The 110,000-nt window shown below is 39.1% G+C and overlaps 1 protein-coding gene across 4 annotated transcripts; it reads left to right on the top strand.

Annotated features, from left to right (window-relative positions):
- Window positions 1-10,771: 10,771 nt before the first annotated feature.
- On the top strand, window positions 10,772-94,692 carry kaznb (kazrin, periplakin interacting protein b). 4 transcript variants are annotated; one of them, XM_060857811.1, is made up of 8 exons: window positions 10,772-11,106; window positions 61,482-61,574; window positions 80,358-80,546; window positions 82,721-82,857; window positions 83,087-83,257; window positions 90,028-90,208; window positions 91,819-91,952; window positions 93,200-94,692. In XM_060857811.1, the coding sequence occupies exons 2-8, from the start codon at window positions 61,529-61,531 to the stop codon at window positions 93,371-93,373; spliced, it is 1,032 nt and encodes a 343-aa protein (XP_060713794.1). In that variant the 5' UTR covers window positions 10,772-11,106; window positions 61,482-61,528; the 3' UTR covers window positions 93,374-94,692. The 4 variants fall into 4 exon arrangements, with proteins under 4 accessions (XP_060713794.1, XP_060713791.1, XP_060713793.1 ...); XM_060857808.1 differs by having other exon boundaries at window positions 10,772-11,203; XM_060857810.1 differs by having other exon boundaries at window positions 10,772-11,203; window positions 91,819-91,980; window positions 93,200-93,370.
- Window positions 94,693-110,000: the final 15,308 nt, after the last annotated feature.

The following is a 110,000-nucleotide window of genomic DNA, read 5'->3' as shown; positions in this document are numbered from 1 at the left end:
CCTCTGGTAATAAGAATAGTGAAATTTCACTGCTTTTCTTTGCCGTCTTTGCGTCTTTCCGCCGATTAACGTTATAGATAAACGCCTCCAGCTCTGACTGCGCGTACACGCTGCGCGTACCTGTGCTTCTCCGTTCAAATAAAGCAGACAGCTGAAGACGCACTTTTGAAAGACTACAACGCACGCGCGTAAAAGCAAAGTAAAAAAAAAATCGCTCTTGGATCAAACTGATAAATAATTTTCTTTCCCATCGACGACATCTCCTGCATTTTAACGTATTTTTTATTGTTTATTTATGAAAGTAAAAATTATCCTTATAGTTTTAGGGTGGCTGAGATCACACACAGGGGGGCTGAAGCCACCCTAAAAAAGGTCTAGAACCGCCCCTGGTGTAGGGGCATCTGTATTCGGCCTGAACGTAATGAAACAGGCGTATTGTTTACATGTATTTGACTGCATGCAGCACTGCGCAGACAAATCAATCTATGACATCAAAGTTCCGCGAGAGCCATTCAAAAGCTTATCACTCTCGCGTTACATTGATCTCATGTGTCAATCGATCTGCGCCGCGCAGGTTGCTAATCTCTCTATTGTGATATGCCTCAATGGCAAATAATCAGACAAAAAATGCTAAATTCGTACATACAGTAACTACATAAGAACAACCTCTATATTGCGATATGGTCAATGCAAATAATCATACTAAAAGTCATGTGTTAAACAGTGTTTATTGTTTAGAGAACATGAACTGGAGCTTATTTTTAATAAAAAATACCTCAGCATCACATATTGTATTTAGATAACATTGTGTAACCAGGCAAGTGCCTACCAGTAGGGGAGGTGTGGTAGAATAATTATTCCAAGACTTTTTAAGCAGGCACTGGGAAGAGGCTTCGAGATTTGGGCCTTGTTTTAAAAGCACATGGGATATAATGCTGCCTTGTTTGGTTGTGTCTGAATTTGCCCCAGATGAGGTAGGCTGAGTGGTTATTCTTATATTGTTTGATTTGTTTATTTATGGATATTTATTTTGATGCTATGGGCAAATTGTGTTTTTGTTTACCTAGATGCAGATAAATTAAGTAATGCTGACTGTGTATGTTGACAGATGCTGGTATAGGTAAATATATGGGCTTTGTTTAATTTAATTAAGATGGGATGAAATGTTTTAATTGTATTTTTTTCTGGTAATGTGTTTTATTCAGATGTGAATAAATGCTCAAACATTGACTGATGGTTATATCTGCTATCTCCTAAAGAAGGTAAATGTTTCATATATTAATTAAATTGGGATTGTGCAGTTGGTAACCGGGGTTTTAAATGTTCAGTGTTTTAATAAAATATAGGATGTATTGTTAATTTTGTTTTCTTCTGTTTTAGATTTAAGTCAATTGCTGTTTCTCCTGTGTTGTTTTTGTTTGGTTCCCTGGCTGGCCGGTCTCAGAGGTGTGTGCTGCATGGTGGCAGCACGTGTATTTTGTGGATTGTTTGTGTACCAGTCCAGTTGGCTGGGGTTTTGTTTTTGTATTTCTTTTTTTTTTTTTTTATAACACCTTCCCAGCCTTATGTCACCAGCTTGATTTTTAGTGCTTGCTTTCTGTATGTGTGTGGGCCTTTCTGTGTATGGGATCTATGTTTGCCATGTTTTCTTGATGTGGTTATGAGTGAAGGTTTATGTTTTGAGTTGTGTTAGTTTTATTTGAATTGTGGTGTTTTTTTGCTTTCCAGTGTGAATTATCAGGGAGATGTCTCCTTACACTTTAAGGGCCTGCCACATGCTAGGAAACTAGCTAATATAGTTAGTGTGAGTTGGCTGTTAACATCTTGGAGAGCTGGGACCACATTTTGATTTATTTACATAAATCATTTTATGTCTGTGTTTTGTGTATATCCTTTGATGTCCTATTTTTGTAATAAATCTTTGTACCTTGAGTGACTTGAAGTGTTTCTCTTTCAACTAATTTTGAAGGAGAGGCCCAGTTGTACAATTGTATTTTATAAAATATATAAATAATGACTTAAACATGATATAGAAAACTAAAACAGATATTTATTGACTAACACTTTACAGATCTTACAACACGCACTGAAAAAAGATTCATTCAATTTACAGAATTTTTTTAAGGTAAGTGGTTGCAGTCAATTTATTTTAGCTACATTTAAACAAAAATAACTAACAATTTTTTTTTGTTTTAATGTAGCTTAAATAAATTAAATTAGCTTATTATTCATATATAATAAGAATAACAATGATACATTTATATTGTGTTCAAAATGCTTTAGATATGGAATGAGGGATTTCATTCAGGATGAGCTGTGTTTGCCATATCCTCTACTACACCATAATATATAAAAAACAAACCACTAATTACACCAAAGAACACTCTTTATTCAGATTTAAAAGCGATTTGGAAATACAAAAACTTTGCTGCAATACTGATAAACTATCGCTAATAACCCTATCAACAATAATGTTTACCATCAACAAACCAACAGAAGCATTTTTTCCGTAACACACCGCACGTCGCCTGAGGAAATCCAAAGTTGCATCGAGCGGTACCAAAAAGCCAGCCGTGACAGCGGAGATGGCTGATGTCGTTGACTATGACGTATGTAAAGAGGTTGAGAACTGATCTGAAAGAAGCTCTAACTATTGCTCAAAGGAACGTTTGTAACAGTATGTTTTCAGAGGTTATCCATGACGATAATCCCATTGGTATTAGTGAACCAACTACAGACCAAAGAATGGCTGGAGTTAGGACCAGAGTGGGCAGGATAGTGAAACCTGTCAACAGGTTGATTTAAGAATATGACCCAGCCCATCAAAAAGTGTCATCTACAATTGAATGGTGTTTAAGGCACCATTTGCGGGTGATTGCAGTAGGCCTGATCAAACTGCTGTTCTTACCTTCCCTGTGAGTGGGAAACATATTTTGTTGCACAAAATTCTAAATAACAGTTGGTCTGAGTCCAGTGTGTATTATCCCCGTAGTCAAAATGTGTGAAGTTCAGGGGAGGATGTAACTGGTATAAATAGTGCCTTGACTGGGTTTTTGTTTTGAGTTTTCCTTTCTCTTATTTATGTTTCTGTATTGAAGTTTTTCCCCCTTTTCTCAATTTTATTTTTTTTATATTAATGTTACACTTTGTATATTCAAGGTGAAGTGATGTACTTCACAAAATTTTGGTTTCATCATTTTTGTTTAATCTAACAAACATTTCTAAACATTTTTGTTTAATGGCTTTATCTAAAAGTTAGAGGAACTTTTTTTTGAGTACTTGTTTTGGGAGGGAGTGTCTTCAATGGGGCACACCTGGGGTTTCTCATCGTGCGATATGCGTAGACTTCAGTTTCACTGCACGCGGCTGGTGGATGCATGCAGTCTGCGGTCCTCCCTGTAAACAATTCTGTGTGTATCAGAGTGGGAGGAGCTGCTAACCCTTTTGATCTGATGATTTCTCTGTTAACAGATTAAAAGTGGTTCTTGTGGATGAAGGTGTCCATCCCAGACATGCTACAGTAGCAAGTCAGGCCTTGTTCTGAGCCAATCTCCCTGTGAGGGTGACATGACAGCCCGCAAAGACAAGCTGAACACTGAGGCCAATTTTATTGCAAGCCACGCTTCCTGCTGAGGCAGATGCAACGGCCTTCCAGACCCTAATGCAAGCCAAGCTCACTGCCAAATCTGACATGGCAGCCTCCCAAGCTGAACTGAACACTGTGACTGAAGTGACATTCTCCCAAATTCTGTTGCAAGCCATGCTCCCTGTTAAGGCTGATGTGGCAGCCTCCCAGGTACCTGTCCTAGGTCTTGTTCCAGTACCATTTGTGCACATCCCACACCATGTGACTTTATCAAAGAACACATCTACATACATTTTCCTCAATCAACATGGAAATGCTGGTGAATTTTCACCAAAATCAGTGAATGAGTGAGGACTAACCACCGCCTTGACTCCATGTTTTTTTTATTTATGAATTAAATTATGATGATCTAAGAGGTATTCGTGAACATCCCTGTGCAACAATTCACCTTTACTCTATGTACTGCATACAAAGCCTCACATCCTTCCTTGAATTTGAATTGCTCCAGCACCACAGTCACAGTCAGTAACACTGTTAGCCCCATACTGTTCAGTAGGCATTGGAAGGCTTCCTATTGTAATGCAAAGTTAGAATAAATAGCCAATAGAGGTACATATGATGCAATGATGTTGTATGTGTGGTCATGAGACAGTAAATTCAAATTTTATATACAGAGTACGACATGCAGTGAAATGCTTTAAGTTTTCGCATATTCCAGGTTATTGCTCATGGACCCAATGTTGATGTCTCAGCAGGTTGTGGGCTTGAACTGAACCATCACGTCCTCTCGTCCTTGCGTCCCTTATCAGTACTTTAGCTTTTACTAACACTCAGACCATAAGAGTGACTTTAATTATGAATCCACAGATACAAACATTTGTTGGTACCCTTTCAAGAAAAAATAACTCAAATTTCTTTCAAACAACTTGAATCTGCCATAAATAATTGGCATCATTAATTATTCCGTATTTAATAAACTTATAAATTAGCTTTTCAACAAAAGCTTTTTGTTGAACAAAATGTATTAAAATTAAAAATGGCATGGACCACAATGATGGTACAAATAATCTATATAATCATAATCTGTATTTGATCGACCACAAGGTTCAGTTTTAGGCCCTCTACTTTTCCTCTTATATATGCTATGCCTTGGTGTACTATATATAGTAATTTAAATTCATATTTTTAAATACATTTTAAACTTTAAATGTATGTATTCATTTATTTATTTTTATTCTTATTTTTTCTTCTTATTATCATATATATTAATTTCTTTTTTCTGTTCTGTTTCTATACTTTGAGACAATGTGAATTGTTCGCAGGGGGTAGAGCTTTTTCTTACAAAGATATGGAACTTTCAAATTGAGTCCAAGCTGAAAACACCTTTGTTTAGTGTACCTATTTTATGACTCATTTTTCTGTAAAGGAGCAGATCTGGAGGGTTCATGGGCATATAGTGTGTAGTGAACTAGGATGTTTGGATGTTATCACCTTACCACCTTTGCAAGTTGCTCTGGACTGGGTGGACGCTTTGTGGCCCTCATGTCTGTGCAACCTTCTGGCTCTCCCTTTTTGTTATGCTGTAGCATAACAAAAATCATAGCAATTATTACTGGAGTCTCTGTCTGCAGGCACAAATGCAGGATTTTGGGAAACACAACTTTAATTTACAAAAATAGACTACAACAAACATGAGACATATACGGCACGGTTAACCAAACATAACAAAAACATGGAAACCCTGAAACACATCTGACCATGCCATACAGGCATAAAACAATGACTGACAAAGACAGATACAAAAGCGCTAATATATATAGGGCAAAACATTAGGATAATGACCTAATGACCGGAGGTAGTTTGGATAAGCAGTAGAAAATGAATGAATGAAGGAATTAATTAAATTGATTCTGAGCAATTGATACTGAGCAATACATTTCGCTCAAGAGTACCTTGATATTTCTGGGGTTTCATTGTGCCCTTCACAGATTCAAGGTATTCTATTACAGGTGCAGCAAAGCAGCTCCAATCCATGGTGTTCTGTTATTTAAAAGCTTAATTTTTTTTCTTCTGTGAACATAGAATTGATAGCACGACATGCCACAAAGGACAGTCTCTTAGAAGCAATGTGGGTGGCCATTGTGGACTCCTCCTGGGTCATCTTCTATTAAGCCCACTGTTGTGTAAAAAAGCAATGAATGGTGGGATCAGACACTGATGTACCTTGACCTTGACTTGAGTTCAGCTTGTATCTCGTTGGAAGTTACCATTTTGCACTATCCTTCTGTTCAGGCTATTTTCCTCTTGTCCAACTGACCTTAAACGTCTTAATAATATCTGCAGCTGTAGTCACATAAACATGAGTCTTATAGCCTTTACCTTCATGCTTGTCTATAACTTTCTTTCTGAGCTCCTTAGACAACTCGCTCCCCTTCGCATTCTCTGCTCTACAGTATATTCAGTGTAGTGCACACAACACCTAACAACAGAATAACTACTTTTCACCATTTAAATAGGCTGAAATGACTGATTACAGGATTAAACAAAGGTGTGGTACTAATTCAAGAAAATAGTTTATATAAATAGTTGAAAATTTGTTGCTACCAACAGTACCAGCAAATTTGTCCAGGCTATTGTAGTACAGCTTTGTAGAAAAAACAATAATCAATTTATTTTCACACTTTTAAATTCAAATTCAAATTTATTTGTATAGCACTTTTTATAATTGACATTGTCTCAAAGCAGCTTTACAGAAAATAAACATAAAACAAAAGGTTAATATAAAGATTTATATAATAAAAAAAATCCAAGATTAATATTAGATATATTTAAATATATTTGTATTTATCCACAATGAGCAAGCCTGTGGTGACTCAGGCGACTGTAGCAAGGAAATACTCTCTGGATGGAAAGGAAGAAACCTTGAGAGGAGCCAGACTCAAAGTGGAACACATCCTCATTTGGGTGTGAAAATATACTGTCTGACCGTCTGTCCTCAAAGACAACGTGGAAACAAGTATGTCCGAAAACTTCATGAAGCACTATTCAACTGGAGCTGGTAAATCTCTAGATGCCTCGGGATCCTCACATGGTTGGCCTCATCTCAGTGAACATCCAAAATCTTCATGGCACAGAAGACAATCGGAGCTGGTACCATTTCCGGATGCCCCGGGATGGGTAGAGAGAGAGAAGCAGTGGAGAGGAATTAGCGTAGCTGCTGTTTACAATATTAGCAAGCACTAGATGGTAATGTGCATGTATTAGAGCACAAGATTATGGGAAGTATTATGTGTACGCCTGACTAAAGAGATACGCTTTTAATAAACATTTAAACTGTGAAAGTGTATCTGAGCCCCGAACACTATCAGGGAGACTGTTCCAAAGATTGGGAGCTAAATAAGAAAACGCCCAGCTTTAGTCGACTGTTAGAAGACTAGTTAGATACATGGGAGCTAAACCATTAAGAGCCTTGTATATAAGTAGCAGCAGTTTGTAATCAATTATAAACTTAACAGGTAGCCAGTGTAAAGATGATAAAATTGGGGTTATATGATCATATTTTCTTGTCCTGGTTAGAACTCCGGCAGCTGCATTTTGGACTAAATGTAGCCTATTTATATTGGCTAATTAAGGCTGCCTTTGTAATATGGGTGATATGATTTTCAAAAGACAAGTTGCGGTCTAATAGTTACAGAGCTAATAGTTACAGTACATACCTCTAAATGGAAGTTGAGGTGTGAGAGCTTCTGTGTACTGGTTTTTGCACTCAGTTAATTTAGACAATTTCACCTGGTTTTAATGAGATATATAACTGGGTATCATCAGCATAACAATGGAAACTAATCCTAATGATGTTCCCTAAGGGAAGCATGTATACTGAGAAAAGCAGAGGTCCTAGAACTGATCCTTGAGAGACCCCATAATTAACTGGCAATAAACTGGAGATTTCACCATTTAAATCTACAAAATGGTATTGATCACACAGGTAGGATCTAAACCAACTTAAAGCCTGTCCCTGAATACCTGTGTAATTTTGTAAGTAATCTAGGAGAATGTTGTGATGTTGTGACCTTGGCACTGTCGAATGCGGCACTAAGGTCAAGTAGAACTAATAGTGACATGCCGTCTTGGTCCGAAGCTTAGAACAAGTCATTTGTAACTTTAACAAGTGCAGTTTCTGTGCTATGATGGGGTATGAAACCTGACAGAAAAGATATTGTTCTCCTGAAAGAAAAAGCACAGTTGGACAGACACAACATTTTCTAGTATTTTAGACATAAATGAAAGGTTTGAAATAGGTCTGTAATTTGATAGTTCATTAGGATCTTAATTAGGTTTCTTAATGAGGGGCCTAATAACTGCCAACTTGAAGGATTTATTGATGTGACCTAAAGATAATGAGGAGTTAATAATTTTAAGAAGAGGCTAACCAGCTTTATGTAGCACTTCTTTTAGTAATTTATTTGGAATGGGATCTAGTAAACAAGTTGTTGATTTAGCTTTAGTAATACGTATATCTATCTCTTCCTCTCCTAAATTTGTAAAGCACTGTAGTTGAGAGTGTAGAGCTTTAGGTGAGACTGGGTCACAAGATGCTGTCATGGGTTGAACATCAACTATTTTGTACATGTATTTTACAACATGTATTTTACATGGATCAATTTTGTCAGTGAAGAATCTCATAAAGTACTCACTACTGAACTGTGATGGAATAGTGTTCAAATACTGTATCTGATTTTTTGTTAATCCAGCCACTGTGCTAAATAAAAACCTGGATTTTTTTTTGTTATTTTCTATGAGTTTGCTGCTCAACCCTAGCAGCTTTTAGAGCCTGTCTATATCCGGACATACTGTCCTTATACGCAATTCTAAAAACCTCTAATTTAGTTTTTCTCCACTTTTGCTCGATGTTACGGGTCACACTCTTAAGGGTGCGAATATGACTATCATACCATCTATCATACCTTCTTTGCTTTATTCTATGACATAACGCATGCAGATGTACATGAGAAAAGTTTTCATTACTTTTCAGGACAAATAAAGCATTGATTTATTGAGTACCAACAGGAGTACCAATAAGAGTGCTAACAAATTTGTCCATGAAGGTATTTGATCATAGATTTTATATGAAGTGAATATAAACACATTTAAAAATTTTTAAATGATTTTCAGAAAAATGTTTTGTCTAATCTCAGTAGTTGATGAGTGGAGGTAGTCTGGCTGACTATGTATATTGGCTCTTGTGCTTGAACCAATTAATTATTTTCACACTGAATTTTCACAATAGGTCAGTTGTAGTACTATGCATTTGGGATAATATTTACATTTTCCTGTAAGCTCTGAAAGGTAGCAGAATCAGAGGATACTGAGTTGTCTTTTTGCTAACATTTATGGCATTTTGCAGATACCCTTATCCAGGATGGCTTACATTTTTTACAACTGAGGGTTAAGGGACTTGTTCAGGGGCCCAGCTGTGGCAGCTTGGTGGACCTGGGAATCGAACTCACAATCTTCCGATTGGTAGTCCAACACCTTTAACACTAGGCTACCACACCCCAGCTAGACACCCACTATTGTTTGCACTTGAGCTATTTTGCTAGCTGTATTCTTCTAGTCAAATCAGAAGCATTCACATGCTGTTAGCGATCTTATTAAATCAGCTTTAAATCAATGTGGCAAAGAGCAGCTCATAGGCATAAATCCTGTGCTAATCCTAGAATTTCTCTCTCTTCCTCTCCTGCCATTCTTTTCTCTTGTCCCTTTCCTCATTGTATTCTGTTAATAGTGCATAAAATGTTCAAAAATGCAAATAGTAATAAGTCTGGTGAAGTGTTTTATTACATGAAATTTACAGAGGTAGTTATGATTGGGGTGATATCAAAACCATTCTTTGTAAATGAAAAAGAAAAGATCCATGTATTATTATATGTATTACATCTTAAGTTACACCTCTCATATGTGAAATAATAAATATTGATTCTGTCTCTGAAATAGACACTGAATAGGCACTACACTATGACCACAGCAACTTTAATGCTTAAGAATGGTCTTTATTTACAGATAAAGTTTTATTATTTACTTGTTTGTAATAAATTAATTATTTTTGTAATAATATGTATAATATTTTTGTAAAAATAATATAATTTACTTTATTAATGTATAATTGTCCATCAAGGGCTGTTTGTGCCTGACTCTTCTCTCCTAAATACAGATGAAAAAATATCTGATTAATAATAAATAAATATTAAATAAATATCTGATATATGAGCAGGGAAATATTAAGATATTTACGTGTTTTGTAAAACAACAGTTGAATTTTGCCTTGCCTGCTGTCAGACCTGATGTCAAGAGAAAAGCTGATCCCATTTTGTACTCTTTCCAGGCTGGAGGAGGGTAACAACACTGAATCATAAACTGGTGTTGATCATAATAAAACCAGTGGATAATGCACAATTTTAATCAAATAACTGTGTTTTTACAGGTACAGCAAATGGGATTTTTTGGTTGTTTGGAACTTGAGGTATAGTAAATAGGCATAATGTAATGCATAGGCATAGAGTAAATATGATATTTTATAATGATAAATTTAACCATCTTTGAAGTAGCGAAAACTTAGAAAAGGCAGCCTTAATATTCCTGACCAAGTGGAGATAGATTAGTAGTTAAATTAAAGGGTCATCTCTAATAGATAATATATATAAATAGTGTATTAATAAACAAACAAACTAACTAACTAACAAAATGTTATAATATGGGGTGAGGTGGAGGTGTAGTATGTTCCATGGACAAAAAAATGAATATGTAATGAACACTGAGGTGTGTGTGTGTGTGTGTGTGTGTGTGTGTGTGTGTGTGTGTGTGTGTGTGTGTGAATGATAAATTGAAATGCAGAATAGAGGAATGCCAGTCTGACAGCTGCACAGGGATTTCAGTTCCAGCTAAAACTCTTTGGTAATGGCCCAAAAGCCCCACCTCTCCACTTCATGCCCTCGAGCAGATTATTTAGTCATAACTAATTGTGGACCTCTTAATCTGGAAGTCAGCAGTTGTTGAGTTTTGCAGGAATGCTCAAATGCTGCACTTTAGTTACCCCTATTCCCCCCTTCATTTCTGAAGCACATGGTATGTTCCGTTTAAAACCATGTCATCTTCCACTGCACTGGGTCTCCTCCTGGAGCAGCTGCGTAACAGAGGAGGAACCTTTCTCAGTCTTGCTTTTTTCATTCTTTCCCACGCCATTTCTTTTCTTGTTAAAACACTCTCTTTGTAGGCAATTCATGCAACATACACAAACCAGTTAGAAGCCAGGTCTCTTCAGTCAACGAGAGGAGTACATGCAAGGAAAGGAAAGCTTTTTCTTCTAATTGTTTTATTTCTGCACAAGTGGCCAGAGAAGGGGAGAGGGCACATTATCCCCCTGCTGCATTTAACACCATGCTCCTTTGTGTGGATTGAAGATGAAGATGATGGAAGATAATAAGCAGCACATCGATAGTGCCATCCACTCTGCAAACCAGGAGGTGACCAACCTGCACGCAGAGCTTTCAGCCACCAGCCACAGACTTACTGAGCTTGGAGCAAACAGCCCTACTCGAATCTTGAACAATCACCAGCACAGTAAGATTTTATTCTACGAGATTTAATTATACTTTCAGCAGATGTGTTGCACAAAGTTTAGTAGCTCTGGTTTCAAGTCTAGAGGTTGTCTCATTTCTCCAGTAACAGTGATTCTGAAGTGTTAATTCAAAACGTCATTCTATTTCCTGATGGAATGACAGTTGTATGTAGCAGTTCTTTGTGGAGAGGAGGGGGTGGTGTTGATGTGAGATGAAGAAATAAAATGGAAACTAGTTATTTACTAGTTCTGTAGAGGACAAGAATAAACACGTGCTTTGAACATTGATGAATTTCTGTTTCTAAACATGTTCAGTTTCTGATGGCACATGCAGTGTATAATCAGCATTAATCTCAACCATCAATTTAGAATGTTATTATTGGTCAATATGTGTGTATTGTTTCTAGTTTTAACTCAGCACAAGAAAAAAAAATCATTGTATACCTTGGTGCTCTGCGATTAACATGCAATTCAGGGTGTTTGACTTGTTGAGAAATGAGAAAGTTGTACTGTTTGCCATTAGCAGTGCCTACAAAAAAAGGTTTGTGTAATGCTTTCTTCTTCCTTCTTGGGATTTGTAATTTATGTCATCCATCCATCTTTCCATTTCCATTCGTTATTGTGGCTCTGTAATCATGTTGGAGCGTCCAGCATGGATCTCATATAATGGTTTTTGTATGCAGTCTTTCACACTTTGGTGCAGTGAAAACTGTTACATTCCAATGCTACTGACTGAGTGTGCAGAATCATATCAAATATGCATTCCTGCCCCAGGCTCTCCATGGGAATTGCTCTCACAGTTAAAACAGCCAGACACCCTGCCCTCAGCTCATAAACTGTGATCCACCCAGCTGGGCCATTCCATCTAACATTATTACCTAACACTGGTAATAAGTGGTTATTTGCATGCTCCTGAAATATTTACATATATAAGATAGAGCTTAGAGCTCAAAATGTTTTTTCAAACAGTATTTTACTGGTAAAGATATCACCTCTAATTATAAATATAATCAATCATAATCAAATATAACGTTAATGAACGTTAAAGAACATGGTATAATCAGGAGAATTATTCACTAGTGTTGTCATGACATTAACAAGTTGACCACTTAATATTTACTCATATGCAACAATATAAATTTTGCACATTATTTATCTTTTTTAGACCTTAATAAACCACCCTGTAAATCTGATTTGGCATAGGTAAAGGTTCCTTAGACCTGTTGGAGCCATCCATTAAATAAATTGTAAAATGTTATTATAAATTGAATATACGGCCCACAGTAAATTTATTACACTTCTAGCATTTAAATGTTTGCTTTGGGAGAAAAAACATCTGGTCATTGCATATTTGCTTATCACCTAAACAGGAAAGATTTGCACCATATAAATGTAATATTCTAAGGGCTTAAATTACTTGGTTTGGTTGTAAAGAAGAAACTGTGCTAACCCACCAAAAACATGTAATCTAATATACTATCAGTATCTACTGAAATTTTCAAATGAACAAACTATCATGTCTTTCCTATGAATTTGCTTAGCAAAGTTTGAATTGTGGAGATACTTCATAAAAGTGGAAAATACACAATTGCTTAATTTGGTATGATTTTTTTACAACCTGAAATTGTCAAATTAATATAACCCAAATGCAGATATACTTCATAAGCAACATTTAAGACAAAACAAAGGCGTTTTTTTTTCTTTCTTAAAATTTAATCTCAGTATCTCAAAAGACGTTTCTCACGTCATACCATTGTCAATAACATTTAACATGAACCTTAAAAAAAGGTTTCCTTTACATTTACCATATAATTATGGTAAGTTTTACCATTTTTTGTTTCATTTTAAATGTTTTTTTCCTATTTTGTTAGTAAATATGAGATAAATGTCAGAACTTTTCTTCAGAACTCCATTTTTGTATGTTTGTGAGAGTAGAAAGAAAAGAGAGAGAAAAGAATGGAAAAAATAATGAACCAGTAGGTCAGAAAGGATGTGATAAAAGGGTGAGGAAAAAGAAAGGAAGTGAATGGGACACAGGCAAAGTGAGCCAAGAGGAAAAAAAAGTGTGTGTGTGCTGCACCAACTGTCTCTATGGACAGAGGGGTGGGAAAAGCTGCTGGGCTGGCAGCCAGAAATGGCTGGAAATGGCTGGCTACGGGAACCTGTAGGGCAAACAACAGAGCAGATCTGTGCACAGGCTCCTGTCACATAGGCACACTCTTATTGGATTTGAATGCCTGCTCCCTCCCTTGACAAATTTATTGGCAAATGGGTGTGTTGTGGGTGATTTACAAAATATAACTGCACTAATGATGTCAAATGCAAAGTAAGGGGAGAAGATTTGTTTAAATGTGTTAGAATTTCTCAATTGCCATGGCAATTTTGGATATCATGTCAAAATACTTTTTAAATTATTATATGACCAGAGATAACATTGTATAGACATATACATTCTGTTCAAAAGGTATTTGAAAAGAAAACAGGTTCACAATCTGCTTTGATGCCATCAGATATGTGAATGCACAAGGATCTAGATTTAAAAATTCTTTCTACTTTTGGTATGTTTTATTGTTTCTGTAATGAAGATTAAGATATTGCATGACTGTGCTTTCTTTGAACTCTTTAGATGGATGAGGATTTTAATTCTGTAATTTTCTTTCTAGCTGTTTGATTAAACATGAATAAAAAATAGAATTTTGCTAATCGTGAAATTAATTGAAATATACAATTGACTCTGTTCTTCCCAGCTGCACCCTTCTTTTAGAAAAATTCCCTTCATTGCCATCTGTGACCTTCTAGTCTCCCAGTTGGCTCTTTCTATGCAGGAAAATTCCTCCCGTCAATCTTCAAAACTGACTGCCAAAAACCACACCCTGTTTATGGTTAATGCAGCATGAATGGAGTTGTGTGTCTAAACAATAGCCCTGAGCTGGGGTTCACCAGGCCTAATTACCCAGAGAACACACACAAGCTCTTCTTTTTGGGGCTTTAATGGAAACTGGATTGAGGCACATTTGGGGAAAGTAATCTGTTTCCATGGGAAGCACTTGGGACATCTGATCCCCATGATACCTCTCTACCCAAATAACTGCCCCACTCTGCATTTTCTATCCAAATGGACCCTAATCATCCATCTCAGTGGCCGGAATAGAACAAAATCAAATCTCTCATATGGGTGTGTGGTAGAGTTAAGTCCAAATATTACAGTCTGTATATTCAGCCATAACCATTAGTGACTTCTGTGCAAATGTAAAATGTAAATGTAAAATGTGCAGAATTTAATCCACTGTTTAAGAGGTCCATGTTTCATAGTTGGTATTTGAAGAGTATGAGTGACTGAAATGCAAATCTAAACAGAGGCACAAGGTTCACAGCACTCTCCAGACACACACAGCTTCTAGTAAGAAATTAGTAGTGAGAGATTAGGGAGGATTAGTTTTATCAGCAATGATACAATGCAGCCCAATGATATGTATCAGTGATACCCAATGATACAATGCAGCCCAATGCAATGCAATTGCATTATGTATCCCACACTGGCTTTTACTTCTCACCATGATCTTATTCCTACACTCTTCATGTGTTATATCGTGCAAAACAATTATATACAACATAGTACGTTTTAGATCACTTTGAAATCTTTTAGAAGATTTTTTTTTAGAATCCTTTTTTAATTGCTATTTTTATTATCAACCCCAGACGATGATCCTTATTACTAGTACAAAGGAAAATAGAAATAATACCATTTTTGATAATACTCATTAAATGGAGTTGAAGTTATGATTCATTCAAGGTGATAATTTTGGGCTACCCTATGAATGCTGGAGAAGTAGGTTGTAAGAAAAAAAAGAGCTGAAGCGAGGAGAGAAGACAGATATAACTAGTGAATTTATCTTAGTGAAACGGACTTGGAAAAGGAAATGTTAGGATGTTAGGTGTAAGAGTAAAATGCTCGTGTGATCATGTTAAGTCATTGATTTGTAACTCAAATCCAACTAAGTTAAAGCTAAGAGAATAAGAAAGAAGCAACAGTACTGATGCTGTCTCTGTCTATCTCAGATTCCCTTTTTTCTAACATTTTCTGTTTTCACCTCCAGAGCTTCTGATCTCAACTTGGAGCAATAATTCTTTATCTAGAGTGAATGGCTACTGAGGTATGACACTCGAAATCTGTTTTTTACTCCACATTTACTTCACAGCTCCCCTCTTCATCTATTTTTCACTTCATACAGAGGTGCTCTTTTCCTTGCCTCACTACCCAGACCTGCTCATTATAATACAATAAGGAGTGATATAGTGCATATTTTCTCTAAGGACAAGAGTAACAGAGTAAGCATCCTTAGCTTATTTCTTTGTCTTTGTGTGCACCTCGTTTTTATTAAGCCCACCTAAAAGAAATTCCAGTGCCTGCCTTGGACACGTTTATCAGACACATCATCAGTTCTGCTTTATATCTGGAAAGCATGGTCTGGGCTGAAATCAGGAGCATTATAAAGAAACTTAGGCAGAAGACACCGCTCTTACAGCAGGGTCCTGAGTGATGTATAGGTGTCTGGAACACATGCTGGCAGAATCAAATCTGCTGCCATTAATTTCCTTCACTTTGAAGTTGAAGAATTTCTGTACAAAACTAGCAAGGTGCATGTTTGTTTCCATTCACATATCTTTAGATACATCTATATTCTGCTTAGTATGGATCCAGAATAAGGCAGCAATACACCCTGGATATGACTCCAGTCCATAGCAGTGTAGCATGCACATTCATATTCACACACTCATTCATACAACTGGGGCAACATAGAACTGGCAATCTACCTAACAGCTTTTTTTGCAAGATGAGAGGATACCCACATAGATACAGGGAGAACAGAGGAAACTCGACAAGCTTAATATATAAACAGAGACTGGAATTGTGAGTCAGACACCTGCTGTGTCACCATACTGTACCAAATGTATTTATTTTAAATATTTCCTTCTCACTGCATGCAGAAACACACCTCCTTCTTTACCTCCCACCCCCCCTTACAGTTGGAGGGGAGGGGGAAAAGATAATGATTTGAAGTTTAAGAATGTTACTTTTACTCTCTGTCATGGAGGATAAAAACATTGTCATGGAGGATAAAAACAAATAAAGAAAGCGAAGAAAGGCTTACGATAAGGCAAGAAGTAGGACTCGTGTTAATATAGGATCAGTTTTCCAGCGCTGGAGAGAACTGAAGGAGCGGGAAGTTGGCCACATATTCACAGATTCAAGTTTCCCGAGTCAATAACTCCTGAGCTAAACGCTGTTACTACACAAATAACACCTCTTTTCTATCGTAGTAATGTAGAGAGGCAGCTACAACCGCATTTTGCTAGTAACAGCGTTTAGCTCAGGAGTTATTGACTCAGGAAACTCGAATCTGTAAATATGCAGCCAACTTTACTTAAGACGCAGAGGTTGCTTTTTTCCTTTTTTTAACGTTGGTTTTGCTTTGTTTCACAGAACTAATATACAGTATGCCGTCCTTTGCATGATTATGCTTGTGTGTCATTTTTGCTTGTTTGTTTATCTGCAGTTGTATTGTTCTTCCCTTCAGCTATGATAAAGACACATTTCTTTCCATTAGTTGTCTGGGTTACGTATGTATGTGTGGGCGGAGCTATCAATACAGGGGTGGGACCCATTTGGGTTAGGGGCATGTTTGTTTTGGTGATTTCAAATGTCAACATTGGCTTTCAAACAACGGAGACCCTACCTTTAAGTGTTCATCATAAAATAACCAAATTGTTCTTGACATCAAAAGGCTGTAACATGCCACATTACTTCAACAAAAAAATTTTTTTTTTTTACTTTTATGTTCACTGGCAGTACAAATCTTCCAAATTAGTTCAGTTGTATTGCATATCTTGTACAGAATCTATGCTTCTGCAAGATTTTATATATATAATAAAATATTTCAGAAAGAGGTAGGTCTTCACCTGTCGTTTGAAGACAGCCAGTGACTCAGCTGTTTGGACATATAGGGAAAGTTCATTTCACCACCTCATTCCCAGAACAGAAAAGAGTCTTGCTATATACCTACAGTAGCTCTTACCCCGAGAGATGGATTACATATTCCCTTCACTGTGATAGGTCCAAAACTGGTTTCAGCCTGAAAGTGCCTGAGTGCATTAAGCAAAGTCCATGAAGGCATGGTTTGCCATATTTATTTTAGTTTATGTGGAAGAATGGTGACTTGCAAAAATCTCTCACTGCAGTCAGTCTCAACTCATTTTGGATGAATTGTAATGTTGACAACACACTAGGCCTTATCATAGCTTACGAGTTTTTCACTTAAGACTTGTTCCCAAAATCAGCCTTTAAAGCTGTACATTTCATTACATTTCACCAGCCTATTTGTATTTACAAAGCTACATTGACCTGCCAGATAACTCTTTTCTTCCAAGAGCACACTATATAGGTTCCCTGTCCTTTAAAATTCTAATGTGGCTTTTCACAAAATAAGTTGTCAGATCATCTGTCTGCCATCCAGTCCAGCAAACAATGACATTCATTACCATTTACCACATGTGTAATTTCATCAGGAATCATATTAGACCCATAACTAAAAAGTCCCATAATTAACCATTCGCGTTCTCATTCAAATACAAAATCTTTGCATTAGTTCAACCCTTTCAAACAATCTAAGTAAAACAGAACTTTGAGTTCTATTGTGTTGTGTTAAATAGTACTACTAGGCACACCTTGTCTAATCAAAGTTAAAATGGATGATAAAAATGAAAACAATCCACGTTTGGCACGTTCAGGTATTTGGAAATATGAAAAGAAATGCGTTAAACTAACCGTGTTAAGAACATATTTAAATCTAATGTATGAAAAACTGACTGAATATCTTTGTTGGCCATGCATTAATTTATTTACTTCTTGTTAAAAAAATTAGAAATGCGTCTCTTAAAAATGATTTGACCATTTTCTTCCTATACAGAAAATGTGTGTGTGTGCGCGTGCATGTGTGTATGAACTATCTGTGTTTATAGTACTATTAGTTATTAATTCAGAAATTAATTTTCCTTTGAAAGACATGGAAGGGGTCAGTGGACCATAATTATTACAGTACTGTAGTATGTGAACTGTTGGAAAATCAGCTTGCCCCTACACTAAAGATGTAGGTCTGTGTCTTTCTTTCCAAAGTGCTCTCAGCATGAAGCTGATTCCTATCAAGCACAACAGGTTTTTACTTCGTGGGAAAATATTCTTGGCTTTGGACCATCTTCCTTTGTGACAAAGTGGAAGGAAGGGTGTGTGAGCATAGTGTATAGTGAGGGCTAATAAAGGAAATGGTGAGTTCTGGCTTTGTCAGTAGAGAGTAAATATTTACTTTAGTGTATAGAATTACAGACTCCAGGAAGTAAGAATAGTCATGATGACTGAGAACATATTGACTGAGGACAGTATTTGTCTTCTAAAAATATTTCTGATCTATTCATTACTGGTTTTTGTTGTGGGTTCAAGGAGATATTGTGGATCCAAAGTCCAAAAGCATATTGAGTGTTAGGATCCCTACATTCCACACATGCATACACATGCAAACTCATTTAATCATGAACAGAGTAAACTGTACTTCCAGATTGCACATTTTTCCTTCCCTCTGTGTAATTCTTAAAAACCTGTGTGCACCGAGCACAAAAATGTGCATGATTAGATTTTAAAATGAATATGATTGCCTGTCATTTGTTAATTGCCACAAGCTTCTTAACTACTATTTTTACTTGCTTCTTTACTTCTGTAATTTTCAGCAATTTCTGTATTTTAGGTTGTAGTTAAGTAAATCTGACCAAAGAAATAAAAAAAAATTATACTGTTAAACAACTCTTGAAGTTTGTTTTCCTCTTGCAAAAAACATGAACCTGAAGGAAACTATATATCATTGATGATATTGAACAAAACTGGAAAATTTAGTTTGTTGGGGTTAGGTTATAGGTTTGCAATTTTTTCAGATATTTTTAATTATATATTGTGTTTACTTATGTATGTTTATTGCTGTAAGTTTATGAACATGCATACAAATGCTGCTTGATCTATTCCCATGAATTCTTTCATAAACTTGCAGTATATCAGGAACTACTGGGACAATCCTCTGCCATGCCACCAGTACTGGGAGTACTGGTAGGTATTGTGGTTATAAGGATCAAGATCATTACTGCTAGTGAAAATGCATACCAGTGCATGTGTTTCACAATTCCTTATAAAGGGTTGTATGTGTACTGCATACAGGCCTTAAAACCAACAAAGATGAGGACTAAATAGTACAAAACCATACACAGGAGGCATATACACTATAGGCTCAAAGAAAGCATAAAAAATTCTCTGGCTACCCCTAAAATTCAGCGACACCAAAGCTTGGTGAGCTATAAAGTTTTGGGCATTTGGGAAACTTTTGCAAATTAGCTGTTGAATCCTCGGCATCTTAGTGACAGGTGAAGCCGAGCTTCATGGGCTGAGATAAGGAATGTAGAGTTATGCCTGTGAAACAATTGACAGCAGGACACAGACAAAATACCAGTATATGAAAGGTTTAATTGATATTTTCATTCTTTCTGACCTGATGTCTATTTGGTCATTAATTTGGCAAAATTGGAGATGGGGAGTCCATCTAGATTGAATTTAAATTAAATTATTTGACTTTGAGAAGCCAAACAATTGCAGGAGGCATCTGGGTGGGGGTGCGATGAAATTACATATTTCTGGAAATGTTTTCTATAATAAATAACACCTAGACCTGGCACCTTTTACCTACAGATGTGCTCAAAAGTTTGCAGACCTTGGGAGAATTTGCATGATGTGTTCCATTTTTTTTAAAGAAAACAATTGAGAAGGATACAGTAAACAAGTTCATTTCATTTTATTATATTTCATGTTTGAACATCTAAGAACATCCCATGCACAGTTTCGTGCTGTAGAATGCAAATTGTCTGCCAGTATTTTCTGATAACATGCTGCAAGTTGTTGTTGTTTCAAGAAGCACAATAACGAAGTACTTGAACAAAAATGACCTGCGTGGTTGAATTTAGAGGAGAAAGCCATTAATGCACACATTCCACAAAAAGGCCCACCTTCAGTATGCCAGACAGGCCTCACAGCTTCTGGAGCAGATTCATTTAGAGTGATGAGACCAAAATTTAACCAAAATTTAACTTTATAGTCATAAACGTTTATATACAGTACAACCGTAAACGCTATGTTTTGAAGTCAACAAGACCAAGGTGAAAAGTACACATTCTCCAGTGAAAAGCATTGTGGTGGTACTGCCATTGCATGCCATATAGATGGCATATGTTCTGGCTTGGCTTAACTAGAAATGTGAATGCAAATTCAGCACAGGTAGTGCACAACTTTTTTAGTGTTAGAAATTGTGACAAAACGGGATCATATTTTGAGCTAATCTGAGACTGTCTTATTAGACTGAGAGAGCAGTCTTATCTTATTAGACTTCCAGTAACCATAGTCTATATATTCTTTAATAATCACAAAGTAAAAATGCAAAATCTTTAGGCAGTTATGAAGAAATACTGTAAAGTAAGAATGTTTTCACATATATATTTGAATGTATTAATTTACAAAATGCAAAGTGACCAAATCAAATCAACATTTGGTGTGATTACCCTTTTTCTTCAAACCAGCATCTTGTAGGGTCAGAGTCAGGTGTATGTTTAACAAATTTTACCAAACAGCTGCATCTAAACTGTTCATCAATTTCATATGTAGGAACAGCCAAACTCTGCTACTAAGGTGGGGAAGTGGAAGACAGTTTCATGTCACAGGACATATACCATGGCAAGACAGAGCAAAGCAACAAGACACAAGGTAATTATTCTGCATCAGCACAGTCTCTCCCCGGCAAAGCTTTTAAAGCAGACTGGGGTTTCAAGATGTGTTTTTTAAAGAAGCCCAAAAGAAACACACAATCATGAGGACTATAAACAGTTGGCAAAGGAATCTTAATGCTGCGGATGAAAGATACATCATGCTTATTTTTCTTCAAAACCAGAAGATGTTAAGCAACATAAGCAAAGAACTGGAACATGGAAAAATTAGCTCCAAAATAGGATTGCAGAAAAATGGCAGCAGGTGCTCTTTGCATATCATCCAAACCACTCCATGGATGATGCTATTGCCACAAACCTCCATCTGGCCCTCACCCACCTGGACAATAAAGACATATGTACAAATACTGTTCATGGATTCATTTCATTTCATTCATTTAATTTCTGTTCATTTCAGCTCAGCATTCAACACAATCATCCCTCAGAACCTGACTGAGAAATTGAGCTTGCTGGACCTGAACACTTCACTGTGCAACTGGACCCTGGACCCTGGACCGGGGCCCCTCAGAGCTGTGTGCTCAGTCTGCTGCTGTTAACTCTGCTGACTGCAATGCACAGATCAAACCATATCAACATGTTTGTCGATGACATGACCATGGAAATGTAACTTAAAGCATCTTAAATTGTTGCCAACACCACTGTATTAAAAGTCTTAAAGACTATGACTATTTTGTTTAAAAACATGACAGCCTGGTCTTCCAAATTTCCAAGGATAACATAGCAATATAGTGCACATTCCCTTAGAACTTAAATCTTGCAGGTAAAAACTGATGATTCTCACCTTTTTTAACTACTTTTTTGAATGTCATGGGCCAGAGTATGTGACATAATGTAGCTAGAAGAGGCTAAAAAACACACACATACATGGCCTAAAAGTATGTGGACACTTAATCAGTATGCTGTAGCACTGAGATTTCCCTATACTGGAGCTAATGGGCCTAGCAAAAACTTCCAAAAAAAAAGTCCAAACTAATGCTCACGGTTACATATCAGTCTTATTCAAATAGTGTAGTGGTAAATGTAGGTTTGTACTTTTACACTGATGCAGAACATGGCATCCAGAGCATTTGCTGGATATACTGATATGCGACATACCTTTGTGACAGAATGATGGTGTAAAACATGCACTATAAAATGTGCTGCAGGTACGTTGGATAAAATGTTTTCTTTGAGACAAATATTTGCATTTGAATATCATATTTTAATTGTCAGGTGTTTTATTGTAATAGTCATTATGTTGGCTTTGTAGAAGACATTCTGTTTTCCTATTTACCCTGCTAACAAAAACAGCATTGCTGGTCCAGCATATGGTATGTTTTGCATGCTGGGACCAGCTAGGGATGATGGTATGCTGGTCCAGCATTAGGTGCTGGTTGCTGGTGTGCTGGCCGACCAGGTTGGGATGCTGGTGTGCTGGCCGACCAGCTTGGGATGGTGGTATGCTGGTCCAGCATTAGGTGCTGGTTGCTGGTGTGCTGGCCGACCAGCTTGGGAGGGTGGTATGCCGGTCCAGCATTAGGTGCTGGTTGCTGGTATGCTGGCCGACCAGCCTGGGATGCTGGTGTGCTGGTCAACATATGTTGTTTTTGGATGCTAGTATAATCCCAGCAAGACCACAACAAAACCCATTTGTTACATATCACATTTCTTAGTGCATATTCATAGTTAAATAAAGACCAAGACAATTTTCTAGAGAATTGTAATTCACTTTTTAATAAAGAAAAACATTCTGGATAATCCTGGATACACACACACATACATACATACATATACATATATATATATTTATTTATAATACATATTTATATATATAAAATGTGTGTGTGTATAAGTTTGTTTAAAATATTTATTGGACGGTGACATTTGCCATCACACTGTAATTTACACACGTGCACAAATAACGTTACACAATATAACCTTTACAACACACATTTTTGGTCTTAGCTTCCACTCTCTCTTTTAGCGAGTAACAAGTAGTATGTGGTGGCGATGACCATGTTTTTTTAAGAGGTGCTACCCAGAGTCGTTTGCCTGTAGACAACCCCTGCTCTATGTCTTCTTTATTCTCTGAAAAATTATAGAAAAAAAAATAAGAAACAAAACTATACATCACTCATTTGTTTATATTGTGCAGTGAACGAGTTACGATAAAACAGCTACTGCTTAAGTTACATACCTTTAAGCATCAGTATTTGTGCCCTGCAGAAGTCTTGCTTCCATCGTACCCAATAAACCTGAGTTTGGTCAAACATGTAATTAAAGTCCTTAATTTCGCTAGTTTAAACAACTGCCGTGCAGCCGTCATCCAGGTACCTCACGTATGCCAACATTCTGATTCCCAGTGATCAGCAGATTCGTCGTGTAGAAGCGGAAGCTTTTTATTTACCCCAAAACAAAATCCTAATTACGGTGGCAAAAACATGATGAACATGATGCACTTATACTAATTTCGATAAACACTGTAAGGTATATAATGTAGTCGAAAACATTGCGAGATTTCTTTTTGGAAAGTGCAGGAACTACATTTACCTTCGTGAACATAGTTGCTTTAAAGCAACGCTGCTGCTGGGTAATATCTCTTCACATTACCGCTCTATTAATAAAACAGACAAACAACTTAACTGCTTCTTAATTGAGACAAATGGATTTTATATATATATATATATATATCTTTCAAAAACCATCATTCTGTATGATTTATATGCTGCTTCCCTCATGGAGCCCGGGAAGTCAACATTTGTTGGTATTACTATATTTAATTTGTGGAGACACTTTAATCCCTAATGAACGATTTTTAAATGTTTTTATTCTTTGTTATTCAAAGTTTTTGAGCTTTGTTATTTCAGTTCTTTATTCAAAAGAGGGAGCAAAAGAAATAACACACTTATAATTAAATATATTCCAATATATTGTGTTTTAATCTTATATTAATGTGTTACATAGAAACATACACAAGCAAAAATAAAGGTTGTTCCCATAAAGCTCATTCCAGAAAGATCATACTGGTTAACCAGTGTCATAGGCGTGAAACCGGTTAGATCCAAATGCAGGTTTATTTGCAAAATCCAAAAACAGGCAAGGGTCAAAACACCAGGCAAACAGCAACAACAAAGGAAATCCAAAAGCAGTAGTCAATAATCCAGGCGTAGGTCAGGGCAGGTAGCAAACAATCACAAACACGAAAAACAGGCAGGGTCAAAAACAGCAATAAACAGAACAGAGAAATACGCTCAGTATGCAGACAGGCTAACAATACTTCGCGTCATACGAGAGTTCTGAGTGAGCTTAAATAGACCAGGTGATTACAAACAGGAAACAGGTGTGCTGAGTTGGTGGTGCAATGGATTGTGGGAATTAGAGTCCTGATGGTAAAGTGCAGCAAATCCTCTGCAGGCCAGCAGAGGGAGCCCTCATGGCTCTCATAACCGGTAAAAACAGCCTGGACCAGCATGGAATTCATGCTGGTTTATGCTGGATTTTTCAGCAGGGTAAGCTTAGACAAAAATGTATCAAGAGTAACTCCTCCAAGAGTAACTCCTCATGCACCAAATTCGGATATCGTCGCTGGCGGGCGGAATCCTCATATCTCCAAAACCATTATTTTTCAGGAAATTAAAAAAAACATTATTAAACATTGTATCGTTAAAATTGTTATTATACCGTATATTGTTATCATATACTGTTGTGTACCAACATTAACACAACATTTTCCCAAAGTCATGTTTTATCGGAGATACAAGCTTTATGACTTGGGAGCAGGGAGATACAAGATTATGCTGTCATTGATAAGAATGGTACGGACACAGACGTCGCTGCTGCCAGCAGTGTTCAATAAAGTCTGCGGTCACATTGAGCCTTTTGACAAGAGACAACGCTTCAATAGTTAACCAACGCTAATGACTGTAGTTACATACATCTTCCTAAACTCTATTTTAAAGGTTTAAGAGCTATAAGTGATGCAGTACAAAACACGGTAAGCTGATTAGGCTGTCTAATAGGTGGAAATTAGTCTAATCTGCTCGCAAACTTACCTTCGTGCCTCACGGGTTTCTTTCTGCACAGAAGCATTACAACTATCGATTTTTAACAAAACAGGCCTATTCAAATGTATCTAACCTAACTATTTTCACTTGTTAGTGTCCAAAAAACAGTGTTTTACATGCACAGTGCCAAGAGAGGCATTGTCTATAAGTAGGCTGACTTAAAGTCGGTAAAATAATAATAAAAACAATAATTTAATAGTGGTTTCCAAAACATTCAATTTAATTCAAATATTATATTATAAAAAAATTTTTTAAATGTCAATGAACATGTATAATAAGCAGTAATAAATAGTAATAAATAGATATTTAAAATACATCAATAACACAGATAAACATAGATAAAATCATAGTTAAAGGAATAGTTCACCCAAAAAATAAAATTAATAAAGGTCAAATTATCGTTTCATGCCTACGTTATACGGCATGTTTACCTATAATAACGAGGCAAAAAGCCAGCCAGCTTGCTTAAAGTGATGAGCATGACGGCAAAGGCAGCTACTTGTTGAACATAACGGTTTGCCTTGACATTGTAAGATACAATCCTATCTTATCTGCAATGCACAGGGTTTAGTCCGTGTTGCAGTGGATTGTCTTGCGCTAAATTCCTGTCCTCAGACGAGCACCAGAACTAGCGGGGGTCAAGATTTTTTTTTCTTTGAGCCCCACGAAAATCACTTTAGATATCACTTTAAGACGTGTTGATTCGTTGCGACTCTTAATCTTGAGGAGAAATATACCGCAAAGCTCTCCCGCGGAGTGAAGAAGAGGTGGAGTTACGAGGTTTCTCAGATAGTTGAAGTGTCCAATGGAGTTAAGAGATTTGCGCTCAAGCTATTTTCAAGGCTTTAGATTGGTTATTAACTTGTAAAAATAACAGACCCACGTGGGGACTGACCAATAGCATCGATATGTGAAAAAACATGAAATTGACAAAATTTGGACATACGAGGTTTCCGCCCGACGATATGTTGTAGACCCTGGTCTGATGTTTGTTGCTATTACTTTTCTAAGCGATCCGAGTACCGGTACTTCCAGTACCGGGCCTCAAATGCCCCTTTTCCACCAAAAAGAACCGGGTGCTGGTTCAGAGCTAGCACTGGTGCTGGTTCAAAGTTGGTTCCACTGGCAAACCTTCTAAGAACCAGTTTGTCTTTCCACCGGCTAGAGAGCCGTCATTAAAGAGCCGAGTCTGACGTCACTGTATACGTGTCACGTGTGCCAGCAACGTTAGCGCAGCAGCAGCAAACACAAACATATCATCAATGGCGGATGTTGCTTTACTGTTAATGCTCATGGCTTTGTGAACCTACATTAGCGTCCAAACGCAGCGAATCCAGCGTGTACGTGCAGCTCCATATAATCTGTATAAACGTAGGTTGTAATTGAGAAAGTACATAACGTTATTTTATCGTTAACACAGAAAAAAGTTAGCCTTAGCATGTAGCTACCTACTATCATATGTGCTGATAATGTATCATATCGCGGTAAAGTAAAAGTGTATTAAACATTAGTATACTTAAGGTACATTATCAAATGCGCTAACAGTAGCCCCGCCCACAGCCCCTGACACAAGCGGTTCTTAAGTCTAGACCAACAACGTTTTGGTGCTACTTAAGAACCACTTTTCCTGGTTCAGAGCCGGTGCTTTGGCTGTCGAAAAAGAAAGAACTGGTTCTAAATTAGGCTCTGGCTCCGAACCAACACCCAAACTGCCTCGGTGGAAAAGGGGCAAAAGTGGCCTTTTTTCCAATAGACTCCCATTATAAACTTTGGAAGTTTATAACTCGGCAAGCTTTTGAACTATCTACACCAAACTCGGCCAGCTCCTTTAGGGAGATACTCTGAACAAACTTTTAAATTGGTGTACCGACTGGCCTTTCGGTTGTGCCACAGCCCCGCCCCCAAAATATGCAAAATCAAAAAACTTTTTACAACATGGACATGTGAGATATCAAAACACTCAGAACAATGAGGGGAACTTCCTCACATGTATTCTGATGACAGCACTCAACACCACGTGGCGTCACATGCAGCCCCACCCCCAAAATAAGCAAAATCAAAAATTATCACAACATGGACATGTCATATATCAAAACACTCAGCCCAATGAGGGGAAGTGCCTCACGTTTATTCTGGTCACGTCACGTAATGTCACAGGAAAATCAATAATTAGCACAGCACAATGCGAGGAACTTCCTCAAGAGTATTTGGATGATGTCACATGCCCATCTCCACTTGCCTCCAAATGTTTTGGCACCCTATCTTTCTGTCCACTTGCCTCCAAAAGTAACACTGCCCCCTATGTCCTCTCGCCTCCAAAAAGCACCGGCATTTGCGAATACTTGCACCGTCAAAGCCAACATCAAAGTTTGTTGCAACTAACTTTACAAATCTAGTTACAATTTATGGTTTTTGGTCCATATTTGTGTTATGACTGATTTCTGACTTTCTGTTTTTGGTAAACATGCGTTTGAGCATCCTTTCTGGCATATATTCCTTTACACTAATGTGTGTTTAAAAACATTTTTGACTGTGTGTTCTATTAGTTTTAGTCAGTGCTTCCATCAGTCAAAATGCCATCCATTCTGTAACTGAAATCCAGGCAGAACATTTCATAATATACATGCTCTACATACTACATATACCCTGTTCCAAATTATTATGCAAATGATATTTTTCTCATTTACCTAAATAATTGATGTAAATACAGAGGTGGGTAGTAACGAGTTACATTTACTCCGTTACATTTACTTGAGTAAGTTTTTGAAAAAAATATACTTCTAGGAGTAGTTTTAAATCACTATACTTTTTACTTTTACTTGAGTAGATTTGTGAAGAAGAAACTGTACTCTTACTCCGCTACATTAGGCTACAATGAGCTCGTTACTTTTCTTTTTACCTCTTTGGTATTCTACACATCAATTTTAATGTTTAATTTTGACAGATAGAGAAACTTCCGCTAAGGCTCTACCACGTGACTGTTTCACCAATCAAACGTAGTTGTGCAGTCTCGTCACGTTACCATACTCAATCTCAGCGGCGGGACGCGTTAGTTAGCAACATAAACATGTCAGAATCAACCGTCGGCAATGCAGACACAAATGAGGAGGAAAACCCGCACCCCTGGCCTCATATTGAAAGCATGTTTACCTTAGTAAAAGTGCGAGAGAGCAGCTACATTATGAGGTGTCTTCTGTGTCTGCCAAAGCAGATAGGTGCATGTTTGTCTTTTAGGTTACATATGACAGAGCTCTCAAGTCTTCACCGTGAGACACGCATTTCAGTCAGTTCACACCTTGTATTTCTTACAGTAATACAGTAATAGAAGTAAGGGAGAACTTTTTCTGCTATATACAATTGAATTAATGGACGAGGCGCAGGCATACAGTACACAGAGCAGTTTTGTCGAGTTCAGCTGTTTCGAGTTTTTTTTTATGTGCTCAACTTTACTCAGCGCCGCAAGAGCCGACAAACAGATGACATCAGACGTGTCGTTTCTTACAGCGCCGAACACACATATTTAAAGGGATAGTTCACTCAAACTGCTCTGTGTACTGTATGCCTGCGCCTCGTCCATTAATTCTGTCATAATTTACTCACTCTCATGTTGTTACAAACCTGTATAAATTTCTTTGTTCTGATGAACATGAAAGAAGATATTTTGGGAAACCAAAACAGCTTTGCAACCAGAAGATTTAGCTTACCTGAAACTAAGGAAAGTACTAGAGGCTTCCTGAAATTAATTAAAGGAGTAGAGATGTATTTCATTATTATTGCCCTTTCATCAAGGCATCAAATGTGCAACAATCACAACACAAAAGAACTGAAATGTGTGTGTGTGTGTTTCCTTCTGTTGTTCTGTCACTGGAGACACACACAGTTTATGAGAATTTATGGACTGCCTCGTTCTAGTTCTGCCTGGTAAAAAAGTATAAAGGTTTGGAAATTTGTGTTACTTGTGCATATTTATTTTTTATTTATTATTATTTTATTTATTAAGTACTTGAATTTACCTGAATTATTTTAATTTATACTATTTTGTGAAGGCTGTGAAGCTGCTATCAAATAAGGGATCCTATGTTAAAATGTAACGTGACCTGTTAAAATGTTTAAAAAGTTAAAATGTTATAAGTTTGATTGAAATAGCTTTTGATTTCAGTAAATATGCTGCAAATACAACAAATGACAATTTTCAGTTCTTTACAACCTATAATGTCACGAACGCGGGATAAAAACGGACCCAAACGCAGGACAGCTAAAACAAAAAGGGATTTATTTACAAAAACACAAAACAGGAACACGGACTTGAGACAGGACCAAACAAGACGAAGACAACAGAGGATTCCGCACTGCACAAGGCAACGCGGCTCAACTAAATACTAATGATAATCATGACACATGAGGGACAGGTGTGCAGAGGCGGGGAGGAAAAGACAAGGCAAAAACACCGAACATAAACAAAAAGGCACATGGCCAAAGTCCGGGCAGAGTCCTGACAGTACCCCCACTCGAGGCGCGGCTCCCGACACGCCAATCCGTCCTGACAGTCCCGACGGGTCTGGGAGGGGGGAGCAAGGCACACGGAGAGGCAGGTGGCGGGAGCAAGGCACACGGCGAGGCAGGTGGGGGGAGCAAGGCACACGGCGAGGCAGGTGGGGGGAGCAAGGCACACGGCGGCGCAGCCAGGGGGGCCGAGCGACGTCCACAGCCGAACAGGGGGGCCGAGCGACGTCCACAGCCGAACAGGGGGGCCGAGCGCCATCCACAGCCGAACAGGGGGGCCGAGTGCCGTCCACAGCCGAACAGGGGGGCCGAGCGCCGTCCACAGCCGAACAGGGGGGCCGAGCGCCGTCCACAGCCGAACAGGGGGGCCGAGCGCTGTCCGTTTTTTTAAACATAAATAACTTACACTGTTCCAAATTATTACGCACAGTAAGTTTCAAAACACTTTATATGTCAGGACTCTGCCCGGACTTTGGCCATGTGCCTTTTTGTTTATGTTCGGTGTTCACGTGTCTGCCCCGCCCTTGTCTTTTCCTCCCCGCCTCTGCACACCTGTCCCTCATGTGTCATGATTATCATTAGTATTTAGTTGAGCTGCGTTGCCTTGTGCAGCGCGGAATCTACTGTTGTCTTGTCCTGTCTTTAGTCCGTGTGTTGTTTAGTGTTTCCTTTGTTATTAAACCCCGTTTGTTTTGCTATCCTGCGTTTGGGTCCGTTTCTATCCAGCGTCATGACAGAAGATTCCGCCACATTAGGACCCAGCAGGATAGCGGTAACCTGGACCGGCCAATTGGGAGTATTTTTTTTCTTATTTGATTTTTTTCCCCCCTGGACTTAGCGGTTTTGGTGACATCGGTCCGCATTTTTTCGGTGAGGGACGCCGCCCCGCTTCCGGTTTCTCTGTGGGGGGCACCGCCCCACTTCCTGGTTGCGGGCCATGTCACCAGCCCGAGTTTCGTTTTGATTTTTCGGTGTTCTGTGACATCGCCACGCACCTGTCTGGTGGGGGGCGTCACTTCACATTTGGTTTCCGTGGAGGACGTCGACCCACTTCCTGTCCGTGGGGGGTGTTGCAGGCCCGTGTTTTGTATCCGTGTATTTTTTTCTGTTCTGTGGAGGATTTATACGGCTGTATACGTCTCTCGGCCCCCCTGTTCGGCTGTGGACGTCGCTTGGCCCCCCTGTTCGGCTGTGGACGTCGCTCGGCCCCCCTGTTCAGCTGTGGACGTCGCTTGGCCCCCCTGTTCGGCTGTGGAGCGATGTCGCTCGCCGTGTGCCTTGCTCCCCCCACCTGCCTCACCGTGTGCCTTGCTCCCCCCACCTGCCTCGCCACGCCGCGAGGGGGGGGTACTGTCAGGACTCTGCCCGGACTTTGGCCATGTGCCTTTTTGTTTATGTTCGGTGTTCATGTGTCTGCTCTGCCCTTGTCTTTTCCTCCCCGCCTCTGCACACCTGTCCCTCATGTGTCATGATTATCATTAGTATTTAATTGAGCAGTATTTGCCTTGTGCAGCACGGAATCCTCTGTTGTCTTCTGTGGTCTTCCTCTTGTTTGGTCCTGTTTCGAGTCCGTGTTCCTGTTTTATGTTTTTGTTAATAAATCCCTTTTTGTTTTAGCTGTCCTGCGTTTGGGTCCGTTTTTATCCCGCGTTCGTGACATTATAGGTTGTAAAGAACTGAAAATTGTCATTTGTTGTGTTTGCAGCATATTTACTGAAATCAAAAGCTATTTCAATCAAACTTATAACAACATTTTAACTTTTTAAACATTTTAACAGGTCACGTTACATTTTAACATAGGACCCCTTATTTGATAGCAGCTTCACAAGTCTTGCATCCATTGAACTTGTGAGTTTTTGGACAGTTTCTGCTTGAATTTGTTTGCAAGATGTCAGAATAGCTTCCCAGAGCTGCTGTTTGAATGTAAACTGCCTCCCACCCTCATAGATCTTTTGCTTGAGGATGCTCCAAAGGTTCTCAATAAGATTAAGGTCAGGGGAGGATGGAGGCCACACCATGACTTTCTCTCCTTTCATCCCCATAGCAGCCATTGATGCAGAGGTATTCTTTGCAGCATGAGATGGTGCATTGTCATGCATGAAGATAACTTTATTACGGAAAGCATAGTTCTTCCTTCTGTACCAGGGAAGAAAGTGGTCAGTCAGAAAGTCCACATACTTTGCAGAGGTCATCTTTACACCTTCAGGGACCCTAAAGGGGCCGACCAGGTCTCTTCCCATGATTCCGGCCCAAAACATGATCCCACCATCGCCTTGCTGACATCACAGCCTTGTTGGTACAGGGTGGCCGTCCACCAACCATCCACTACTCCATCCATCTGGACCATCCAGGGCTGCACGGCACTCATCAGTGAACAGGACTGTTTGAAAATTAGTCTTCATGTATTTTTCTGCCCAATGCAGCCGTTTCTGCTTGTGAGCATTGGTTAGTGGTGGCCGAATAGAAGCCTTCTATTCGGCCACCACTAACCAATGCTCACAAGCAGAAACGGCTGCATTGGGCAGAAAAATACATGAAGACTAATTTTCAAACAGTCCTGTTCACTGATGCACAGTTGCAAGACTCTGGAGGACTCTACACCTTGATGTCCGTGGGACTCCAGAGGCACCAGCAGCTTCAAATATCTGTTTGCTGCTATGTAATGGTATTTTAGCAGCTGCTCTCTTGATCCGATGCATGGATCTGGCAGAAATCTTCCTCAATGTGCCTTTATCTGCACAAACCCGTCTGTGCTCTGAATGCGATGATCATGCTTAGGTTTTCGTGAAATATCTAATGTTTTCATACCTCATCCAAGGCATTGAACTATTTCACTCTATTCGGCAGCAGAGAGATCCTTTTTCTTCCCCATATTGCATGGAAATGGTGCTCTGCTTAATAATGTGGAACTCCCTCCTTTAGTAGTTTTTCCTTCAATTGGGCTCACCTGGCAATCTAGTTATCACAGGTGTCCGAGACAAAATATTTAATCTTTGTGACACTTAAATAGAATTTGCGTAATAATTTGGAACAGGGTGTATAAAGATTTCAAGTCTCTGTTCCAAACTGCTAAATGAACATTAACGTTATTACTGAGTTAATAAAGAACCCTTTGTAGAACTCATTGGAGCAGCAAAGTACCTTTCTATGAGGGAGTCTTTAAAAAGAAAATCTTGTAAAGAACCCAAACTCATTACTACTAAGGCATTTCAAATGCTCTATGAAACTGGGCCTTTTGTTGCATATACATTATAGCACAGTGAGATTCGTTTTGGGGAGATAGCTGAGGGTAGGGAGGGTTAAGGGCATTTCTCAAGGGCCCAACGCCGGCACCTTGGCAGTTTCTGATCAGAAAAGCTACAAAATATAGATAACAAAATTAAAAAAGTAAAAGTAATTGAATTTTTATTTTTGAAGCACAGAACCAGGTTTATGATGGCACTACATTTCATGTAATAACTAATTAAAGATATATCAACTATAGTAACACTGATGCACAAGAAGCCATGATAGTGACTGTGAAATCTCCCTGACAGTTTGGCCAGATGGTTATAGCTTTATCCACTGAGTGTGTGTCAGGAGAACTAATGGTTACAAATTTTCACAAACCCTGTATATTGAAACACTTCAGAAAAATTTGGTTATGGCTTTCCTTTATTTGTGTCTTGGCCAAATGTCTTTTCTTGCTGTGTTGTTTAACATGCAGAATTTGCTACTTTAGTCTTAATCTCAATTTACTCAATGAGCTCTTTAGAAAAGTCAGATCAGGGTGATGAGTGGCTAAAGACAAGCTGCGTGTACCCACACACACAGCCACCCATGCCCTCGTTTGAGTTTTAGCACGTCCGGGCTACCCTGTCACAACCAGTATTATGACCATTTAAACCATGCTCATTCCACAACACAATGCTTAGGATTGTTGGATTACTTTCAGTATCTAGCTTTTGTATTGTTCTCATGTTTGCTTTCTGTTTTACCAAGTTTTCTGTTCTCTCCGTTTTTGTGCTTTCAGGTTCTGTGTGCTGTGCTGATAGATCTTGTTTTTTCAAACTCTACCCATTTTCTCTCTCTGCCTTTGCTCACATTTTTGGATTGTATACTGTACTTGTGATTGTTAATAAATCTCCGGGAATTCTACAATTTCTGAGTCCACCGCATCATTACAACAAATGCTCTGTGGTTATCTAAAGACAATCGCTTAGTAGATAATGTTACATTAATCCCCATAGCATTGTTTAAAGAAGGATGATGTTAGAAGACTGTTCTTGACTTCCAGATTTGGATGGGTTTCTTAAGTGTAGATACTATTTTTTCCTTTTTAGTTTTTTCCTGCCATTTTCATGAATTTGTAAAGTTTACTGTTAAAAGCACAATACAAATAAAATGTAATTGAATGCATACACAAACGAGCATAGCCATGGGTTAAAAAATATTCCATTTACTGAGTATGCACTTTTAACCTTTTTTATTGAAGGTCATGCATATTACTTTGGATAGCTATAAATGCATAAATCACAGTTTTTTTATTGTATAGCTAGATTAAGATTTATATAAACCAGGGCTGTAAAAACCCAAATTCTCTCCTGCTAAGAAACCTGTACAAAGACTCCCAACTCCCAAACACACTCAAAAACACAGCGGTTACATTGCCAAACACTATGAATTATTTTAGTATCCAACTCTCTAGAGTTTTGTGTTGGTATTCAACAGAGACAGCTTACTTCTTATAAGGCAGATGTAGTTCATTTTAAATTAAATGTTAATATAATTTAACATGTACTGTGCTTTATTTTCTATTTGTGCAGAACACATAGTGATACAAAAACATAGGACATGCATATTTACAATTTAGGTTAATAACAAAAGTAGGGCATGGACTGGACTGGTTAGAACAAAAGTGTAACAAAACAGACTTCCCTCAGGCTGTTTTTTTATACATGCTCATCTACAAACAAAAGTAGAATGAAAAACACCACTAGTCTTCCTTTGTGAACATAAGTGTTCAGACAGTTACCTTTCCTATGTGTTGCACAGCATATGCGTGCACTCCTGCTTACCGGTCTAAACCCCATTAAACAACATATACAAGATGGAAGTTGTAGAAATATTGCAGATACATCAGCACATGAAACTGATTTGCTTTACACAAACAAAATGCTCACAACTGAGTTAGCACTACACTCTCTCTTTTATATCTCTCTTTTTATAAGTTGAAGAATTAGAGGAGTGGTAGATTAAGGCATTCTTCAATGATGAATCAGAAATGAGTATTTACACAGATAAGCACAAAATTCTCATATCAACACTTTATTTGAAGGAGAAATTACAAGCTATGATTTCACAGCACACAATTCAGTTTTAAGATTAAGTTACCATCACAATATTGCAATAGTATGTTAATCTGTAGTTCCTTTAATGTTTTTAATGTAGCAATATACCTGTCATATCATCTGAAAACAGTACTTGACTCCTGCAGATTGCCGCTTGAATATTTCTTATTCTTATCATTATTATTTTTCTCCAGTAAAACTGACCTAGTGGTCTCTCCATCTAATTATGCAAGAGAGATGAGGTCAAATGGCTAATGATGGTGCTATGGCAAAGCATTTTATGTTTTGTTTCATATCTTTCTGATAGTAAAAATCTGTTTGCTTTTTATTCTTTCCTCTTCACATTCTTTTACCACCTACTTCTGAGGATTTTGTGTCCTATCCTCACAATTGTGTTGTCAATAATTCAATATTCTATTTATTATTGACATTTTGACATTTATAAAGCCACAACATGAAAATCATTTCTCATAAGGTGCAGTCTATTTTACATGTATGACTTAATTAATCATTTATGACTCATTTATGGCTTAATTAATGCATAGATTTGCAAAAAATCTGAAATATATTCAGGACATGATTTAAAATTTTGGGAGTCAAGAACCAAGATGAAATCTGGTATACTGCATCTCTGGGCTAATCTCTAATGAATGATAACTTAAAAACATGGTTAAAATGTGCATACTCAGAAAATGGTAAATATTTATTCCCTTGCCACATTCTCTATCTGAGCAACTCACTCAAATTGGTCACAAGGTGGTGCTGTTTATGATATTTGTATATGTTGGAAAAAGGATAATGGTAATTTCATTTTCATTTGAATCTTTTGGCTGATAACATTTGCCTTTTGGTTCCTTTAGCCAAGCCCAGTGAAATGTATAAAAATCTGCTTAATGTGCCAATGATATATTTGTAAACTAGTCCTAAAATCATTTTTGTCTATGTTCATAAAAGCAGTGTTTTACTCAGCAGAGTTTAACATTCAAGAAAAATCAAAAACTTGTGATTTGCAAAATATGTTACTTTTATATGCCAGTCACTTCATGTGGGATGGTGCTTAATTTACTAAAACCATTGTAATTAAGGATGGGTTGTAATGATCCACACAAAACTAAGGGCAATGTTATGAGGAGGTTTGCAAAGTTAGGGATATGGCTTTCGACAAGGCGGCAAAGTTAAGTTCACTTAGAAGGCTTTAAGAAATTCATTTTAGACATTTCATATTTTAGGATGACCATCTTTCTATACATATTTGTATAACGCTTTCAACAATTCACATTGTCTCAAAGCAGCTTTACATAAATCAGATTGAATGTGTATACAGTACTCATGTGTATGTAAGTATGTGTGTGAATTTGTGTGTAGATTCTTTAATTGAGCACAGCATGTTTTATGGGAGGGAAGAGAAAATATTTATCCTAGATGTTTAGAAACCTTGATCGATGACCTTATCAATCTTAATAATAATAATAATAATAATAATAATAATAATAATAATAATAATAATAATAATGTCATACTATTGAATGGAAATCCCAAGACCAACAACTACCACTGTTGAGAGCCTGATCAAGGCCAAGAACCGCTAATTTGTATAAAATGAGATAAATCTAAGTGGTCTGGATAAATTTACCCACAAAATTTAAATTATTTAAATTATAATTTAAATTATTAATGTATTAATGTAATTATTTATTAAATTTTGTTCATGAAAATCATTAGCAAAAACTGGCCACTGGGGGCTGAAGGTGCTTGGACATTGATAATTGCCTGTTATGGTGATATTTCATATAAAATATTGAGGTCTTTTCCTTGCTGTATTAGTTTTAAGTGTTCGGCACAACACCGTTTCATAGCAGCTGTGTGTGATTCTAATGTCAAGCCAAGATGACCTTTCTGTAAGATCCCCTGTGTGCGCCTGGCCACTGTTCTTGTCATTAGTATCCAACTGAGAGCTATGTAACATTTAGCCTTGCCTCTAGGTTCAATAGTTGAAACCCTGTGAGTCTGGGCTGTTATTCAGAACTGAAGAGAACATGACTAATGTTTTACTAATCTAGAAAATGCATAAGACTAATATGCATATCAAACCTTTAGTAGGTTTTTAAAGGCTTCATGGGAGTCTTTTAAAAATCACTAACACTAAACGTGATAAGAAAACCAAGTAGTGTAAATGCTGAATAATGGTATAGAATAGAACATAAGTATGCAATTTAAGGCATTTGTTTTATTGTTGATGAAACTAAAATAGCATGTACCCTATTAATTTAAATGTGGATTGTGTGTGGTCTGAAAATGACTTCCACTAACAAAATAGTATTTTAAAATATTTGCACACAAAAATTAATCTTACATATTTCCAAAATTAATTGTAAATTAAATGCATGGAGCAGAAAAGGAGATTCCCCTATAACGCCATTTGTAAATGAAGCACTCCAAGCTTGTGAAACCCTAATCTCATAATTTTTAAATGTAAGATAAATGTTAGGATAACTGAAGAACTAAACATTCATGCTTAATTACTTGTGAGTTGCAGAAAATTCAAAATATACATTTAAGATGTTTTGACCAAAACATTTTAGAACTCCCATTTTAGAGTGCCAGGATTCTGTCATTTTTTTCTTTTCTTGTTATCCTTTCTTTATCCACCAGATGTCACCATGGTTTTCTCCTTCTTGTTTCTCCCCTGATTAATTGTTTCCACCTGAGTTCTACTTGTCTGTGTGTATTTAAGTTCCCCCTGTGTCTCACTTTCTTTGCTTTGTTTTTGACCACTTTGTTATTTTGGTTTCCTGGGCTTTCCCGCCTGCCTTGTGTTTACCTGTGTTTTGTTTTGCTGTACCGTTGCTTGGAAAGATCTTTTAGTTCCTTTTTCTTGTTGTCTCAGGGGGTTTTGTACTTCCAAAGAGTTTTGCCTGATATTTTGAGATTTTTACACTTTGGTATACTTGTTTTAGTCAGACTTTGAACAGTTTATCCTTTCGTTTTGACTGTTCCTGTTGTCTCAGCACTTGGGTTCACATGCTGCCCTGTGGCACATACTGTATGGAGAAGCTTTGACTCTAATGCTGGTGAGCTAGTCCTTAAATGCAAGTAAGTGAGGAAGATGTTCCTAGATGGTGGAAACAATGTCCAAACCAGTGTCAAACATTTGCATGCAACTTATTTGCAATAAATCTAACATCAACACACTGGCACAGGCATGTGTTGCACAGCAATGTATTAACCATGTGCCAACCTGCTCCAACATATTTAGAGCTAAGCTACTAGACTGTATTCTGGAGGACTATGTTGGGGAATCTTAACTGCCTTTTATGGGATTTCTCTAAAAAATCACTAGGCAGAAGTCTTATGACGGCCTCAAAATCTAGGTATGTTTTTAGTGCACATTGACTTCCTCCCTTGTCAACAGCTTAAAAAAAATGAACAACATTCTTAGACCCTGCCAAATACAACCAATTTTGTTTGCAAGTGTTTAATGTAGTAAAGTGTTTGTATATGTTAGTGTTCTAAGTATAAGTCCTGCAAATAATTTTTTTTTGTTTAACTTCTTACCTTAGCAATAATTACATGTAAAGCTCATGTCAGAGTCTAGGGTTAGGTTACCCTAGCACTTTTGTTTGTTTCTCTGTTCACTTGTCTAATTCCTTCCCGCTTTAGAATGCCTGTGTTCATGTGTCTAATTGCTTTTCTATGAATCCTTGTCTTTCTATTGTCTTCATGTACTTAGTCTTGTCTTTTTGAGTTGTTTTCTTTTCTTTTTCCCAGTGTTTCCTGTTTTTGTGCTTTTTGTAGTAAAACATGTTTTTATTTAATGTCCTCACATTTGGGTCTTTTTAATCTCCATGAAGAGACCTGCTTTTCTGACAGTTCATGCCATTAGGACAGTTCATTTAGATTTGCTAGAATGCTTCTGACTTTACTGTGTATGCTGTAAATGATAAAGTTCACATGTCATACTTCTAGAATTTTCTGCATGTTAAAGTATTTTTATTTTCTCATGATTACTGAGCGGTGTTAAAATAGCCTCAATGCAACATGGCAGTGTTTAATGCTGTGAAATATTTTGCAGAACCCAAATCTTGGGCTTTTATTTTTTTAAATGCTTCTGGAAAAGACTCATGACATCAGCACTTGCAAAAAAACAGCACTGCACTGGATCTGAGTGTAAAACATGGATCTTTTCCTTTTGTCAGCATTCTCACTGACATGCTCCAAAAATACTGATAAGCAGGTCAGACTTTATAAAAGAAAGTCAAACCTAGATCTCTAGGTTTGATATGTAGTATGTATGTCAAATGTCTTACTCCAGTTAAGTTGCAATTTAAATAAAACTTTCACCTTATGCTGATATATTCAACCTCTATGTAAATGTGAACTGAAACATCATAAAGAAAATGAAAGATTCAAAATTGCTAATCTATTAATAACTAATGAGAAACCTGGGGCATTATATATGATTTTTATGCTAATTAGTATATTAATTTGAGTGTAATTAGCTATTATAAATATGTAAGGTACACTGTATGGCCAACATTTGTGTAAGCATGGCCCTCATGCCCATATTGTCACTGTAGGGCGAAATCCTCGTATCTCCAAAACCCGTTATTTTTCAGGAAATTAAAAAAAAAAACGCTGTACCTTATCTGCAGTTCACAGGGTTTAGTCCGCGTTGCAGTGGATTGTCTTGCGCTAAATTCCTGTCCTCAGACGAGCACCAGAACTAGCGGGGGTCAAGATTTTTTTTTTTTATTTGAGCCCAGTGTTTTGAAGACATTTACCTCAGAAGATGTGTTGATTCGTTGCGACTCTTCTTGAGGAGAAATATGCCGCGAAGCTCTCCCACTGAGTGAGGAAGAGGTGGACAGTTGAAGTGTCCAATGGAGTTATGAGATTTGCGCTCAAGCTATTTTCAAGACTTTAGATTGGTAAATAACTTGTAAAAATAACAGACCCACGTGGGGACTGACCAATAGCATCGATATGTGAAAAAATATGAAATTGACCAAATTTGGACTTATGAGGTTTCCGCGACGATATGTAGCTTTAGTGAAGGGAAACTGTAACAGCATACAAAGACATCCTATACAGTTATATCCTTTGAAGGGCTCAATTTACATTGATCTGGCATCTGGCAGCCAACTTGCATACATCTCATTTATATAACTAAGCCATGGAAGGTAAAGGGCTCAGGGGTAGCATCTTGGCAGTGGTGGGTTTTAAACACACGTTCTTCCAAACTCATAAACCTTGAGCTGCTACTCCCCTGCTATACCTTGGTAGAGAAGAAATGGATGGACAGTGACAGTTTTTGTTGTTTGCTTATGTACAGTACCACTGTGGATTTGAAATTAAGCAATCAAGATGTGTCTGAAGTGTATACGTGTGTGTATACATACTATATACTATAGCTTTAGGTCAAGGGGGTTTGCAAGAATTTTGTATTAACTATTTATAAACTGCAAAGATTTTTTTCATAGCATTTTCAAAGACTTAAATGTAAATAGACAAACATATAATAGACATATTATAGAAATATTAAATTTCTATAATTAAATATGTAAATAGAAATATTTAAATTTTGATACTTTAATACTGATGTAAATATTTTGCAGTCAGAACAGTTTGCATGACAGACAGAAATCTGGATCCCATAGACATTCCCAAGGAGATGGATGTCTCAAAGGGTTTCTCAAGCCACTGTAGAGCTCTATTGGTTGGGAGGCTACTGGTCATCAGTAGGACCCAGCTCTCCAAAATCAGGGTTAATTGGGTTAAAAGACAGAGATTTCACATAGGGCCATCTAGATGTCGCAGAAATCTGCCATTCTTTCCTCGGTTTATTGAAGTTTGGTTGGTCACTAGAGACCCACCATGTCTATTAGGATTTCTGTGCTACTGGAGAATTTTAGGATGAATGTTATAAAAATCAGGCATGCACAGAAATGATCTTAACTGATTTTTGTTTTAAGATACAGGACAGTTTGTGTTTGTCTGGACATTTTCTACCTGGTGTTTTATTTCCTCATTGCCTATTACAAAGACCAGGTATCAACTTGCTGCCTAGAGAGGCTACAGGACCTGCTGCATGTGTTCTACTGTACATGAGGCTCCCAGATTCAATTCAGTTCATTTTATTTGTATAGCGCTTTTTACAGTTCACATTATCTCAAAGCAGCTTTACATAAGTATAGAAACAGAAAAAAGTTAAAGTTTAAAATTAGTTCAGTAGTTCAAAGGTGGCATGGCAGTCTCCAGGCAGTCCAATTTACAGCAATTCCATAAGTCATGGGTGGTCCATGCAGATCTATCCCCAGCAGAGTGCACACTATGCGATGAGACTCCAACCAGAGGTAGGGCGTCAGGATTAATGAAGTAGGTCCGGAAGAAGAAGCGAGCAGACTAGGAAATCAGAACACTTGAAAGTGGCATATCTAGCTCAAGAAAGAGTGAGATAGGGTGGAGAGGGGGACATTAGGTATGATTGTAATTATGTTATGGTTAAAGTCAATGTACATTATGTGCAAAGTGCAGACAGGAGCTCCAGCAAGACTATCTATGAAAAGATAACTAAAAGGGAAAGCCAGAAGGGAATGAAGGTAATTCAAGGGTTCTTTTTTCTTTATTGAAAATTTTTACAACACCCCCGATTCACTTCCCTCTCACTTGTATTCATCTGATTTCTGTAATACTTTAGCATCATTCTTTACTTCAAAAATTGAAAGTATTCATCATCAACTTATGGCCACTCCTGTTTCTACTCCATGTGTCTCAGTTTTAAATGTTCCTACACAACTGTTCTCTGAGTTTATTCTACCCTCAATTGATGATATCTTAAAACTTGTTCATCAATCTAAATCTTCAGCTTGTGTTCTTGATCCTTTACCAACTGTCCTTGTTAAGGCTACTGCTTCCTCTCTGTCCCCTTTTATTATGGATATTATTTATTCTTCCCTTACCACTGGATTTGTTCCTTCTCTTTTCAAAACAGCTGCTGTAACTCCAATTCTAAAGAAACCAGGATTGGATACCAACAACCTTAATTTTCGTCCTATTTCTAATCTTCCTTTTATTTCTAAAATTTTGGAAAAAGTTGTTGCTGCTCAACTTCATATTCATTTTTCTGGCAATAATCTATATCAGAGGTATTCAACTAAAATTGAAAGAGGTCCAGTAAGAGAAAATTTCTTGAAGCGAAGGTCCGGAAGATCATTATGACTAACTAGTTAGTGTGATATATATTTATGTAGCCTAGTAGTTGTATCAACATCTGCAAGCAATCAATACCCGACTGTCAAATCAAATAAATTCAGTACAATTCAAAAACTTTTTGAACATAGAACTGAACATATGTATGCTTGTAGATATGTATAACCTTCTCTCATTAAATAAAGTAGGGCTAAATTTCAAAATAAGAGAAAATAAATAAAATGTGAAAATTGTGTGTTTAAAGTGCTTAACTTTCCCTTATATATCCCACTTTTTGCTCAGTGAGAGAACTGAGCTCTAGCTTGGCTTGGCAGGATGTTAAACCTGGGCTTGAATGGAGTCAGGGCCATTGTCATACACATGTGGAGGTGCTCAGTAGTGAGCCTGGAACAATATTTAGTTTGGATTATATTCATTATATTATTGTAGAGAAAGCTGCCTCGCAGTTGTATGTAGAGCCAAACATGATCAGGATGTATAGGGCTACTTTCCTCAGACCTGGGAAAGCTGTCTCAGGGATGCTGTCTTCAGATTTGAGTGGATATGTTTGTTTAAAACCTTTATGTTTTGTCTCATAATGGCGTTTCACATTGCCACTTTTAATAAGTGCCACGGTTTCTGAACATGAGAGACACACTGGTTTAGTGTGAAGTATGAACATAAATGAATATGTATATTCTTTATTAAATGCTCTATTTTCTCTGTCCACTTTTCTTTTTTTGGAGAGCGGCATTTGTTCTTTATTGTCCCTTTCTCCGTCTCACTCGTCTGTTTCTCTCCCTTTCTCCGTCTCACTCGTCTGTTTCCCTCACTTTCTCCGTCTCACTCGTCTGTTTCCCTCACTTTCTCCGTCTCACTCGTCTGTTTCCCTCCCTTTCTCCGTCTCACTCGTCTGTTTCCCTCCCTTTCTCCGTCTCACTCGTCTGTTTCTCTCCCTTTCTCCGTCTCACTCGTCTGTTTCTCTCCCTTTCTCCGTCTCACTCGTCTGTTTCCCACCCTTTCTCCGTCTCACTCGTCTGTTTCTCTCCCTTTCTCCGTCTCACTCGTCTGTTTCTCTCCCTTTGTTTTCTATATGTATCGCTATCTTTCTTTCATGTGTAACTTTACTCTAAAGCCACGTTCACACTGCAAGTCTTAATGCTCAATTCGGATATTTTGCTCAGATCTGATTTTTTTGTTTGGCTGTTCACATTACCTTTTAAAATGTGGCCTATATCAGATACCAGTGTGAACTGTTTGCTGTTTCGAACTGACCCGCATGCGCAAACGAACAATAACAATGACGTCACACGCAGCACGCCGTTGCGCTAAAAAGTTGGCGAGGTTATGGAGGAAGTATTGTATCATCTGGTGCAAGCAAACATATCATGTAATGCTATAATGTGATGTATTCAATGCAAGCATTATGAGCTGGTTCACGTAACCACTTTATATAACACTCTTAACACACACGTTACCAGTCACGTTTGTGTCACGTTTTCGCCAGCGCAAAAAAAAAAAAAACTTTTGAAAAAATCAGATCTGGGCCAGATTTGAGTGTTCACACTACTCCTGAAGAAGTCTGACCTGGTCACTTGACCCCAAAAAAATCGGATTTGGGCCACTTTTACCTGCAGTGTGAACGTGGCCTAATTCTCTCATATGTCTTGCACTGTTTACTTCAGGAATGCACAGACTTGATTGGCTGAGTGGTATCACGTGGGATGGCTTAACTCGCATGGAATTGGTCTGTGCGTTTCCACTACCTTTACCGTAAAGATTGCAGAAGCTGCGCCTAGTAAAATAGAAGCGCCCATCAAGTTTTACGGCCTTTTGTTTTGGCCGTAGGTCCGGGTCCGTATTGGACAGCTTCTGGGTCCGGACCCGGACCGCGGGCCGCCTGTTAGTGACCTCTGATCTATATGAACAATTCCAATCTGGTTTTCGCCCATTTCATAGCGCTGAAACAGCTCTATTAAAAATGACAAATGATTTGCTTATAGCAGCTGTTTCTGGTTTACTATCCATCCTCCTACTCCTTGATCTGAGTGCAGCTTTTGATACAATTTCCCGCGATATTCTTTTAGACAGGCTTTCCACTATTGGCATCACCAATACACCTTTGAAATGGTTTCATTCATCTCTCTCTGATCGCGCACAGTTTGTTCAACTAAAATCATTCACCTCTTCTGTTACCTCTGGTGTACCCCAGGGCTCTGTCCTGGGCCCTTTGTTAATTATTACTTACCTTTTACCCCTTGGACATATTTTTCATAAGCATCAGGTTAAGTTTCATTATTATGCTGATGCCATCCAGCTCTACCTTTCCACAAAATCGCATTCCAAACTACCTCCATCTGCTCTTACTGATTGTCTCATTGACATAAAATCATGGTTTTGAGCAAACTTTCTTAAACTAAAGAGTAATAAAACAGAATTTCTCATTATAGGCACAAAATCTGTGCTTAACAAATTTTCTTTTTCCATTGATGAATCTCTCATAGCTCCCTCATCTCAGGTTGAGTCTTGGTGTCATCTTTGATGGTACTCTTTCTTTTACCTCTCATGTAAATAATGTTACTCGGGCTGCATACTTTCACCTTCGAAATATCAATAGGCTTCGTTCCTTTCTCACGACTCAATCAACCACCACTCTTGTTCACAGTCTAGTAACCTCCTGGCTTGACTATTGTAATTCCCTTCTTATTGGGCTTCCTCACAAAACCGTTCATAAGCTGCAACACGTTCAAAATTCATTCGATTCAGCTATTCAATTCTGAATCGCGTTCAGCTATTCGATTCTTGATTGTCTTTCTTGTTTTTTATTTTTTGTACAGTGACCTTGAGTGTTATGAAAGGCGCCTTTAAATCAAATGTAATAATAATAATAATAATAATAATAATATTATTATTATTATTATTATTATTAGGAGGAGGTGACAGACATGGGGGCTTACTGTGACATAATGCAAACAACCACTCCACAGTCAACAAATTTTAGCAACTTGCAAAGGATTATAAAAATAAAAAAAAAAAAAGATCACTTGGGTACTGTGGCACGAGACCATTATGTGCTTTACAGGTCAGGTCAGTAATAGTATTTTATAATCAATACAAAATTTGACTGGGAGCCAATGCGGTGGTGATAGGATAGGAGTAATGTGTTCGTATCTTCTGGTTATAGTTAGGCAGTATAAAAGATGTCCAATTTCATTAGCCAACATAACTCACAACTCCATCCTATACTTACTAAGAACTTATTTTACTTATTAAAACACTTTGTATCTTGGATTGATGTAGATATGACCATCCAATAAACATGTCTGAATATCAAGTGGTCTATAACAAGTCTGTACTCTTCCATCTTTTCCACAACATATGAGTAAAATGATCATCAAAATAAATAACATTAACAATCCTCGCAAAAGTCAACACAATGTTTTTGTCCACCTCTGGGAATAAATGAACAACTTCTCCAAAGATTGGTTCCTTTTCAGAACTAGCTGGCAACCCCATGCCAGCTTAGTTTCAAACCACATACAGTACACCAGTGTTTTGAGGAAGGTCCAAATTGAATCATCATATTAGGATAACGTATCATAAAGTTGTGTTTTGGGATAAGGTTTCAAAAAGGATAAAGTTCTTTGAACAGCTTGTGATGATTATTGATAAGCTGTGTCAGGAACACTGCAAGATCTTTGGTTACAATAGGAACAAATATAATGCTGCATATCTCTCGCAACAAAATGAACAATTGCCAGTGCAGGCGTTCAGGGTTAACAATGTCCCCTAGAAGGAACGTCAAGTTTTGTATTAAACACCACACCTGAGCGGCTGTTTTTGTGAGTGCCGTTTCAGATTTCAAGTTAAGGATGACACTAGATTTGTTTTTTATGTTTTAATACCCATAATTATAGCTGGTTATTCTTTCATTCAACTGTTCCAGGCACAACAGTTTTTCTTCAAAAATGTAGTGTTGAAGTAAAAGTTTAACTTCCAAAGGAGCAACACCTTCCAGCACATCATGCATTATGCATTATACATTTTCTTTTATATAAGAGTATTCAAGGGTATTCAAACATGAGTCTTCTTTAATTCCTGTAACAGTTAATTCTTTCAACACATGCTGCTGATAATTGTCTCCATCTCTTTTCAAGATCATTTTCATTGAACACACTTTGTGAGGTTGTTTTATCAACAAGGCAATTATGATAGAACTTATTTGCAATAATTTTTTTTTCATATCCACACAGCACATGACAAGCAAGATTGTCAGCAGTCAAAAGGCGGCAGACTGTTCCATACAATGTGTTTCTCATTTTATCTTAGTGTCAATGACATAACGCTCTAGAATTTTTATGTCATCTAAAAGAGGCAGAAAAATTTTTGTGAAGCCATATTTTTCTCTGTCAAAAGAATTGAAAAGAAGGCAGAGATGAATATTTGAAAGGCACAATCTTATATCAACAGTATATTCAGACATTTCATCAGAGATTTGATATGAATTTTGTGAGATTCAGTTTGTACAAGGTTCAATACTTACATATTCTTCATTCTCTCCAAATATGATTTGAGATTCAGAGAAGGAAAAACTCCAATCAAAGATTTTGCCAGATTTAGCTTGTCTGCAGTTGAGGGGAAGCTGTTTAAGACAAAAAAATGGGAACAGCATTACAATGAAAACCAACAAAAACCCAAAAGATGAATAGCATTCAGTTACATACAGTACAGTGTACTAATTTTGTGATATATCCAAGTATGTTTAATCCCCTGAATCTCACAACACCAACATTTGTCATGTGATCATTTACATGTAAATGCCATGAGCAGTCATTACCAGTGTAGTTTAAGATGTCACCTTTACAATACAATTGAATAATAAATGGAAAACTTACAATCCATGCTTTGCAACAAGATTACCAACCCAGATAGTGATGAATATTTTTTCCCTTCTTTCTGTAGATAACACACCAGTGTACTAATATTCAGTCATTATATCAGGCACCTTATTGGTCAGGAAAGACTTTAATGGCAGAGCCTAACTTCAGCCTAACAACAGATCCATATAATGCAGAAATACAAACAGTTGTTAAGAACGCTTGATTAAGTACAAATAAATTATTTACTAAGTATTAGTGCAGTGCTCACGTGAATATTTTCATTCTGAGGATGCTGCACATTTATGACTTAAAGTTGTAGGATGACTTCTGTAGTAACATTTTCTTACAGATTTAAGCACCATTTTATTAAATTATCAAGTGCCTTGACTTACATGGCTGCTAACAAATTAAGTGGGTGTTAAAAATTGGGAACATGGAAAATAAATAAGCTTAAGTTAACCATGAATATAGATTATCAACGGTGTGTCCCGGGTGGTTCACAAAAAAAAACTGCCAAATTGTCACTCTCAATGACAGTGTGACAGTCCAAACCAAATGTGAACCAAATGCCTTGCTGAACCAAATAACTTCATCACTTTTTTCTGATTGCCCCTTTTCCTCCTGAATGGCAACATTTTGCTGTATTCTGCTATACTTCATAATATTGGATGGCAGTTTAAAACTTACAGATAAGTCAGTCCCAGGATAGTTTTAGGTTGATGGTAGTGTTGACGTATTCATTAATAGAGACTTTTGTACACCCATCTGTATAAGGGTGTCTACAAAATGCAGTAAACATAAATGTAAAAGCTATCAAACTCAGGGAATTCATCAATGTCCATAGGCTGCTTGGGCTTTCACAGTCATAAGGGCAGCCAGCATTTAAATTGATGCTCAGGTGCATTTTTGAGCCATGGGTGCCTGGAAAATACTGGCTAGATCAGTAATGGCTTTCTGGTCCTTGACTCACCCATTTCTAGGTTCTAGATTTTATTTTACAAGCACCTTTGTAGCTCTTTTTTTTCTGGTTGTAATTATGGCTCCAGAGAAGTAAAAATAGCAGCATAAAAAGGAGTAGACAGAAGAAAAATCATTTAAAAAATATTATGGTGTATAAATAAGCAATTAAAATGTTGTTGTCCAACATGTAGCTGATTCTTGATTTTTATCATCACTGCAAGTTGTGTGATCCACATATTATAAACGTTTTCAGCCAATGAGATTAGGTTTGGTAGTGTCCTTGGAACAGAAATTCTTGCCCCTTGTTGTGGTCCAGCAGACTGAGTGTGGGCGAGGCATAGCTATGTTTGTTGGAAGCTAAATAAACTTGATGGTTCACTTTTTAATGTGATAGCATAGCCATCACACTCCTGCTATTTCTATCAGCAGTCACATCGTCAGTCAACAGTGGCCCAGTTTGACTGTCAGCCATACATGCCCTTCCCACAACTCTGCCTCCATTACATTTGACAGATGATGTGTGCTTTAGATCATGAGCTCTTTCTTATCTTCTCCATACTCTTCTTTTTCCATAACCATTTTTATCCATTCTTGTTCCATTTTTATCCAAGTTAATCATGGTTTCATCTGTTTCAGCATCCAGGTCTTTTTAAACGTTTTCTAAAGGAGTCTAATCTGACCTTTCTGTTCTTGATTATTACCAGTGGCTTGCATCCTGAGCTAAACCCTATGCATTTACATTAATGAAGGTGTTTCTTGATTCTAGATTTTAACAATGACAGGGCTCTCAAGTTTTGAAGACAGGCAAGTGTGACATCTCTGACCCTTTTTGGACTCCTTTTTCATTTGCAATGTTGGCTCCCATTTAAAACAGTTCGGCTCAAGCCCAGCCATTTTTAGTGTCATGATTGAGGACAATGTCCCGTCCAGAGACGGGACATTGCTGTTTCGTGTTTTGTTCAAACCGACCATCGAAAATATCCTCTCTAATGAATTGGTTTTTCATTAGAGATGGGTTTTTTTTCATTGGTTGCTGCGTTAAATCTTACCCAGATAGTGCTATTTTCTGATTGGCTATTGTGTAGCCTCTTTTTTTGATTGGCTGATAAGTGTCAGGCTCCATAGCTTTATACACTAGATGTCGCCTTGGGTACGGCAGTACATTGGAACGAATGCGTCAATGCGCCATCTTGGTACAGGGGACCCCCTCCTCTTACTGCATCAGCGTCAATGTAGGCAAAGAAATAAAATCACCATAAATCGTCATGAATGCGATTTTCTAGTTTTTTTGGTTCATTCCAACGGTCAGACATGTATTTATCATTAAGTCCAGAGAAAATTTAAGGTTTTGATATTAAGATAATCTACTTTTTCAAAATATAATGCATAGTGCTAGTAGGTCTAAGTTTATTACTTACATTCTTCCACTTGAGTAAACTTCAAATGAACAATCACTACTTACCTTATAGCCTACTGCATGCAATACTGCTGCAATGGTGTGACTATACATGTTCATTTAAACATTTAAATTGTATTGGTTTATTAAATATGATACACAAAGCAATTTGCAGGTGGAAGCAAATCACAAATTTGAGAGGAACATAATATGAAAGTTAGATAGATGAGGTGCCAAGACGTTCAATCTTTTCTTTATTCCTATCTTGAGTCTCAACAATGTGATCACAAAGACCAAATACAGTGATACCTCGAGATACGAGTTTAATTCGTTCCGTGACCTTGCTCGTATATCAAATTGCTCGTATCTCAAAGCAATTTTCCCCATTTAAATTAATTGAAATCCCATTAATCCGTTCCAGCTTGCAAAATTCCACTCCAGTTGTTTTGTTTGTGTTTTGAATATGAAAAATGTACAGTACCTGTATTTATAAATGACAAATATTGTATAAAAACATACAGTAATAAAAGAGAAAGTTAAAAAAATAAACTGGTTTTACTTTACGGAAGATGCGCACAGAGGTTGAGGGAGGAGTAAACAGGCTTAGGACTTTCACTTTCATTCACTTACTCGCACTCTTAATGCTACTTTACACTTACTGTAAATGGAACTTAACTAAACTTCATTTAGAGCAGGGAGAGCAGCAACTAGAAAATAGAATAGACCCCCATATAACAGAACCATTAATCATGCATAGAGTTAAAAATAGGAAAGGAAAATAATAAATGAATAAATGGAAAAATAAATAATTAAATGAATGGAGAGAGAGAGAGAGAGAGAGAGAGAGAGAGAGAGAGAGAGAGAGAGAGAGAGAAAAACATGTGGAGATTTCTGACGTAAACTGGTACAACGAACACAGGTTCCGGCATGGTGGAGTCGGGGTTGGAGGAGGGAGTTTAAATCGCAGCAGCAGCGAACCGCTAGAGCGGCTCTATGAATGGGAATTTAAAGGGTCGTTCGGTTAATATGGATGTCGTAACCGGATTATTGCGCGTCGTGGACAGCTGATTAACAGCTGATGCACGCTTGACGATGTGGCCTGCCAGAACTAACACAATGCTTGATTTCTCTTAACTTAACTGAACTTAATTGCTACAATTTCTGTTTTCTTCACATTAATTTTGCTTAATTTTCTTCATCACTTTTCTCTTCACTTGTTTTTGCCTTTTTTGTCACTTTTTCCTCACAAACATCTGCCGGTCGTTTTAATAAAAACCTGTCCGGTCGGCATATCAGATGCGGTGTAGTCGCACAAGTTAAAATTTTTTAACGGATCCAACGCTCAAAACGGATCCAAAAATTACGGATCCGCAGATGGTCGGCACCTCACGCAGCGCTTTTGCGACTCTCCATAGGAAATGAATTTCAGGTTTATCAGCCGTCGTTTGTCGTGTGCAGTGGAAAGGCAGCTTTAACCGAGTGAGAAGTGGGAAGCTGAGGCAGGGGAAACAGAGCACACGCGGTTGTTGGGGATCTTTGTTTCAGCGGCGGCTCGGATCTCAAAAATTTGCTCGTATCTCAAGCCAAAAATATGGTCGAATCACAGCTCGTATCTAAAAAAATTCGTATGTCAAAGCACTCGTATCTCAAGGTATCACTGTATGTCATATTATAAATTTTTTTAAATCATCATACGATAAAAAAATCCAAACCCTTTTCAGGCATAATCTGACTAAATATGCTTTTAAGTGAAGTAACTTGATAAAAGAGCATTCTGTTTGTGTTAAGTACAGGACAATCTAATAAAATATGTTTGACAGATAAGGGAATCTTACAAAACATACATAAAGTTGGGTCTTCACCTTTAAGCAAAAAAGCATGGGTCAATTTTTAATGTCCTTATTAAGAGCTTTCGGAATCTACAAACATTGTCGGGTTTTCCTAACTGTCAAAAACGAATGGGTAACTAGCATGGATTAGCTGCAGTCGTTAACCAAGGACTGAAACAAACCAACGGAACAAGAAATATAACTTCCTAACATTCAATATCATAAAACACATTCTCACCTTTGAAAAGTAATCCCTTGCTGTCTGATTTTTAGGTTTCTTTCGTTTGAACATCCAAACGCAGCACAGAAGTCCGGCATCGTGCATGCATTTGAAGTACAAGACCCCTGTACAAAGAAGCCAAGGCGACATCTATGTATAGATATCTATGGTCAGGCTCGACTAAGAACTCCAGGGGAGACATGCTTGATTCCTGCCCGCTTCCATAGAAACAGCGGTGCCGACTGATACATTTTGGGTGCTCGGCTTATTAAATATATGATAAATACTATGATAAATATATGATAAATACTCCAAAAAATTTTCTGCGTGAGAAATACGATGTGCTCAATGCGTGACACTTGACAGTCCTGCAATGATATTCCGACTTCTTCAAGAGCGCTTTATGCTAAATATTATGAAGAGGTATTTCTTCAAAAAGGAAAGAATTCTGTGATCATTTACTTTAGTGGTTTGGGCCTTTTGGTGTTTAGCTGAGCTTTTCATTGCATTACCTGGAGGGAGTACTATAAAAATGGCTATAATTCCTCAAAGGTTCCATAAATTATTATGTTTTAACTTATTTTCATTAAACCTTTAAATTATTTTAAGTTTTAAATTATTTTAAGTTTTCATTAAACACTTTGAATAAAAGCTGACTCCACACTCCACACAATCACATTTTGATTGCTTTCAATTTCCATAATTCTTAATTCTCAAACCTCTGGCACCCACACATATGTGTGTTTTCATGTGTGTGTGTGTGTGGGTGCGCGTGTTGATTCTGCAAACTAGATATCAGCTATGATAGAGGAGAAATGACAATTTCAATCTCTGTGTATTGGCACTACAAAGCACGACATTTTTGTATTTTATTAGCAACAACCTGGTTAGCTAACTGTCCTGAGCAATATACTGTATATTCTCTGCCTCAGCAAATGGTATAGTCAGTGTTATAGTATGTTTTTATGTTGATTGATAAGCAAGTACTTGTATATAAAGCATAATTAAAAATTCAAGGTAATAGGTGCTGCTTTGTTTACTAAAGTTGCTATGCATAGCCATTTTGATCCATGTTTATCTCTTGCTTAACATGGAAAAACTCAAGATTGAGGATACTACCTGAGTACATATCACCACTTCATCCAGATGACCTTCCTTCCATTTTCACAGCTTAGCTGGTATGATGCTTGAGAGGAGTTTCCATGGAATGGGATCCTTCATTATTAAATTGTTCTGCCCTCTGTTAGGCAGTCTGGGGTCTGTGTGAATGGCAACTGTTAGCAACCCACTTAATTTAAAGAATTAATTTTAATCAGAAACTTAAATCTGATCAGTAATTTGTGTGGCCACCCCATGCTTTTCACACAGCATAAATTGTCTTTGGTTCTTCAGTAAACTCTTTGGTATACTCAAATACCATTTGGAATACCCACAGTTGTTCTGTGGATTTAGACTGTTTTAAGTTGCTTTTATCTATCTATACATGTATCACCATGTGTGCCACCTTACAAGTTTAGGGTTCCTGTTTCGATCCTAAGATCAGGTTACTTCCTGTGTGCAGCTTTGCATGTTCTCCTACTTGTGAATTAAATGGCTAACAAAATTGCCCATAGTGATGTGTGTGCAGGTTTGATGGAGTGGCATCCCTTCTACAGTTTTTGTAAAAATCAGCACAATGTTAATGCTTCATTACTATTGATGTATTTCCCACAATCACCACTTTGCTCCTACTATTTCATGACTTGTACCTGAGGCTTCTGGAAGTGCACAGTTTTTACCTCCAACAAACAGTTCCACCATAACTCGTCACATTTGATGGAACTGAAGGTGTGACCTACACTTGCAAAAAATACAAAACCTTCACCACTGTGTTGGATCAGTGTTAACAGTGGGCCTGAATAACAATGCACTGCCAATTGTCAGCAGGAAACAAAGTTATAAGCAGAGTGTATGTGTATGTCTTCAAAAATAATGGTTTTATTCAAGATTGATACTTCAAAGTCACCAAGGAGCAGTAACATCAGAGTAATCATTGAGTCAGAATTTTATTGACCCTGGCTACACCTACCCCTTGATTTAGAATAGAATAGAATGGAATAAAGTTTCCTGGGTCATCTGCTGCAGTGAAGCACACTTCCACTTGGGCTGCAAATCAAGCATTTTAAACAGATTGCCCTTTTCCTTACCAGTGATCTGCAATTGGTTATGGGGTTCCTTTGGGTGTATCACCATATAGACTGCTTGGTAATGGTTTTGAGGCTAAATCCCAGCAGATTTACAGCCTTATAATAACCAACTTATATACAGTATTTATACAACTAAGCGGTTGAAGGTTAAGGCCTTGCTCAGCAAGTGGCAACTTAATGGAACTCATGAAATTCCAACCTGTATTTCATCATGTTAACCACTGAGCTACCCCTACCACTACCTGTCTCCCACCCACCTTTACATGCAGCTCCGAACATGTCTTTAGTCACCACTAAATATTGGGACCTCCAAGAGGTTTGGAGTATAAACAAATATATATGTTTGTCAGGCCAGGGGTAGAAGGCCATGGACAGCTACATTCAGAAGACATTGCCCTTGGGTTTTATACATATAAATATATATACATATAAATGTCTTTTCACCTATTTGGTGCTGGTAAGGTTCTTTTTTGGAATAAATAAGGCCATGTGTAACTTATAGGGACTTGATAAATTGTACCTTTAAGGTGCTGCCTTCTGTTGTCACAAAGCTGAGCCTACGCACTGCCTACAATCTCATCTGCGTCCAGTAGGGTGATGAATGGAATAAGATTTTCATCACTCTGTCAGGCCATTATGAGTACCTTGTGATGCCCTTCAGGTGCAGAACAGCTTGCAGGGTTTTTCTGAACATCTTCAACCTGTCCCTCACCCTAGCGACTGTGCCAGCATGCTTCAAATCCACCTCCATTGTTCCTGTTCCAAAACACTCCAACCCAATGTGCCTAAATGACTATCACCAGTAGCACTTACCCATTATCATGAAGTACTTTGAGTACTGGTCCTGGCACACCTAAAAATCTGCCTTGCAACCACATTGGTTTTACATCAGTTTGCCTACTTGTAGCACAGAGGATGCAGTATCCTATGCACAAATACTGCTCAGCATTTAATACATTTAGCAGACACTCTTATCCAGAGTGACTTACATTTTTATTTTATATATAATTTATTTTATAATTAATTTAATTTTTTATATATAATGATCCAAGAAATGCAGCTCTGTGCGGTAAGACTCGCGGTGGTGGTGTATGTTTATATCAACACGGAATGGTGCAAGAACTCTGTGCTTGTTTCTACTTACTGCTCATTGTCAGTGGAGTTTGTGACTGTTAGATGCACGCCATTTTATTTACCACGAGAATTTACTACTGTATACATTGTCGGAGTTTACATTCCTAGCGCTAATGCTAAAGAGGCGCTAAGTGAGCTATACGGCGCTATTAGCGACCTGCGGAGTGTTCACCCCGACGGACTGTTTATCATCACCGGAGATTTCAACTATGCAAATCTCAAGTCAGTGCTCCCTAAATTCCATCAACATGTGGACTTTGCTACAAGAGGTGTAAACACGCTGGATCTTGTTTACACAAACATTCCCGGCACGTATCGTGCGGAGCCCCGCCCACACCTCGGCTACTCAGACCACATTTCTGTTTTGCTAATTCCAGCATACAGACCACTCGTCAGATTGCTTTGAGTGCACTGACTGGAACATCTTCAGGGAGGCTGCAACCAACAGTGACTCCGTCAACTTGGAGGAGTACGTCATCAGTGACCGGTTACATCGGCAAGTGCATTGATGATGTGACCGTCTCCAAGGCCATCACCACACGCTCCTACCAGAAACCATGGAGGACTGCTAACATGCATGTGCTGCTGAGGACTAGAGACCTAGCTTTCCGAAAAGGGGAAAGGGCGGCCCTAAGAACAGCAAGGGCCAAACTGTCCCGAGCCATCAAAGAGGCAAAGCACGCACACGCCCAGACAATCCACAGCCACTTTCAAGACAGCGGGGACACCCGGTGCATGTGGCAGGGCATACAGGCGATCACGAACTACAAGACAGCTTCACCTGCTTGTGATAGCATGTGTAGAAGTCGTTCAGCGCATCTGGGAGGGAGGCGTCCTGAACGACTTCTACACTCGGTTTGAGGTGCAGAACAACGTAGCGGCAAGAAAGGCCATCTCTCCCCCGACGACCAAGTACTCTGTCTATCCATGGCCGACATGAGGAGAACTCTATGCAGAGTTAACCCACAGAAGGCTGCTGGACCAGACAACATTCCTGGCAGGGTGGTCAGGGAATGTGCAGAACAGCTAGCGGATGTCTTTACTGACATCTTCAACATTTCCCTGAGCAGCGCCGTTCCTACGTGCCTCAAGACTACCACCATTGTTCCTGTCCCCAAGAACTCTACAGTGTCCTGCCTCAATGACTATCGTCCCGTTGCACTCACACCCATAGTTATGAAGTGCTTCGAAAGCTTGACATGAGGCACATCAAGACCTAGTTACCACCCTCACTGGACCCGCTACAGTTTGCGTATCGTCCAAACCGCTTCACAGACGATGCCATTGCCACAGCCCTCCATTTAGCCCTCACCCACCTGGACAATAAAGGCACTTATGTACGAATGCTGTTCATAGACTTTAGTTCAGCATTCAATACAATCACCCCTCAGTCCCTGATTGGGAAGCTGAGCCTTCTGGGACTAAACACCTCCCTCTGCAACTGGATCCTGGACTTCCTGACTGGGAGACCTCAGTCAGTCCGGATCGAGACAGCATCTCCAGCACCACCACACTGAACACTGGAGCTCCTCAGGGCTGCATGCTCAGTCCACTGCTGTTCACCTTGCTGACTCACGACTGTGCAGCAATGCGCAGATAGAATCATATTATCAAGTTCGCTGATGACACGACTGTGGTGGGCCTCATCAACAAGAATGACGAGTCAGCATAAAGGGAGGAGGTGCAACAGCTAACTACCTGGTGTATAGCCAACAACCTTTCTCTGAACGTGGATAAAACTAAAGAGATGGTTGTTGACTTCAGAAGAGCACAGAGCAACCACTCTGCTGAACGACAGATCATCTGTAGCGATTGTCAAGAGCACCAAATTTCTTGGTGTTCATCTAGCGGAGAACCTCACCTGGTCACTCAACACCAGCTCCATTACCAAGAAAGCTCAGCAGCATCTCTACTTCCTACGAAGGCTGAGAAAGGCACATCTCCCTCCCCCAATCCTGACCATGTTCTACAGAGGGACCATTGAGAGCATTCTGAGCAGCTGCATCACTGTCTGGTTTGGGAACTGTACGATCTCGGATCGCAAAACCCTGCAGCGGATAGTGAGGACAGCTGAGATCATTGGGGTCTCTCTCCCCTCAATCATGGACATTTACACCACACGCTGCATCCGCAAAGCCAACAGCATTGTGGATGACCCCACACACCCCTCACACACACTCTTCACTCTCCTGCCAACTGGAAAAGGTACCGAAGTGTTAAGGCCCTCACGACCGGACTGTGTAACAGTTTCTTCCCACAAGCCATCAGACCTCTCAATAACTGAACTGAAATGTACTGAGCACAACATACACATGCACGTCATCCGTATGGACTGCACAGACCTACACCAAACACACACACTGACACATCAAACTGTTTACATGCTGCTTACAGCCATCAAACTGTTTACATGCTGTTTTGCACACTTTTTTGCTCTTTTGCAGAAACTGTCCAACATTGCAGTCCTTTTGCAAATACTGTACAATATCTCAGTCATTTTGCACATACTATACAATATTTCAGTCGTTTGCTGTTTTTGCACAATTCTATACATTATCTCAAGGACCTGCTGCTAAGAAACTGTGTTCATTCTAGTATTACTGCATGAAATACTGTTTGAACATTCAGTATTCACATACAGTATTCACAATGGTCGGCGCTGTTTCTGTTTACTGTTTATTGTCTTTTGTGTATTGTATTTTTTGTACTTTTTGTATTGTCTTGTAACTTTGTGTCTGCACTGTCTTTTGTCCTGCACTGTCTTGTCTGTCTTGTTTGTCTTTTCCTGCACTGTTTGCACCAGGTTGCACAGTTGCACTTTATGTGGCTAAGACTAATTACAAGTCCTTATCACTGTCTTTGTTTTATGTAGCACCATGAATCTGTAGAAACGTTGTCTCATTTCACTAGGTTACCCAAATAAAGTTACGGGTGTTTGTTTTAGATTTACATTGTATGCATTTATGCAAAACAAATTGTTTATGTTCCATATAAATAGTTTTACAAATGAATGTTGTGAAAGTTAAAATTCATTGGCCAGCAATGAGTCATGTGATATATGTATAGGGTAACCGTAATTAAAAACAATTAATTATTTCTGAAATGCTTTTTCGTTTAAATACAATAAATATGCTGGTAAAAAATATTTAAAAAGAACTTGTATTTTGTTTGTAAGTTTTTATTAAGTTATGTGTGATGTGTGATGCATGCTGGGTGCGCGCTTGCATGGAGCAGGGAGAAGGCGAGAGAAAAAAAGGGGGAAGAGTAAGACAACGGAGCACTTTTTTCTTTTGATGAAAGTAACGCATCTAAGTAGGTGTTCAACCCGAACACTCAATATCGAGGAGTAGGAAAGGACACCGGAAAGATATTGACATCGCCTCTGACGAACGGAGACTTAAGTTACGGTTTACTGCGCCATGTGCATGGACTTGGCTAATTGACTGGCGGATAGCTAGCTCAACTAGCAGGGACTAAGTGTGGCGAAGGAGTACCCTGTGAAGCATCCAAGCTCTGTTTGTGTTCTACATCGACCTTTTTTCTGTCTGACACGTGTACGGTGTGCAAACAAACTTCATCCAAGGTACTATTTTTCCTTTGGTTGCCCTCGTGGTGAAGTAGCCATTTTGTTTGTTTCTACAAACCCCAGCTACGTATAGGCCTGCAACTGGAGTAAAGTTTTCACTTACTTTTGCTGGCTTTTATTATTTATTTTGTGGCCAGTTTTGCGTAATAAGTTGTATATGTTACTGATATTTTTCATTTAAACTTGAACTTGATTTTGAAAGTAATCTGCACAATATTTTATTTGATTACATGTTGTTTAAATTTTATTTACAATACTGAATTGTATTTCATTTTTCTTGGTACCTGGTAGTTTAATACATTTAATTATAAATGGAACTCATACTCAAAGTAAAGATAAGACAAATAGATTAGGTCTAAGATTTTTCAGAAATTGATTTAAAAGAGCTCAGATTAGCCACCCCATAATAGCCGGTAATGCTAGGGGTGCTACAACTATGTACTGCAACAGCTATATGTGGTTGAAATGACAATAAAAGCTTCTTGATTTGACTCATACAACTGAGCAATTGAAGGTTACAGGCCTGGCTAAGGGGCCCAGCAATGGCAACTTGGTGGACCTGGGAGTTGAACCCATGACCTTCCGATCAATGGTCAAATGCCTTAACCACTGAGCTACCATCATCCCTTACATGTTATTCACCAAAAATGGGATCTAGGCATCTACACCTCCCTCTGTCACTGGATTATGGACTTTCTGACCAACAGACCTCAGCATGTCAGGTCAGGCCACCATCACCCTTAACACAGGTGTACCACAGGGCTGGGTGCTGAGCCCATTCCGCTATTCCCTCTTCACTCATGACTGCAGGCCAGTGCATGGATCTAATTCCATAATCAAGTGGTGCTGACAACACCATAGTGATTGGCCTCATCACCAAAAATGGTACAGCATCTGGCCGCATGGTGTGCCAGCAACAACCTGCTCCTTAACACCAGCAAAACAAAGGAGCTCATCATGAACTTCAGGAGGGAGAGAGGAGGCATGCACACCCCATCCACATTAATGAGTTGCCAGTTGAACGTGTCTCCAGCTTCCACTAACACCTCCATCCTGGTCAAGAAAGCTGACCAACGCCTGTTCCTCTTGAAGACACTGAAGAAACATCACCTGTTTTCAGCCATCCTGGTGAACTTTTATTGTTGTGTGATCAAGAGCATCCTGACCAGCTGTGTCACAGTCTGGTATGGGAACTGCACAGCCGCAGACCACAAGGCATGGAAACGGGTGGGGAAAACTGCCCAGTGTATCACAGGAACTTCACTTCACTTCAGCCACTGAGAATGTCCAAAGGGCCCACCCCTCCTGGGGCTTGTGGTATTCAAGGGATGCCTGAGAACGATGTCATGGATCTGATATCTTTCTGTATACTGCAATGCTTTCTGGGCTTTGCTAATTTCTTCTGTCACTTCAACACTTGAAATTTTAGCACTAAAATTTTAGCACTCTAGCCAGACTGCTAACCGCCTTTATAAAAGACATATATGCCAGAAGGCATTGTCAGGGGAACTCAGAACCCCAAGAGGGATTAAAGCTACAACTTTCCATGGCCCCAATCCTGCAGCTCTCAGATTCCAAACTTGTAGTACAGGTGAAAAGTGGTAGAGGCCTTACTGAGGTTTGCTGAAACCCATCATTCAGTATGCTCTCCTGGGTAAGCCCAAACCGAGTGGTGGGCCTCTGGGTAGGTTCTATGTTACCATCTCTATCAGTTTGTTTGCTCAGGGCTCTTCAAGTGTAGGGTGAGTCACCATATTATAGCAGCAGCTAATATTGGTGATCTATGATCTATGACAATCATGTTACAGATTTTCTTTTTAAGAATAAGACCAACAGTTGTTTAAGCCATTACAACATCTTCTAAGAAAGGCAGTGACAGAATTAATGCTGAAAACACAGAAACCAGGGTACATCAGGGTTACTCTGTTTGCAAAGAGTACATTTCACAAATAAGTCATTTAATGCTATAATGCAAGTCTGCTTTTATTTTTTTGCAGGAAAACAGTTATTTTACATTATTATTCTAAATTTATTAGTCCTAAATTACTACATGCCTAACCAATGTCCAATTTTCATCAAATGTTAAATGATGGGTACCTGAACGCAAAACCTACCATGGCAATTGTAAAGCCAAAAGTGCCTCTAAGATACACTATTCACAGCAATCCCATGTAACAGCAGCAATGGCCTCCATTGATGAGATTCCAACCAGAAGTAGGGCTTCAGAATGCACCAGGCAGAGAGAGAGAGAGAGATTCAGAATGTGGAAATGTAGCTATACTTTCCACTTTTTTATTAGTCTCACTGTAGTTCATATTCAGTAGTCAATACTATACTTTAAGATTAACAACTCCATAATTTGCCTAGATGTTAAGTGTAATATTAGGTCTTAACATATACTAATATCACTGTAGGTCACTAAGCATTAGAGATGAGACGGATACTCGGCTGAAACGAGTATCCGGGACGGATAAAGCACTTCTGCCGAGTACGAGTATTATACGAGTAATACGAGTCAATATCTGTGCTCGGATTGAATGAAAATCATCATTGGGTAGCTGATTGTGTCAGCGTTCTGTGAAAGGCTAGTCACAGCGCCCCTCCCCTACACACATACAGATGTATTGTGTTGCTGTGTCTCGCTCTGCTAACTCACAGTCACACACAGAACAGCTCTCTGTCTCTCCCTCAGTCACTCGGGTTCGTGGGTCTTTTCCGTTAACGTTTAGGGTTTCTTCAGCTTTTTACTTCGGGTTGTAACGTTAATAATATGTACTTACTAACCAGTAGAGTTCTGGTAAACGTGGGTTCGTTCAGACGTGGTGCTTGCTTGGTAGAATGCGACTCGCATTGCCTCTCTGCCTGTCGGAGATTTTTTTTTAAACCTTCAGCTGTCTCTAACCAGTAACCAGACACCGAGTGTCTGAAACGTTTTTGCTGTATTTCATAAAAACATAAAGGTAGTAAGCTAGTGTTATAAATATTACAAATTAATTATTACCAGTTAAAGCCCCGCCCATTTCAAGACAAGACCCACCCACTCCGAGTACGGATACGGATACAGATAATTCATATGGTTAACAGATACGGATACAGATACAGATAATGCTGTACTCGCTCATCCCTACTAAGCATAATGTGTCCCATTTCTCCAACAGAGTCTGCAGTCCTCCATAGCCAGAAGGCAGTGGTGTCTGATATCGGCATGTCAAGTCTCATGTATTTTAGCTCACCAGACACCTCAGATAAAGGTAAGGCACACTTATGCATGCACTGGTAAATGAAAAGAACAATTGCAGAGATAAAAATTACAACAACATCCTGCCTTGTACTGTACATTTTAAGGATTCAAGGTTGGGGAAACTTACAGGTATTGTACCTGTTAATTCTACATCATTGAGCAGCACAGTTACCAGACTAGAGTGATTTCTTTTAGATAATCAAATACAGATCTTATTCTAAAGTCACCAAGATTGGGAAGACATTATTGTAATGCCCTTTAGATTCACTGAAGAGGATTCCAGTGCATTGTTTTCTGTTTACTGTTTCCTATTACATGCTGTTGCTTTTCCTGTGACTCATCCAACTCTGTCACAATCAAATTATCATTTCATCTCTTTAACAAGTCAGTCAAATGAAACAGCAAGGATCCATAATCTGCGGACTCATATTTTAGCTGATTCTGTGAATAATGCTATTCTACTAGTATAATATAGTCACCCTTAATTTCAATTTATTTTCTTTAAATAAATACATTTATTCATTTATTTTATGAATTCATTTTATACTATTTTTACCTCAATTCTCATATTCTGTACAATTCTGTCCAAGTCTAATCTATTCTCTTCAGCTCAATTCTATTCTGGTCAATTAATTTAGTCAGTTAATTCACTCAATTATACTGCAGTCTATTATCTATTTATTCTCTTCAATTTGTGAGTTAGTAATTGCCATGAGTCAGAACTAAAAACATCTTTCAAATGATCCTGTCTGCATGGATCTGAGGCAGACACAAACCCATGCAGAGAGCCATGACACAACCCACTGTCGAGTCTGTGAAAGTTTATACACATATCTGACCTATTCTCTGAGAGCAATTTTTCCTGTGCAAAAACTGGTAGTGCCACACCATAGCATGATAGGGGCAACTGATAGAATAAATAATTTATTTCATTTGCCCAAATGGACAAGAAATATAGTGGGTATGTCACTGTGTAATCACCTGATATGATCAGCGATTCCATTTTGTAATGTTAATAAGTCTTTTTTAGCTATCCCTGCTTTCCCACTTTTCTGACAGTGCATGGCTTTCTATGTACTAGCTTGTTTCATTCTATGTGCTAATCAAAGAGAAATAAGTCTTTAGCAACATATTTTCCAATGTAGGACAACACATGCCACACAGATGACATGTTTTAATGCTGTTCTAACCAATTGTTTTGTGCTGTTGTGTTTTTGTTTCTGATTGATTCATTTTAATGTGTATGAGCTGTTTACTGAAAGCTGTAACACACTGTGATCTATTGTAATTAAATGTACTTTAGACAATTTAGGTGACTGATTAACAGGCCAGAACTGCAGTGGAATTTCTTTTAGTAAATTAGCCATCTTTAATCATAATTCTAATGTTGTGAAAGTGGGGTTGCTTTCTCACATTTAGGTCTTCACATCCATGTCCATGGTTTTTGTTTACAAGTGTGGTCACATGTTGTTGTATTTTTTTTGTTGTTGTTTTCTGAAACATTTAGGACACCTTCCTAATATTGTATTGGTCCCCTGACCCATCGAGACATGGATTCCACTAGACCACTGAAGGAGTGGCACGAAGATGTTAGCAGCAGATCATTTAAGTTTTGTAAACTGCGAGGTGGGGCCTCCATGGATCAGACTTGTTCAGCACATTGCACAGATGCTTGATTGAATTTGGAATTTGGAGGCCAAGTAAACACCTCAAACTTCTTGTGCTCCTCAAACCATTTCTGATTTTTTAATTTGTGGCATGGTGTATAAAAAATTCAAAAGAGACCACAGCCATCAAGGAATAGCATTTCCATGAAAGGGTGTACATGTTCTTCAACTAAGGCTGCAGCTATTGATTATTTTATCAATTGATTATTGATTCATTTTTCAATTCAATTTATTTGTACATTTACATTTACATCCTTTGGCAGATGCCCTTATCCAGAGCGATGTACAAAAGTGCTTAAGTCTCTATCATTGGATACATTAACTCTGGTTCACTAGGTTACATACATACATACAACAAACAGGGAGGAAGTGCTAGTTGAAGTGTTTCATGAATAAGTAGGTCTTCAACTGTCATTTGAAAATAACCAGTGACTCAGCTGTCCGGATCCCTAGGGGAAGGTCATTCCACCACCTTGGTGCCAGAAGAGAAAAGAGTCTTGTAGTATACTTGCCTCTTACCTTGAGAGATGGTGGAACCAGTCGAGCAGTGCTGGTAGATCTGAGGGTGCAAGGCGCAGTGCGAGGAGTGATGAGGGCTTTGAGGTACAGTAAGAGGGAGCTGGTCCATTTTTGTCTTTGTAGGCAAGCATCAGTGTTTGAATCTGATGCATGCAGCTACCGGAAGCCAGTGGAGGAATCGCAGCAGCGGGGTGGTATGCAAGAACTTAGGCAGGTTGAAAACAAGCCATGCAGCTGCATTTTGGATCATTTGCAGAGGAAGAATTGCATTCATAGGTAGACCTGCCAGCAGTGCATTGCAGTAGTCCAGTCTTGAAATAACAAGAAATTGAACAAGTACCTGAGCAGCCTGTGTGGACAAAAATAGCCGAATCCTTCTAATGTTGTAGAGAAGGAACTGACATGAACGTGTCACATGAGCAACATGAGAGGAAAAGGACAGTTGATTGTCCATGGTTACCCCAAGGTTGCGAGCTGTGACTGAAGGGGAGATCAGATCATTATGCAGGGATATTGCAAGATCATGACCTGGGGATGAATCACCTGAGATGACCAGCAGTTCAGTTTTGCTAGGATTGAGCTTTAACTGATGAGCCGTCATCCATGATGATATTTCTGCCAGACATGCTGAGATCCGATCAGAAGCTGTGGCCTCTGAATGTGGGAAAGAGAAAATAAGTTGTGTATCATCGGCATAACAGTGGTAAGAGAACCCATGTGAGGAATTAACTTCACCAAGAGAGTGAGTATACAGGGAGAAACAAAGCGGACCGAGTACTGAGCCTTGTGGGACACCAGTGGAGAGTCTGCATGGAGCAGAGGTCACTCCCCTCCATGTTACCTGGTTTGAGCGTTCATCCAGGAAGGATGCAAACCATTCCCATGCTGATCCACAAATCCGAAGACTCCTGAGAGTGGACAAGAGAGTCTTGTGGTTGACCATATCAAACTCTGCTGAAAGGTACAAAATAGAGAGTAAATAGAGAGTTAAAGCACACTGTACAGTGCTTTTAACAATTTATATGGTCTCACAACAGCTTTACATAAGTATAGAAACAGAATAAAAATTGTAAGGTTTAAAATTAAGTTACTATTTATCTCTAACATCCCTAATGAGCAAGCTCAATGAGATGATATGAGGAAGAAACATTTATTTTAACCTTGGAAGGCTTTGGGCTTTTATACAATGCAAAAATTAGTGTACAGTGTAACTTGGAACAAGAACAAGAGTCCATACACACAAAAGTTGTTGGTGTCAATGTTGCTGGAAAACACAGGAAGGACTTGGCCTTCCTTGTCAGCATTAGATAGCATGCTTCATTGTTTGTTCCACCACAATAGCAGATTCTTCTTCTTGGACAGGGGATGTTCTCCAAAATACAGTACATCAAGACCTTCTGCACTGCTTTGGTCATCTGCTGCTCCTCATCCTCTACATCAATGGTGCTGGAGTCTGATGTTCCCAGTATGTCACTGAGAAACAATGCTCTACCTTTGAATTCCACAAGTTCATGGTGTGACCTGTACAATGTACTGATGCTTATCCATGATTTTTAGCCAAAATCTTCACTGCAGCTTGATATTTGCACCGTTGTCATGGACAACAGCTTTGACATTCTCTGGTGAAATGTCGAAATTAGCAATAACATCTTCAAGCATCTCTGCAGTATTTGCAGCTGTGTGTCTCTCCAAATGTCGGTTGTGGGTTCAATGCTGTCAGTGCCCTTAAGGGTTTTCTTCGGCTTGCCTTTAATGTCTTCATATTTTTTCTCCATAATTTTCATGAAGTACATTTGTGAAGGAGGTGTGTTCCTAGGATTGAAAGTTATCCTCTGAAAACCCTCATCCTCCACCATGGAAAGTGGGTGCATGTCTGTGACAATCATGTTCACAATGCTGTCTGTAAACTCAGTTGCTTGCTCAGTTGAACAGGATGCAGCTGTCTGCATGAACTTGTCCATACGTCTGTGATTTACTGAAAAAGAGGTGAAATAAAAATTATTAGGCATATTAATATTTTCTCCATTGTGTACACAAAAAGTGAAACTATGCACACAAATCTGAAAACTCACAGCTCATCCAGACTTCTAAACTTTAAGCACAACCTCATTATTTTCACTCAATAAAAATTTCTAAATCACATTTTTGCAGAAGCACAGATCATTTTGCATATTCTGTTCATTCGGAAAAGACTGACCTTCATAAGGCCACAACCAAATTTCCAACAGGTCTCACTTACGTTTTACATGTGTTTAAACTCAAAACACTACAATCTTGTCTCTAGAGCATAAAATAGGCTTCAGGTTACCTATAGTGTTTGGGAAAAAATAGAGCAGCATGAAGAACAAAGAGGAAGAGCAGGAGGAAGAAGGTGAGACAGTATTTCTAAGGAAATCTGCACCGCTTTGGTTTAAACAATATTTTTATGCATCCTATGAACTTAGCAAGTTCCTGAGACTGACTAATGTACATTCATTAACCTTATTTCTAAAGATTACTGTAAGGGTTTCATTTTTTGTTTGCCATTGTGTTTGACCTTGCTCTATTCATTTCACACTTTTGGATTTGTGATTTGGATTTGTTTACTATGTTGACTATCTTTCTTGTTATTGAAATTGTGACTTTTTTTACCCTGTCTTTGGATTAAATTGTTTGGATTGTTTTTCTCATTGGATTGTTTTGCTCATTGCTAATCCTTTGTTACATAAATCTACCCTCTGGATCATAAATTTGATCTTGCAAAATAAATGATAACTGAGATTTTAATTCAATTTTAATTTAATTCAGGATAAAAAAAATTGCAGTATTATGAGCAGCAAAATAACAAGGCAAAATTAAATTCACAATGTGTGGAACATTTTTTGTAAACACCACGGTTTTGCCCATTGGGGCCGGGCATAAACAATCTGTGTGCTCACTCAATGTCAAAGCTAGTATTTAAGCAGGAAACCAAATATTTTGGTAGCAGTGTGTAGTATATGCAGCTGGGTGTGTGTGTGCATATATACATTGTTATATCTCTGTAAATGTAACTGCCCATTTAGTGGTATGTTTACAGGAGTTAAGCAGTTGAGTTGGATGGTTGTACACCTGTCTGCTGTAACCACATTTTGTCTTAAATAAAGTGTTGATTGTTTATTTGAAAGATGACGCCTTCTCAATCAATATCTGCACACAGTCAAAGGACATGATGTCCGATTGGTCATGAGGCTAGTTTCATCTTGAGAAAAGACGGACTAAAGAAAAGCGTGAAAATAAAACAACACAGTCATCGAAGAGGACAGAAAAATGGAACAGTGTAAGTCGCCAACTCCGTTCAAGCTGACTGGAAATATCAGTGAAAATTGGCGAAGATGGGAACAGAGGTATGTGTTGTACATGACAGCAGCAGAGCTTGAAAAAAGACAAAAAGTTCAAGTTCCCATACTGTTACATGCACTTGGGGAAGAAGCACTAGCAGTTTATAATACACTATAATACAGAAGTCACTAATGACGGTGATACAGACATAAAAGACATTTTGGATGCATTCGGGGGATATTGCACACCTAAGAAAAATCTCATATTTGAGAGACATCAGTTTTGGACTCATGTAATGCACGATGGAATGTCAATTGATGTTTGTTACCGAACTAAGACAAAAGATCAAAGACTGAGAGTTTGGTGCATCTGAAGAAGACATGATCAGATACAAGATTGTCTTTAGCATCACAGATAAACGAGTAAAAGAGAAGCTGTTGAGAGAATCAAAGCTAACATTAGCCAGTGCAATTGACACCTGCAGGGCTGCTGAAATTGCCAAAGAGCAAATGCAGATAATGGTCACAAAAAAAAGGAAAGTGATGTGCACGCTGTTGCAGAGGTCACAAAAACAGTATCACACAGAAAAAACAAATCAAGTCACACGCAGCACAAGAAAGAAAAGCATGGTGTAGTGAAAGCATTTAACAGATGTGGAACAACACATGGACCAAAAGCATGTCCCGCTTATGGAGCAAAATGTAAAGCCTGTGGCAAGGTTAATCACTATGCCAAATGTGCAAGTCAAAATCTGAAGAGGCTGATGTCATTAGCCTGGTAACTGAACCGACAGAGTGAGTCAGTAGCCTGGTTATAACGGAAAAAATTCCAGTGCTCTCAGGCTGTGTCTTGATCCACATGAGCTGAACAAAGAAGTAAAAAGCCAGCATTATTCCATACCAACTCCCACTGATGTGCAAAGTAAACTAGCAGGTAAAAAGTTGTTTACCATACTTGATGAGAAGGATGGCTACTGGCAAATCAAGCTTGGTAAACCATCATCACTTCTGTGTACATTCAGCATGCCATGGGGTCGCTACAGGTTCAAGCGCCTACATTTTGGCATAAAGTCGGCCAGTGAAGTATTCCAACAAAAGAATTGTGAGGCATTTGGTGACATTAGTGGAGTTCATGTGATAGCAGAGGACATGATAATTGCTGCAGCTGATGAAACAGAGTATGCTATGATCCTGAATATGTAATGCAGAGGGCAAGACAGATGAACATAAAGTTCAATGATCAGTCACTCACTACAACCCTTAATGTGCATTACTTCTCTATTATGCCTGACTTTTCCTTGTATATTAAGGGCTGAAATCTTTTAAAGCACCAGTATGGATGACTACAATATCTTCACAGCATCGATAATGTGGTATTCTGTTAAAAATAGCAGACTGTATGTCTATCGACCTAGAGTGGAATTTGGTCATTAAGAGCTCGGTTTATATCAACACAGCCAACACAGAGTTAGTTCACATTTTTGTACTAAATTATTATACATGTTCTCCTGTTTAAAAAAGCTACAGTCCACTTAAAAAATGTGGGTATTTATGATGTAGAACACTAAAGAAATATTATTTATGTAAATCAGAAGAGAATATGTTCACTTGTCACTCCCAGAATTGGATTGTTCCATGGATTGTATATACATTTACATTTACAGCATTTGGCAGAAGCCCTTATCCAGAGCGACGTACATAAGTGCTTAAATCTCTAACATTGAATACATTAATGCTGGCTCACTAAGTTACATACTTAAGATACCATGAGTTTAAAACATTTGTTCAAAGTTACAATGAAAATGTGTCAAAGTTTTTATTTGTTTTTCCATCCATCTTCTACCGCTTATCCGGGGCTGGGTCGCGGGGGTAGCAGTCTGAGCAGGGACACCCAGACTTCCCTCTCCCCAGACGCTTCCTCCAGCTCCTCTGCGGGAATACCGAGGCGTTCCCAGGCCAGCGGAGAGACATAGTCACCTTCGCCTTGCGGCTCAGCTCTTTCTTCACTACAACAGACCGGTATATTGACCGCATCACTGCAGAAGATAAACCGATCCATCTGTCGATCTCCCGCTCCATCCTTCCCTCACTCGTGAAAAAGACCCCAAGATACTTAAACTCCTCCACTTTAGGCAGGAGCTTTCCACCAACCTGAAGGGGGCAAGCCACCCTTTTCCGGCTGAGAACCATGGCCTCGGACTTGGAGGTGCTGATTCTCATCCCCGCCGCTTCACACTCGGCTGCAAACCGTCACAGTGCACGCTGAAAGTCCTGATTTGAGGAAGCCAACAGGACAACATCATCTGCAAAAAGCAGAGACGAAATCCCGTGGTTCCCAAACCGGACTCCCTCCGGCCCCCGACTGCGCCTAGAAATCCTGTCCATATAAATAATGAACAGGACCGGTGACAAAGGACAGCCCTGCCGGAGTCCAACTTGCACCGGGAACAAGTCTGACTTACTGCCGGCAATGCGAACCAAACTCCTGCTCCGGTCATATAGGGACCGGACAGCCCTTAGCAGAGGGCCCCGGACACCATACTCCCAGAGCACCCCCCACAGATCACCACGAGGGACACAGTCGAATGCCTTCTCTAGATCCACAAAGCACATGTGGACTGGTTGGGCAAACTCCCATGAACCCTCCAGCAACCTGGTGAGGGTATAGAGATGGTCCAGTATTCCACGACTGGGATGAAACCCGCATTGTTCCTCCTGAATCCGAGGTTCGACTATCGGCCGAATTCTCCTCTCCAGTAGCCTGGCATAGACTTTTTCCGGGGAGGCTGAGGAGTGTGATCCCCTGTAGTTGGAACACACCCTCCGGTCCCCCTTCTTAAACAGAAGGACCACCACCCCAGTTTGCCAGTCCAGAGGCACTGTCCCCAGCCGCCACGCGATGTTGCAGAGGCGTGTCAACCAAGACAGCCCCACAACATCCAGAGACTTGAGGTACTCAGGGCGGATCTCATCCACCCCCGGTGCCTTGCCACTGAGGAGCTTCTCAACCACCTCAGTGACCTCAGCTTGGGGGATCGACGAGTCCTCAACTGAGCCCTCTGCCTCTGCTTCCTCAGTGGAAGACATGTCGGTCGGGTTGAGGAGATCCTCGAAGTATTCCTTCCACCGTCCGAGAATGTCCCCAGTCGAAGTCAGCAGATTCCCACTCCCACTGTAAATAGTGTGAGCAGGGCACTGCTTCCCCCTCCTGAGGCGCCGGACGGTTTGCCAGAATTTCTTCGAGGCCAACCGATAGTCCTTCTCCATGGCCTCACCGAACTCCTCCCAGACCCGAGTTTTTGCCTCTGCAACCACCCGGGCTGAAGCTCGCTTGACCCTCTGGTACCTATCAGCTGCCTCCGGAGTCCCCCGAGCCAACCAGGCTCGATAAGGCTCCTTCTTCAGCTTGATGGCATCCCTTACTTCCAGGGTCCACCACCTGGTTTGGGGATTGCCGCCATGGCAGGCCCTGGAGACCTTACGGCCACAGCTCCGCACGGCCGCGTCGACAATGGAGGTGGAGAACATGGTCCACTCAGACTCAATGTCTCCAACCTCCCTCGGGATCTGGTTGAAGCTCTGCCGGAGGTGGGAGTTGAAGATCTCTCTGACTGGAGACTCTGCCAAACGTTCCCAGCAGACCCTCACAGTACGTTTGGGTCTGCCAAATCTGTCCAACTTCCTCCCCGGCCATCGGATCCAACTCACCACCAGGTGGTGATCAGTTGACAGCTCCGCCCCTCTCTTTACCCTAGTGTCCAAGACATACGGCCGGAGGTCAGATGAAACAACCACAAAGTTGATCATCGACTTCCGACCTAGGGTGTCCTGATGCCATGTGTATTGATGGACACATTATGCTTGAACATGGTGTTCGTTATGGACAAACTGTGACTAGCACAGAAGTCCAATAACAGAACACCACTCGGGTTCAGGTCGGGGGGGCCATTCCTCCCAATCACGCACCTCCAGGTGTCACTGTCGCTGCCCACGTGAGCGTTGAAGTCCCCCAGTAGAACGACGGAGTCCCCGGTCGGAGCACTTTCCAGCACCCCTCCCAGAGATGCCAAGAAGGTCGGGTACTCTACACTGCCATTTGGCCCGTAAGCACAAATAACAGTGAGAGACCTATCCCCGACCCGAAGGCGCAGGGAAACGACCCTCTCGTTCACCGGGGTGAACTCCAACACATGGCTGCTGAGCTGGGGGACTATGAGCAAGCCCACACCAGCCCGCCACCTCTCACCGCGGGCAACTCCAGAGTAGTAGAGAGTCCAGCCTCTCTCGAGGAGTTGGGTTCCAGAGCCCAAGCTGTGCGTGGAGGCGAGCCCAACTATATCTAGTCGGTATCTCTCAACCTCCCGCACCAGCTCAGGCTTCTTCCCCCCCAGCGAGGTGACATTCCATGTCCCTAGAGCCAGATTCCGTGTCCAGGGATTGGGTCGCCGAGGCTCCCGCCTTTGACTGCCACCCAATCCACATTGCACCAGCCCCTTACGGTTTCTTCTGCAGGTGGTGGGCCCACAGGAGATTGGCCCCACGTCGCTCCTTCGGGCTGAGCCTGACCGGGCCCCGTGGTGTAAGACCCGGCCACCAGGCACTCGCATGCGAGCCCCAACCACGGGCCTGGCTCCAGGGTGGGGCCCCGGTTGCACCATACCGGGCGACGTCACGAAACTTGCTTTATCTTTCTTCATAAGGGGTTTTGAACCGCTCTTTGTCTGGCCCGTCACCCAGGACCTGTTTGCCTTGGGAGACCCTACCAGGGGCAGAAAGCCCCAGACAACATAGCTCCTAGGATCATTCCGTCACGGATCTAGGATCTTTTTTTTTTAATGCAAAAGATAAGGAAAGAAGTGCTAGTTGAAGTGTTTCCTGAATAAGTAGGTCTTCAACCGCCGCTTGAAAATAGCCAGTGACTCAGCTGTCCGGACCTCTAGGGGAAGTTCATTCCACCACCTTGGTGCCAGAACAGAGAAGAGTCTTGTAGTATACTTGCCTCTTACCCTGAGAGATGGTGGAACCAGTCGAGCAGTGCTGGTAGATCGGAGGGTGCGGGGTGCAGTGCGAGGAGTGATGAGGGCTTTGAGGTAAGAGGCAGCTGGTCCATTTTTGGCTTTGTAGGCCAGCATCAGTGTTTTGAATCTGATGCGTGCAGCTACTGGAAGCCAGTGGAGGGATCGCAGCAGCAGGGTGGTATGCAAGAGCTTTGGCAGGTTGAAAACAAGCCGGGCAGCTGCATTTTGGATCATTTGCAGAGGACGGATTGCGTTCATAGGTAGACCTGCCAGCAGTGCATTGCAGTAGTCCAGTCTAGAAATGACAAGAGAGTATATGTTCAGTTTTGCCTTTTAAGGTCTCTTTGTCTAAAACAGTCAGTAGAATTTTGATAGACACTTGATCCTCTCAAATCTGAAAGGAGTCAGAGCTTTCTCTTTAGGTTTGAAAATATCAGTTTAAGTTCATTTAAAAAAACTGCTTCCTTTGAACAACTAAATTAAGTGAAGTATGTTGCTTTAGTTTGAAGGGCTGATGCATCTTGCCACTGTGTATTATAGTGATTTATAATTATAATAATGAATCTTTTCATATTTATTAGTTTGCATAATTATCAAAGTCTCTCTCCATTTTTGGATTACTGATTGGACTAAAGTAATTTTTTAATCCCACTGATAAACTGCGCGTTTTGTATTAATAAGGCAACAGTACTAACAGTGACAAGATGCATAATTCCTGAATTAATACTGAATTAATAAATACTTGACATTTACAACTGTAATTGAAAAACTGTTTGTTTGTTAATATATTAACAAATTAAGTACAGTTTTTAGTTGGTGCTGACTTTTAAAAATAAATCTCGGTTTACCATTTTTCATTTTTATATTTTCTGTCTCTTCTTTTCCATTTGTTTTATAGCTTCATTTTATTTAGCTGAATCATTCACTATATGTTGTATAAAATTTTGCAATTAAATTGCTAATCAAGGTTACTTAATTCATAGTTATTTAGTATCATTAATGCTGCCGGTATTATGTCATTTCACAAAAATGGTAATGTATTTAGATTAAAATTAAAATTTTATTCAAATTTTAAAATTCAAATTGTATTAGTCACATACATAAACATACATGGTATGACATGTAGTGAAATGTGTTTTACGATTGTAGTGATAAGAAAAGGTACAATTAAAGGATAAATAATGACAGAAAAAACAATAAACATAGATCTATGAATCTTAAAAATGAGGATAAATACAAAAAGTGAGAATAAAACAGATTTGTAATGAATGGGATGGAATGCGGATAAGTATGTTATATATAATTTAGATTTGTTATATATACTGTATGATAATGTGCAAAGTATCTAAAGTGACCAGTGTGAAAAGAGTTCCAAAGTGATATGTGCAGTGTGCAATGTATGGTGTGCAAAATGGTCCGTATGAGGTTATAGTGTCACGTGTAAGTATGAGTCCATAGAGTTCATGTGATAGCAGACGACATGATAATTGCTGCAGTTAATGAAAAGCAGTATGCTACGATCCTGCAAGATGTAATGCAGAGGGCAAGACAGATGAACATAAAGTTCAACCTAGACAAACTACAATACTACAAAGGTCTCTGGAGTGAAGTACATGGGGCACATTATCAGCCATAAAGGTGTCCAGCTGGATGGTGACAAGGTGGAGGCAATTGTGAATATGCCACCACTAGAAGACAGCACTCTTGTGGCACATTCCAACAAGCACATTCCATTGTCCAAATAAAAAGCCTTCCCATAAGAACAAATATATAAAAACTCACTCCATATTATTTTGCCAGGATTTGCAATGGGATGTTCAAAAAGCATAGCTACAATAAACCTAAAATTTGATTTAATTAATATTCAGTTAAAGTGAGCCTTGTGTTTGCGGCAATGATTCGCAACAGTTATGTTCCCTGTTGTTAAAAACAAGAATACTACATATTTGTACTTACATATCTCTCTGCATATCTCTTATTGCTACAGTTCCAACAGTATGTATATATATATATATATATATATATATATATATATATATATATATATATATATATATATATATATATACGTATATATATATATATATATATATATATATATATATATATATATATATAATATAAATGAAGCACAAATGTGTGTCTCTTAATGTTTGAGAATCCAGACTCCAGCCAGCTGAACGTTTTGTCATCAAACATTCCTTTTGTGCTTTATCAAACAGCCAAACAGTAAGAAATTTAATAGGATCTGAATGGAAGGGGATTGGAATAATGCAGTGTTTTAATTGTGTTTAGCATTTTATGGACCTTCTCTCTTCTATGTTTATATGAACTCTCCCCAGCATTCTGCTTGCAGGGTGAAAGTGTATTAATATATAAAAACGGGTGCTTGTCTTTTAAGGTAGTTGCTCTTTAGGGGTTTCATTTGTTTTGTTTCTTGTCCACATTTCTTAAGTATAGAGTGATGCAGGAATCAATTGAAGTGTAGTGGGTCCTGCTCATTCAGTTCAGTTGGCATGACAGCAATGTAGGGAAGTCGTGGCCTAATGGTTAGAGTGTCTGGCTCCTAAGGTTGTGGGTTCGAGTCTCGGGCCGGCCACAACTGAGGTGCCCTTGATCAAGTCACCGAACCCCAAACTGCTCCCCGGGCGATGCAGCATAAATAGCTGCCCACTGCTCCGGGTGTATGTTCACGGTGTGTGTTTCACTGCTGTGTGTGCACTTTGGATGGGTTAAATGCAGAGAACAAATTCTGAGTATGGGTCACCATACTTAGCCGTATGTCATATCAAAAGTTCAGAGGACTATAAACCAGAGGTGGAAGTAAGTCACACATGTGCAAGTCACAAGTAAGTCTCAAGTCTTAACCTTCAAGTCTCAATCAAGTCCGAGTCATTTTTTGTGAGGGTCAAGTCAAGTCAAGTCAAGTCACTGCTTTATGTCAAGCAAGTCAAGTCAAGTCGTAGCTTGAGTCAAGCAAGTCATACATATGTTTGATGATTTAACTAAATGTATATATTAAACAAAGTTAAATCTACAGTATTTATGGACTATGAGAGTTTTATTTGCAACAAAAATGATTATATGCATTTATTTTTGAAAGGATAAGATGTAAATGTAACTGAAATAACCAACATAAAAGCATGAAAAGTTTCAATATGCCTCAAACATGGCAGAAGACCATGGAAAAGTATATATACTGTATAAAAAAGTACAATGGTTTTTATGCAACCAAAATGCCATTTTTTGAACAGGCATTCCCTTTTAATGGGACATGAACACATCCTTAAATTAGATCCTTCCTTTTTAACAACAGAATAACAACAACAATCAATCACGTCAATCAAAAAACGTAAATTATTGAATCCCACAAACCTTGAAGTGAATTAACTATTGGGGGGGGGGGGAGAGAGAGAGAGAGAGAGAGAGAGAGAGAGAGAGAGAGAGAGAGAGATGATTGGAGTGAGTGTAATTTATTAATTAAAGGGATAGTTCACCTAAAAATGAAAATTCTGTTATATTTTTCTCACACTCGTGATGTTACAAACCTGTATAAATTTCTTTGTTTTGATGAACACACATGTAGATATTTTGAGGACTGTTTGTAACCAAACCATTTATGAGCCCCATTCACTTCCATAGTGGGGAAAAAGAATACTATGGAAGTGAATGGGGCTCATGAATGGCTTGGATAAAAGAATTTTTTTTATTTTTGGGTGAACTATCCCTTTAAATTGAATGTGTGTGCGTGTGCATGCGAGACAAAAATATGACTGTGCTTGCAACTCTGAAGTTTTTTATTTTTATATATATATAAAATACCAATTATACCAATTATAAGTGCTATTGCAAAAAAGCTGACATTTCCACATAAACAGTGACCAACCATTTACACTACATTGCGCTTGCAAAAAATTTAATTTGATAGAACTTTGTCATTAAATTGTGAGCGATGTGGTCGCATACTGCTGTTCTTCTCTTCTCATCTTCCACAAAATCCCGGTACCCGAACTTAGTTTGTGCGCGCTCCCTCTGCTTGCCTGCTGCGTCACGTGGTTAGATTACGCTCTTGCGTGCGTTTAAAAACAGATTTAAAAACAAAATAGACAAGAAAAATAAACCAAAAACGAAAAACAAGTTATTTCGAGTCATTTAACTCAAGTCCGAGTCAAGTCTCAAGTCGTGAATGTCAAGTCAAAGTCAAGTCAAGTGACTTTTTCAAAGTTAAGTCGAGTCTTTTTTAATATTTGTCAAGCAAGTCTCAAGTCTCAAATTTGCGACTTAAGTCCGACTCGAGTCAAGTCATATGACTCGAGTCCCCCATCTCTGCTATAAACAGTCACGGCACTACATTCATGCTATGCATCCAGACATCCCAGTTCATCAAACACTCTATGAATCTGTATGAACCTTCCAGATCTGCTCCTTTACCTAAGAAATTATATTCATAAAAAGCTAAACAAATGTGTTTTAGCCTGGACTTACATACTGAGACTGTGTCTGAGTCCTAAACAATAACTGTTCCATAACTGTGGGGCTCTGTGTGAAAAAGCTCTTACCCATGCTGTAGCCTTTTGTACAAGACAAAAGGACAGGACAAAAGACAGTGCAAACAAAAAATACAAGACATTACACAAAAGACAATACACAAAAGGCAATACGCAAAAACAGCACCGACCAGTGTAAATACTGTATGTCCCATCAATATTACATGTGCAGAAATACTGGAATGAACACATCAGTATCATAGCAGCAGTTACATGAAGTATTGTGATGTATTGTGCAAAACATCTATTAACTAATTAACAAATATGACTATTCAGTTCAGTTATTAAGGAGTCTGATTATTATGGCTTGTGTAAGCCAAACTGTTACACAACTGTTCCTTTTTTCAGATAGCAGGAGGGGGAAGAGTGGTGTGTGGGGTCATCCACAATTCTGTTGGCTTTGCGGATACTGTGTGTGGTGTAAATGACCATGATAGAGGGAAGAGAGACTCCAATTATCTACTCAGCCTTGTGATCATAGATGGTGCAGTTCCCAAACCAGACAGTGATGCAGCTGCTCCGAATGCTCTCAATGGTCCCACTGTAGAATGTAGTCAGGATGGGGGAGGAAGATGGGCTTTTCTCTGCCTTTATAAGAAGATGGGCTGTGACTGAAGGGGAGATCAGATTGTTATGCAAGGATATTGCAAGATCATGACCTTGGGATGAATCACCTTGGACGATGGAGCTTTAACTGATGAGCCATCATCCATGATGATATTTCTGCCAGACATGCTGAGATCCGATCAGAAGCTGTGGTATCTGAGGGTGGGAAAGAGAAGATAAGTTGTGTATCATCAGAACAGCAGTGGTAAGAAAACCCATGTGAGGAAATAACTAAAAATAACCAAAGATATGCGATTGGCTGATTGGCTGATTCCTGATATTCCTGTTTACATATAAGTATCCTGTACATATACTGTATGGCACTTGCCACCACCCTAAATAAGTTGAATCTGAGGAAAACAAATGATTAATAGAATTAATTGTACTGAAAACCCTTTAACAGCATGACATCTGGTTTGGGACTAATCAATTTGCATCTCCGCTTTTATTTGCAAGCTCTTTCCATGCTTTGGGAGTTGATTCAGGGTACTGCTGTTTGCTCCCCCAGTCCAAAGATATGCGATTGGCTGACTGGCTGATTCCTGATATTCCTGTTTACATATCAGTATCCTGTACATATATGGCACTTGCCACCACCCTAAATAAGTTGAATCTGAGGAAAACAAATGATTAATAGAATTAATTGCAATACTGCAAAAGATCTGTTCCATGAGAGCACCTGCTTCTCCCAAATTTATCAAATATGGCCACAAAAGATTTAGTAGCAATTTGTTATATAAACATTACCACAAAGGATTAAAATTGAGCAGTGTGAGCCATTGTAAAACATTTTTATTAAGCAGCTCCCAATTGTAATCCCCCATTATACAGCCCTTGGTAACAGGATTTTTGTAAATATATTTTGGTGTGATGAAGCAATTGTCTTATTACAGTAATTTGTCACAAATGCATCTGTTTTTTGCAGCTAAACTTTGTATATGAATAGTCTGTTACCTAAATGAATAAATGAAAGCACAGTAAAACAAAAGACATATAGACACACACACACATCACCATTACCAGTACTATTACCACCTGAAAGGCTCAGTGCATAACTCTATTTCAATCAATTAAAATAAGTAGAGGGTCTTTGTTACACAAAGTTTTAGATTTCGAGTGTACTCAGTTGTGAAACATCAGATAGAAAGAAACAACACTACAACGCATCTCAGTTCAACTTTTGTATTGGCAAAGTAGCACAGGTAAAAATCAGAAGGCATGCAACTGTATATGTATCTTTTTAAAAATGGTAATAATAATTCAATGGAGAAAATTAAAGTACAACCAAAATAAGAAGCGTCACATAATTAACCAACATGTCAGCATGCTACCAGAGTGACCAGAGTGTGGTTGTACAAATTCCAGGGTGGGGTTGTATAACACCAATTTAGTTTGTATATAAACCAGTTCAGTTTTACTAAAATTCAACTTTACCAAACTGCACACTGTAATCTGGAAAGTTCTTTAAATAAGCTTGGTATTAAAGAACAGCTCTTACAGAGTCAGTGGAATCCAGTCTCGTCAAGGTTTATAATCTCCATAAAGGTGAAACAGCACCATAAGGGAAGGGGGAAAAAAGTTAAACCATCTGATCACATTATCAACTGTGTCCTTGTTCACGAAGCATGCATGTTGAACGCATGTCCAAGCATACTGATCATTGAGCATAACAATCTTCAGACATCTGTGAGATTTCTACAGAACTAAGTCCAAGCGCAACACATGTCTACTTTTTCTGTGTGCCATTTTTTTAACTCCTCCTCTACTCTAGTCTTCTCGTTCTTTCTTTGTGCCGCCCCATATCTTATAGCACTTTCTATGTCCTCTGCTCCTTAAAATGTCTTTTGGAAAAAAAAATGTAATAAAGAGCCTGGACACAAACATATTGAACTTATGAATAAGGTGTAAGACCTTTTGTCAGAGGAACAGGAAAGAACAGCACAGAGTACAAATCCACAAAGTGTGGATTTATTAACAATATAGCAATGGAAGCAGTGCTGTAGGTTAAGAGGTTACTTAAGGAGGTCAACAATATGGTTTAGGAGCCCAGGGAAGACCAGCAGTCCAGCCAGTGGCAAAGGAGATGTTAGTTCCACCTTCAAGTCTACTCATACCTCAGCATAGCTACTGACTATGGCTCTCCACTGTGTTCTCTTGGCTGAGGGTGAGTGCTTACCAGTTTTTTCTGGCTGTCAGCAGCTGCTGTCTTCTTTTGGTGGCAAAGAGCAGCTTTTATTCAACTTAGTGCATCACAAAGGGTAATACTTAAGCTTATCAGCGCACCTGAACATTCAGCTGAGTGAAGTACACATCGATTGCCCTGTCATCAATCATGTGTAACTCAGCCAGCTTGTTTGTGTATGTTATTCTCATGGTCACAAAACAGATTTTTAAATTAATGTAGTATTTATGTAAGAGATATTGATATAGCTCTAACAACACTGTTTGTATGAGTGCATGCGCACTAAAGGTAAAGTGCTGAAGAACACATACAACCCAAAATTGGGTTTTCTCACACTTAATTAAGCCATTCAATAAGCTGTGCTGTAAATCCTAAAACTTTCTAATCATAAAAACTGAAAATGGGGAAAAACATTGTCATTATTTGGCTTGTTGCTAAAAGGGGATGCTTTCTTTACATTTCAACACTGTTATTTCCAATTTCAAATTTCAGCTTACTAATAATTGCACTCTCACACCACAACACATTGCTTTTCGTTCTATTTGACCCTGCCAACTGTAACTCAGATGAATGAAGGGACTGCTGTCTGGAGATCTGGCTTCCTTTTAAAATGAAATGTCATTATTTTTATATTTTATATGTTATATTGGAAATTACTGCCAGTGCCCAGATTTGTGTAGAGTCATGTAGAGTGAAAAAAGGAACTCCAGTGAAAGTTTATTGATCATTTATTTTGCCACACTTATTTACTGTGTTCAGAAATTAGATAATATGATTTGCCCTCTGCAAAAATTGAGAATTTTGTATTTTTAGAATTTAGTAATGCCAAAGGGAAAAAAATTTTTTGAGATCAATAAAGTGTACAATGTGTGTATTGTAAATATGATTAATGGTACTTTATGATATTGAAAATCCAGACCTCTATCTCTCTGTCTGTCCTTCTCTCTTTATACAGTGCTACTAAGAGAGGAGGTCACTCAGCTGCAGGAAGAGGTCCAACTGCTCAGGCAGATGAAGGAAATGTTAAATAAGGACCTGCAGGAAATGCAGGGCTGTTCACCAAATGCACTGTCCGCGACTGCGCTCCGCATACAGCTGGCAGCGAAAGAACATGAACTGGATTGTGCCAAAGAGGCCCTGCAAGGTTTGGACTTCACCTTAGGGTCTCATTCATACTCCACAACCCTCTGAGTACAGGATCACGAACACCCAGACATACTGTATACCAAAAGCAGTACCATCATTGCACTCTGTTGTCTCGAAAGGTCTTTTTATTGTCTCATCAGCCAAATGTGTTCTTGAGGTACAATACATTTATATAAACATTTTGTTTGGACATAAGCTGACATACATGTAATCTAATACAGATTTAAATTTACAAATTACAATTTTTTAAGTTATTGAAATAAGTTTCTAATGCTCGTTTAAACCTGATTTATTTGATCAAAGAAAAAGAAAAAAACAGTAATATTGTGAAATATTATTGCAATTTTAAATGTAAAACTTTTATTAAGCAAAGAATCCAGCCATTGTAATAATATTTCACAACATTTCCTAAACAGTTTTGTTCTGTATTTTGAATCAAATTCAGGATTGATGAGCATAAAAGACTTCTTTCAAAAACATTAAAAATAGTAACGTGGCCAAACTTTTGACTAGTACAGTACTTAAAATAACAGAAAACTGGCTAGCAGAGAGGATAGAAGATAAAGAGCATAACAACTTGAGCTTGCTAACCTTATAAATTGTCAGTGAAATAGTGCAAACTTACATTTAGCATATCTGATTTACTGGCTGGCTAGCTACTGTGTAAACACATTTTGGTATTTGCTAAATAAACTTTAACACCAAAAATAAAATATATTTACCTAAGTAATATCGAAAATTACTCTAATCAATGTAATCCTCGGACTCAAATGCAAACCTGTGCAAATGCAAAGCGCGTCTGCCCTGGAGCTCTTAGTCGAGCCTGACACTTATCAGCCCATCAAAAAAAGAGGCTACACAATAGCCAATCAGAAAATAGCACTAGTGTATATGGGTAAGATTTAACGCAACAACCAATGAAAAAAGCATATAGTGGAATTGTTCAGCATCATTCTCGTTCACCCACAGAGAAAACCACTGGAGCTGCAAGCATCACTTTGAGCACAGAGTAAGTCATGATCTCCTGTTTTAATGTTACAACAAATTCACAACTTGTTTTTACACAAACAATGACATTTTGACTGTTGTTAGAGATGTTTCCCAGATAATCAGAATCAGTTTTTCATGAGTGTCTGTAACTTATCCAACAGTTTTACAGGCTGTTCACTGACAACACCTGCTCAGAACAAGTAGTCTAGGCCAGTGGTTCTCAAACTGGGGCCCTGAGATGTTGCCAGAAAACATCTGAGTAATGGAGGCCCCGGTTCCTTTTTTCAAATGTGACTGAATTGAAACAATTTGGGAGGCTATCAAAGATCGCAGCCTTGGTTTTAGTGCTTCCACATTGTAATGCTGATGCCGAGAGGGTATTTTCGATGGTCGGTTTGAACAAAACCTCAACACAAAACAGCTTGTCGCTGAACGGGACATTGTCCTAAATCATGACCCTAAAAATGGCTGGGCTTGAGCTGAACTGTTTTAAATGGGAGCCAACATTACAAATGATAAAGGAGTCCAAAAAGGCAACAAACACTTACAATAAACTCCAGTCATAATATCTCTCTCTCTCTCTCTCTCTCTCTCTCTCTCTCTCTCTCTCTCTCTCTCACACACACACACACACACACACACACACACAAATTGAATAAATACTTTGTATTTGGTTATATTGTATTCAGTGATCCTTACCAAACACAACACCATGCACATTGTTGTGTTTGGGTGGGGATTGGAGATGTCACTCTTGCCTGTCTTCAAAACTTGAAAGCCCTGTGGTATAATTTTCTTGCACAATAGCTTATACAAAGAATAAGGTAGTTTTAAATATAACTTTACGTAATATATAAATACCCACCATGTTGGACATTTTCTGACATAAAGATTTTTTTTTTGTAAGTAGCATTTAGTAGCATTTTTTAATCTTGAACATTGTCATAATCTTTTGACAGCGATGAATAAAACATGCTTGCTCTGTATTGGCCCTTAGAAGCTGTACTACATACTACATAGTTCAATTGAAATTATAACTGTAGCATTTATTTTACACAGCAGTTCAGAATTAAAAGGAAATGATTAGCATGAAGGTTAAAATCTCAACAAATTGGCAGATGATGAAAATGAAAAAAGTGTGTGTGTGTGTGTGTGTGTGTGTGTGTGTGTGTGTGTGTGTAGCTATGAAATGTGACCGTACAAGGTTAAAGGCAGAGAAGGCTGACTTAGTGAACCAGATGCAGCAGCTGTACACTACGTTAGAGAGCAGAGAGGAACAACTCAGAGACTTCATCAGGAACTATGACCAGCATAGAAAGGTCTGTGTGCTCATTATCCCTCATGACACCCATTAGCCTCAGTACATCTAAATATTCAAGGCCTTATGACATCAGTGTAACAATAGGAACAATTGTTGTACTGTTGTTTTGCTTAATAGGCCATATACTGTAGAGTAACACTTCTTTTAGCTTGACTAAGCAAAATAGCACGTTTCCAGAACATGAATAAAACTCTGACATTGCTTCTACTTTGTGTGTGTGTGTGTAGGAGAGTGAGGATGCAGTGAAGTCTCTAGCAAAGGAGAAGGACCTGCTGGAAAGAGAGAAATGGGACCTGCGGAGGCAGACCAAAGAGTCCATGGAACAATCTGGCCTCCTGCGCTCACAGATTGACATGAAGGAGAACAGAATTAAAGAGCTCGAAGCTGAGCTTGCCATGGTAAGTCACACACACCTTACAATTTCACTTCTGCTGAGAGACATGACAGAGAGTCAGAGATTAGATGTACACTACTGCTTATAGACACACTGGGTACTATGGAGTGCCTGTTTGCACAGTTAGAACATTATTATTTTGCTTAAATGCTTGGTCTGTCCAACCTACAGTGTATTTTCCCATAACACACAGATTTTAAATTTTCTTGATTTTTTTTTTCTCACGCCTGCATCCACAGACTCTCCTAGCTCATCCCTCCCTCTATAATATAGACTTAGACAACTCCCTGCCATTGTTTATTTTATTCATATGTGTGAGCATTTCTGTATTAATGTCATGTCATTACTTGTGAAATTTTGCACAGGGTTAAAGTATTCACACTGTATTTGCACAAAGCGAGAGCATGTCCTGAAGGAGGTGCTGTTGCATTATCCAAACCAGAATTTACAGCTATTTACAGAGTGAAGAAAAGCTCTAAAACATTGCAAGTTCTGTGTTTCACTGTAGGAATAATTCAATTCAAATAATTCAATCAGACAATCATAGTATAATGGCTTTAAATTTCAGTTGCTTTAGTTTATATCACCTACATTTTGTGTTTCATAAACTTGCCATTGTAATGAGTTACAGCTGGTATAGAGCCATCATACTATAAAATATACTCTCCTGATAACACATGAACATCCATGCAGTCATCGAATCAACCGATCATATGCCAGCAATGTTTCCTGGAGGTCCAGTGGCAGGAACCTTTGCTTTCATTGTCATATTAACTCCCAAATTGGGGTTAACTCTCAGTGATGGTCCCAAGCCCAGGTAAAATGGGAGGTTTTCATCAGGAAGGGCATCCAGTGTAAAATCATCAAATGTGTGGACCAGATGATCCGCTGTGGCAACCATGCTAATATATTAATTCATTACCTAGAGCTTAAATCTGATCATGGCTTTTTGATTTGAATTGTGGAAAAATTGGTGTAGTTTATGGCTGCTGATAATTGCATTCCAATGCACCTTCTTATGATATGAGAATTATCTGCCAATCACCAGCCTGATGCACTGTCATGTGTTGTGATAATTAGGGAGCCCAAAAAAAAATCAAATCAAAATAAAAACAGTAGAGATTCCATAGGGTATGCTCGTGTCTAGTACTTAAAATACATCCAAACATGTACAGACTAGGAAGTACAAGGAAGCCAGGAAGTAATTGCTTGTTTTAAGCTGTCTTCCCTTGATTGGCAGCCCCTGGCTTCAGTAATGCTTCAGACATTTGTGCTCCTTTTGCAGGCACTCAAAGCTCCCCTCATTTGTGAGTATTTTAGTCTCCATTGGCAATGTGCTTGGGAGCTATTTTGGCTAGGGCTCAGAAGAAAGCCTGGCCAGTCCTGTCCTAGAAGTAGTGGCACTGACGTTAAGGGATTAGTCCCACCAGGATCAGCCAATCTCCTTCCTGGTAATGGATTCTAACCTGGGGACCTCTCGCATCATGAATACAAGAAAACACTAATGTTCTAGTCGGTTAAATAGTTTCAGTTGGAATCATGGGCATGGGTTCATCAGCAAAAGTGGAGTGGACTGTAAACAGGTCTATATAATGCTAAAGGGGGCAACAGGCAGTGGGCAGGCTCTGCCCCACAACTGCATAACATCAGGAAACATGTCTAAATCTTTGGAGCTTAAGGTTATATCTAGCAAGTAGCAAAATTTTTTTATTTTTTTTCCTTCGGCTGCTTCCTGTTCGGGGTTGCCACAGCAGACCACGAGGACCACATATTAGATTTGGCACATGATTTATGCCAGATGCCCTTCCTGAAGCAACCCTTCCATTTTTATCCGGACCCGGCACTGAGATTTAACACTTCAGTGGCCGGGAATTGAAGAGTAATGTGGGAGTAATGAGAGTGTGGAATCCTGCCGATAGGCCACCTGGGGCGCTATTAAAGACATAATTAGTAATTCATCAAAATGGAAAAGCTGCCACTCATAATTTATCAAGCATGAGTACCTAATACCACTGCTGATTCAAAAATTATTCACTTGATACTTATCACAGGCATCATGGAACTCTGGAATAGCTTTGTTTATGATGGTTGCTGCTGTGTGCTCTTAGCAATGGGAGATTCATTCATTCATTCATTCATTTTCTACCGCTTATCCGAACTACCTCGGGTCACGGGGAGCCTGTGCCTATCTCAGGCGTCATCGGGCATCAAGGCAGGATACACCCTGGACGGAGTGCCAACCCATCGCAGGGCACACACACTCTCATTCACTCACACAATCACACACTACGGACAATTTTCCAGAGATGCCAATCAACCTACCATGCATGTCTTTGGACCGGGAGAGGAAACCGGAGCCCCCCCAATGGGAGATTATTTAAAAAAAAAAATGTTCGGTAGCTGATGTAAGTAAACAGTTTTTAAATTAAAAAGAAAGTCAAAATACATCATTTATCAGCAGATCTTTAAAAAATAACAAACTGAAAATAAGTATTTATCCTCTTCACACTAGTACTTGGAAGAACCACCTTTTGCTCCAACATCAGTCTACCATTAGTACATTATGTACAGTGTTTGGGAGTAATTTTTTTCTCAAGTATTTAGATCTCACAGCTAGCTTCCTAACAAACTGAAGCAGTTTTTTTGTAATATTCTATCTTGTAATGGTTGCCTGGTTCCGCTTTATAAGACTGTCAGACACTATACTTCCCTTTAGAGTGACTTATGTCCTCACTGTGGCTTCCCACCCCAGTCTATCATTGATAACCTATTTATTTGATTAACTCAAATTACTTTGACTTCCCTAGTAGTCTAGGCCAGTGGTTCTCAAGCTTATGAAAGAGAAATTTCTCTTTCATAAGCTTTGTGTTGTAGCATGCATCTCAATTACATATTTTAAAAAATTTTTTGATCTGACAAACACATTATATTTCATAAAAATTATATGTAATAATTTTCATTGGTTTCGTCTACTCCCTATTTATTTGACTATTTTCACGTGCATATGTTTGTTGTCTTGTGTTCATTGTCATGTTTCATGTTCATTGGTTCATGTTCTCTTTAATTTCTTTAATCTGCATCCATTTGAATGTGGCTCCCCCGTTTGCTTTGTGGAGCTTGTGGGAGGATGGGTTGGAATCTATCCCCTCACAGGTGCTTTCAGCCAGAAACCTCCATTTCCCAACAGCCCTTTCTAGTCACATGATCTGAAAAAGCTGAATGATCTGAAAAAACTCTTTTGTTTTGTTCCTTTTTAATAACACCAGAGCCGATCGGCCCTATACGCACACTACGCAAGTTGCGTAGGGCCCCGCGAATTACGCAAGGCCCCGCCTTCCCTGCCTCGTTTTACAGCGTGTTAATGTTTACTGTGCAGCATGGGCGAGGCTAAAAAGGATTAATAGGCTAAAATTTTTATTAATATTTTAGTCCAGCGGGCTGGCAGACTGGGGTGGTGGTCCCTCTGTTTAAGAAAGGGGACCGGAGGGTGTGTTCCAACTATAGGGGATCACACTCCTCAGCCTCCCCGGAAAAGTCTATGCCAGGATACTGGAGAGGAGAATCCGGCCGATAGTCGAACCTCGGATTCAGGAGGAACACGTCCCGGTCGTGGAACACTGGACCATCTCTATACCCTCACCAGGTTGCTGGAGGGTTCATGGGAGTAGAAGATGGATGGATGGATAGTCCAGCGGGTCGCCGCTGCTGTGGAGTAGCACAGGACGTGACTGACTCGTCCATAGTCATAAACGGAGAGAAGTAGCGCCAGTTACAATGTTCTTCCGCAAGACGCATGCAGTTCTGTTTATTAACTGCTAGAGCGTGAATCAAAAACAGCAGCGCGACAAATAAACTGCGTACCTGTGTAGTGTGTACGTGTGTCTCTGTTGTTAAAGTTTATCGTTAATTTGATACTCATTTTAACAATCGAGAGTCATGTAAACATGATGTCACGTGCGTCTTTTGGAAACATGGAAGCCCTGGCGTTTGGACCAGAGTGAAAATAAACGACATATCACTGTATACCACCAGTATGTGTGAAAACACTCACTCACTTTGCTGTATTTATTCATTCCTCACACACAGAGGATTTAACCTGAACCAGGCCTGTTTCAGAAAGCAGGTTAAGTGGAAACTCTGAGTATGTTAACCCTGAAATGAGGGAAACTCTGGGTTTTCCGTTTCAGAAAGGGAGGTATGTTAAACCCGAGAAAGCAGGTTAAGTTAAGCCCGTTTCTGAAAGAGAGGTAACTTATACTCAGGGTCAGTTACCAGAGTAACTTACTCTGTGAACCTAACCTGGTCGGGTGCAGGTTTTCTTCAGTAAACCCAGAGTTTCTTTCGGTCTCCTCCCCTTTTTAAAGAGGAAGCGACGTTTAAACACCTCATTCATTGCCCACATTTCAGTTATGCAGAGAGCAGCAAATGGAATGTGGGATGTGGTAGCTTAGTGGTTAAGGTGTTGGACTACTGATCAGAAGGTCATGGGTTCAAATTCCAGGTCCACCAAACTTTTGTGGACACAATTGCTCAGTTGTATAAATTGAAACATAATACAAGTCACCCATATAAGGGTAAGGGGTTCTGCTAAATGCCGTAAATGTAAAATGAATGAAATGGCGTGTCCTTTTATGGACGATCTTGTTGATGAAGAGTCTGTATTAATTCTTTTGAGCCCTGAGTGGATTTTTGTCACATCCCTATGAATTTTTATTTGAGCGGTACCGTTTTTCTTTACAGTCAATAAGATCCATAATCTCATCCATCCTTACATCAGCCATCGCGGCCAGGCTCTTACATCCGAGCAGATGCTTTGCGTTGCCTTACGTTTCTTTGCAAATTGTAGTTTTGTGTATAACATCGGGAATGCAGAACATATTAGTAAGGCTACTGTTTGCAGAGCGGTCAGGAAAGTGTGCCTCGCTCTTAAGCGCTTTCTGACAATTTTTGTATTTTTTCCTGATAAAATAAAATACTGTTCTTCCGGTTTCACCTCTGATATTATAACAGTTGGGAATTTACTCTAAAATAGTTCTTAATTACTAACTACAAATTTAATTAGAACTGCACTTCTAATGCTTTCAAATAAACAATATACAATTGCATGAATTATCCTTTAATTGAACAAAGTGTGTAACTAGAGGGAGAAGTTTACATTAAAATATAACTTTTAAAGGTACATATATATATGTATATATATATATATGTGTGTGTATACATATATATAATACATTTTTACAATACACCTTTTAAAATTTTATGTTAAATCCACTATTGTTTTATACAGCACTGTTGCTTTTTTAAAAAAAAAAAAAAAAAATACGTGTTAAAATTCTCCATATGCTTGCATAAGCACTTCCGGTTCTGCTGGTCAGAAATATGCAGCCTTTTTTTTTTTCTGACGCTGTTGCCATGGTGACTCATTATATCTGCGTTCCATTGAAAATGGCGTTTTTTTAGTTGTGGTGCACGCGCTTAACTCAGAGTCAGTCAATTTAGAGTTGATAAAACCGAAAACTCAGAGTTTCCCATCTCAGGGTTTGTCAACTCAGAGTTCAAATTGAAACTCAGAGTTGGTTGAACCTCCTTTCTGAAACAGCCCCCTGAACTCCTAGCATTACTTACACACTCTCTCTCTCTCTCTCTCTCTCTCTCTCTCTCTCTCTCTCTCTCTCTCTCTCTCTCTGTATGGCCTGCCAGTGAGCAACGGACATACGACAGTTCTTTAAAAGAAAAACGACGGAATCAAGTAGGAGACTAGGGACAGTCCATAATGATCTTGTGAAAGGAATTTGTCACTTAATAAAAATTAAAAGCCTAATAATAATAAAGTCATTATAAATGTCCCTGATGGTTCAAGTATTGCTCTAATGCATACTATAAAACACAGTGACACGGTATGGCAAGCATTTTAGCTTTTATACATTCACATGATATGGATTTTTGATATCAATTCAGTTTTCAATACTTAAAATGTAAATATTAAGAGTGTGATTTCTAGTAGTAACCATATTTTTGATATCAGGAATTACATTTTACACTAGTAAAAACGTAATTGCTGATATCTGCTATTGCATATTCACTAGCTGAATATTGCAAGAGCCAAGTCATATTATAAATAGTATTTTATATTTGAAAATGGATAAAGAGGAATCTGAGGGAGGCAGTTTAAGTGGGGCCTAATGTAGCTTATAAAATGAATAATAGTAGTTATCTAAACCTTACAGGTGCTATGCTGAAATTTGTTAGTAGAGGAGATGCTGTCAAGTGTGAATGTGTGGCAAATGGTTTACATGGCTCACGGGTCAGGTAGAAGGGCCCCTTAGCAGAATTTTGCTTAGGGCCCCAGGGAGGTCAGGATCGGCTCTGAATAACACTATGTAAGTCCTGGTTCCTCTGTGTTTCCTTGCTTAGCTTTTGTTATGTTTTTGCTATTGTCACTGATTGTACTTTTGTTTCTGTCATTGTGTTCATAGCTTATGTTTAGCTCATGTTCTTTAATAAATCCTCAGCATTTGCATCTGCCTTCGATATCTGACATCTCCCCATTGACCCCTGTGATGTCATATTAATTAAGTTTTAATGTTAACTTATATGGCCTAAGATAAATCATTATTACTAAATCAACAAATTAATGTCCTCACTGGTCCTACTGCTGTCTGACATCCACCAGATCATAAATATAAACTTGGGATTCACTTGTTATTTGCGATTGTTTTTATGGCAATAAACTAAAATGTTTGTGATGTTTATGAACTGTTTGCTCTCCTCTAGGCCAAACAGTCTCTGGCCACCCTCACTAAAGATGTACCAAAACGCCACTCAGTGACCATGCCCTCAGAGCCAGTGGTGAACGGTAGTCAGGAGTGGGTGATGCCGGCCGAGCTTCCTCTCACTGCAGCTATCAGACAGAGCCAGCAGACCCTGTACCATTGTCACTCTGCAGACAGACAAGGTACACACACATACACAAACAGCAACTTTCTGCTAGGTTTGCCAGTATGTAAAGCACAATGTTATAGCTATGGGCGAACATCTAAACAAGGATTCAAAAGTGAAGCCAAATTGTCAATGAAGCCTTTCTAGTGGCTGGCCGTGCTACAGTTTTTAACCCTGCCCATACCCATAAAAGTGACTGGTAAACAAAACAAAATTATATTTTTAATTCTCGGTAATTTAATTCTTAATTACCACGGTGAAACAAAAACCAAATTGTGAACAAATGGCATAACCCAAGACAGCTAACAGTGGATAAATTTCAGAACACATTACAACTCAGAGTAGCTAAGCCAGTCACTCTTTTACAAATATATTTCTCCATTCATATGTGTAACTTATTGCAAGTGATTAAAACTATGAACAGCAGCATTTTTCCTCATGTTCAAATGTGTTGCGTGTTGACTACTGATTACCAGTATATTTTCTTTCTGTATATTGCATTAGTTATTTATACTTACATTACTTTTGATCAACATAAACAGTTGAAGATCAGTCATAAATCAAAATAAATCTAAAATATTTTCCTGTCATAATGCATACACCTTGCATGAAGAAAGTGAGGGACCATAAATAGTAGGGACGAGTGAGAGGCTATATCTCTTGACTCAAGTTGACCGCATTTATGGCTTTAAATCTGCACTGTGGGGGTCAATAGTGTCATGCTCTCCACTCTAATACTGTATATAACATCATTGCTAAATGCTCAGAATTTTGTGCTTTGCAATAGAAACCTTGAGAGGAACCAGGCTCAGAAGGGAACCCAACCTCATTTGGGTGACACTGGACAGTAAATAATGTAAATATAAATTATGTCCTTTCTACAACAGTTAATAATAGTGCAACCGGGAGCTCCTGAGGAGTTCAGCACAGACCTGATTGATGATAAAGCCCAGACCATCTTATACATTTTGTCTGCTGTTTTAGAATTATAGTATTTTGTATCTACTTGGCTATTATTTTCTAAGCAATTATATTTCATTCTATTGCATTTTAGTTAATAGGCAAATTAACAGAAAAACAGAAAAAACACTCTCATTTTGTAGATAGTAACACACACACACACACACTATGCAATATACTTTTTACTGCAGTCATAATGGATCTGTAAACTACACTTGTCTTCTTTTTCAGCTAAAGAAATGGCCAAAGCACAGAACATTGTAAATAAAATTAATGTCAGAAAAGACAATTCAGAGAAGGGGAATGACAGAGGATGGTTAAGGCACATTTGTTTCTGTCTACAGTTTACTCACACGCTGGGTTACTTGTTGAATTACATGTTGAGTTACTCACATCTTTATCTAATTGAACTTTAACAGCTTTCAGTAGCTTAAACACTCAGTTGATTGCTAATAAATAACATTTTGCAGATTATAATTAAAAGTCAGTTCAACCACTAAATGTTCTATCTTAATGCTATGCATGGACGCATCTTATCCAACAACCAATTAAGTGTTTTGATGTAAAATGATTTACACCCTTATGGTGGCCACTGCTGAAAGAGGGACAATTTTAAATCTTAAATTTTAAATACTCTACAAAGCTTTATTTGTATGTTTCATACAGCTGCATTGCGAATCAGCCCGTGTCACTCATGCCAGCCCTCAGTATTCTCAGACACAACAGCAGCTGATGGTGATCGCTCATCTACACCCAGTGACTTGAACTCTCCTCACCATCGGACTCAATCCCTCTGCAATGTAAGATCTGCCTGGCACCCTCGACCAAGTAATCACCCCTCCCAAATTCTCTTTTTAACTCCTTCATCACACCTCTGCACAGCAGCAGGGCTTTAGGGTTCAGCCTTTGATTGTCAATCCAAGTAATACGGTGCTTTAATAAACTAAAAAGAATAATCAAACAGTATGGTAAGACTTTACTTAAGAGGAGTGCTCAGATGGTTACATGACACCTACATAGGTCCTTCAAGATAACTAATATACAGTCATGGGAAAAATGAAAGGACAGCTTTTTATTTAAAGTTTTTATTTATCAGGGCTGAAACGACAGTTAAGTTGTCCTCACCAACAAACAAACAATGACCTTATGTGACAACAAAAAAACAAAAAAGATTTCAATATGTAGTTTTTGCGAAATGTAAACCAACATTCAGCAACAAAGTGGGAAGAAGTTCACCCTTCCTATTTCCATCATTATTAAGAGAATAATTTACAGCTTACTGAATAGTAGGCTAAATTGTAGGCTGATTTTTTTTTTTTTTTTTTTTTAAAGATTTTTGTTTTATTTTTGTTGGTTTATTTTTTTTAAATAGCTGTTTGTTGTAGTCACCTGGTGAGGACATCAATTTTTATTTAAACCTTGATTAATAAACATCTAGAAATGAAGGCAAATATATTTTCCTTTTCCCATGACTGTAATACATCTACTGTAGTGTGCATTTATCAGTTTTAGTTCTGACGTTATTATGAAATTACTACATTTTCCAGATAAGCTTATTTTATCACACTTTCTGTGCTGACTTATGTAAGGACAACACAACTAAGGGTTCTACAGACTGATTTTCGTTACCTTTAAGAAAGGATTGTGATTGAAATTGTGATGTTTTGGTGCATTTTGATGTGTGACATCACATCTTTATGTGATATTTCAAGTTTACAATAGGTTGCCATGATGTTCTAATTTAGCCCAGGAAATGTCATATGCCACCTTATATCACCAAAATAATGCACTTTGATTGTGTGTTCAATTCCATATCAAAATCGATAAAAGCAATATTTACAACAGCAGATTTTTTTAATGATTATGTAGGTTTATTTGTTATGTAGCTCCTGAACATAACCCTTAAGAAGCATTAACAAAATTATTAAGACAAGATGAGGCTGATACCACATCCCTGTTTCTGAAGAGACAATTGATTTCTGCAAATCTACTCATAAACTCTGACTAACTCACCACCTGCTCACTTGTTTTGCTGTTGTTGACTCAGTCCATGGAGGACCTCGAGGACCAGAAGCGTAAGAAGAATAAGCAGAAGATGAGCCTGGGTTCAATATCTCGAGTGTTTGTCCGGGGAAAATCACAGCACAAGTCTCTAGACCCTGGCCTGTTTGATGGTACTTCGTCCCCTAATTATTATATCCGGGAAGATGCCGACTGGTGATTGAATGTGTGTGTGCATGCATGTGTGCATGATTGAGCATGTGTGTATGTAGGACTTTATGGTTGAGTTCATGGGACTGTGTGTGCTATATTTGCTCAAAACCACAAGAACGAGAAAAACCTGCTGCCTCATTGAAATGTTCATAATACACTAATGATATTTTATGTAAATTAAATATATATTTATTTATATATTTAGGCATATGTAGATATGTTTACATACATACATTATACAGTACTGCGCAAGTCTTAGGCACCCTAGATTATTTATACACATTTGGTATTAGATGTTTATTTTATGCCTTCCATATTATTTTTATCTTCAAATTTAAGGTTTCCAAATATTTATTTCCCAAAACGACTCAGTTTTACAGAGAAAGGTCTTATACCATTAAAAAAGTAGTAAATTAAGTAATAAACCACTTTTCAGAAAAAAATTAATTTGTAGAGATTGACTGAAATTACCTGTAGTAACAGATGCAAATGAATCTGCCGAAGTGTCCTTTCCTTATGAATTTGCACGGAATTGTATATAAATCCAGTCAGTGGTCAAGCTAAATATTGATTTGGGTTGGTTTATTTAACTGTTTATTTTATAGTAAACGGTTCAAGAAATATATTATATTTCCCTTATGTTTTATGAGATTTATGTGCCTTTTGCACAGTACTGTGTAATACACAATATAGGCACATTTGCGTGTGAATGTGTTGTGGTAATGTATGTCTCTTTTTATAAACTGGACACTTGAATTACTGCTGTGCTGTTAATAATATTTTTGTGCACATTGTGTTTGTCCTGAATTTCTCATTTTATTTTTGTTGTTTTATTATTCTTTAATGCTTTAATGTGTATTTAAATTTCCTTTTATTAGATCTCCTATGGCCCAATATCCATGACTATGGACTGTGAAATGTTTTAAAACTAAGGAAGTATTGACATGTTCAACTTACAAAGTACTTACAAATGGACCTAGTGAAAAAACAACTAAAAAAATAGTGTGCACTGTTTTCATAACTTGCGTCTTGTTTTTTAATGAACCAAATGACACCATGCATCTCTCACCTTTGACATAAAAACCTTATTTTTGTTTAAGCTTTTTTAAGCATTCTTTGTGTGTTCTAAAGATTTCCCATTGTAAATCTGTAATGTATGTAAGACACAAGATAAAATCTATTAAAGACAATTATATAAACATTAAGAACAAGGTTATTTAAGTAAAACAAGACTACGGGCAATTTCACAGCCAAATAAAAAGGTTTTAATGTTGTTGAAACAGAAATGATAAATCAAAAGCAAAAATAAAACTTATTTTAAATAAACTTTCCATGCCTGATATCTTCTTGGTTTTGCGAGTGCACATGCATGTGTGTGTACATTTAATCGGCCCATTGTGAAGACCTAAAAGGGCCAGACCATGGTATGTTATAGTGTTATTCATTCATTCATTCATTTTCTACCACTTATCCGAACTTCTCGGGTCACGGGGAGCCTGTGCCTATCTCAGGCATCATCGGGCATCAAGGCAGGATACACCCTGGACGGAGTGCCAACCCACTCTCATTCACTCACGCACTCACGCACTCACACACTCACGCACTCACACACTCACACACTCACACACTCACACACTCCGGGCAATTTTTCCAGAGATACCAATCAACCTACCATGCATCTCTTTGGACCGGGGGAGGAAACCGGAGTACCTGGAGGAAACCCCCGAGGCACGGGGAGAACATGCAAACTCCACACACACAAGGTGGAGGCGGGACTCGAACCCCCAACCCTGGAGGCGTGAGGCGAACGTGCTAACCACTAAGCCACCGTGCCCCCCGAGTTATAGTGTCATATTTTCTTTAGAATCAACATACATCTGAAGATTGCCACTGATAAGATATAGATGTATGTATAGTATCTCACAAAATTGAGTACATCCCTTACATTTCAGCAACCATTTTTGTATATCTACTTAAGAGACAATACTATAGAAATTAAATTTGGATATATTTTTGAGAAGTTGATGTGCTGCTTGTATAGCAGTATAGATTTACTTTCCTCTAAAAATAACTCAACATACACCCATTATATTCAAAATAGCTGGCAACAAAAGTGAATACACCCAAAGTACATCATTTAATCATGTTCGTGTTCAAGGTCAGGACCATATAAATTTGTGTATCTTGTATTAGAGCAGTTGAAATTTGTTGCTTTGAGTACAATTCTCTCATACTGACCACTGCATGTTAAACATGTCACCTCATGACAAATGACTCTCTAGGGATTTGAGAATTAGAATTGTTGCTCTCCACAAAGATGGCCTAGACTATAAGAAGGTCGGTAACACCCTTAAACTGGGTTACAGTACAGTGGCCAGGGTTATACAGAGGTTTCCCAAGACGGGTTCCACTCGGAACAGGCCTCGCTAAGGTCGATCTAAGAAGATCAGTCCTTATGCTGTGTATCAGATGCAAAAGCTGGTTTCAAAAAACAGACCCATGAGTGCTGCCAGCATTGCTTTAGAGGTATAGAGGTTGCTGAAGCGGAAGGTCAGCTTGTCAGTGCTCAGACCATATGTTCAAAAAGTCGGAAGGAGGCCTCTTCTAAAGTTGGCTTACAAGAAAGACCACAAACAGTTTGCTGAAGACAACCTATCCATGATGAATTGAGCATGAATTACTGGAATCATTTCCTATACTCTGTACTGTAGCATGTACTGTGACATTATGAAGCAAAACATGATGCCCTCTCTTCAGAGGGTGTAATCAATACACCTAATCAATAATCCTTTTGAATCTGGTTCCGCTTAAGGTTTCTTCCTCTTCCATCCAAGGAAGTTTTCCCTTGCCACAGTCGCCTCAGTCTCCTCAGGTTTGCTCATTGGGAATAAATACAAACACTTAAATATAAGTCTAATATTAATCTTGATGTGTTTATATTATATTAATCTTTGTATAATATTCATTTTTTCATGTTTCTTATGTTCTGGAAAGCTGCTTTAAGACAGTGTCCATTGTTAAAAGTGCTATACCAATAAATTTGAATTGAATTTGCAATTGTTTGCTTTTTTATCAGAATACTGTGATACAAATTTCTGGGAAGATTGGACAAAATGTGTATTAGAAGTAGCAAAATACAGCTTTTGTTGATATTTCAAATGACCAATATCTAGTTTGGAAAAACATTACAAATCTTTTACATATTCCATGGAATAAAGGGCAAGAGGAATCATGATTGTCAGTCAAGTGATTTAAATGTTATGAAGTTTTTTGAATTTCCTGCTAGAGGAGATTGAGGCAAAACATCTTAAAGCCCGTTAGGACAAGGCTCATTGCTTATCTACAAAGTTTTTTTATTTTGAAAATGTATTACACCATTGCTGAGATATTTGGTGACTTCAACATCAAATTTGTTTCATTATGGTTGGACCATCAATCATACTAAAAATCTGAATATTTTCAGGTTGATCTTTCAAAATTCTTTCAAATTTCTTTCTTTTAAATGGTTATTCTTCAAATATTGTGGTTAAAAAGATTGTTTTTTTGTTTGTTTTTTTTACTTTTGGGAAATCACAAATTCTTTAGATTAAAACTTGGAACTTTCAGGTGAAACAATAGAAACAACAAACTTGATTTGGTGTTGAACTGTTTGAAAGTTATAAGCAGTTTTATATTGTGTTAATAACAGCCCAACATAGAACTGAATTTAGAACTGTTCTAGAAACCCTTAGGATGAGGTCTAAATCTAGGTTAATCTAGAGTTTCAAAATATGTCACACAGTTGCTTACATATGCCCTGTTTGATGGCTTTACTGTTAATTTTGTTTGCAGACTATGTTATTATTATCCATCTGATAGCGTTTATGTACATTACATTTACATTTATGGCATTTGGCAGCTTTTATGTAGATTAATCTGAAGATTATCTCAGCTGAATTATTGAAGATGGGCTTTTTGTATACAAAATTGCAGGAAAACTAGCTGCACAGTGATTTATGATTTTGGAAAATAAATTTCATACCTATATGACAAATGATAAAAAGAAATAAGGATAAATGTACTTTGAAAATCAACCTAGCAGTAGCACTAAAGGCATTGAAGGTTAGAGCCCAAAATTGGTGTAATTATAACTGGTACTGATCCCAATAAGTGTGCCAAATTTCACAATATATTATATACTGTTATATACTATAAGGGCTACCATAGACTTCCAACGTAAAACAATTAAATAAGAACACAAGCAAACACAAAATACTCTAACATATACACTATGTTCCAAGGTGCCTATATGAATTCGGTGAATGACACCCAATCAGCCTTAGACGATGTATTAGTTCAATAAGGAATGACTCCCTCTGCTGGCCCGTCACCTAAATAGCTGGATTCCTCTGTGTGTGTGTGTGTGTGTGTGTGTGTGTGTGTGTGTGTGTGTGTGTGTGTGTGTGTGTGTGCGCGTGTGTGTGTGTGTGTGTGTGTAGTAGCTGGAACCCCAGGCAGAGCTTATGTCCACATAATAGGTGTTTTTAATCTGTTCCAAATTCACCCACAATTTCATTAACATTTGTTTTTACATTTTACGTCTTAATTTTCTGGGGGTTAATTAATGCATTACCTGATAAATAACAAAAGTAGGAGGCTGACAGATGAGCTGGCTGTGGTGTTTGCCTTATAAGTGTGGTATAATGGTGGTTTGTGTGGGTAAAGAATCATGGTGTCAGTGTTGTATCAGTCCTGGTATCAAAGGAAGTTCCTTCTAGCCTTGGAGCACTACAGAATCGGAGCAGATTAAATTAATAAGTAAGGAATAGATTGTGTAAAATTCATAATATGCATACTATAAAGTCAAAAGTATGTAAAAAACCTAGCCATATAGTGAATACCCAAATATGCACAAAGGCATATGACATGTGGAAAAGCTCTGTAGTCCTTATTTTCATGACATATGCAGACAACACTCCTGTAAAAACCCCCTAAAATTAAGAAGGTGTTTGTGAAACTTATCTAATAAAAGAAATGTAGACATCAGAAAAGAAGCTGAACCTTTGGCTATAAATCCTTTGATGTAAATACATAAAATTTTCATATCAAACGACAAAGAAAGGCCACACTCCTTCCAGTCTATGTTTATATTTATCAGGGCCTAAATTGTCCTCACCAACATATCTGTAGAGTTTTTTCTTAATATTTTCTGATGTTTGAAGGCGTTTGTTTAGGCACAGCCCTGTTATGATCTCATAGCATCTGAATGGGTTCAAAGTCTGGACCATAACATTTTCCCTTTTTTTCTTGACTTGACTTGCTGGTGCACTCTGCAACACTGGCATCCACTGTAAGGTTGCGTCCACTTTGTGGGCTTTGTAGCGGGCTACTAGCCGTGGCAATTTGATTGGTGGAGAATCTTTTTGTGAAGAATCATCTGCATTCGGCTGCTGAGAAGTGTCACTCTGTGCCATACTCTCAACGATCAATGTATCTAAAACAGCATAATACAATATTGCATTAGTATAAGCATGATAATGTGCTGATAAAATAGCATGTTTATGTTTATTACTGGAATATACTTGTGACCCTGTCTCTGAAATCCAGACTTAAGTCCCATAATCTAATTTTGAGGCTCTTTCCCCACCAGCATTTTTTTTAAGTTGCCAGCCAGTGGCAGCATTTTTTATGATTTTCACAAAAGTTTAATGCCTTCCAGAAAATGTTCTTCTTTAAATATATAACCATATAATATATCAAATGAAAGAACAGACCCTCTGCTTTCAAACAAAAAAAAGTTTCATCCTATCTTCATTTGTTCTCTATTATCACCTCTCAAATATGGGTAGGTTTCTTCAAAAATACCAAATTTTGAGCAAAAAGCTGAGATAATTGTATTTTTGTAAAGCACCTTTATTAGAGATTTGTTAGAGTGGGGAAAGAGTTAAAGTTTGATTTCAATCATTAATTTTACTATGATTTCAATCTTTGACATGATCAGTGTTAAAGATAACAAGGTTATGTTCTTTACATTATGTAAGATGGTTTTATGTAGAAAACAGTAAATTACAAAAAAATGACTTTAGCTAGGTTTCCACAGGCAGGGTCACATAAATAAGTTTTAAAAAATATATGAAATAATAGTGGCATTTAAAATGTAGTGGAATGGAGAAAAATACTAACTGGTCAGAGTCCTCTTTACATCTTCTCTGAACTTCTTTAGTGATGTGGCATCATGGTTGGTAACATCTAAGTCCACACAGTTAAGACCAAATTGTGGATCAAGCATTGCAGAAAGTACACATCTTGGTAAAAAGGCATGGGTTCTTCACACTCCATGGCCATTTTAGCTTTCACAAATATTCCTGAAAATCTTCTTTGTAGAGAGGTGTGAAGGGCCTTAATTAAAGGCTGACACTGGGGATCTTGTCTCTCCCATTTTCATAAGATGTGTGTTTAGGTCCAAAACAGTAGGAACCACCATGCTTACAGTATAGTCACAGACTTTTCACCTTGTGTTACAGTAGGTCAGTTGCCTCTGAGAATGGTCCTAGAACTGCACTCAGCCCTTGAAGTTGGTTCCATTCACGGAGAGTAAACATCACATTTTCAAAGTCTTTAACACAGACTTCTGCTAGAATTTTGTAGTCAAGACCTGTAATGGCTTGCACCGTCTAACCTCGCGCCAGTCTGATGCGCGCAAAAAATCACCAATCACTGTTCGTGTCAATCTTACATCAGTTTAAAGAAACAGTAATATATATTTTAATAGGGACTCGTGTGGACTCGAGAATAAGTCCGATTCCAAATGTATTCGAGTACGAGTCGAGACCGAGTCAAAATGTTCACGAGTCCATGACCATTAAAATATGGTCTCGAGACCGAGTCCAAGACCGAGTCCGAGTCTCGAGTACTACAACACTGGCTGTTAGCTGTCACCGAGGCACTGATTTGCTTAATTTTTCTGCAGCACTTTCGGGCTGAATGCAGACAATGTAAAATAGTGGCAATGGCTAATAAATATATACACACAGCAACAGATATGATTTCAGCTTTCTGATACACCAACAACCATTATCTTGGCTTTTCTCCCTCAGATTTGAGTCATTATTATCCAAACTTGTAATGGTACTTCAGTTAGCCAGAATCTAGAATGATTTTGTTAGCTTCAGTTAGCCGGAGTCTGACTGTTCTGGGAGTTTGGTTATCTCTTTAATAACCAATAATTTTTCATTCTGCCCCCAGGACATGTTTTCTAATTAAAACTTCAATATGTTCCATGAAAGCCATACTTTTTTTTATTGTGTTGGCATGAACCTAAACATTTAATATGCCTACAGAGGCCTGTAGGTCACATGATATAAATCTTGGGATTTTCTTTATATCTCTAAGCCTGAAAAGGTCTTACCTTGTTCTGAATTTGATGGAAATTTGCCCATTCCTTTATTGAAGAAGGGTGTACTTTCTTTTTTGCATCACTTATTTACACTTACTTTATTAGGAAAACCTGTACACATACAGGACTCGTGTATGTAATTAACTAATCTGCGAATTGTTTGGCAAAAATGCAATGCATAAAATCACGTAGATAGACTTGTTAACTATTAATATCTACCTTGATGACTTCAGCTTCTGTTTTGCTGTCTCCTACATGTCTATTTATCTAACCTTGCTTTTCCAATAAATTCTTGTACTTTATATACTTAGCTCACTCACTAGTTTCCTGTGATAAGTAGTAAGCCAGATAGTAATATAGCAATGACTGTATAAAGAGAATGTACAATGGACAGCACGACAGTACTTTTAGAGTGAAGCTAAAGCTTTTCTGAGGCCCTTCATGTGCCTGGTTCACTCAAGATTTTCTTCCATATAAGTTAATGAAGCACAAACCTAACTGAGTTGGTTTGCACTTGTGTTCCATCTGCCTAAGAATTCCTGTTATCTCTTCCGATATATTTCCTTACAAAAGAATACAGGGCATGGCTGTTTTTGTTACGTGATTTGTGTGTTCACATTTGTGGTGTGTTTGATGTTTTTCTTTACATCATGAAATTTGGATTTGGACTGCCAACTAATTGTCAGATATGACTGCAAAGGTTGACTGTCCTGTCTCTACTTTTGAGATGTTTTCTGCCGACTCTGCAATGGTGGTGCATTAGGGATGGACAGGAGTCAGAATACGGGGACTATTGGATATCTTTGCAGACTGGTGCATTAGGAACTTTCTGCTCCTATATTTGATTAAAGACCAAGACCAAGCTGACGGTGAGGAACTTTAGGAGGGTTAAAAGTTTGATTAAGACCATCAGGGTGCCACTAAGAGGGGGAAAGTTAGGACGATTTTGGGGCCCCAAAGACAATTTTAAGTGGCTTATATGTTTGGTGCGAAATGGGTGTGGCAGGGGGCCCAGTCTCATTTTCTTTCATAGGGCCCAAAATTGCTAGTGGCACCACTGAAGCCCATAACCATCATAGGTGAGTAGGTTTAGTAAATATGTATATTATTTATTTATTTATTTATTTATTTACCAGAGATGGGGACTCGAGTCATATGACTTGACTCGAGTCAGACTTAAGTCGCAAATTTGAGACTTGACACTTGCTTGACAAATATTAAAAAAGACTCAACTTGACATTCATGACTTGAGACTTGACTCAGACTTGAGTTAAATGACTCAGAGATGGGTGAGTCATTCAAGTCATGTTCACACGACTTGAACATGTGTGACTTAATCCCACCTGTTATTTACATATACACACACATACACACACACACACACATATATATATATATATATATATGTGTGTATATATATATATATAGACGGTGCTATTGTAGCGGGTCCTGGCTAGGTCCCCACTGGCAGATATATAGATAACCCTGAAACTGAAAATATCAGAAATATTCCTGAGAAATCAGCGACGCAGGACAACTGTTGCTCATTCTCCAGTAACACGGATTATCTTTATTTTCAACTTCATTTTAACTTTGCATCTGCAATCATGAATCATTTTCTGTTATTTTTGTCTGCTTTGTATTGAAGCACAGGTTATATCCACATTTGGATAACAATTGCCTTATATTTTTCAAGAGGTCTGTTTTCACACAAATGCATCCTCACATATTTTACAACTCAACCATTTGTATGAAACCAAAAACAAGCATTTTCCCTTTAAACACCTTACATCTTTGTTCTTTTATCCAAAAGAGTATTTTTGTAATAACTACATTTTATAAGTGTTCACTTTATACAACAGAATAAATTCCATTTGCAGTTAAACTGTATTACATTTACTGTATTAGAACCCAAACTTCAATAATACACATATCTGTCGCATAACTTGGCGCTCAGTTCTATTAACTGAATCTGTATCATTATAACATTAACATGCGCGCGCCCATAAACAAGGCCGCAGCCGTAACTGGTCTTCTGTTGTGCATTCACATTTACCTTTTTACACTTTTAACATTGTACTACACCCATAGCTGTTTTCCACACACACTGAAATAATCCACAAATGCCCCAAAACCATAAGGAATAACTAAGATAAACAATATGCGGACGTCGGCCGCCATTTTCGCCACTGCGTACTGTTAAACTTTAACTGTTTACACACGACATACTTTTAGCTTACAGAATACACATCACTGGAGATTCATATTAGCTGATAAACATCTGTAGTCACATAAAAGGTGTGTAACTAACCTGAAAATATCAGAAATATTCCTGAGAAATCAGCGACGCAGGACAACTGTTGCTCATTCTCCAGTAACACGGATTATGAGCTCATCTTGCTCTGCACCGCTAATTGTCCCAGTATAACACTGTTCGTGGTTACTGCCACCCTGTGTCCAATTGATGAAGTACGTCATAGTGTTTTTATCCCATAATCTCTCATTAGTATTATATTATATAAATAATAAAACCAAACACAATTGCAATAGAAGGAAAGAAACAAAAATAATAACCTCAACAAAACCTTATTTTGTGAGTGTCACATCCACCCCGACAAACAAAAATGGCTCCCGACATTTCACAACACTTTTTTTCTAATAGACTTGTGTGGTGACTGGCATGTAATACGTGTAAGGCAGATACATCTGTGGTGCATAAGGCGTAGGCATGATACACTGTCTGGCTATGTGTGGCATGAATGGTGGGGGAGGCGGGGTAATCTGTGAGGAAATAGAACTTATATGGGTTTGTATTGAAGGCTGGCCTAATGACTCATAAGTGAACACTGGTTTCGGCCTCCTCTCTCTGACTGACCTCCTAACCTCCCTGTGTCTATCTTCTGCAGGCCCAGTCATCATAGGGGGACAATACAGTCTTTCCTCCTGTGCTTTTTCAGCATGTCCATTTTGCTCATCCTCTCCAGGCTGAGGTAGGCAATTGACATCAGGTTGTCCACTTGTCAGTGGTTCCTCTCCCACTACTTCCACTTCCCTATCCGTTGGGCTTAGTTGATCCTCTTTTTCAGGATCGTTTTGTTCGTGCTCACTTTCAGGTAGGTTTGTCTCACCCGTGTGTGTATAGTCTCTTCCAGGCGTCGCTCGCCCATTTGGTACGTATGCGTCCATCGGTTCGGTTCTTCTCGTCCGTACAGTACTTGGACATTCTTTGTGGGCCATGGTCTGTTTCTTTGGGGTCAGACCAGACACTACTGTAGGAGATGTCTTTGGCACCGAACTTTCCCTCCTAACTACAGGTGTTCTCAACCAATAACCCCCTGTCCCCTCATCCTCATCATCAGTGTCCGATATTCCATCCTTGTCAGCAGAGTTAATCCTCTGTTGAGGCTGTTTTTGCCTCTGACTGGGGGCTGTAACAGAGTCAGCTAGCTGTGCTGGGCTCTCCACAGGCAAGCTATTCACTAACAGCAGCAAGTTTCTGTGTATGGTTCTGTTCCTTGCATTTGGGTCTCCCTCAGGATGAATGACATATACCGGATTATCTGAGATTTGCTCCTTCACCACATAGATTTTCTTCTCCCAGTATGAACGTAGCTTACCAGGTCCAACCCGCTCTCCCATGTTTCGAACCAGTACCCGATCTCCTGGTTGGAGGACCACGCCCCTCGCCTTTTGATCATAGTAGGACTTGTTCTTTGCACTCGATGACAGGCTGGATTTGTTTGCAATCTTGTACGCTTCCGTCATCCTTTTTGACCATTTGTCCACATATCCTTTGTGTGTCACCGATTCTGTGTTTTCCAATAGTCCAAACAAGAGATCCACGGGGAGACGGGGGTGTTGCCCATACAGCAGGTAATGAGGTGAGTATCCAGTGGACTCGTGGCGAGTACAGTTATATGCGTGTATCATTTGTGGCAAATGTTCTTTCCATCTCTCTTTTTCTCTGTCTGTCAGTGTCCGTAACATTTGCAGTAGTGTGCGGTTGAACCGCTCAGCGGGATTACATTGTGGGTGGTATGGGGATGTTCGTGAGTGCCCGACCCCTGACAGGCGTCCAAGGGTGCGGAACAGGTTGTTCTCAAACTTACGTCCTTGATCATGGTGGAGACGATTTGGATAACCCAGACGAGGTATGTAGTCGTTGTATATCCGTTCAGCTGCGGTTTGTCCCGATTTATTTTTGGTTGGGTAAGCCTGGGCAAATCTGGTAAAATGGTCTATTACTACCAGAATATACTCATAGCCTCCCTTGCTTTTCTCCAGATGTAAGTAGTCTATGCAAACCAGATCGAGAGGGGAAGCAGAAGTCAGGCCACCCATCGGTGCACGTATGTGTGTGGTGGGTTTCTTCTGTTTTATGCAACTGCATTTTCTTGTGACATACTCTTCTATGCATCTCTTCATCTGTGGCCAATAGAAACGTTCTCTGGCGAGATGGAGCACACGTTCTGTGCCAACGTGCCCCATGTTGTCGTGGAGATGTTTTAGGGCAACTGAGCGGTACTTGGTGGGTAGGACTAATTGTTTTCTCTCTGGTGTTTGGCGGTACAGGACTCCATTTTCCAAATGTAGTTTACTCCACTCATGAAGGAGCTTGCGAGTGAGCCCACTCACTGACCTTCTGACCTCATCAGTAAGAACATTATTTACCTCTTTCAATTTCATTATTTCCCCTATTCCAGGGTCCTCTCGTTGAGCTTTTGCCAGTTCTTTGTGACTTATTTTGGGTAAGAGTGTATGAGGCTGTGGTATCACATCTGCAGAGGAGGTGTAAAGTGCAGCTATCCATGCTACATCTTTCTTCTGGGCTGCTCTACTCCCTTCCCAAGCCGCATGCAGTACATCCTGTGACAGTTCCTCCGTACATTTCGCCACATAGTTGTCAATGTCGAGTGGGATGCGTGAGAGTGTGTCGGCATCTATGTTGTTTTTTCCAGGTCTGTATTTAATATTGAAGTGGAACTCTGACAATTCCCCAACCCAGCGATGTCCAACTGCGTTGAGTTTCGCAGTGCTCATGATGTAAGTCAGCGGATTGTTATCAGTGTAGATGGTGAAATGTGGAGCATAGAAGAGATAGTCTCTAAATTTCTCACACACTGCCCACTTCAGAGCAAGGAACTCAAGTTTTCCGCTGTGGAGTCGGTAGTTCTTTTCAGCGGGTGTCAGAGTTCGTGATCCATATCCGATGACACGCATTTTTTGACCCTGTCGCTGATAGAGGATTGCGCCAAGCCCTTTCTCCGATGCATCTGTGTGTAGGACGAATGGCTCCTCGAAGTTGGGGTATGCAAGGACTGGGGGGTTAGTCAGCATACTGACAAGCCTTTCCAAGGTACTTTGGTGATCAGCTTTCCAGATGATGGGTGTTTTGGACGGAAGTTGTGGACCCTTAGACTTGCAATGACGTGGAGGGTGTTGGGGCATTGAGGACTTAACTTGGAGCAGCTCATACAATGGTTTGGCTATTTTTGCAAAGTCCTGTATGTAGGAACGGTAATAACTCAGGAAGCCAAGAACCCATCGGAGGTCACCAACTGTTTGGGCCGTTTTGGCTTTTAAAGCCATCACTGCCTCTAGGTCTTTGGGGTCAATTCGAACTCCCTCGGCAGACACCAAGCGTCCAACATAGCGAACCTCCTTCTGAAACATCTCACACTTTTCTGCCCGTAGTTTCACCCCATGATGCTGCAGTGCTTGGAGAACCTTGCGAATCACCTCCACGTGGTCACTGAAAGATCTGGAATAGCACAGTAGGTCATCCAGGTACGGGATGCAGTACTCGTCTCTCAGAGAGCCTAACATCTCCTCCATGCTCCTCTGAAAAGCCGCAGGTGCATTAGAAAGTCCGAACGGGATCCGTACCCATTCGTAAAGCCCCCAGGGAGTGATGAAGGCAGTTAGATGGCGTGACCCTTCTGCCACAAAACCCTGGTGGTAAGCTTTACCTTGGTCCAGTATGCTGAACACTGAGTACCCACCTAGTGTGTCTATCAAATCCTGTATTCGCGGCAGTGGATGTCTGTCGTGTACGGTTTTTTGATTAAGGAGACGATAGTCTATGCAGAGACGAAGAGTGCCATCCTTCTTTCGCACACATACAACTGGGGCAGAATAGGCAGACTTCGATTTCACTATCCAACCCTTTACAAGAAGATCTTGAATGTAATCTTTCACTTCTTTAAACAGTGGTTTGGGAATGGATGTGTATGCTCTCTGCACAGGAACATCGTCTTTGAGATTGATCACCATTTGCAGGTTTGGGATACAGCCAAGGTCATCTCCATTCCTAGCAAAGGCGTTTGACTCCTCATGAAGCATCTTTCTAGCAACCTCTTGTTGTTCTCCCTCCAGATGATCGAGGTTTACAGGTGGGTCCCACAGAGGTGGATCTGAGTGGTTGACCTGAGTGGTGGTTATCTGACTGACAGTTGCTGCAGGCTGTGTTTTGTCCAGAATATCTGCCTCCACAACATTTTCAACTCCCTGCAGGATCCCTAGGGCAGTTTTACGTGGTATTGTGATGTCATGATTGGTGTTATTACCAATTGGAATGGTGACATAAGGCTTTATTGGGTTCTGGATTTCAAACAACCCTGGCCCTGTATCCCACTGTCCAGACGGTAGGCTGTCTTCATCCGTCTCAAGCAACACCAATTGGGTAGAGGCATCCATGTTTGACGGAACCCGACACCTCACCCACGACACTTGACCAGCTGGGAGCACAATATCTTTGGCGCCTGTTCTTAAGCGTCCCTGTTGCATAACTGGCTTTGCTGTCTGAATAAAGTTGACGAGAGCTTCAGCTGTTTCTTTGGGAACAGATATGGCATTGCTAAGAAGGCTAGCAAATACTGGCACTAGTCTCTCTGGTTTTCCACAAATTAGCACTTCCAAAACATTAAAGCCTATCAGTGGTTTGTCCATGGGGTAGCTGCTGATGAGGAATGGGACACTAATGGACAGGTTGGGGTCCAAATTCCCTGGCAAGTTCACTGTCATGGCTACCCACCCATCATAGGGAATGAGACTACCATTTGCAGCAGTAACCTTCAGTTCCTCCTCCCCTAAAATCTCGGAAACTGAGTGAATACTGAGGTCAGGTAGGTACTCTTCTTTCCAGGCACGACTGACTATACTGACTTGGGATCCAGAGTCCAGCAAAGAAGTGACTGCTAAGCCATTTAGATAGCTCTGAACTAAGGCCTTTTTTTCCAATCAGACTAGCAACCGCTCTAACTTTAGCTACACGTGGTGACTGGGGAGGGAGCTGAGCTACTTGGTTACAGGGACTTAATGTGCTTGTCGTAGTTGAGGGTGAGGAGTAGCATATTTTGTCATTGTTGACCTGACTTTCTGGGTGGGACTTGTTTCCAGACCCGGCCACTAGATGTCCCTCTCCAGTGCCCGGTTGGAGTTTCCCTGTCTCTTTGGCCGCTTTAGACAGCCTGCTGCACGATGTCCTTCCTCCCCACAGGTGAAACAGTGTTTACAGTCTTGTCTGTCTTGCTCCACGCAGCTTGGACAACCATAGGGCTTTCCACACTTAGATTGTACCCTATTTTGACTGTACTGGCACCCATTGTGAGTTAGCTGTTGTTGGTTTTGTTTTTGCATGGTCTCAACCAGTCTGGTGAGCTCCTCTACTTTGGTCGTGAGGTCTCTCAGAGGATCTGGTTTTGTTTGCTTGGTCTTGGACCCTACACACTCTGACTTTGTTTTAGGTGTATTTACCAAATCCGACTCGAGCTGTGCGCTGTGTGCATTCGTTACAGTCTGTCGGCGGGACGAGCCAAGTCTTTTCATTCTCTCATTTTCTTCACTAGTGATTTTCATCACATGACGCAGAATCATCTCATCAGTGGCCCCACTGTCTGTCAACAAAGGTTTAAGCTCTCTGCGTATGTCGGTGTGCTTGTGTCCCAAGCCTTGGTACACAGTATGTAGGAAAACATCTTGCACTGTAGCTGCAGAATACTTAATATTAGTGTCAGCCAGTTTTGATGTCAATAGGATGCGTTGTTTTAAGCCTATCAAACGATAGAGAAATTGTTGTGGTGTCTCGTTCTCATCCTGTTTCGTACACATCAACTCTTGGAATAGCTCTGTGCTGTTTTTTTCTCTTAAGTGAGTTTGGAGAAATCCCTTGAGTTCAGCAACTTCCATGTCATCTTTATTTATCAACATCTCTTTGAATATGCCTGGCCTTATGATTTTAAGCACACCACGAACAATCTCGGATTCGGAAAATCCTTCTTTGATCCCATCATCAATTTGCCTACAGACATTGTTGTAGCTGATATCTGAGGATTGATCACCGATCTGCCCACCTTGCACTTTGAACTCTCTTCGTGAAAGGAAACCGAGTTCCCTTAAGGACACCGTCCCCTCACGAGCAGACTGAAAGGCATGCTCACCGGAGGGGTTTCTGTCTGGCTGCCTCAGCAGGCCTGAGGATGAGGGCATGTGTGTCTGTGACAAGGGCATGTGTGTCTGTGACAAGGGCATGTGTGTCTGTGACAAGGGCATGTGTGTCTGTGACAAGGGCATGTGTGTCTGTGACAAGGGCATGTGTGTCTGTGACAAGGGCATGTGTGTCTGTGACAAGGGCATGTGTGTCTGTGACAAGGGCATGTGTGTCTGTGACAAGGGCATGTGTGTCTGTGACAAGGGCATGTGTGTCTGTGACGGCGAGGCATGTGTTGGCATACACTGTATGAGTTTCTTGCTAAGCTCCTCGTAACTAGCAAGCGCTCTAAGCACATCAGCGTTCGAAATGTCAGGTACATTTAACATTGTAACCTTAGCCGAGCCTGAATCTGGTTCGGCAACACCACTAGGGAGTGCAGTACTGACTAAAGTGGGTGCGTATTGACTCTGCGGGTGTGTGTCTGTGGTGTGTTCTGGGGGTGTTTGGATAGTAACAGAACCCTCAGCAAAATCAACAAGATCATCAAGCTTATCAACACTCTGCCCAGTATGTAACTCAGAATCACCCTTTACATTTAGAACTGACATAACATCACGACATTTTACTATATCATCAATAGCATCTTTTAACATCAGCAACTGAACCATTCCCTCGTCCTCTGTTTCAAGCAACTGCTTACTGTACATGAATGAGTTGATACGATCGTAGCATTCCTCCTGATCTCTCCCCACAAGCTCTGACTGGTCCACGTCCGACACTGGGTTTACCGCTCCGGCGACCCGAAGAAGCTCTTCACCTGTCAGGATG

Source organism: Tachysurus vachellii, chromosome 22 (assembly GCF_030014155.1).
Source record: "Tachysurus vachellii isolate PV-2020 chromosome 22, HZAU_Pvac_v1, whole genome shotgun sequence".
NCBI lineage: Eukaryota > Metazoa > Chordata > Actinopteri > Siluriformes > Bagridae > Tachysurus > Tachysurus vachellii.
The sequence above is the reverse complement of the archived record's forward strand: the minus strand, read 5'-3'. Positions and strand labels throughout refer to the sequence as shown.

Coding starts and splice junctions, on each gene's coding strand:
- kaznb (XM_060857808.1), top strand. CDS start 11,044: ATGAAGATGATGGAAGATAATAAGCAGCACATCGATAGTGCCATCCAC. Junction 83,258..90,027: donor TCGAAGCTGAGCTTGCCATG/GTAAGTCACACA, acceptor GCTCTCCTCTAG/GCCAAACAGTCTCTGGCCAC. Junction 91,953..93,199: donor GGACTCAATCCCTCTGCAAT/GTAAGATCTGCC, acceptor TTGTTGACTCAG/TCCATGGAGGACCTCGAGGA.